Source organism: Camelina sativa, chromosome 16, assembly GCF_030686135.1.
Source record: "Camelina sativa cultivar CO46 ecotype springtype chromosome 16, ASM3068613v1".
Taxonomy (NCBI): domain Eukaryota; kingdom Viridiplantae; phylum Streptophyta; class Magnoliopsida; order Brassicales; family Brassicaceae; genus Camelina; species Camelina sativa.
Window position 1 is genome coordinate 25,225,959 of NC_141895.1, and position 131,762 is coordinate 25,357,720.

The 131,762-nt window shown below is 35.1% G+C and overlaps 19 protein-coding genes, 3 non-coding genes and 3 pseudogenes across 31 annotated transcripts in view; 14 read left to right on the plus strand and 11 right to left on the minus strand.

The window, feature by feature from the left end:
• Window positions 1-7,134: 7,134 nt before the first annotated feature.
• HB6 (homeobox protein 6) lies at window positions 7,135-8,907 on the minus strand. The gene is made up of 3 exons (XM_010473930.3): window positions 8,541-8,907; window positions 8,068-8,450; window positions 7,135-7,909 (listed from the first exon to the last, which is right to left on the minus strand). The coding sequence occupies exons 1-3, from the start codon at window positions 8,605-8,607 to the stop codon at window positions 7,424-7,426; spliced, it is 936 nt and encodes a 311-aa protein (XP_010472232.1). The 5' UTR covers window positions 8,608-8,907; the 3' UTR covers window positions 7,135-7,423.
• Window positions 8,908-15,450: 6,543 nt separating this feature from the next.
• On the plus strand, window positions 15,451-17,904 carry LOC104751883 (monofunctional riboflavin biosynthesis protein RIBA 2, chloroplastic). Its single transcript, XM_010473931.2, has 7 exons — window positions 15,451-15,662; window positions 15,833-16,148; window positions 16,231-16,452; window positions 16,547-16,869; window positions 16,972-17,101; window positions 17,186-17,458; window positions 17,546-17,904. Exons 1-7 carry the CDS (start codon window positions 15,460-15,462, stop codon window positions 17,666-17,668), a joined length of 1,590 nt encoding a protein of 529 aa, XP_010472233.2. The 5' UTR covers window positions 15,451-15,459; the 3' UTR covers window positions 17,669-17,904.
• Window positions 17,905-18,133: 229 nt separating this feature from the next.
• Window positions 18,134-19,172, minus strand: LOC104751884 (MIZU-KUSSEI-like protein (Protein of unknown function, DUF617)). The gene has a single exon (XM_010473932.2). The coding sequence runs from the start codon at window positions 19,103-19,105 to the stop codon at window positions 18,389-18,391; it is 717 nt and encodes a 238-aa protein (XP_010472234.1). The 5' UTR covers window positions 19,106-19,172; the 3' UTR covers window positions 18,134-18,388.
• Window positions 19,173-20,796: 1,624 nt separating this feature from the next.
• Window positions 20,797-21,486, plus strand: LOC147925942 (uncharacterized). The gene has a single exon (XM_087492813.1). The coding sequence runs from the start codon at window positions 20,797-20,799 to the stop codon at window positions 21,484-21,486; it is 690 nt and encodes a 229-aa protein (XP_087348939.1).
• A 7,040-nt stretch (window positions 21,487-28,526) lies between these two features.
• On the minus strand, window positions 28,527-29,351 carry AGP2 (arabinogalactan protein 2). The gene has a single exon (XM_010473933.3). It carries the CDS (start codon window positions 29,138-29,140, stop codon window positions 28,745-28,747), a length of 396 nt encoding a protein of 131 aa, XP_010472235.1. The 5' UTR covers window positions 29,141-29,351; the 3' UTR covers window positions 28,527-28,744.
• Window positions 29,352-31,130: 1,779 nt separating this feature from the next.
• On the plus strand, window positions 31,131-34,583 carry LOC104751887 (ATP-dependent 6-phosphofructokinase 5, chloroplastic). Its single transcript, XM_010473934.3, has 13 exons — window positions 31,131-31,872; window positions 31,963-32,050; window positions 32,141-32,214; window positions 32,298-32,409; window positions 32,500-32,595; window positions 32,676-32,777; window positions 32,859-32,933; window positions 33,085-33,225; window positions 33,329-33,445; window positions 33,537-33,641; window positions 33,723-33,803; window positions 33,948-34,076; window positions 34,226-34,583. Exons 1-13 carry the CDS (start codon window positions 31,553-31,555, stop codon window positions 34,391-34,393), a joined length of 1,608 nt encoding a protein of 535 aa, XP_010472236.2. The 5' UTR covers window positions 31,131-31,552; the 3' UTR covers window positions 34,394-34,583.
• Window positions 34,584-40,829: 6,246 nt separating this feature from the next.
• On the minus strand, window positions 40,830-43,487 carry LOC104751888 (cyclin-D2-1). 2 transcript variants are annotated; one of them, XM_010473936.3, is made up of 6 exons: window positions 42,668-43,487; window positions 42,317-42,403; window positions 42,120-42,218; window positions 41,841-42,036; window positions 41,590-41,717; window positions 40,830-41,444 (listed from the first exon to the last, which is right to left on the minus strand). In XM_010473936.3, the coding sequence occupies exons 1-6, from the start codon at window positions 42,974-42,976 to the stop codon at window positions 41,184-41,186; spliced, it is 1,080 nt and encodes a 359-aa protein (XP_010472238.2). In that variant the 5' UTR covers window positions 42,977-43,487; the 3' UTR covers window positions 40,830-41,183. The 2 variants fall into 2 exon arrangements, with proteins under 2 accessions (XP_010472238.2, XP_010472237.2); XM_010473935.3 differs by having other exon boundaries at window positions 40,830-41,447; window positions 42,668-43,306.
• A 2,266-nt stretch (window positions 43,488-45,753) lies between these two features.
• Window positions 45,754-45,845, plus strand: LOC147925943 (small nucleolar RNA snoR128). The gene has a single exon (XR_015585585.1). It is a non-coding gene; the product is annotated as a small nucleolar RNA snoR128 (small nucleolar RNA).
• A 65-nt stretch (window positions 45,846-45,910) lies between these two features.
• LOC147925944 (small nucleolar RNA snoR128) lies at window positions 45,911-45,998 on the plus strand. Its single transcript, XR_015585586.1, has one exon. It is a non-coding gene; the product is annotated as a small nucleolar RNA snoR128 (small nucleolar RNA).
• Window positions 45,999-51,049: 5,051 nt separating this feature from the next.
• LOC104751889 (mitochondrial uncoupling protein 5) lies at window positions 51,050-52,818 on the minus strand. The gene has a single exon (XM_010473938.3). The coding sequence runs from the start codon at window positions 52,198-52,200 to the stop codon at window positions 51,256-51,258; it is 945 nt and encodes a 314-aa protein (XP_010472240.1). The 5' UTR covers window positions 52,201-52,818; the 3' UTR covers window positions 51,050-51,255.
• A 3,709-nt stretch (window positions 52,819-56,527) lies between these two features.
• On the minus strand, window positions 56,528-57,176 carry LOC104751890 (uncharacterized). The gene has a single exon (XM_010473939.2). It carries the CDS (start codon window positions 57,099-57,101, stop codon window positions 56,751-56,753), a length of 351 nt encoding a protein of 116 aa, XP_010472241.1. The 5' UTR covers window positions 57,102-57,176; the 3' UTR covers window positions 56,528-56,750.
• Window positions 57,177-60,913: 3,737 nt separating this feature from the next.
• LOC109129546 (uncharacterized) lies at window positions 60,914-61,419 on the plus strand. The gene has a single exon (XM_019237829.2). The coding sequence runs from the start codon at window positions 61,012-61,014 to the stop codon at window positions 61,417-61,419; it is 408 nt and encodes a 135-aa protein (XP_019093374.2). The 5' UTR covers window positions 60,914-61,011.
• Window positions 61,420-61,620: 201 nt separating this feature from the next.
• Window positions 61,621-66,384, minus strand: LOC104751891 (GPI ethanolamine phosphate transferase 2). 2 transcript variants are annotated; one of them, XR_015585185.1, is made up of 17 exons: window positions 66,071-66,284; window positions 65,883-65,976; window positions 65,722-65,766; window positions 65,464-65,631; window positions 65,288-65,372; window positions 65,093-65,199; window positions 64,917-64,997; window positions 64,698-64,750; window positions 64,501-64,603; window positions 64,281-64,424; window positions 64,081-64,177; window positions 63,760-63,991; window positions 63,600-63,667; window positions 62,525-63,445; window positions 62,348-62,440; window positions 61,961-62,256; window positions 61,621-61,858 (listed from the first exon to the last, which is right to left on the minus strand). XR_015585185.1 is itself a non-coding variant. In XM_010473940.3 (17 exons), the coding sequence occupies exons 1-17, from the start codon at window positions 66,196-66,198 to the stop codon at window positions 61,726-61,728; spliced, it is 2,877 nt and encodes a 958-aa protein (XP_010472242.1). In that variant the 5' UTR covers window positions 66,199-66,384; the 3' UTR covers window positions 61,621-61,725. The 2 variants fall into 2 exon arrangements, 1 of the variants encoding a protein (XP_010472242.1); XM_010473940.3 differs by having other exon boundaries at window positions 63,571-63,667; window positions 66,071-66,384.
• Window positions 66,385-68,829: 2,445 nt separating this feature from the next.
• On the plus strand, window positions 68,830-72,920 carry LOC104751892 (MADS-box protein SVP). 2 transcript variants are annotated; one of them, XM_010473941.3, is made up of 9 exons: window positions 68,830-69,780; window positions 70,741-70,819; window positions 71,129-71,193; window positions 71,294-71,393; window positions 71,492-71,533; window positions 71,628-71,669; window positions 72,156-72,197; window positions 72,292-72,437; window positions 72,571-72,920. In XM_010473941.3, the coding sequence occupies exons 1-9, from the start codon at window positions 69,599-69,601 to the stop codon at window positions 72,587-72,589; spliced, it is 717 nt and encodes a 238-aa protein (XP_010472243.2). In that variant the 5' UTR covers window positions 68,830-69,598; the 3' UTR covers window positions 72,590-72,920. The 2 variants fall into 2 exon arrangements, with proteins under 2 accessions (XP_010472243.2, XP_087348175.1); XM_087492049.1 differs by lacking the exon at window positions 72,571-72,920 and having other exon boundaries at window positions 68,834-69,780; window positions 72,292-72,441.
• Window positions 72,921-74,240: 1,320 nt separating this feature from the next.
• Window positions 74,241-77,421, plus strand: LOC104751893 (protein NETWORKED 2D pseudogene; annotated as a pseudogene). Its single transcript, XR_015584828.1, has 2 exons — window positions 74,241-74,485; window positions 74,643-77,421. The product of XR_015584828.1 is annotated as a protein NETWORKED 2D pseudogene (transcript).
• A 235-nt stretch (window positions 77,422-77,656) lies between these two features.
• LOC104751894 (nicotinamidase 1) lies at window positions 77,657-79,266 on the minus strand. Its single transcript, XM_010473943.3, has 5 exons — window positions 78,863-79,266; window positions 78,544-78,727; window positions 78,311-78,444; window positions 78,023-78,208; window positions 77,657-77,911 (listed from the first exon to the last, which is right to left on the minus strand). The coding sequence occupies exons 1-5, from the start codon at window positions 79,010-79,012 to the stop codon at window positions 77,831-77,833; spliced, it is 735 nt and encodes a 244-aa protein (XP_010472245.1). The 5' UTR covers window positions 79,013-79,266; the 3' UTR covers window positions 77,657-77,830.
• On the plus strand, window positions 79,147-79,219 carry TRNAA-CGC (transfer RNA alanine (anticodon CGC)). The gene has a single exon. It is a non-coding gene; the product is annotated as a tRNA-Ala (tRNA).
• Window positions 79,267-79,816: 550 nt separating the features above from the next.
• On the plus strand, window positions 79,817-81,633 carry LOC104751895 (UDP-glycosyltransferase 91A1). The gene has a single exon (XM_010473944.3). It carries the CDS (start codon window positions 80,096-80,098, stop codon window positions 81,509-81,511), a length of 1,416 nt encoding a protein of 471 aa, XP_010472246.1. The 5' UTR covers window positions 79,817-80,095; the 3' UTR covers window positions 81,512-81,633.
• A 3,883-nt stretch (window positions 81,634-85,516) lies between these two features.
• On the minus strand, window positions 85,517-89,945 carry LOC147925945 (uncharacterized). The gene is made up of 5 exons (XM_087492814.1): window positions 88,569-89,945; window positions 88,436-88,473; window positions 86,539-88,333; window positions 85,909-86,355; window positions 85,517-85,768 (listed from the first exon to the last, which is right to left on the minus strand). The coding sequence occupies exons 1-5, from the start codon at window positions 89,943-89,945 to the stop codon at window positions 85,517-85,519; spliced, it is 3,909 nt and encodes a 1,302-aa protein (XP_087348940.1).
• Window positions 89,946-94,602: 4,657 nt separating this feature from the next.
• LOC104753938 (UDP-glycosyltransferase 91A1 pseudogene) lies at window positions 94,603-96,922 on the plus strand (annotated as a pseudogene).
• Window positions 96,923-99,457: 2,535 nt separating this feature from the next.
• On the plus strand, window positions 99,458-102,522 carry LOC104751897 (KH domain-containing protein HEN4). Its single transcript, XM_010473945.3, has 7 exons — window positions 99,458-100,394; window positions 100,558-101,001; window positions 101,088-101,354; window positions 101,458-101,625; window positions 101,697-101,893; window positions 101,984-102,092; window positions 102,176-102,522. Exons 1-7 carry the CDS (start codon window positions 99,825-99,827, stop codon window positions 102,299-102,301), a joined length of 1,881 nt encoding a protein of 626 aa, XP_010472247.1. The 5' UTR covers window positions 99,458-99,824; the 3' UTR covers window positions 102,302-102,522.
• Window positions 102,523-102,717: 195 nt separating this feature from the next.
• LOC104751898 (kinesin-like protein KIN-14R) lies at window positions 102,718-108,059 on the plus strand. 2 transcript variants are annotated; one of them, XM_010473947.3, is made up of 19 exons: window positions 102,718-103,182; window positions 103,297-103,601; window positions 103,702-103,873; window positions 103,983-104,053; window positions 104,152-104,335; window positions 104,475-104,584; window positions 104,688-104,787; window positions 104,868-104,954; window positions 105,040-105,216; window positions 105,300-105,573; window positions 105,675-105,836; window positions 105,933-106,148; window positions 106,236-106,273; window positions 106,362-106,525; window positions 106,608-106,850; window positions 106,932-106,997; window positions 107,083-107,208; window positions 107,291-107,356; window positions 107,450-108,059. In XM_010473947.3, the coding sequence occupies exons 1-19, from the start codon at window positions 103,002-103,004 to the stop codon at window positions 107,921-107,923; spliced, it is 3,216 nt and encodes a 1,071-aa protein (XP_010472249.1). In that variant the 5' UTR covers window positions 102,718-103,001; the 3' UTR covers window positions 107,924-108,059. The 2 variants fall into 2 exon arrangements, with proteins under 2 accessions (XP_010472249.1, XP_010472248.1); XM_010473946.3 differs by having other exon boundaries at window positions 102,757-103,182; window positions 103,294-103,601.
• On the minus strand, window positions 107,945-108,650 carry LOC104751899 (dirigent protein 4-like; annotated as a pseudogene). The gene has a single exon (XR_015584830.1). The product of XR_015584830.1 is annotated as a dirigent protein 4-like (transcript).
• A 1,394-nt stretch (window positions 108,651-110,044) lies between these two features.
• On the minus strand, window positions 110,045-116,092 carry LOC104751900 (uncharacterized). 3 transcript variants are annotated; one of them, XM_010473950.2, is made up of 16 exons: window positions 115,671-116,092; window positions 115,367-115,484; window positions 113,880-113,961; window positions 113,680-113,795; window positions 113,467-113,517; window positions 113,224-113,343; window positions 113,022-113,141; window positions 112,776-112,911; window positions 112,484-112,654; window positions 112,102-112,257; window positions 111,907-112,013; window positions 111,700-111,790; window positions 111,437-111,578; window positions 111,018-111,177; window positions 110,656-110,772; window positions 110,045-110,556 (listed from the first exon to the last, which is right to left on the minus strand). In XM_010473950.2, exons 2-16 carry the CDS (start codon window positions 115,465-115,467, stop codon window positions 110,193-110,195), a joined length of 2,034 nt encoding a protein of 677 aa, XP_010472252.2. In that variant the 5' UTR covers window positions 115,468-115,484; window positions 115,671-116,092; the 3' UTR covers window positions 110,045-110,192. The 3 variants fall into 3 exon arrangements, with proteins under 3 accessions (XP_010472252.2, XP_010472253.2, XP_087348176.1); XM_010473951.2 differs by having other exon boundaries at window positions 115,367-115,489; window positions 115,671-115,951; XM_087492050.1 differs by lacking the exon at window positions 110,045-110,556 and having other exon boundaries at window positions 110,652-110,772; window positions 115,671-115,896.
• Window positions 116,093-124,390: 8,298 nt separating this feature from the next.
• Window positions 124,391-131,762, plus strand: part of LOC104751901 (agamous-like MADS-box protein AGL17) — a 7,955-nt gene continuing 583 nt past the window's right edge. Inside the window, exons 1-6 of one of the 2 annotated variants that reach the window (XR_015584831.1) lie at window positions 124,391-124,756; window positions 125,819-125,897; window positions 126,029-126,090; window positions 131,129-131,228; window positions 131,318-131,359; window positions 131,620-131,703. Coding sequence is in view for 1 of the 2 variants with exons in the window: in XM_087492051.1 (XP_087348177.1) it covers window positions 124,575-124,756; window positions 125,819-125,897; window positions 126,029-126,090; window positions 131,129-131,228; window positions 131,318-131,359; window positions 131,620-131,703 (549 nt within the window). In the remaining variant the exon portion in view is untranslated. The remainder of the gene's footprint in view (window positions 124,757-125,818; window positions 125,898-126,028; window positions 126,091-131,128; window positions 131,229-131,317; window positions 131,360-131,619; window positions 131,704-131,762) is intronic. The other variant, XM_087492051.1, reaches the window with a different exon arrangement.

Consider the following 131,762-nt stretch of genomic DNA (forward strand, 5'->3'; position numbering starts at 1 on the left):
TAAAAGATTTCCCTAAATTAACCTCTTGTCCCGATGCCTTTCCGTAATTACCTATAATATCCATTACCACTTTACACTCAGACTCCTCTGCCTTACAAAAGAATAGACTATCATCAGCAAACAATAAATTCGAGATCGACGGACAATCTCGAGCAATCGATATTCCGGTAATTTTCTTTTCACGTTCAGCCTTTTTGATATTCGCTATTAGGACCTCTGTGCAGAGGATAAACAAATAGGGAGAAAGAGGATCACCCTGACGTAATCCCCTCTTCGGTAAAATGGATCCCCGAGGTTGACCATTTAAAAGTACTTGATAAGATACCGAAGAAACACACCACATAATCCAAGTAATCCACCGTCTATCAAATCCTAGTTTAATCATAACCGCTTCCAAAAAATCCCATTCAACACGGTCGTACGCTTTGCTCATATCCGTTTTGAATGCCAGAAAATCTGATTTACATCGTTGGTTAGTATTTAACCCATGGAACATTTCTTGGGCAACTAAGATATTATCTGTAATCAGTCGCCCTGCAACAAAGGCCGATTGCGTCTCTGAAACCAGTGACGGTAAAAACTGCTTAAGCCTAAAGCATAACACTTTTGAAATAATCTTATAACTCACATTACATAGACTAATCGGCTGAAATTCTGTCATACGTTGCGGCCTATCCACCTTAGGGATGAGACAAATATTAGTCTCATTAAGGCGAGGGTCAAAACCGCCCGTTCGGAAAAATTCTTTAACCAAAGTCACCAGATCCCCTTTAAAAGAAGACCAGAATCATTGGAAAAACAAGGCCGTCATACCGTCAGGACCTGGAGACTTCTCTGGGTGCATAGCAAATAATGCCTTCCGAACCTCCGACTCCGTAATATCCCTAGTTAAACTTTGGTTCATACTATCCGTAATGATAGGGGAAATCTCCTGAAGTATATCCGAAATACCACTTACATCTGATCTTTCAAAGAGCTCCTCAAAATATTTTGAGGCAATCCTCTCCATTCGCAAGGGCGTATCGTCCCATACATTGTTCAGACCAAATAGCCCAACAATCTTATTCCGTACCCGCCTCTGCTTAGTCGATGCATGAAAATATTTTGTATTTTTGTCACCCACACGTAGCCAAAATTTCCTACTCTTCTGTTGCCAATACATTTCCTCATCCCTATAAGCCTCTTTTAGTTTTTGCTCAATGTCCCTAATTTCTTCCTGAGAAAATGAGTCATCCATCTTAAGCTCGTATAACGCTATTTTAAGGGAAGAAATAAGAGAAGGACCAGACGTCACATTATTCTTCCGCCACCACGAAATCAATTTCGACAATTCCTGATCTTATGACGAAAGCCGGTATCCAAAAATTATTCGTGCGTGCCCACCCTGCCTCTACCGCTCCTAGTAAACCATCCTTCCCCAACCATCGTTTATCAAAACAAAACTGCCTATTCCGTCTTGTAACTGTTCTAAGACAAGTTGCCAAAATGGGACAATGGTCAGAACCAATCATCTCCAAATAGTCTACCTTGGAATTGGGAAAGAAATCATGTCAATCCTCATTCCCTAATGCGCGATCTAAACGACACCGAACCACCTGATTATTACAGCGATTTCCTCGCCATGACAATTGTTCCCCATAACACGGGAATTCCAGCATACCACAATGATTAATCATTGAATTAAAAGATACAAAAGAAGACACTAGGCGTATAACGCCACCCCGTTTCTCATGATTACCAATTAATTCATTAAAGTCACCAATCATAAACCAATGATCAATTCGAAAAGAACCAATATTCATTAACTTCTCCGACACCTTTACGCGATTTTGCGTGACAGGATCCCCATAGACAAAAGTCAAAAATACTAAATGTTGACCAAAATACGCTTGTGCATCAATTATACGGTCACTCTCATATAAAATAAATAATTTTATTTCATCCTTGAAAAATAAAGCTAGCCCACCCCTAGAACCAAGGGGGTCAACTAAATACAAGTTATTATAACCAAACTTTTTCTGATATTTTTGTAAATAAGAAAAACATTTTTTAGTTTCTGATAAAAATAAAATATTTGGCTTATGCTGTTTCCACAAATCTTCCAAATATCCTTCTGTCAGCCACCCCAACGCCCAGACAGAAGGACAAACGATACACTACACTACAACGTATCTAAAACATTTTAAAAAGATTGACAAACGATACACTACGGTCGGTAAGGTCCCTCACCTTATAAGAGGAAAAAATTTGTTAATATCGCCATTTATAAGATTTTGCCATTATATTGTAATTACTTTTTTTGTTGTTTAGAACTCGAATAAGTTTGGTTATGACACTGTCTGTGATAAACATTACAACAAAAACTATTATGATACAAATGCCAATCCTTGTAATTGCTCTTAAAAGTATGTACTAAAAAAAATATTGTAGAAGATAAGAGTGAAATAATAGTATAATATACTCGAGAGAATAGTGATAGAGAGATATATACTGTGTATTGTTAAGATCTGATTGCCTCAATTTCAGATGATGCTTGCTTATTCATGACATGAGTAAACTTCTGAAGGTGTCAGAAGGGTTTCATCATCTTTATTTCTGTAAAAAATGTTTCTTCGATAGATTCACTAAATAAAAATGATGCTTCATGCTTCCACTTCACGTACGCGCACAATCACGACTGACGACCTCTTTTTCGCCTCACATCCAAAATTCCATTTACTATATTTTATTCTTTGATTTTATCCATGGAAAAAAGTAATTTTTTTCAAAACAACAATCACTTTTCTTTTTTTCAATTTTTGGAGTTTTTTAATTATTATTTACTTTTACCAAAAATATTTTTATCAATACTTCTGAGTTTCTTACACATTTTGGGAGTTTCTTCTACCTAACGGTAATTATTTTTACTTCAGTTTACAAATTTTGATTTTTGTTTATATAAACTTTTGGACAGGTTTCTTTGATGTAGAGATTAATTTTCTCCAACATATCGTTTTTAATTGTTTTGCGAGCGGAAAAAGTGAAAAAAAATCATAGTTTCTGAATGATTAATTTTAATGATATTCATAACAATATAATATAGATATAACTTTAAGTTAAAAGTAAATTATTATTTTATTTTAATTTTGTTAGAAAAAGGTGAACTATATAAATTGTGCTTTTACCAACAAAAATAATATATATATATATCTATACATATTGTTTTTTCTTACTTGATTCGTTTTTTTAATCCTATATATATATATATATTATATATATAAATATAATAAAATCCTAAGATTTGATATTCAATAAAATCTTATGTTATGCAAAAACATGTGAAAATTACTATGGATTAACTATAGCTAGTAGCATATGTACGGGTAATTGGACTATGTCATTGCAATGGAATGAAAAAACTTCTTTGATTTGTGTTTGACATTAATAATAGTGAAATGACTGAACATATACATATTTCAATTTGGCAAAATTTGATATGAATGGTAAAGCCATATATCAAGTCATTATGGTTATTTGACCTTCCCGTCATAAATCATGGTTTCAGTTTATGTGATTCATATAAGGAATACATAGTTGTTGTCCTTCATTATTTATTTTATGACTTGGTTCATATTTGTCTAAAAATGGAAAAATTACTTTAGATGCTTTCTATAAACGAAGAGAAAAATAGAAGAGAGATGTCGTGGTCGTGGGATTAGGAAGGAAAAGATGTATTTGATGTCCAATCACGTGTTCCCTTTCTCTTATTCCTCCTTTTGTCCTATTACTTTACTTTTTTATCCTCCAATATTTTCTAAAACCCCTAAATTCAACCCCTACTTTAACAAATTTAACTTTTTGGCCGCAAAATATATAGGCTATATCATGATCTGTACCGTTGCATATATTCAGTCTATTCGGACCAGTGCTTGCCATAGACAATGTACATCACTTGTATTATGAAACATGCATATGAATATCGTTACAAGTTAGGATTAGGCACAAACACTTGATATACGTTCTATATGTGTTGTATCTTAATAATCCAAATCCTTGTAAAGTTTGGACCCATTATAGTAATCTTTATTTTCATCCCATGCTTAAATTACATTATATATATATATATATATATATCCTGTATTACGTATATAGATTCGACCTTGAATTACGTACATTTTCTTGGTTAAATTTTATGGAACGTGTAAAATATCCATATCACATGGTCTTTAAAATATGTTTAGTGAAATACCTAACTCAAAATATCATAATGCTGAATTATATTATAAAAATATCTAAGAAGTCAATTTAGAAATAGTTAGATACCTAAATATCTGATTCTGAATAAATATCTCAATCTACCTTAGATAAAAAAAGAAGAAGATTGGAATCAGAGAGCAAACTATTTTTTTGAATTACCTTAGGGGAGGTATTGGTTTAGGATTTAGAAAGAATTTTAATGACTTTATGTTCTTGCTGATTGTTAGAATCATAAAAAATTGAAAGTTAAAAATGAAGGATTCTAAGAGATTGTTTATGAAGTTTTTTAAAATCTTGATGATTTGTTTTTTCTAATCTTGTAAAATCTTTCTATTTGATGAAACAGTTTTCATGACTTTTGTTATGAAAGAAATGATATAAAATCCTAAACCAATAACATAAAATTTGAATTCATTAACAATCCAAGATTCTTTTATTTTACTTGAATAACATAAAACTTTTAATGACTTTATAAAACTCTTAATCCAATAACACTAGATTTATCAAGATTTTAGATAACTTTTTACAAATCCACAACCAATAACACCAAATTTTTAAAGAGTTTTTAAATTTTTTGATTGAATAACAACATATTTTACCTAATTTTTAAAGTCATTAAAATTCTTTCTAAATCCTAAATCAATACTTCCCCCTTACTCTTTCTTTTTTCAATCGAATATTAGTTAGTTAGTTTTCAGTGAAAACCATTTTAATAAACGAAATCAAAATTTCTATTTTAAAAAATTTAATCAGAATTTAGTGAGTTTATATTATTTTTTTTGGCTCAACTACAACTTGAGTTGGTGAATAAAAGTTATAGTCTACTGAGTTTATTATTAGATACTGTAAATGTGATGTAGTGTTGTGGCCGAATTTCAATAAATAGTTTCTCCATATATGGATTTTCTATAGATTTCATGCATAATGATTTATACTCAAAAAGATTGTATTCGTTTCTATGTACTTTATCCCCTACTCCTAGACTCTATTCCCTACCGTGGAGGCGTATAGGGATTGTATGCACTGAGCTAACGATATTCACAACATAAATTTTGTCTTTCACCCAACCACAACAAATTTTTGTCGTCCATGGTAATTGGTACTATGGTAACTTAGGGATACATTGTATTCTCTTATGACGAAGACGACAAACTAACAGAAGAAATACTAAGCCAACATTGAGTTACTTAAGTTTGAACTTATATTATTAAAATAAAAAGCTTTAACAAAAAGAGTAGAAAAATGTACCGGTTAGTAAAAAGTTAATATATAGACAACACCAAAAAAATTATACTGTGTATGAGTACTGTTAATTAAAATCTAACACACTGTAGTAAGATTTGATAATCGACATGTTTTAGTTAGTATAACAGTAAAAAGATATAAAGAATCAAAGATGTGTTTAGAATTCTAATTAATTAGAAGATTCTCGTATTATATTATAATGACCTTATTAGACGTGGTCCACAGCTTTGCCGGTTTACTTTTAAGTTTTTAACATATATTTATTTTTAACAAATACACCACTGTTGGTTACACAAACCGAGACAACTCGAATTCGAATCAAATCAAATCTGAACAGCATCCCTATAATGAATAATGATAGTGTTTAAATAAAACTCCATTGTCTAAAGTCTAAACTCGACACTAGATGGCCATGATAGCCCAGTAAGTTTACTAATAACGCTATTGTGTTGCTACATATGTATAATGAGTTTAAAATCTATATATGAATGTTTGTTAATAAAAAAAACTTAACATTATAAAATGTTAAGAAGTGTACCGCCAAATAAACTATTAATTGAGGTAAAAAAAAAAAACTATTAATTACTGCTACGATAAGTAACGGTGGTATCGAATTAGATAAGAAATGACTTTGATTGATGATGTAACCGCATAATTGTTTTGCATTATACTTCTTCCGTAGGTGTTTTGCATCACACTTAAGATCATAGAAATTAGTGACCGCACCAAATTTCTATTTTTATATATTTTATTAACTTTTTAGATTTGTTTTAATATATTTTGTTATCACCATCTCTTATCATCAAATTATTTTTTTAAATCACCATCTCTTATTCTATAATCATTTGATTTCATCATATTTTTACCATTTCTAATTATATCCTCATCTTTTATTACTATGATTACTGCTATGTTTTTTTGGACGTCTTGTATCCTAGATTACCAATTACAAATTGATGGGCAATAAACATTTTTTTTTCAATAAATGTGGAGAAGAGTAGAGATGAGTTTTCAAATTTTGTTTTTTAATTTAGTTTCTCGTAGTGCCAATATTTTAGCGGAAAAAAATAGCACGAAATTCCTGTATTCTACCCCATCTTATATTGTATGTAAATAATGTTTTCCAATTTAGTTAATGGAACTTTTTTATTGTATAAGTTGTTGACAGAAAAAGACGTTTTCTGCTAATAAATATTTTCAATTCGAATATAGTAAAAAACAATAAATAAAAATTAGTTTGAAACTAAATAAATTTTGCTGGTTTGAATTTTTTTTTGTTTTCCAGTAATCTGAAAAAGTCATAAATTGATTTATACTTTAGTTTTAGTTTGAATTGCAAAAATCAATCGCACTTAAAAGCATATTCAAGTCATATTTTTTTCTACTAAAATGTTCGGACCTTGACTTCATAGTTCATATTGTCCAAAGATCAGAACATGTTAATATAAGTCTCCCTTTCAACATCAAAATTCGAACCTGCCACTTTGAGGATCATTGTCATTGAAAAATCGTCCAATACACCAAAAGAACTACATAATACACATCTAATTTTTGAGTTTAAGATTTTATTTGAGGGTTAAAAATTGTATAATTTAAGACTTAAGAGGGTCGATTGTAAATCTAAAGATTCCATGCCGAGTTGAACTCTTCTCCTTTGAAACCCTTCTCAATTCTCATGATCTGATGATGATGATGATCCTTTAATTACAAGAAGTGCACGAAAAAGCACTAATTACAAATCCACCCTAAATATTTATTCCCGCCCAGGTTTAACCCTTCCTTAATTCGTTTTCCATTTCACCCTTCAATTTTAAAAACTATTCCCATTTTGCCCTCCTCTGTTTTTTTTTCCCAATCTTCTCCCTTGCTTCCACAGAGAGAGAAAAAAAGAGAGAGCCATCTGATCCAATCCAAAATCTCTTCCGGTGGTGTTCACACAGCTTCAATTCCAGTGATCAACGGTGGAGTACCAGTGTAGAGACGGCGGTTGTTCATCGGAGAAGAACTCGCAAGCTTCTTCACCACTCAGAAAGTCACCATGATCCTCTGTCTGCTCCATTTTCACAAACTGGAAGAAATTACCAGCGGGAGCCGTCACCGGCGCCGCCACCGTGACGTTAGAGCTGCTCTCCTCGTTCAGAAGAGCGCTTGAGTCGCTGCTGTCTGAAGATCCAGCTGCTGCGAACGAAGAAGCCGCCGCCTTTAGTGGAAGAAGGTCAAGTAGATCCGTGAAACTTCGGTAATTGAGACCATCGGAATGTTCTAGAAACTGCGGAGGAGACGACGGCGGTTCTGTGATCTTCTCCGGTAACGAAACTTCTTCCTCCTTGACGGAAATATCACTCTCTGTTGTCGCCGCCGCCGCGTTGTTCTCCTCTTCTTCTTCTTCTTCTTCTCCTCCGTTAAGCTTAGTTTTCAGTTTACTAATCTGCATAAAACAAAAACAAAAGTTTCAGTTTTTTTTCCTCTAAATCTCAAGATTTGCAAAAAAGTTTCAATTTCTTTAACTTTGGGATCAACAAAAGTGCCAATTATAACAAAAAGTTTCAATCTTTAACCAAAAAAAAAAGTTTGGATTTTTTATACCTCTTGGAGGAGTGATTCATTGTCACGGCGGAGAGAATCAAAGTTAAGGCGGAGAGAATCGTATTGGGATTTAAGAACACCGTAATCTTTCTCAAGCTGTTTTGTCTTCCAGCGAGCACGACGGTTCTGAAACCAAACAGCAACTTGACGAGGTTGAAGACCAAGTTCTTGAGCTAACTTAACTTTTCTCTCAGGCTCAAGCTTATTCTCCAACTCAAAATTCTTCTCCAAGGCTTTAACTTGGTTAATGCTTAACCTTCTCTTCTTCTCCGACATCCCCACGTGTCCTCTTTCCTCAACTATAGCTTCTTCTTCTTCCTCGTAACCTTCGAGAAGCATCGACTGAAACTCTCTCCCACCGTATCTTCTCGGACTCTGCTCATCTGCAGTTTTGATAAAAGAAAGTCATAATTAGTAAAATTTTTTAATGGAGAGATTTGTAATCAAAGATGGGAGTGGTAGAAATGAACAACCTGTGGAAGTGGTAGGACATAAAGAGATGAGACCACCCACTGAATCTGAGCTACTTAGTCTCTTCATCCTCAACTTTTTTTAAAAAAATTCTCAATTTTGAATGCCTCAAAATGTTTTAGTACTTGGTGATCTTAACCCTTTCTCATCAAACTCACAAGAAAAGAGAAAACTTTGAAATGCACAGAGATTATTTATTATTAAGACAATGGGGGGGGGGGGAGATTCTTCTATTTACAGAGGAGAGAGAGAGATTGGGGGTAGTGCGTTTTCCATATGAACAAAGCTTTGTTTCACACTTTCTCTCAGTTTAAATAAACTCAAAGCTTGGGTTAGAATGTAACCATGGTTAAGTAGATATTGTTGGGTGTTTTTTCTTTTGGTATATGAAAATATTATTTTGTTTATAAAAAAATAATATTGATGCAATTTGAGGGGGTCCACCGTCTATACCCAGTTACCTCCAGGTTTCTTCCGGTATCACTGGAACTCGTATGTGAGAAGTGAGATAAAAAAGATAGACAAGGCTCCGCGGCTTACTCTAATCAGCTCGGCTCAAGCTCTGCGTAGTAAGAGCTTCTCCATTGCTGAGTTACTCTCAATGTTTCTCTCTAAATTGGGCTCCAAATGTAAATAAATAATCCATATTTTGGTCTAACAGGCTGAGAATCGATTCTTGGGGAAGCACTTTAAGCAATTCATGAGAAACAATATGTGGCGTTTTGCGATTGGATGATAGATAAATATAAAAACAATTTTTTTCACCATTTTTTCCTTCTTTCTTCCTTTTTTTCCCCGAGATTCTCTCTCTCGACCTACACGGCGACTCGAGGGCGATGTAAATCCTAAACCGAAAAATCAGTGGATTCACCTTCAATCCTTTGATTTTTCCGGCTAAAAATGGTGGGTTTTTGGTTGATGAAGGCGACGGCCACTCCGATCGGCTTAACCCAGAAGATTTCGCTTCTCACGACACGACGACCTACCTCCTTCTGCGACAACGACGGCGGCGGTTTCCTCACGAGGTCCACTGGGAGACGAATCAGACAGAGAAGGTTTGTCGTCTCATCTCTTACTTATTGCATGTTGTTAACCTTTTAGTTTCGTTTAAATTCGATTTGTTTGTGTTAGGATTTGTCGTTTCAATTGGTTTTGAGATTTGTTCTGATGGCTGTAAAGTGAACCGTCTGTTTAGTAGTATAGGATGAACCGTCTGTTGTTCTATTAGATTACTTTTTAGATACTTAATAATTTACTTGGTTGTTTTTGTATTGCTTTGTTGTTTTGATGCAGATCGTCGTCACAGTCCAGTCACTGGAGTAGCTTCATTGCGGTGGTGTGTGACATTCTTCTACGGTATGATTTGTATAACTTGTTGTTGTAGATTCTATGATGATGGATGATGCTATGGTGTGTGACATTCTTCTACGGTATCGCTGACATTCTTTTCTAATGTCTACTAGGGTATTTGCTACTAATTGTGATGCACAAGGCTGGCCATGTAGTTTATTTCAGGTACTTCCTCCTCTTTCCCTTTTGTATATGTCTGCTATTTTAAGTTTTGGACTCTGCCACATCAGAGACTTTTCAAACATGATTTGGGAGTTTCAAAGTGAAAACACATTGATAAATTTAAATGTCAGTCTCTCTCTTTTATGCAGATCGTTGATATTTTCTCGTGTATCATCTGTTTAGAGGTAAGGTTACATCTTCTACATGTCAGTCTCTATATGTGATTTGTTCTCATCTATTGTAGGTGATTAATATTCACTCTTTTGTCATGGTTTGTGCGAGGTTTACATCAAGTGGACAATGGGTTTTAATGGTGAAGAGTGGTGTGCATCAACTTGACACAAGAAGAGGGATTCTCTTACTTGAAAAGGTATGCTCCTTTTATGTCACTGTTTTTTTGTTCTTAGGCTTGGATATGTGTGTTTGGTGAACCGTGTGTTGTTGTGTTTTTTTGAACAATTGTTTGTAAATTTTCATAACCCGTTTCTTGTCTTTTTTTTTTTTTTTTTTTTTCTGTTATTGTTTGCTTTTTTAAGTCGATTTTGTTTGTTTTTAATTAAAAGAAATTGATATTTGATTTGAATCTTACTAAAAATAAAAATAATTTATTGGTTTAATCCCAAAATGATTGAAATTGAAATTAGTATTGACTTTAAACACAACTTTTGGAAAACTTTTGAACCTAAAGATTTTCTGAAAAAGTGTTGCAGTGGTCTATTCAAAGAGATATACTGAAAAGTATATTTTCTTTGTACTAACCACTCATTAACTTTAAACAAACCTTCACCTCAATATAAACTCTCAATTTTTAACCCATTACCTAAACCATTAACCTTTTTTCTAAAACAAAATCAATGGATTCTACAAACCCTTTTGGTTTTCAAGCGCCTAATTCCATGGATCTTTTGAATTCTCAAAAAAACTCCAACGCTTCTGATAATTCCGCACAAACCTCTCAGTCTATTCAGTTCAACACCCCATTCTCATCTCAGCCTGTCCAATTTAGCTCTCCATTCTCTTCTCAGCCTATTCACATTAGCCCTGCTTTCTCATCTCAACCTGTTAATCTTAGAACCCAATCAGAAGACGATGACTGTTTTGAGGTTACGGTAGATGACAATGAAGAAGAGGGAGGTAGAGGAACTCGCAAGAGGTGGAGTGTACAAGAGGATACCAATCTCATAAGTGTCTGGTTAAACACAAGCAAAGATCCAGTTGTAAGTAACAAGCAGCGACTAAATAGTCGCAGCCTACTACAAAGCAAATGGTGGAGCATCCGACTCAAACGGTCGAGGGGCTAGTCAATGTAAGGCTAGGTGGAACAAGATAAACCATTAAGTAAACAAGTTTGTTGGATGTTACACACAAGCGAGTAGTAGAAGGAAGAGTGGAGAATCAGAAGACGATGTGATCAATGCGGCGCATGAGATTTACAAGAATGACATTAAGAAGCCATTTATTCTAGAGCATTGCTGGAGGGAACTGAAGCATGATCAGAAATGGATCACGAAGGAATGTACTTACAAGAGGACGAAGCTTGCTTCAGACGGAGCATACTCATCGACTTCGACCAATGATGGAGCTGAGGCGAGGCCTCCGGGAGTTAAGGCATCTAAGAAAAAAGGGAAGAAACCGACAGTGAGTGAAGTAGAGGATGGGTCTGCAAACAATTTAGATAGGATCATAGCAATGAAGGATCAAGAACAAGCGACTAAGGAGAGACACGCCAAAATGAGATTGCTAGACAGCCTGATTAACAAGGGTGAACAACTAACACCCGCTGAAGCTATACTTAGGGACAAACTCGTTGACCAAATGTTGACAAACATCTAGGTTTCATTTCTCTTCACTTGTTGTGTTTAAATCTTGTTGTGTTTTGTTTAATTTGTGTTCTCAATGTTCGAATAGTTTTGTGCTTAACTGTTGTAACCTTTTCCTTTCGTTTCAGGTTTCTGGAGAGGCATGAAGCTGTCTCGTTGTCACGTGAAGGGAAACAAGTAGCTAGTTATGGCTTCTAGTGTTCAACCCGTGAATGTTCTTTTGTTTTTAGTGTACGGCAGTATGGTGTTGTTGCTTGTTTATTGGTCTGTAGGGTTTGCTCTCACGGGTTTGGTATTGACTTTTTATGAGGATACTGACGGACTGTCCAACCCGTGAATGGGTTCTGCTTTGGTCGACTTCATGTATTTCAACCCGTGAATGGGTTTTGTTGTTTGTTTGTCCATGTGTCTTCTTTGTGTAATCTATATATTGAAGATTACTAGTACTTCATTTCTCTACTCATTCGACTCTTCTTCTTTCATTTATGTTCTCTTCATTGCTTCTTCTTTAATATTCAATTCGAAAAGAAAAAAAAAACCTATACAACCAAAACCAAAGTCTCCTAAACCTTTCAACCAAAACCAAAGTATCCTAAATCCTGTCAACCAAAACCAAAATTTCCTAAACCCTTACAACAAAAAAAAAATTACATACCCTTTCAACAAAAACCAATTCCATTACAAAATAAACCAAGCCACACAACAAACCCCAAAGTGTCAAAAAATGGATAGTTGGAGTTCTGATGAGGAAGTTGAGAAAATGGTAGAAGAGGAGGTTAATAATGTAGTGGAGGAGATTCAGTACCACTACACTCACCCGGAAGTACCACCAGCTCCAATAGTCCGAAGAGTGCACATTAATAGAAACCGCGAAGAAGGCCACATTCAGTTGTGGAATGATTATATTAGTGATAATCCGACGTACACTCATGCTATGTTCCGCCGTCGCTTTAGAATGAATAAACCATTGTTCATACGTATTGTAAATACTATTGAGAATGGAGTCCCATACTTCACACAAAAACGAGATGCTACAGGAAGACTCGGTCTTTCTGCACTTCAAAAATGTACGGCAGCTATCCGTATGATGGCAATCGGATGTTCGGCAGATGCGGTGGATGAATATTTACGACTGGCTGAAATAACCGCCCACAAATGCCTTGAAAAATTTGTAGACGGAGTTATAAATCTTTTTGGAGACGAGTATCTCAGAAGACCTACATCGGAAGACCTCCAACGATTACTGAATATTGGAGAACATCGCGGTTTCCCCGGAATGGTAGGGAGCATAGATTATATGCATTGGGAGTGGAAGAATTGTCCAACTGCATGGAAAGGACAATATTCACGTGGGTCTGGAAAACCGACAATCGTACTAGAACCTGTGGCATCTCAAGATTTATGGATTTGGCACGCATTTTTCGGACCACCAGGTACGTTAAATGATATCAATGTTTTGGACCGCTCACCGGTGTTTGATGATATCCTAGAGGTCCGAGCTCCGAGAGTTACATACATTGTCAATGGACGGCAATACAAAATGGCTTACTACCTCACTGACAGTATCTATCCCAAATGGGCAACTTTCATCCAATCCATTACACTTCCACGTGGCCGAAAAGCAAAACTTTTTGCTCATTATCAAGAAGCATGCCGGAAAGATGTAGAGCGTGCATTTGGAGTCTTGCAAGCTCGATTTGCAATCGTGAAGAATCCCGCACTTTTTTGGGATAAAAGAAAAATAGGAAAAATAATGAGAGCATGCATCATATTGCATAACATGATAGTCGAAGACGAACGACATGACTACAATTTCTACTATCCATCAGAGTTCTATCACGGGGAAGGAAGCGGAACTTCTCATGTCGATTTAGCGTATTCTACAGATATGGCAACAAATCTAAATAACATGATGGGCAATCGAAATGACGTTCAAGATACAAAAATGCATGATCGTTTGAAAAAAGACTTGATTGAGCATATCTGGCAAAAATTTGGTGCAATCCAACAATAAATCTTGTTCGGAATTTTGTAAAATATGTTTAATATTTTTAAATTTCTATCTTATGTTTAATATTCTGAATTTTGTAAAATATTTTTAATATTCCGAATTCTGTAAAATTTTATTGTTTTCTGTTTAATGTAATATAAATATTTTTTTATACATGATAGATTAGTAAAATTTTATAATTAATTAACAAAAATTTAAAAAATATATTATTTTAATAAAGAGTAACTTTTATATGATTACTTTAATGAAGGGATGATCTTGGTTAAGTTATATATTTTAATGATTTTGATTATTTTAATTATTTTAATATTAATTATATAATTAATTAATCCTTGAGTAACCCTCTCAAGTTGCTGGAGTAATGATGGTCTAAGGAATCTTATACGACGCCGTAGAAGTCTCGCTTCATGTTTTAAAAATCAGAATTCTTTTGTTAATTAACTGCTAAAACCAAGAATGATTTATGGGATAGAGAAGAGATATAGGACAAGAATTTACAAACTCTGTTTTTGTCATAGTATTAGCATGAAAAACTAATCAATACCCTTTTTCTTAAAAGCTGTGCCTGTGGTAATTGGATTATTATGCTTATTTTAATTTTCTCTTAAGCACTTTAAAAAATTATAATTAAGGTATGGGGTGATGACTTTCGTGGCAATGCAAAATGAGACAAAAAGAGCTGTTGGCCCTCGGTGACAGCAACAAGAGTGAGTTTTTTTATCTTTTTTATATATCCGGAAAGTTTTTGGGTTAAGTTTCTATATCCGTTATTACTTATTACTATAACTCATTGATGATATAATTAGTTTGGTTGATTGTCAAAAAAAAAAAAATTAGTTTGGTTTTCCTTATAAAATGTAAATTATATTCTTATAGGTTAACCATCGTCTTAATTACAAACGAGACAAATTCTTTTTAGACGATGCAACTAACATCATAAAAAAAAAAAAAAAAAAAAACATCCCTATTTCAAAGATGATGAAAATGCAACAAAATCTACAAGCATCATAATCGATTATAATTGATATTACAATATATAGAAACAGACTATGAAAATCTTCGTAACAGTTTACAATATAATGTGTTAGCAAATCTCACTTACTGTATACAACTATTTTACTAATATTTTATCAACATTATTAGTATGTTTAATCAAAAAGTTTACGACCTTTTTTCTTGTTCGTTTGTATAAATAAATTGAACAAATTAAACGCAAAAGATCATTCAGTTTTCTATTTTGATAAAAATGCTTCTTTATAGTACTATATAACTAGGTAGATAAATAAACAAAATTGAAAACAAAACAAATGACTTCAGTTTTCTATCTTATAAAAAACTCGAGAGTTGGAAAGTAGGATTTATAGATTTGGTGAAGAAATAAGAAAAATCATTATCCAATCAAAAAAATGTTTGTACAATAGAAACGTAAAAATAAACAACAAACGAGTCAAGAGGCAAACCTTATTATGTTTAGCCACCGACACATGATGATCTCAATGGGGATTTTATGTTTCCACCTAATACGACATCGTATTCAATTCCTAAAACGACGTCGTCTCCCCTCGTGCTTATCCACAAATGGAAAAAATATCTACACAGTGTTTCGCCACGTCATCAAAAATAAAAGATCAACGGCAACAGAATAAAAAAAAAACAGTGATTCTACTCTACGACTACGCCGGTGGTGGGTTCCGTTGGCTCTCTTCCGAAGCTCGTCGTCTCTCCATGAAAATGGCGTCGCTAACTCTCCGCTGCGACGCGACGCATCTCTTTCCTTTACGGTAATCAAATCAGAATCTGAAATTTAAGTTTAGCTATGGTTTCGAATTTTAGCGATAAGTTGAATCGTTCTTTCTTAGAGGTTTTGGATTTCAATTGGAACACTATCGAATTGGAATTAGGTTTAGGCATTGATGATTATGTTGTTCTCCATGATTTTTGTTTTTTTCAGTGATGTTGTTGTTAAGGGAACAAAACTATCTAGAACGAGCTGGGTGTGTTCTAGGGTTGTATCAAAGAGGTTCAATGTTAGAATGAGAGTGGTATCTGAGGAAGGAGATGCATTCTCTACCTCTAAGATTAATGGATCATCATCAATGGGGATTGAGTTGCAGCCGGATTTGGTTTCTTTTGGAACATTAGCTGCTGAAATGATTCCCACGACAATGGATTCTTCTGATGTTGATGATGAAGAGTTTGATCTTGATCGACCTACTGATGGATTTGCGTCTATTTCTCAAGCTATTGAGGATGTTCGACAGGGCAAGGTTTGTGATAGATATATAGTAGTCATAGTGTTGGCTTTTGAAGGAGAGGGATCTTATGTGAAAGCTTTGTTTGTTTTTGCAGATGGTAGTTGTTGTAGATGATGAGGATAGAGAAAACGAAGGAGATTTGATAATGGCGGCATCTTTGGTAACACCTGAAGCTATGGCTTTTGTGGTTAAGCATGGGACTGGAATCGTGTGTGTGAGCATGAAAGGCGAAGACTTGGAGAGGTTAGAGCTTCCTTTGATGGTGACGCGAAAGGATAACGAGGAAAAACTCCGCACGGCCTTCACGGTTTCAGTGGTGAGTTAACACTTTAGTATCTTTTAGTGTTGGAAAAAACTACAGGACTTCTTAGTGTTGGTATGAAAAATGAATGTTGGAAAATCTTTGTTAGGACGCCAAACAAGGAACATCCACTGGTGTCTCAGCTCGTGATAGGGCACAAACAATATTGGCCCTTGCATCAAAAGATTCAAAACCTCAAGATTTCAATCGTCCTGGTCATATCTTTCCATTGAGATACAGAGAAGGCGGTGTTCTCAAAAGAGCAGGGCATACAGAAGCCTCTGTTGACTTGACTGTGTTGGCCGGTTTAGAACCAGCATCTGTTTTATGTGAGATTGTAGATGATGATGGTTCAATGGCTAGATTACCAAGACTCCGCCGATTTGCTCAAGATAACAACTTGAAAATAATCTCAATCGCCGACTTAATCAGGTACTAACACTTTGGAAATAAGTCTCATCATCTAACTCAGCTCTCATTTACTGAAATATTCAGCTTTACACTTGATTTTCAATTGCAAACTTTATCTCGCAGATACCGAAGGAAAAGAGAGAGACTGGTAGAGTTTACTGCAGTTGCGCCTATACCGACAATGTGGGGACCCTTCAAAGCACATTGCTTCAAGTCATTGCTTGATGGAGTTGAGCACATTGCAATGGTCAAAGTAAAAAAATATAAACCGTATCTTAATTTCCTTGATCATTCTTTTCTTATATAAGGTATAACCCAAGTTTTGAGATGAAATCAGGGAGAAATAGGAGATGGGAAGGATATTCTCGTGAGAGTACATGCGGAGTGTATCACGGATGATATTTTCGGAAATAGCTCTGGTGGAAAACAGTTAGCTATTGCAATGAGACTGATTGAAGAAAATGGGAGAGGTGTTTTTGTCTACTTACGTGGTCCGGAAAGTAAAGGCATTGACCTAAGCCACAAGCCTCGTACGTACAACAACAATTCAGATCAAGCCGAGGGTGTTTCATTCCCCGTTGCTTCACGGGAATACGGCATTGGAGCACAAGTAACAACAAAGAACATTGAATCTTTTTGATATTTACTGTTTCTATTTTAAAATAAGCAAAAGATTGATCAAAGATTGGTGATGCAGATACTGAGGGATCTTGGAGTTAGAGAGATGAAGGTGATGACTAATAACCCAGCACATTACGTTGGTCTTAAAGGCTATGGTTTATCAATTTCTGGCAAGGTTCCACTCATTAGTCCGACCTAGTCCCTGAGTGTTTTTTTGAGTTGGTGAAAAATATGACCGTTGTTTGATCTCTCGTTAAGGTACGACTTGTGTTTGAATTTGTGAGTGACTTTAGTTTGTTGTTAGTTGTGTTTTTGGTGCCTAAACCATGTGCTTTTGTTTTCTTCACCTCCATAATTGTCATTAGAATAATTTTAAATGGTATTTTCTAATTGACTTGAGAATTATTTTTTAAGTAATCAAGTGATAAATTAACATATACTGTCACTTACATTTGGGTTTTATAATAAATATTATAGTCACGAAATAAATAATTGTTAGGGAATATTTATTTTGAAAGTCACACTTTTTGTTTTATCCTTTTTTTGTGTTCAACTGCACTTTTCATTCTATCCTAATATCCTATGAAGTACATTAAGAACATTTCCATATATCTATCTATCTTTGCGGAGTTATTTCTCATTTTTTTTGTATTTGGATAAGCAATTTTATAAAAAATACCATTATTTATGTAACACAGAAATTATGGTAACAAGATAAACAATTGAAAAACTCGAATCAGTGAACTGTCGAAATGGTATGTAAAGATTACATACAAAAGCCAGAGCTAAAGCCAAAAAAGCTTTGAGCACGACTCAAAAAACAAGTTCTTTACTCTCGAACAAAGGAAAAAAAAGAGGGGAAAGAAACTTAAAAAAAAAACAGAACTCTTATGTACGATCATCTTCACCGGTAATTGAATCAAACCGATGATGGGACGAAAAAGATACTGAGTTCTTGTCCGATATTCCCAGCTGGATCAATCAAATGGAAAGCTTCAGATTCTTTCGAACCACTAACTCGTCTAAAGCTAGCTCTTAAATACATCAACTCATCATCAAACCGACCAAGTTCTTTCCCAGTCACAACTCCGGCTCCAACCACCACCTTACTCAGAGCATCCAACGCCGCCAAGTCATCCTTCGACGGACAGCGTTTTCTTGCATACCCTACTCTTTTTCCGTTACAGTACATATTCCAAAATGGAGAGTCTTCTTCGTTGTTATGTTCTAACACTATACGCAACGCTCCTCCTCTCATTTCTCGAGCTAAAACCGTGGTTGGAACGGCTAGCTCGAGAAGAAGATCGAGGCTTGTCGATTTTCTTGGTGTTTGGATACAGAAGTTGATTTTTCCTTTACGGTATCCGAAGATTGTTCCTGTGACTGTGGAAGAAGACAGGGAAGAGGAGGAACGAAAAGAGGACGTGCGTGACTTGATGTCGTTGTAGAGTTTTTTGCCTCTCAAGCTAGGGTTGTCTTGTTCAAGTTCTTGGACTAAGGTGCAGTTGCAAGTTGGGATGAGAAGCTGAATGAATGAGCGGAGGAGACGCCATGACTGAACTTGTTTCTGGCAGTCTACGGTGGTAACCACCGTCGATTGGAACTCTAGTGGAGCTCTGACTTTGGCCGTTGACATTGTAAATGCTTTTGATGAAGCAAAAAAAAAAGAAGAACCAAGATGATGAAGAAGAAGAAGAAGAAGAAGCTTGAGGATTTGGTGTTGAAGTGTTAAAGGGTTTAAATAGGGAGACGGAGAAGGGGTTTACGTACGAGTACCTTTATTTAGTATATTACTTAAAAAAATCGATTTTGGTATTATGTTTGGGTAATGAGAGGCAATTTATGAGCTCTGATTTGTAAAGTATGATTCGTGTTGGGGTTTTGTCACTCACCCTAAAAGATTCTTTCGGAATAGGTGGAACTACTATTTAGTATTTTGTATTTTTATTATTGCAATAAAGCATATGAAACTTGTATGTTAAATAATTGGGGTTTCTCTGACCATGAATTGTTTGACATCTTTTTGCAGGATTTGTTTTCACTCGTAAAATAGAACAAGCATAAATGAACAGTTTGGAGTTGGAAATAGAGATTTTAGAGTTATAAAAAAAATGTAATAAATGTATTCATGGTACTGTTACTTGCCACCACCATAAATGGAAAAGAAAGGGTTTGGTTTGAACTTTGAAACGATTTAAACTGTTTTGAAACCATTGGAGTCAGATGAGTGGAAAACACCACAGTCTACATAGTGTTGAGATAGTGTTTCTGTGTTCACAGAATCACAGATGATTGCTCATTAATGGATTTAACAAGACAGTTCAATAGTATGTTTGTAGACTTAGTATAGAGACCGTTCAATAGTAACTTTATGATATAGTTAATTCAGACTTCAGAGTGAAATAATGGTAATTATCCGTAGAACTGTATACACACACGTACGACTACTAAACTATTATTATGATAATATGCATATTTCGACCACATGTATCGAACTACGGGTGACGTTGGATTATAATTTTATTATTAAAAATAGAAAAGAGAACAAATTGAGTAATCCAAAAAAATACAGATTGGATGAAATTATTCTCTAATAATAATACAACATTCCCGCTTTTTGCCTTTTTACCTGCTAAAAATCATTTAAAGAAAACAAACTTTGCATATAGAATAATGAAAAAAACACATAATATGTCGTATATTATATGATCCGTACGACAGAGAGTTGTATAATTGCATAAATGATTAGACCATTAGATCTCTACCACTTCCATTTAGACTCCAAACCTGAGTTTTAATTAAATCTTATTGTATATATTGGAAATATTAACATTGAGCACTTAACACTACACATACAATTTCTAAAAATAATCTTCATTCTCTCGATTACGAGATTCCTCGTTATACAGCTCGTGCATGTTATTTCACTATAATCTTTGTTCTCAACATATATAAATATTCCATTTTAACTAAAAAAAGAATATTTATAAATTATCAAACACCTCTTGGCTTTTCCAATTTCAATTACTCTAGTGTCATCAATTATGAAGTTTGTAATAGACAAGGGATTATGTAATATTTATTTTCCTTATATGTATAGATATTACTTGGGCATCATCCATATACGCTTGTATATATTGTGACTAATGTAATGAGAACAGATCAGGGGTTTACCAAATTACATGGTATCAGAGCCTACTCCTCTAACTTAAAAAAAAAAAAAAACCACACACACACCGCCATCCTCTCTTGTCTTTTTCTTCTGTTTTCTCTCTGTTTTATTTTTCTCTCTTACTCTCTTCTCTCCATCTCTCTGTTTTCGTCTCCATGGCTCACCAACCGCAACCTTATAATACTCATCACAAGGCTTTTGGCGTGACTCACATCAAATCCTACATTCCGCTCACCCTCGACATGACGAAGATAAACTACGATGCTTGGCGTGAACTTTTTGAAAAACACTGTTTCAGCTTTGGCGTGTCTGGCCATCTCGATGGAACCTCTCTTCCTGTGACTCCAGACGATATTGCTTGGAAAGAACGTGATGGTCTCGTCAAGATGTGGATCTATGGGATGATCTCTTCCTCTCTTCTCGACACGGTTCTGAAAACTCGTTGCACCGCTCGTGAACTATGGCTCATCATCGAAAATTTTTTCCGTGACAACAAAGAAGCACTTGCAATCCAACTCGACAATGATCTCCGCACCCTCACCATCAGAGATCTAACGGTTCACGACTATTGTCAAAAGCTCAAGACACTATCTAATCTGCTTGCCAATGTCGACTCTCCGGTCTCCGATAGGGTCGTCGTGACGTATGTGTTGAACGGTCTCTCCGCAAAATTTGACAACATAATCAACATCATCAAACATCGCCAACCATTCCCCACCTTTGTTGTTGCTCGATCCATGCTCGTGGAGGAGGAACAACACCTCAATCGCCAAGTCCAAACCCGTACCCCTTCCTCCCTTAACTCGTCCTCTCATAGCGTGTTATACACGTCTTCTAGCGGATAAAACAACGGCAATCGTGACAACAACTACAACAAGGGCAACTCCTATGGAGGCAGAGGTCGCGGTCGCGGACGAAGCAACAACAACAGAGGATGTGGCCGTCAACAATGGCAATGGGGTCCCAATTGGCGGATGCCTCCACCATGGTTCCAAACACCAACTTCTTTTCCGCACCAGCAACAACATTACTGGATGCAAAACCCGCACATGGCAAACCTCACTGTTACCCATCCAGCAAGCGGGATCCTCGGTCCATCTCCTACAACACCTCAACCTACGCAGCTTCCCGCAAGCCTAGCCGCAGCTTTTGGTACCACGACCATGCCAAATCCCAACGATGCAAGCTGGTACATGGACACGGCAGCAACATCTCATCTCACAGCCCAACCAGGTACTCTCCATTCCCTTTTTAATTCGAGTTCGTCCCCATTGGTAGTTGTCGGTGATGGATCCTCCATTCCCACTAAAGCAATTGGTTATTCTTCTTTCACTTCTCAAACGCGTCCTCTCCATCTAAATAATGTGCTTCTTTGTCCCTTTATTATCAAAAACCTCATCTCTGTTCGTCAATTTACTATCGATAATTCTGTTTCTGTTGAGTTTGATCCTTTTGGCTTTTGTGTTAAGGACCTTCATACTCGGAGCAAGCTCCTCCGATGTAACAGCCCCGGTCCTCTATACTCCATCACGTCACCACCATCAGTCACTCCATGTTCTCCACAAGCCATGTTGTCAACGGTTCCCGACTCTCTGTTGTGGCATCGTCGTCTGGGACACGCGGGAAACACAACTCTTCAATCTCTTATTTCTTCTGGTTCAATAAATTGCTCTAAAATTGACAACTCTCTTTGTCATGCTTGTCAATTGGGAAAACACATTAGATTACCTTTTGATTATATTATTTCTTCAGTTTCTGAACCCTTTGAAATTGTTCACTCTGATGTCTGGACCTCCCCGGTTCCCAGCATCACTGGTTTCAAATATTATGTTATTTATCTTGATCACTACACTCATTTTCTTTGGGTTTTTCCACTAAGACAAAAATCAGAAGTGTTTCAACTTTTTGAAATTCATGGCTTATGTTTCTAATCAATTTGGCTGCAGCATTAAAGCTTTACAATGTGACAATGGTGGTGAATATCAAAACAAAGCCTTCCTCGATCATCTCTCCTCCCATGGAATCCTCACCCGTTTCTCTTGCCCACACACTTCTCAACAAAATGGCAAAGCTGAACGCACTCTCTGCACCCTCAATAATAGCGTTCGATCAATGTTTCTCCAAGCTTCAATGCCGCCTTCCTATTGGGTTGAGGCTCTTATGATGGCAACCCACCTTTTTAACATTCTCCCATCTTCTTCCATAAACAATGCCATCCCATTCACAAAACTTTTTCAGAAACCGCCTCAATACACTCATCTTCGGGTCTTTGGTTGTCTTTGTTATCCAAATCTCCTTCCTACAACGTCTCAAAAACCTTCTCCACGCTCAACTGCATGTGTCTTCCTTGGCTATCCTATCAATCATAAAGGATATCACTGTCTTGACCTCATAACCCGCAAGGTAATCATCTCTCGTCACGTTATCTTTGACGAAGCTGTTTTTCCTTTTTCTTCCTCTCCTCAAGCTCCTCCCTCGTCCAACCCTGAAAATGATTTCCCATTGTCGGTTTCTCCCATTCTCCGACAATCAAATTCACCACAAATGGCTCCTGTCACACTCCCCCAGCCACCAACGCCTGCGGAATCAGCCCCACCGCCGGCTCCCCAAGTGGATGCTCCTCCACCTCAACCTGCAAATGGTCACTCAATGGTGACAAGAAGCAAACGAGGTATCACCAAACCTAAACAACCTCTCTCTCTTCATACTGAAATATTGTCTCCTCTTCCTACCTCTCACCTTAAAGCCTTGGAGGATCCAAACTTGAATCCTGCCATGAATGAGGAATATGCAGCTCAAATTAAAAAGGGAACATGGGATCTAGTACCACACCCTAAAGATACTAACATTGTGCGTTCCATGTGGCTCTTTAGGCACAAGTTTGGTGCAGATGAAAAGCTATCTCGGTACAAAGCCCGTTTGGTTGCTAATGGAAAATCTCAAGAGATCGACGTAGATTGCGACGAGACATTCAGTCCTGTCGTGAAACCCGCCACCATTCGCCTTGTCCTCGACATCCCTCTCTCACGCAACTGGCCAATACGTCAACTGGACGTCAAAAATGCATTCCTCCATGGCATGCTTGATGAAACCGTTTACATGCATCAACCACCCGGCTTCCACGACCCCGACAAACCTGATCATGTGTGCTTACTACGACGCTCCATCTACGGTCTCAAACAAGCTTCGCGTGCTTGGAACCAACGTTTTGCTCAATATGCTCGTCGCATCGGTTTTACTCAAAGCAAAGGTGACTCCTCTCTCTTCGTCTACCATCACGCTCGCGGCATAGCTTATCTTCTTCTTTACGTCGATGACATCGGTCTCACCGCCTCTTCACCATCTCTTCTCAATGACATCATTGCATCTCTAAGTAAGGAACTTGAAATGTCGGATCTTGGCAATCTCCATTACTTTCTCGGCGTTTCCATCAAGCGCAACTCATCCGACATGTTTCTTAATCAACGAAACTACGCTGCTGACATTTTGCATCGAGCCATTATGACAAACTGCAACCCTTGCACGACACCAGCAGATTCACGGGCCAAACTTGCAGCCGACGACGGCCCCGCTGTGGCCAATCCTACACTTTACTACAGCCTTGCCGGAGCGCTCCAATACTTAACCTTCACGCGACCCGACATTTCGTTCGCCGTCCAACAAATCTGTTTGTTCATGCACGACCCAAGGGAATCTCACTTCAAGGCTCTCAAACGCATCCTCTGTTACGTCAAAGGTACTCTTGACTACGGTCTGCAACTTTACCCCACAACCTCCTCCGGTTTAGTCGCCTACACCGATGCAGATTGGGCTGGCTGCCCCACCACAAGGCGATCCACCTCTGGCTATTGCATCTTTCATGGCGATAACTTAATCTCTTGGTCAGCAAAACGCCAACACACTGTCTCCCGATCAAGTGCTGAAGCAGAATATCGGGGCGTTGCCAACGTCGTCGCCGAAACTACATGGCTCCGTAACATCCTCTTGGAACTACACTGTCCACTTTCCACAGCTACACTGGTCTATTGTGACAATGTGAGTGCGGTTTACCTCTCAACGAATCTTGTTCAGCATCAACGTACGAAACACGTCGAGATTGATCTTCACTTTGTTCGGGAACGTATTGCACTTGGCACCGTACGCGTTCTTCATATCCCTTCTTCTCATCAGTATGCTGATATTTTCAGAAAGGGTCTCCCTACACCATTGTTTACTGAATTTCGAAACAGTCTAAGCATCGTTCCATACACTGCTACGACTGAGGGGGAGTGATAGACAAGGGATTATGTAATATTCCCTTTCCTTGTATGTATAGATATTATTTGGGCATCACCCATATATGTTTGTATATATTGTGAGTAATGTAATGAGAACAGATCAGGGGTTTACCAAATTACAGTTTGTTGATTCTAAAACAAAAAGAAGAGGGAAGAAACAAAAATAAGCATGAACTATGGCCCTCTTCGTTTCTCTTATAAAATCAGTAAGTTAACAAAAACTAAAGAAGAAAAGCAAGAAATGAGCTTTTATAAATCTTTTTCGAAATAAAAAGAAAAAGAGCTATGATTTATATATTAAAATTTACAACAACAACAACCCAAAAAGTGCATTTGGGTCCAAATCTAACGAAAGGGACAACTAGTTTATTATGGTGTCTAAGGCTAGCCTGGTTTCTCCACTCATGTCTTTTTGGCATTTTCCCTCCACTTTTGGAGCAATTATAATAAATATGTATGTGCTCCATGTTAGGCATATTCAAAACCCTTTTATTATAAATTAGATATGTCACCTTTTAGTTTCGTGTAATAATTATATTGATATAGCTAGCATTTTAGAAATATCTTAACAATTCACCAGAAGGGAAACTACGGTCTATAGTAGTAATACAAATCGAAGATTTTCTAATTAAGCACCAAATTCAACTCTACTTCATATATATATATATATAATTTCTACGATTTTTGACTGAAGCCCACACTAATTTCTATGGAAAAGTTGGATATTCTTGCCATTTAAAATATCTATAATGATCAACCACTATTGAAAATATCGTAATGTCATATTGTCATAACACTAAACCGCAAAAATACAAACTAATATTTCACATCATCATATTTCACATCAATCTATAGAAAACTCGAGATTATATAGATTGATGTGAAATTATAGAAAACTCGAGTTTGCATTTCCATAACAAACTCCTACTCTCTCAAAAGTTTAAAATTCGAGTACATTTTTGCTATGTTTGGCCAATCAAAGCCTACAACCAACTCGATCCCTTATTTTTTTTTATATATGCTTGATAATAGATCTATAACCCTACATTGACTCACGAATACATATGACTACTAGAATCTTATTCGTTTGAGAACTATACATTATATATATCGTCGTTCTTTAATTTTGGTTTCATGAGTTGTTTCTTTTCTTCTATGATTCCTAAGAAGGATAGAGAGAGGAAATATGGAAGTTTGACATCCCATTGTCTGAACTTTTGGTCGGTCATTCCATTGGCAAACTTAGCTGTTCTTGTTCCTTGCCTTTTTATTCATTCAATCATCAAGGCTTTTGTTTCAATTATATTCCCTTTTAGACTAATAATATACATCCCGAATATTCTACATGGTTCATATTTGAGGAAACTTCGGTCAAGGAGCTTATAATAAAACCTTCGTAACATCCTCATCACTTACAAAATCTATGCAACGTAAATAATTCATGGGCTAACAATCTTTTGTGGCGGCTGTATACTTATTTTCTCGTTTACCATGTCATATAAATCATTTAATTAAATAAAATGATATCAAACAAAAAAATCTCATAATAATATAATATGAATGAAAAAAGATTCTCACATGTAGCACAGTAGCAGTAAAATATAAAATATAACTAGATTTTACCCGTGATACACCACGGATCTATTATTTTGTTGATATGATATTGTAATAGTTTTGTGGTGCTTGAAGTTGATGGTGAATTGTATATATATATAGTTAACGGTTGTAGATAGATTTTGTATAAATTCTTGATTCGCAAGTTGAGAATATACATTTTATGATTTGGTTAGTTATGATTTAGGAATGAATGATATGACATATTCTTATTTTTTATTCTCAATTGATATTATTGGATTAAAGTGTACATTTAAAGCTAATAAGAACTCAGCAAATATGTAATCGTTTATTAAACACAAATTAGATATTTTCTAAGATGTATTCATCTTAAATTAGTTGTTATATTATAGGGATGTGATTACAGAATTTGTGTTATCAATTCTTTTTGTCAAACTCAGCACTAAAAATTCGGCATGTAAATTAGTTCTTTCCTAAGATACAATGAGCATTAATTGACATTAATTGGATGTAAATAAGTATGTTATTGATTAAAATCCGGCCCAAAATATTTGGTAATCTTAAGGAGGATCCGGATAATTGAATCGGTTATAATTTTAGTTAAAAATCTGACCCGAAGTTGACAAAAAACCAAAAAGTGATGGCACCCTATTGTACTTTATAAATGTATTTCGAGCTCTATATGTGGATAGTTGTTTGGTTATAAATATCCTAAGAAAAAAATTAAAATATATTTCCGTTTATAAAAATTTAAATCACATCATATGCTGAAAAAAAACTAAAATTTTATTAACTTTATGTATTAAATAGTAATTAAAATAATTAATATATAAGATTAAAAATAAGTGCAAGGAGAATTATATTTTAGTCTAACATATTGATTTAAATTAGGTAAATAGTTTTTAGGAAATTAATATTATCAAATATGGTAATAATTATGTTTGGATGTAAGAATTGTAGAAAATTTAGTTGAGAATTGTTTGGATACAAAAATAAGAGAGGATGACACAAAAATGTACTTCAAAAATGTTAAGATAGATTTTCATAAAAAAAAAAAAAAATCCTAAATATTTACGAAACTTTCCTAACTCAGTAAAATTTAGGGAACGTGACTAAAATAAGTTACACGGTGTGGACGTTGATATAGAGAGAGATAGAACTGTGATTGTGTGTCGCCTTTTCCTCATTGCGATTCAAATGTTTAATGAAAACCTTAAAATCCAAAAAGTGTGAGAGTTCTCTTTTTGAAGCCCACTAAGTGAATAATATATATATATATATATATATATATATATATATATGTTGGTTGAGGAATAGAAATCGAATCACAAAAATACCACAAATATGATAAAATTGCCATCCACTAGCTAGGCATGTCTTTGTCTAAAGCTTGAGTAAATGACACTAATTCTAAGAGGATGCATTGAGACAAATTGTGCATTTCCAAAGAAGGACGGCGGCCCTTGATTTCAGTTCTTTTTAAAAGAGTTTAACTAGAATATGCTAGTTGAATAGTTATGGGCCTTATGGCATGTAAATCGCAATACAAAGTCTTTGTTTGCCTATGTATTGAAGGAAAAATATCTTACTAGAATTCAGTAGAAGCCTAGCATCTAGAAGCCCAAGATTATGGTTGACATGGATCTTCAAAGAAAAACTAGCTCGGGAAGATATCATATACCAATAACTCTGAATTTCGTATTCGTATCGTAATGAGTGAAATGAATGAGTTTGATTTTTGTTTTTCTTTTACTTTTCACGTAAGGACATATAATTGCACCTCAAAATTAACCTTTCTTTTACGGCATATGTTTGGTAAACCTTGCACAAATATAAATATGTCAATATCGACCCGACCCAAAATCTGCAATTCTCGTGTCTTCCAACGAAGACCCAACTTGTCTAATTAGGATTACATGGAAGGGATCGATCGAATCTTGGACATGCTTTATATGGAAGGGCCGGCTTGCTTACAACGATCCATCTAAGACATGTTTTATGTTTTACATGATCAAAACATAAAACAAAGAACGTGAAGATAAAAGAATTATTTTAATTTATAATAATAGAATTACATCATATCGTCACTATGTTCATCTCAGCCCCCAACCAAATTATACACGTCAAAAGAATAACAATAGTAAAAAAAAAAAAAAAAAAGAACAAAAATATATGAACGAGAAGACGTGATTACAATAAAACAGTGATAGAAAGCAGAGGATCGAAATCCACCAAACTCATCAAAAGCTCTCTAAGCCAAAACGACAGCGTATACAGCTCCGGCAACAGCTGTTCCCACAAGGAAAGCTTTGTTAGCCCACGCGGCACTTGGCGCATCAGCGGCACCGTCTGGTCCTGGAGCTGGGGACGAACTCGGAGTTAATCCAGAGGGACCAGGAGCAGGGGCATCGGTCTGAGGGGGAGAAGCGACTGGAGATGTTGTTGGAGCGGTGGTTGGAGCTGGAGTTGGCTCGTTAACTGGAACCGGAGGTGAAGCAACTGGCGAAGGTGTTTCAGCAGTCACTGGAGGAAGAGCCGTGGGTGGAGGAGTAGTAACGGTGGTTGGTGCCGGAGCCGGAGCTTGAGCGAGACATGAAGTGGCCAAGAGACCAAGAAAGATCAAAGCTTGCATTGCCTTAGAATTCATCTTTAGATTCTTTGTTCTTTGTCTGAAACTTGAAACTCTCTGTTTGATGTTTAAACTCTTGTTCTTGTCTTTGTCTTTGTCTTTGTTGATGGTGTGGAACAATGAGAGGAAGAGACTTCTATATATACCCGATGGTTGGGTTAATTAATTATTGTAATTTGACACTAATCATGCGTACCACATTCGTAAATACAACATGGCTTAGCTTGACATTTGCGGTTTTTAAAAATAATTGCCGTCTCCTTTTTTTTTTTTTTTTATCTTGACGTGTTTGAGTTTTTGAAGTTTCCTTGAAGATTCATCTACGTTGAGGAACACCAAACAGATCCACAGAGCTCTGACACGTGTGTTTTCTTAGCGATGTTTTTCCCTAGATCCGTTTATAGTAACACGTGTCGTGTCGAGATAGGTTAGTAAGTATCATTTGATTATTAACCGCGTGACAATGCCAGCTTAATTATTAACACGATTTTGACTAAATATGGTTTCACTGACATGACGCGTTACTAGTAGATATTAAATCTATGTTATCCCAAAAAAAAAAATGTGTAATTGTTTTCGTACAAAAGATTTCAACTGTTAAAAGTGAGTATTATAATCGTTTCAGTTGAAAAAAACTTAATTTTAAATAATTCGTTATCATATGATGTCTAGACTGTATTCTGTATGTAATACAAGTGGATGCTGGCAAAAAGCTGTCAAATATTTTGGTAATTTAGTTAATAAATTATATAAAAAATACTGTATATTTTAGTTGCAATATATTATTAGTGACAGATTAACTTGGTTGTCTTTAACAAAAAGAAGAAAAAGCAAGAAAAAACTTAGCAATGAAACAGTCAAGCAACGCGCATTTGCATACATAACATTCTACAGCTATCTATTCATTATCACGGTGTGAATATATATCCTTGATTATCATTTTCAATAAGAGTCATACCTACCAATTATTTATATCATTTGTTAATAAAAAAATTGTTAGACTTTTGCTTTGAGCCTTTGACCTCTCTATATGCATTGTACATCTTCATCTATGTAAGATAATTATAATTTGGAACCATTCTTTTTCCTGCCAGCTTTTTTTTTTTTTTTTTTTCCTGCCAGCTTTAACCTATATAATATTTTTTTAATTGCCAAAAGGAAATTTTAAATAACTTGACTTGTAGAAGCAGTTTAGACGAGGCCTTGGTACTTTGGTAGGCCTCTCTTTGTAGCATTTCGTGGATGTGGTTTAAGTGTCTAACCTTAACTTTTAGTGTTATCTTTTTTAAAAGCCCAAAGTAGTTTTGTATTATATTCACTTGCATGCAAATTGTTCAAATAGTATGTACAAAATGAAATATTAAACACTTAAGGAGCAAGGGTGATAAGTTGATTTTTTTCACAACTCACGCTGATGCTAAATGCTTTAAGACCTGACTCAATGATCCTCATTGATCTTTGGTCTTACTGTGCATGTTATGGAATCAACCTTATCTCCCCATTGTCCAATAGTTATTATATAACTGCTTTGTAATCTTAAGTTGCTCTGTTTTTTCATATGTGTTGTAAAAACTGATGATAACTCTCCAACATGGTTCTCACCATTGCTGGGTGTTGCTGCTGTTTGATAAGTTATAAAACGTACTTTGGAAAAAGGAAAAAAAAAAAACACTTAGCAAAGTCGTAGATACTAAACATTATGGGGAAAATTTGTAAATACTGAAAGTTATGGGTTTAAATCATAAATACCAAACGTCAAGAGGAAAATTCATAAATATCAATTATGTGAAAATTCGTAAATACTAAAAGGTATGGGGCAGACTCGTAAATGCCAAACGTTTTTGGGAAATTTGTAAATACTGAGCTAAAAAGGGGTCACTTGGTCTAACCACAAAGTTGAGAAATCACAATTTGTGATGTTATTATAAAAGTCAAATATCCGACTCCTTTTTGACTTTCTTCAAACAATCAGAATCAAAATCAAAATCAAATTTTCATTTTTTTTCTTATCGTCGAATCAGATTCAAATTCAGTAACAAGGGCATCAGATTAGGGTTTATTCCCAACTAAAATTCGAAATATAGTTGCACATATATTCGGAAAAAAATAAATCATAAAAAGAAGTTATAATTAAAAGAAAAGAAAAAAATCAACAAATAAGATTCTGTTATTATTATATTTTTGATTTTAAGGGCATGAAAAAATTGCAGACAACATTTAGTTAAGATTTGTTTCGTACTTCTTCGTTAACTCAAAAAAGTACACTGTAAAGAGATCTAAACAACACTGCTCTGGTTGTTGTGTTGTGTTGTGTTGTGTTTATTTTTATTTTTTATAAAAATTGATGAAAACTCCCTCCAAAATAAAAAAGGAAGTTGACTGAGAAAACTAAGCAGAGAAACAAAAAGATCTGATCGGAATCTTCCTTCCATGGCCATGGAGGCTCTTTCTCACGCGATCACTCCCCCGGGGATCTCCGTTCCTTACAAGACCAGTTCTCCTTCTCATGGACTCACCTCTCTAATCCTCCGGCAAACTAGATCTCCGGCGAATCCCTCGCCTCGAATCTCTCATACTTCGTTGGTTCGAGCTTCGGCGGTTCAAAACACCAAAACCTCGATCGATCTCAGCGATCCGGACTGGAAATCAAAGTACGAGAGAGATTTCGAGCAACGATTCAGCATCCCTCACATCACTGATGTCTTGCCAGATGCTGAAGCTATTCGTTCCACGTTTTGTCTCAAGATGAGGTCAGATTAGTTAGAGATTCTTGGAAGGTTTTTGGAAAATCTCAAATTCGAAAGTTTTGATTTTTTTTTTTTTTTTTTTTTTATTGTTAGGTCTCCCACGGAAGATTTCGTAGGTGGTTACCCTTCTGATGAAGAGTGGCATGGATACATTAATAACAATGATAGAGTTCTTCTCAAGGTTCTCTTTTTTAGTTTCTTTTTTTCTTTGTTTTTGTTTAGTGAAATTAGAGTGAAGATTGAATTTTTTTTGTGATTTGGGAAATTATAGGTTATTAGTTACTCTTCACCTACTTCTGCTGGAGCAGAGTGTATTGATCCTGACTGTTCTTGGGTTGAGCAATGGTAAACAATTTTAGACTTTGGATTTGTGGTTCTTTTTCTTTTTTTCTCTCGTTGTGGTTGTAATTGTGTGATGGGATCATTAGGATTCACCGAGCTGGGCCGAGGGAGAAGATTTACTTTAAACCGGAAGAAGTGAAAGCTGCTATTATCACTTGTGGTGGGCTTTGTCCTGGTCTCAATGATGTCATTAGACATGTGAGTTTTTTGAGTCTTGAAACTTGGTATTATAGAGACAGTGTCTATGTGTGTGTGTGTGACGTCCCTACTAAAGCCTTTCCATTGCAGATTGTCATCACTCTTGAGATTTATGGTGTTAAGAACATTGTGGGGATTCCTTTTGGTTATCGAGGTTTCTCTGATAAAGATCTAACTGAAATGCCGGTATAGTTTTGATTTGTCTTCTTCAAACAATCAACACACTTCTTGTTTCTCTTTTTTTCTCATTTGCTCTTGATTTTTAGTTATCAAGGAAAGTGGTTCAGAATATTCATCTATCTGGAGGAAGCTTGCTTGGAGTTTCACGTGGAGGTCCGAGTGTTAGTGAAATTGTTGACAGCTTGGAGGTATTATTATTATTTGGTGGCTTTTCAATCCTTAGGGGATTTTTCTTAGTACAAAAGATTCTGAATTCTGACTTTACTTAGGAGAGAGGAATCAACATGCTTTTCGTGCTGGGTGGAAATGGAACCCATGCTGGCGCCAACGCTATACACAATGAGGTTTGTTACTTAACACTTGATGTTAATTAAGTGTTGTTCTTGTGAAGATAGTTTTGCTTTTTCTCCTCCTTAGTGAGTTAGAGTATAGTGTCTTCATACCAAAAAGTTTGTCCATTTTGATTAAACCATTCTCTCTTGCTTATAATTCTAGTGCCGCAAAAGAAAGATGAAGGTAGCTGTAGTTGGTGTGCCAAAAACCATTGACAATGATATTTTACATATGGATAAAACGTTTGGGTTTGATACTGCTGTTGAAGAAGCACAACGAGCAATAAACTCTGCCTACATTGAGGTAACACTTTCATGTACTCGTATTTAGGATATGCACCACTATCATGTCTCTTTGCTTTAAGTACTGCATTGATATTCATGGTTTTTTCCAATATGTTCTTTAGGCACATAGTGCTTATCATGGCATTGGAGTTGTAAAATTGATGGGTCGTAACAGTGGTTTCATTGCAATGCAAGCGTCTTTAGCAAGTGGACAAGTTGACATCTGTTTGATTCCTGAGGTACTTCTAAACTTTTGTTATTATTTTCAATTTTCAAAACATTATTGATGAGCTTGTTCTAAGAGATCCTATGCATTCTCCTTCATTAAAGGTTCCCTTCAATCTTCATGGGCCTAATGGTGTACTGAAGCATTTGAAGTACCTTATTGAAACAAAAGGCTCCGCTGTGATATGTGTAGCAGAAGGAGCTGGACAGGTAACTATGACCATACAATCGCAATGAAGGAAGGCTTTTTTTTTTTTTAATCTGTTTACGTTTCTTGGCATTTTGTTTCAGAATTTCCTTGAGAAAACTAATGCCAAAGATGCATCTGGAAACACAATACTCGGTGATTTCGGTGTGTACATTCAACAAGAGGTTAGATATAATCAAAGATTGGTTAATGTCTCATAAAGAGTTGATGTGTAGAGTAATTGTTAAATCTTACTCCCTTAGTAAATGTTCTTGCTTCATTATGGATTTACACTCTCTATCTTCTTCTTTTTTGTTTGTTAATAATAGACAAAGAAGTATTTCAAAGAATCAAGTATTCCAATAGATGTGAAGTACATTGATCCAACATACATGATTCGCGCTGTCCGTGCAAATGCCTCAGATGGTATCCTCTGCACCGTTCTTGGACAAAACGCTGTAAGTCAAACACACTCACACTCACACACACACACACACACTCTCTTCGCTTTTAATACGAGCTTCACTCTCTTTAGTATAGAAACTAAAAATGTTCCAATATGTTAAGTTCATTGAAGTTGTTAAGCTTATGGTTTTCATAAAAACAGGTTCATGGTGCATTTGCTGGATACAGTGGAATCACAGTAGGCATAATCAACACTCACTACGCTTATTTGCCAATCCCTGAGGTGATTGCATATCCAAAATCAGTCGATCCCAATAGTCGAATGTGGCATCGTTGCTTGACATCAACGGGTCAACCTGATTTCATCTAAAAGAATCGCATTCAATCACGAAACAAACTGATAAAAAAAAAAAAAGCCTCGAAATGTATATATACAGTATTCTTGGTCCCTTGTTATGATGTAACAAATCATATTATTTATTTACTTTTTTGGTAGCAAAAGATGTTGAAACAGTGAAGTTAGTTAAGAGCATTCGTTTAATAATAATTTAATTTTATCATTTACCAAACTTGTAGAGTTACTTTTTGGACCAGCTTTTGTTTACTTTTTTACTTGCGCCTTTGTCTCTTCCTTCAACTTTCTCTCCTGAAGCTCTCTGTTCACTTCAGATGAAAAATTGTACTATTGCATTGTGGTCCTTAACTTCTATAATCTTTAAATTTTAACCTGTTTTTAAGTAATTGGTCCATTTTGTTCTTTTGTTCTTCGTTTTTCCTTTTGTATTAGAATCTTCATTGATTGAGTTTGATTTGCCCCCCCCCCCCCTCCCACCCAAAAAAAAAGGATAGAGTTTGACTGTGAACCTCTAGCACTCATAGTGATGATTTTCTACATAATTTATGTAAGTCAAATTTTTTTAATATACTACTCAACATGTTGAGATCAATAGCGGACCAGGATGAATTTTAAACCAGATTAAGCACAAGTAAAAATTTGTTTGACGAGGATAAATGTGTTTTTTTCTCAATAACCATTAGGGAAATTTAAAAATTTTGCCCGGATCATGTGACCTGCTATGACCTGCCTTGTTTGTACATAGGTCCGCCACAAGTTGAGATTGTGTATATAAATTTTTAAAAGATTTAAATTTCATATAATTTTGTTCCCCAACCCCATAATATATAGAAATCACAATATCTTAATAGTATAATTTTACTCTTAGATATTTCATTTCACCTGATGCCCATAATTATTTTTATTGAGTACTAAATTAAAATTTGCTAACTTGGTAGTAAAGAGTAAAAAGAGAAGATGGAAATCTGTGAAGTAGCTGCACAAAAAAAAAAAAAATCTGTGAAGTTAGCAGTAACTTCGAACTTCGAAAGGTCCCCATACTTTTCACGTTTTAGATTTTGACTCTTGTTCTTTTGTTTTTACCATTTTCCCCTCATTCTAATTTCTCTTTTCTTGTTTGGCATAATTTAAAGTTTAAGCATAGTGTCAAAACATTAATACAGAGAATCTTAAATCCGCAAGTGTGGTTGATCAAAAGTTGATGAGATTAGATTACATTATTAGAATAATAATTATAATAATAGCTAATTACCGTTACCTGTGTAATTAATGTTTCGCGAGAACCAAAATCCTTCCTGGTAACATTAATTAGAGATCTAATGACTAATTTAGTACTACTACTAAACTAATGGTAAGTTCCTGTGTAATCATGACACTAAAATAAAAACCGTATGGCTTAGACGTGTAGTTTTATATCTTATTTTGTATTTTTTTAAATAAAGATCAAAGAATTATAAGTTATCATGGATTCCATTTCCATAATATAAGCTGACGAAAATTCACTATTAGATAATGATAAGACAAAGTACACACTACAGTACACAGTGTCTTATTTGTGTTTGAGAATATTAAACAAAATTTTCAAATCAGGAAATACTTAGTTAATTTTATAGTGAGAAAAGGAACAGGCATGCCGCATACAACAACATACACATACAGTCGAACTCATAATATTGGAATATAGTTTTTATAGATATTACCGAAATGTATAATTACTCCGAACACTAAAGTTAAAAGTAGTGTCTGAAAATCACGATGCAAACTAGATTCGATTCCGTTACTGGAATAAACCAAAAAAATCAATTATTGTGCTATAATGTGATTTAAAATTCTATGTTAAAATAATATCCATATATATTTGGTACTCATGAGCTCTTTATTTACTTTATATTATTAGTCATTGAAAAATTTTAGTACTAGTATTTTTTGAAATCTTATATCAGTATAGCGATGTTAATTTCGGCCACTGGTTAAATAAGTTTAGAATAATTATATATCATTATCCTGAATGTATAATAATTATTTCTATAATATAAGCTGACGAATCAAACTTAAACTTTAATAAAACTTGTTACTTGGATCAAACTTAAACTTTAATACAATATATAGTAAACCTTGTTACTTGGAGTAAACTTAAGCTTTAATACCATATAAATACGTTTTTATGTTCTTCTAACTCTAAAAATTGAATTGGTTTATATCTCTTATATATAAACCAATAAACATTATATATTGTTGTATTTTTAACTTCATAAGTGAGAAAATTGTTAAAAATTGAGACTTTTTTGTTGTTGGTTTAGTTTTTTTTGTTGTTGGTTTAGTCGAAAATGTTGTTTGCTAAAACTTATAAATATTTTTGTGGAGAAAATGGGTAGATGTATGTTATATCAATAGACTTTTTTTTTTGTCAAAAAATATTTATCAATAGACAAACCACTACGCAGTGGAAGAATTTGTATCATACAATTTATAACCAAAGTTAATGTAAAGATAATGTTCACATCCATAAATATTGAACCACGATATAAACATGCTGTCGCCAATTATAGCCTGGAGAACTCCTGTATTGGGAAGAGAATCTTATGCACTATTTTTGGCGGAAATTTAAATCAAACCAACTAGTTTGGTTGATCCAATTTGTTCGTCTTTATTTTTCATTTTTTATAATTAATACTATAAATTGTAACTTTCATTGATATTAGTAATTTACAAACCAACATAGTGATGAAAATTTTATCAAAAATAAATAAAAACCAATTCATGATTATGTTTTTTATGTCTCAACATGTAGACTGTTATATACGAAATGGCCACTATATCATTTTAGTATTGTTATTAATTAAATGTTGTTTGATGACACTTATTTTTCTAGTCAACTGTTGCAACATAAAAACTGACATACACTTAAGTTTTAGCTCAAATTTTATTTTCACTAGATTCCTGCATATGACGAGGGACAATTATAATCGAAACTAAACAAAATAATCACTACTTAATAGTTTATACTAACATAGTTTCCTTTTTCTTTAATCATGTTAACATGTTAGCCTTGTGGAAAACTATGTTAGTATTAACTATCATAGTTAAATTTAGCGAGTATTAACTGATATAATAAAAATCTAATTTAATTGATTATCCCCTATAGTTCTAAATTTATCTAATTTTGCACTATCCTTTCTCGGACGTGCTAACAACATGGTGAAACCCCTATAATTCGAACCCTAAGAAATATACTAGTACAAAAGATTTTGTTCCATATAACAGTTAGTAGTTCGAAACTGCTATTAATATAATTTATTTTAACATTAGTTTAAATTGATGTAAATTTTGTATCATTTTAATTTTTTTTTTTACTAAACATAACTAGATACACCAATTATCTAAATGATGTAAATGTATATTTTAAGTCAATTTAAAAGTGATACAATATAATAGAAACTGGATCAATTTTAATTAACTGATGTCAAATTAGATAATTATTATATCAGTTAAATTAATTGATGCTATTGTTAAGTCATATATATTTGCTTCACTTATCAAAAAGTAATTTAAAATTGGATTAACTAGTTTTGTGATACAATTTAAATGATATAAAACACTCTTTCTTTTAAGTATAAATATTACTAAATAAATTATGTCATAATAGAACTTAGTGAAGAGATTAAATTTTACACACAAACAGGCATATACAGATATGCTTTGAAATACCCAAGAAGATGCTCATCTTGTTTTACACCCATCTCGAATTCTCGATATAAGATTCTTTTTTTTTTTTTGTCAAACACTTGATTCAATCTCATAAAACCAAGTACAAGGAGAAAGATACAAGGATCCAAGTTCTAAAACAGAAGCAAAAGAAAGGCAATCCCCAATGCCATACAAAGAGTGATAGTAAACATCGACAAATGATCCAAAAGAGCTTTGAGGCACTAGCTAAAAAGCAAATGTCACATGAGAGGTAATGGTTTGTCGATAAATCTTCCACAGAAAGCACAGTGGTAGACGAAATGGTCTCTGTCAAACTATGACTAGGTGACGTTGATAAGGTTGTCATGGCTAAGCAAACTACCGGCGCAATAGATGCCTCTTGAGGTAATACAAGGGCCATAACATGGAGCTCCATGTGTTTGGGAGCAAAGAAACTCTCCAATGAAGCTATCAGACGGATGTGCCAAAGATATGTGTCAAACCGTAGCTGAACAGGTGGAGTCTCCCTTTCATAAGAGCCTTGTCTATGGAGGTTAAGGCTTTCACACAAAGCTTGCAGTCGACATGACACAGACAATGAATGGTTTAGTGTTCCCGGCAATTGGTGGGTGTTGGTTTTTAAAGGTGGCGGGATTGAACAACTTATAGAATTTTTGATCTTTAAGTGATGGTTGGGTTCCCTAGCTGGTATTGACACAGGGTGGTTGATGGCTAAGAGAATATCATAACCGCAATCAGGCTGTTGGCAATAAGAATTCAGGACTGAAACGCCAAGCGACTTTGGAACCATTGGAGCCAAAACGAATAACACATGAAGTGCATATACCAGGGGTCTAAAGGATTGGTTTAGCGAAACTAGCAGTCTAGTTGGTGTATATCCCAATAGGGTTCTGCTACCTAAGAGAATATATCCAAAGCTTAGACCTTGATACGAGCTAGTGTTTGCCAAACAAAGTGAATGAACCTGGATTTTTGTGATGTGGGCTTAAGGATAGAAACTGTTAATGGGCCTTCTTCGAAATTCAAGTCCACCAAGGAAAACCTAGGGTTTTCGTTTGGTGTCCCCAAGCTGATCGATTCGCGGCGGCTGGTCGGAGGAATTGACAAGATATGCAATGAGCTATACATCTCTGGAGGAAACAATTGTGCTCCAATCAAGTTTTGGCAAGGAAATGGGGTTGAAACGGAGATCCAAGGAGATGCGAAAGCCATGGTCCTGAAAAGAAACACGTCGTGCGCCGTCGACATCTTCCCCCGGCGAGGTGCAGCTGATGGTACAAGCACAGGCTCTCCCGCCATCAACGAAGCCGAGGTGAAGTTTTTAGGTGAAAACGGAATTTCGATTTGTGATTTGATTTATTCAGTGGATTTCAGATCCGTGGTTATGGAGACTGGGTACAGAAGAAAGATGGATGGGTTCGCCGGAAGCCAAATCCAATATTTGATTGATGAATTGCCCAGGTTTGGGGTTTCCAAGAGAGATTGAGAGAGGTACCAAAAGATTAGAAAAAAGGGGAAAAAGATAATAAAAGGAAATCTAGAAAAAGAGAAACTGAAGCAGAGGGAAACAGCTTTTATTGCCCTCCGACGCCGGAGAGTGAAAGTGAATGGGTTGTCTCGAAGTTCGTGTATGGAAGAGTTTATTTCACAAGAGAGGGTTATCTAAAAAACAAGTTTTAGATATAAGATTCAAGTTGTTAATACTACACTATCTAAGTAAATCTGATTCTTCTTATTTCCTTTCAAAAGACTTCAAACTCATTTTGTTAAAAGTTTTTTTGCTACACGCAAAATTTACAAAATCAAAACAAGGAAAACTCATCCGTTTAGAAATAAGCCAATCAGGCAATCACACTAATTAAATAAAAAAAATGTCGGTATGTTAGTTGCTTATGAAAAGTTATAAAACAATCTACTTGTACTTGTAACACATATATGTCCTTAGTACGTTGGACTGAACACATATATGTCCTTAGTACGTTGGACTGTGGTGCTGTGTATGTATGTAATGGGTAGTGATCACCAAACTCATTTAATTATTTTAAGACTAATACTTAAACTGCGAAAGAATATATCAAAAATATAAAATAATGATGTATATGTGAAAAAAAAAAAAAATAGTATAAAGTAATTGGAAGAGAAGGCAGTAGATTCCCAAGGTTTCTTATGCACAGAGATTTTATTATTATCTTTCTCAACACGAGGAGAGAGAGCAGCAGCAGCAGCAGAAGAGATGTTGACCGGTCGCATAGTCAAAACAAAATTTGGCGGGCCCAGTAAAACCTCTTTTCAGGGCCCATTATGGTTTTCTCTTCTCCAATCCCCAAAAACATGCAATTCTCTCTTTCAAAAACCAAAATTATGTCATTTTCTTGCTTTTAATTGGTAACATTAATCAATTTTCTTCAAACCCTGACATTTCAGTAATTTAAACTAAAACTCAAGATTTTTGAAAAATGTGGACTAAATTTTTTAATTAAAGTTTGTGTAAAATCCGTTTATTAATACGTCTAATAGGTAAAATATAACTTTAAATCATAATAAAAATATTTGAACCATAGCCTCCTAACCACAAGATAAATCTTTAACCACTAAAAATATCATGAGTTTGTTTAAGTTTATCACATATTTGCACCCCTTTTTTTGGTGCACCAACAAATTCGTGTATTGATATTTGTTTGTGAATGAAAATTAGAAGAAGGAAAAATATCCCTTTAGGGTCACCTTTGAATACACAACGATAAAACATAAAAATTTGATTCTCATTCTATTTCTTTTTTTTATGTATATTATTATCTCTTACATTATGTAGCAACAACAAAAAAAAGTCCCTTGGAGCAAGAACATGAACCTAGGGATGTCTCTCATTGAAAAGAGCTCTCTCTCTCTCTCTCTTTTCTTTTTTGTTTCTCTCTCACAAAAAAACTCTCATTTTCAATCCAATTTTTCCGACTGAAAATGAGAAATTATAGAGAATTTTTATGTAAAAACAAAAAAGAAGGAATAAACCAAAAATAAAAGGAACCTCAAATGTCATGACTCTTATGGATTGGAGTTGGAAAAAGCAATGTATATGATGACTCTTTTTTATTCTCTCTCATTGTTTTCTCCTCCTCTTGTTGTTGTTGTTGTTGCTATTATTATTGTTGTCTGGACTACTCTGTGAGGAATTTGTACATGACTCAACTGTTCTCTCTTCACTCTTATAGCTCAAACATGTTGCTTCCAACACTCCAATAGGACTATGCGGCACCACTCTTGCCTCTAATCGCGGCTGCTCCCCCTGCGATAAACTATTTCCCGACACATTCTCTCCTGTGAGACTTCTCATCAGATTCAAACATTTCTTCACTCTCTCCTGCTAACAAGGACAAATGATCCATTAGTCAAATTCTAATGAAATGTGCGTTCTTGCAACAATCAAGATTTTGGTTATGCGGGTATGTTAATATAGCTCAAGTCATTACAACCAAACGGAAGCTAAAGATATTTGATGAGTCTACCTGTTTAACGTATATGAGTTTAGACATTGCCTTTTCGTCATCAATGCATTCTGTTTCCCCTGAAATGGAAACAGACACTGCCGCTGCTGCTGCTATCTCAGAAGGCCTGAAGTCTAAGAATTCAATTTCTGCATTCAATTTTTACAAAACTTATTATTAAACCTTCCCCTTTAAAACAGAGCAATATAGTTGAAAAAAACAAGGAAAGAACATTATCTATAGCTTGCTTCCGGATTCAACAATTGACTCACCTTTGGTGGTGTTCAAGATGAATCGTGATGATCTATAGATCGAATTCTCTGACACGTGATTGCTGATCTTGTCGACGAAATAATCAATGAAAGAAAATGGAGTTATAGCTTGCAATCTCCAATTCAATGTGTTGAGTACCAAAAGCTCCATCCTTTTTATTGTTTTGGCCTCAAAAACAAACTTGGGATCTCCCACCTGCGCATATCAAGAACATGTCAAGATTTAGTTCCACTGCACCCGCGACTGAGCTATGAAAGGACTAAAAATGTGTGTTGCACCTGTAAATCAACAATTTGAGGCACATCAGTTTCTTCCATTTTGGCTGCTAATGATAAGCAAGAGACAGCTAGTAACTGAACAGCCCAAGCCTTGTCTTTCTACACAATCCAAACACACACACGATCAGCGGTTGTCTCGAAGGAAAATTATAAGAAAAAAAAAAACACACCAATCCGGAGAAATTGATTCAACTTACAGGCAATTCATAGGATGTTAAGAACCGATCCAAGTAGTTCATGGATAGACAAATGCACAGATGTCCAAAATGGTAATGAGCACAAGCCTGTTCCAGACAAGAACAATTGTCATTAAAGACACAACTCAGAAAAAAAACTCAATCTATTGAGAAGATCCGACTAATCTCACTAGTGAATTCTAATAAATACATCAGAAGCCTCTCTATTACCATTAAATATGTATGATCTATCTAAATGATCAAAGAAGACACTTTAAAAAATCAATCAAAAAAAAAAAAAAAAGAGACCAAACACAGGTTTGAGTGTTCTTTATAAAAAGAAAAACACAGATCAAAGCAAGAATCACAAACCTTTAAAATCCAATCCAAAGCTTGGTTTCTAAAAGACAAATCCAAATCCCCAGAACGCAATCTCTTAACATAATCAGCTCCAGCAGGGCAAAACTCAATCTCTTTCTCCAGCATCTCTCTGATTCTGTCTTGTCTCAACGAAGTCGAAGAGGAACCCGTCATCGGAATTGATCCGTTGCCGCCAAAGTTGTCGTCTTTACCGAAAAGTTGATGACTATTCATAAATCCGCCGCCATAGTTGGTTTCATCGTCGTCGTTGTCAATGATCCATGACTCGCTGGTCTCACCACAAGCGAGATTCTCGGCCATGGGGAGTTCGGTTTTTGGTTTTATGTTATTAAATAGTCTCTTTTAATTCGTTTGTTTTTGGTCTCAGAAAAGTTTTCAGAGCGTTCGGACAATAAAGTGAAAGGAAGCAAAAGTCATCAAAGATGTGAGATTATTTCTGAGGAGGAGGTTGTGTCTCTGAGGAACTGCGATTTTCATGGCAGGAGAGAGAGAGAGGGAGGAAGAAGAGAGGAGAGAGAGAGAGGTTTATACAGAGGAAGTGGGTGAGTGTGTTTTAGGGTAGAGAGGGGGAGAGAGACCACTCCCACAGAGTCGAAATTGGGATACACAGAATATACACTAAGAGAAAATATGTATACAACAAAATAATATTAAATTAAATTTATAATGTATTAATATCATGGGTCCAAAAGAAATAAAATTCTAATAAACAAAAAATGTAGCTAAAACTATGTTTTTGACAATATATATATATACTTGCTAATTACTAGTATATTTTACATGGATAATTTCACTTAAGCAAATCATGTTTGAGTTAGATAGACTAGTGTTATCATCTATTTATAATAGTTTTGTGATTGTCGCGTTGTTTTTATTTTGTAAATACGATAAAAATTTGTATATTAATGAAAAGATGCACGATTCAAGATTAAAAAAAAATATTATTTGATATGTAAGGAAATCTATTAATGATTAGAACTCTAACTTTAAAAAGAAGTTTAGTTACAAATTGATCATTAAATTTTAACAAGACGAAACTATTCGACTATTTCTTAATTTTATCATGAAGGTTAGGTCGTTTTCACGAAATTTGCTAATGGTCACACAATTTAACATAAAGATAATATGACACTAGGTTTTAATTAATACCACACAAATTATAGAAACCTTAACATTAATTTTATTTTTTATGATTTTTTAAACAAAATTTAATATGTATATGGGTGCAATCATTTAAAGGTCCAAACAACTCTAAAATAATTCTCAATATGTGTTAGTTACATGATAAAATTATTCAGTACATAAGATGTTTGTTATGAATGATATTAGTAGTCTTAGAAATTTTAGAAATGAAAACAATTAGAACATATGAAGATATAGCTAATGTGATGGATGTTATTAATCCTTTTAAGTGAAAGTATCACTCTTGAGGAAGAGAAAGATTAACTAAACAATTTCATTCAAGTTTTTTGAAAAACTTTTTAATTGTTGAAGAAAAACATGTTATCTTTTTCTAATAGTGATATACGTTATATATGAAAGTAAATCACGATGGTCATGTGACACAATAAGAAGAAAATAAGACGTTACTCTATATATATAATTTTTTATTACATTATAGACGTTTCAAAATATATTATATTCTTGGTCAACTATCTTTTTTTAGAACTTATAAGTTAACATGAAAATGTGTAAAAGTTTATTGATTAAAATATTTTTGAAATGTGAAAAAAATGAGATGTTATTTTTGAATAATATGCTAACAATTAGAGTTTATAGTCTACATGTCTTGTGTAAGACTACAATATCACAATTTTTTTATTTTTTTTCTTGAATCTCATAACTAGTTAAAGTTTTAGAGTGAAGAAGCTACTTTTTGTTTTTTTTTTTGTTTTTTTTTTGTCAAACAGAGTGAAGAAGCTACATGTGTCTGCTTTACAGGGATGCGCTTGACCACTAGATCAGGATGGATCTAACGATTATTAAACCATCCTTAATTGCTTTACCACTTGACTACAAAATTTGTGACTTTACTTTGGGTAAGAATCACGCTTATTCCACATAACCAGAAGTATTATTTATTTATTTATTTGTTTATTATGAGTTTGTATATAAAAGCACCAAAAGGTCCAAAAAAAAAAACTATTCTGGCACATCTTGGTAACTCTATGGTTTGATAGTTGTAAGCTATTCCACATTGGGCGTAAGCCTTTGGATTTTGTGATGCAAGCATATACGATTTTATTGAGCACTGATGGTTAAATGCCAATACTAATCTCTTAGCTGGCTATCATCTACACTACCCAAAAGCCTAATATACGTTTTCCCCTGTAGCATCGCAGCCACCGGTCAAAGACTTATCAACATAATTTTGATTAATTTTATGCAAAGGTTTGGAGCCTAACATATTCTTTTCAGTTAATGGTATTATTGTGTTATTGATAGCACATTGTAATATGTCAGATTTAGACTCGAGTGATGATAAAGTGATGGTAATAAGTAATAACACATAAGTCATGGTCGTTTATATGAATTGATATTTTCTTTATTATTACCTATGGATTAGCTGTAATTTAAAAAAAAAACAATACAATTAATTTCACATTATATAACAATGTTATTACAAACAGTTGGTCCGCAACAAATTATTTTTTAATTGAAATTTTTGTTTATGCCTACCAATCATATTCAAATCGATTAGAATTCAGTCCAATCAAAGCCCATAGCTAATATCTGACTAGCCATTAAAAAGCCCAATATGTAAGTAAGTAACTCAAAGGCCATTAGCTAAAAACCCTAAAAGTCTTCCACTATAAATAACTCATCTTGTAGAAAAACAGAGAAATCCTAATTCTCTCACTCGGCTTCTTGCTTTATAGCTTCACAGCCTTCACTCGTGTTTCTTCTATGGTGTGCGGTTTTTGAAACTCTAATCTCCTTCGGTAGTACATGTAAAGTGTATTAGGGTTCTGTCTCTCGATCTTATAGGGAATGTTAAGTTAGTCCTGCTTGGTGTTTTAATCTCGTGTTCTGTATTTCAAGGTTTGGAGCGATTATGTGAATTTTCTTATTTATGGTTGCAATGATGAGATCTTATAGTTTAATCGAAAGTGTTTACACTTAATGAACGGTCGACAAAAATGTCGAACCTGAGCGGTTAGCTGAGCAACCCTTTTATCAAAATTTGTAGACATTGCTGAGAATTTTTCTTGATATCTTTGTTCTGTTTTGTTGTTACTGTGATGAGCAAAAATATGATTTGAAAGCATTGTGCTTTATGAGTCAGCGACTATAATGTCGACCTGAGCGGTTAACTGAGCAACTACAAAACATCACTTAAATTCTTTCAAAATTTTCATTGTGTTTAGTTGATGAGTTATGTTGAGTTTGTTGTGATTGATTTCTAAGTTTTGTATTTGGTTTAGTTGTAATTTGAGTTTATCTACGTAGCTTTGATACGAACTTGCTTAATAGGATTCAACCATCAGATTGTATTTTTTTCTATCATTATGTGGCCTCTGAACTACAAGGATTGCAATACTAAGTCTTGGCTAAGAATGTATCTGAAAACTATAAGGTTTTTGAATCAATCTAATTGTTGAAGAAAGATATCCAAATTCTTTAATTGTAGTGTGGGGGGGGCAGAGCAACATCTGTCCCCTTGGAAGCATGTCTACATTTTGCTTGAGACAAGTACTCTCCTGTCTCCACATCAAATTTTATATTGACTTGTTGTTATGTTTGTTTGTGACAGATTCTGGTTTGTAACATTTGGTAGATCTCATAAAAATTGTTGCACACTTTATCTTGTTTACTCTTTCAAAGTTTAGCAAAATGATATATTTACTACCTTATATTATTTAATAAGTTGCTTCACCATATTTTGAAATCAACATGTAGACAACTCAAATAAAACTTGAACTAAAGTTAAACAAAATTATTATTTTACACAACACATTGAACAAATCAACATGTAGACAACTCAATAAAACTTGAACTGAAGTTAAAAATGCTAAACAAAATATCATTGGTAACATTTTTGAAAGTTAAATATGTGTTAGGTTCGTAACATGGTTAAGTTTCATAGTCCACACTTATCCCCTCAGTTATGCTTTACTAGGCAAAGGAATAGTTTGGTATGTGTTTGTGTAGCGGTTTCGTATCCTATTCAAAAAGTAGATTTTTTTCTTTTCCAATTTGTTGTTACCACAATTTTATTCTTGACAATGAAACATTACTCCATAGAAAGGAAAAAGTTACCGAAATGATCAGGTAACTCTAAAACCCACATTCACAGTTTTGAAAGTATCTCTCTTTTCCTTAAGAAGAGAACAATCCATATCAAAAAGCAACGAATGGTATGATCGAATTGGATTCTTCTGAGTTGTGATGACTCAAAAAGAGAATTAAGTTTACGAGTCGGTAAACGTGTGGAAAGTGCGTTCTCGTAGGCGCGTATTCCCTTCAAAGATTGATGATGTTGCTGTTGTTGAAGTGAGATTCCACATGGTAACGTATGTGTAAAACTAAAGCATCTCAAACCAAAAACACGTGGATGCTTGTTACTGATTCTCCGAGTTGTCTTTTTATGTATGAACTATTCGGGTTGACTTGATGTAATCTTAACGTTTTGCAATATTATTTCATTGTCATCAACTTGTTTAACCATTCAATTATTGATCTTATCATAGGAATGGTTCTTCACAAATAATTCTAAAAATTATTTGAATATGTCCAAAAGAATTAAAATAAATCGTTTGCTGTTGTTGTTTATGTATAACTAGATAAGGGCTCGCACGATGTGCGGGTTTAAAAATTATTAAAGAAAATAAATTTAAAACCTTTAACCATTTTTTGAAAATATATAAAGAAAATTTATTTCTTAAAGTAAATATATAAATAATTTAAGTTAGAAAATATTTGTATTTACCTTCGTACATTTATTTCTATTTTTATATTTTTAAAATATTATAACAATTATTACAATAATCTAAAACTAAATTATATCACACTAAAACTTTTGCCAAATACTCATTATTACAAATATTATTGTTATCAAATTTCAAAAACGTTTCACAACTTATTTACAAAATATTTTACATGCAACAAACTGATCAAAGCAATATTTAATAAGTAACCACATATGATTTACTCTATATTTTACCATTAAAAATATGCTCTTACACCCAAAATTATTTTATTGTTAAAGTATGCTCTTTATCATCACCTATAAAATGTCTTATAAACAAATTAAACAAATTTTATGTTTCTTACTTTCATTTTGGCATAATTATAGTTCTTATAATTACTAAAATTGTTGGTATAATTACAAATTGACATATAAGAACTATAATTATGCCAAAATGAAAGACCCACACAATAGATCGACAAAATTATATAGGAAAAAAAATCAAATACTAAAGCTTTTGATAGAAACATGTAATGTTATGTAGATATAATGTTATTTTCTTAATTAGCTGTCCTATTATGTTTCAAAAATAATAATTCTTTTGACATAATTTATGTTATTCTTTTTAAATTTGTTATTCACTATTTATTTATTAATAAGCTAATAATATACATGCTTAGTGAATTACTTTTTTGTTTCTACATGTCAAAATCTTATAACGTAAAATGGAAAATAGATTAGTTTTGTTAATTTTCATTTTTGATTTAGAATTTTATTTTAGATATAAACATGTAAATTTTATTTAGATTTGATGTTATTTTCTTAATTATCTATTTTAAAAATAATATTTTTTTGACATGTGTCAACATCCCATCAGTGATCTTGACACGTGTCATGATCATGTTAATGACTAATTTGAAAACCCTATTTTATATAGTAAGATTTTTAGTATAATAAAAAAATTAGTTCAAACTTCAATTCAAGTTTTTTTCCAAGACTGCCAATCGAGTTTTTTCATGATTTTCATTGTCTTCGTTTTCTTCGCATGTGCCTTCACAAATCTTGTTGCAGCACTCAGTGTCCGAAATTGACTAACCATAGAGACATAAAGTTTATTTATTTATTTTTTTGTGCAAACAATGACATAAAATTTAATGTGTTAGGTTATATAGTATAATTATACGAACAAATATGGATGATATATAGTATATTTGTTTTACCGTATAGTGGTTGAGAATCTTTTATAACAGTGAAACTTTGATATGGATGACACATAGTATATTTATCTTAGTTTTTTTTTAAATATAATAAGATTACAATTATCTTAAGCTTTTTTTTATCAAGCTTTAAAACTGTGATTTCTTATCGTTAAAATTGACATGTGTCACGATCCGATGAATTACTAACTTTGAAATTTAATCGTTAAAATTGACATGTGTCATGATATGTTGAGTTACTAACTTTGAGAACCAAGGTTTATATAATAAGATACTAGATTTTAACCCGCAGTACACCGCATGCATATAATTTTTATTATAATTTATATTTTATATTGTATCTATTTGTTAAATATTGGATTTTTTGTAAATAGAATAATAACTAAATTTTTCGATTGTTGTGCGGCTAAATATTTATATTGTTTTTAACCAGCAACACACTTCATGACCATTTGTTTGTTATATTTACTTTGTTTTGTTTAGTGTTTGATATTCTATTTTGATTTTTAATTATTATAACAAAAACTAAGGGATCTAAATATATAATCAGTAATTTATACGCTGTGATTAAGTCATATTTTTCCTAATGATTTAATTATTTTATTCAATATTAGTTAAATCAACTTGATTTTATTGTTAAATATTCTAATATTAGTCGTATTGATAAATAATTAAGTGAGGATTTAACCCGTGTTAACACAAATTTAATAATATTTTATGAATTCCAACATGTCCTCTTTATAACTCATCTACTATATAACCACATTATATAGTATTTTAGACTTTTTAATTTTACATATTCATAATAATTAAATTTTTTTAAAGTTTATCTATGTTAATTATGATATTTAAATAAATATCAATCGAAGTTTTTCTTACGTTAAGAATCAAAGCTCACAGATTTTAGAAAACAAAATGGAAATCAAATTGTTGTTTTCTTTGTTTGCGAATGATTCAGATATTTTCAAAACACAACAGAATGTGTGGTTAAATGTATGATAGTTTCCATTTCTATATTGATTAATGTTATTTTTTAGTTGGAATGGAAAATGTAAAATATTTAGGAAACAAAATCTGGAGTAATGTTAGTTATGGAAATTTTTTAGGGGTTAATGTTGTAAATAACTTTTTAAATAAACAAAACTTAAAGGGCATAACACAAAATGTATTTCAAAAATCTTAATATAGATAACATGCACCAGTAATATTTAAAAAGTGGGTTGTATTCAATCCTATATTATATACATGATTTGATCGGTTTTAATGAGTTTTTCTATGATTTTAATTTTTAGGTGAAAATTTTAGGGAAATTGATAGGATTTGTTATTAAATGCTTCTAAATTCTACTTAAAAAAAGCTATGAAATTTAGATATATGTATTTTTAAGCAAGAAAATCTTCTAAAATCTCTTAAAGTAATCAATAATCCCTAATGTTTGAAATGCTTTTGGATTTTAAAAGGATTTTAGAATTCTTTAAAAATTCTGAATAACATAAAATTTGTTATCTGAATGCATTTGTATGATTTTGATTTGAGACTTTAGTCAAGGAATGTTATTCAACTATGTATTTTAAATAATGATTCTAAAGCATACTTTGAAATCCTTATGAATATTACCACATTTTAATTTCTATTAATTGTGATTTACAAATATAAAACCTAATAACACAAAAATTAAAAATGAGTTTGATATATCCGGATTAAACCTCTATATTTATTGGACAAAAAGGTTTAAGTGGAAAAAAAAAACTTGCCTGTAAATAGTAAATACCATATGTATAATCAACATCTACACGACACATAAACTGTCTAAGCATTACTATTTGGAACTAATAAAACTTTTATAAAATTAGGTGGTTAGTCCTTTCTTGAACATTGATTACTTTGGATCTTTGTAAAGATTCATCTTTGAAATAATAAACAGCTTCCTTGAAAAAGTGAGAATGTTACATAGTTCAAAACTACCATAAATGGATCTCAAGAATTGATTTAAGTGAGAAACCTTGCCCTTTGAAAAGTTAGGTGATGCAGTGCTTTCATGAACATTGACTGGAACTACCGTAGATTTTCACAAGATTTTCAATCTTTTAACGAATCATCTTTTTGACTAATACTCCTAGAAAAGTTTCTAAAGAATATGTCATAGCTCTCTTTTTCGATGAATGAGAATATTACATAGTTCAAAAATTAACAAAAATGGATCTAATTATTCGATAGTGTAAATACCTCCCTTGAATAATAATGATATCAAATAAACTGTTTTTTTCTTCTATTGAGAACAAACTTCATACCATAGATCTATTCAAACAAATGGAGAACAAATAATACGTTTAATATAAAAACTACTAAAATTAATCAAAATAAATTAGAACCCCCCCCCCCCCCCCCCAAAAAAAAAAACTTATTGTCGCCACCATCATCATCATCATCATCAAATTTTCAACTTTTTTGAATCAAAAGTCAAAGTCTTTAAACAGCTTGCGAACTTGTTCAAGCGTAACAAACAGAACAACCGTGAACGGTGCTTGTCTCGAAACAGTCGGCACAAACCCTTTATATAAAGCCATAATCCCTTCAGCCTTCACCGTCTTCAACGCACAATCAACCGCTCCTTTATACGGCGGCGCCACTCCAGCTTCAACCTTCATATTCATCACTCTCGTCTTGATCACATCAACCGGGTTAGAAGCAACGCTCGCCACAAACCCCGCAGCGAAACTCGCCAACACATGAGTCCCTAACCCATCCTCCAACCACCGTTTCTCCAAAATCGTCTCTTTAACCGAATCATAAGAAGCCAACTGCGACGAAGTCACAAGCATTGCTCTGTTTATAGTCAAAGACGAACCTCTCCACAGCGACGTCACGCCTTCGCGGCGGATCATTTGCGTGATCGCGTCTAAAACGCTTTTGTAGTTTCTCCTCTGATCCAAAGGTAAACGACCGTCGGCTTGCATCCTCACCATAGCTACATCCGCCGGATTCCCTACCGCCGCTCCGATAGCTCCGGCGATGAATCCGGCGCCGAGTTTTTTCGATAAAGGCATCGTTTTTGTCTCCGGGTCAGTCCATTTCCCCTTGAGGATATCGTATAAACCCATACGAGTGGTTGAATACAGAGTCTGACGAAGAACTGTGGCGGAGACGCCGGAGAACAGAGCACGCATGCCTTCTTCCCGGATTAGACGAGATCCGACTCCGATCACACCGACGCGTAGAGGAGGCGCCGCGGTGACGGTGGTGGAGGTTTGAAAAGCGAGAGCTGGTCGGAGATTGGTTTGAACCGGACCTGATTCGCCTTGGAGTTGCATACGGACCTTGATTAGATCAAGTGGGTGAGTTGAACAACCAGCTACGATCGATGCGATTCCTCCTTCAGCGAAACCCTTTAGACCCATTTTGAATTTTTTTTCCTAGGAGAAATCGAAAAATCAAAACTTTTTCTTAAAAAAAAAAAAAACAGAGAGAGCGTTTTCCGGGAAAGTAGGCGAGAAAATTTGAAAAAAGGTTAGATTTTTTTTTTTTTTTCTAGAGAGACCAGTTAGAGTTAGAGCTGATCTCACTGGAGATTAGAAGATGAGAATGGAGACCAAAAGCTATAGATGAAGAATGAGGAATCAGAGGTCTTTGAGACATATGCTGTTCAAAACAGAGGTTTTTTTTTTTTAGGTTTGAGTATTAATGACTCTGTGTGAGAGATAGAGAGAGAGAGAGATATGTGTTTGAGAGGTTGAAGACGAAAGCGTTTAAATAAGGGAAGAGCGAGAGGAAACGCGGAGACTTGTTGCTAATATGCGCCTCCTAAGGAAAGAGAAAGTCATTTTCCTATAAAATTTGTGTTAGTATCCTTCGACTTTCCTTTTTTTTTGTTTTTCTAAATATTTACTTAAATCTTTTTTCTGGATCATATAATATATGTCTATTCAGCTTTACCCTAATTTTTTAGTCATGGAAATTTTTATTAATGAAAGAGTAAGAAAAAGAGGCAAGTTGAATATGTAAGAATAAAAAATTAACCGAAGTAGTCAAAGTTTATCGAATCAGTAAATTAGTAATTTTATTTTCACACAAACACAACTATATTTTCATATGAGATAAACAATCTTCTTGCTGTTAAAAATTAAAATAGAATTTAAAGTACACAATATAGCAATTTTACTAGTAAGCTGCAGTTCATATTATAATAATTTTAATAAAGAGTGTCATTCCAACAAATTTCACACAATAATTTTTATAAATAAATTTGTTATATACAGTATGTGCTTTTTTCTTTATGTAAGACAATAGACACAAAAATTATTAAAACTTGGACATTATTTGGGTCTACTCTTTCTCATGCAACATGCATGTAACAGAAATTTGTTTCTCTAACTATGTATGTAATTAGCATTTCTTAATGAGAAAACTTCACTTTCATCTCTACTGCATAATTTACATTGAGTTTGGCATCATTGTCACTTTTTGTTGTGTTCGCACCGGATTGACAGTGTTATTCATTGGTTATAGAGAAGATTTTAATGGGATACTTTCCCCCACTTGAATTATTTTGCACCCCACCACATGGGATGCTTTCTTTGTTCTTCCTTCCTTCCATGTTTGCTTATTCCTTGTAGAATAATAGTTTCCTTTCTCTCATCATTTCTTTAAAATCAATCTCATAAGATTGTGATCTTCTTTGTGTAATAATGGAATGCGATGATTTTTTTTTTTTTTCTATCCTGGTTGCACAAGAAGCATACTTTGTGGAGATCACCATTCACATAATACAAACGATTCACTGGTTAAATTTTTTTAAAAAAGTTACTAAAAATTGATTTGATAATTATGTTCCACTCAAATCGTAGTTGTTTTGCTTATTTGACTTTTATTTTGTTTATTTTTCACCATTTGTTCATTCGTTTTATCCATTATGTTGTAACTACATTTTATTCGGAGTGTGTGTGTGTGTGTTTTTATCTCCCATATGCATTTTAAAATATTGAGAAAATAATAAAAATTTACTAGATTTTATAACTTTTTATCGTCAATCATTTTCATAATGCGAATTTTAATTTGGATGCTGAACCAACAACAAAATCAATAACATAAATTAGTAGACTACAAATCTTAATCAAATTAATATTTTCTTTAAAACAACTTTTTCTATTAACAATACGTCACTATGAACTATATGGGTTGTTACTTATTTTTACTAATTTTTATTCCAATTGTTAAAATAAAATAAATTTCTGAAAAATATATTGCTTATTGCTTCTTCATGTTTGTCTAAATTATTTTTACCTAATTTTCTTTCATATACCAAATTAAATATTACTTTAAAATTAGTTTTTAAAAACTAAAAGTTTGGGGTTGGTTTTAGTATTTAGTTTTTAGGGTTTTGGTTTATTTTTTAGTTTTAAAAGTTTGAAGTTTAATTTTAGTTTTGGAAAAATTGTTTCTAATAGTTTTTTGAGAAAAATCTAGTAATAGACTAATAGCGTATTCAGAACAAGAACTAAAACAAATTTTAATGATATTTTGGAGAATTAATTACTCTTTGTAGTATAACAGTGCTATATATATATATGTAAGAACATTATTTAATGTGCAACAGGCATATTAACGAATTATTCTTGATTAACTCAATTATTCTTCATTTAAAAAAAAAGATATAAGAATATGGTATCAGAAACAGTACCGTAAAATTTGGGTGTCAGAGGTCTTAGAACCATCCAATGGTGACCATAAAGCTCTGCTTAAAATAAAAAATGTAAAGATTCTTCTTACAGCCTCAGATACTTACCTACCTACTCTTCGTTAGGCTAATATTGATGGCTCTGCGGCTCTTTGCATCTCATGAAAATATTATTCCACGTTTGTTTATTTTATTATTTTTGTACTCGTTTACAAAACTCATGCATGTTGTGGCAGAAAAAAATAGTAAAATACTAGATACATCATGCATGGAATCTTCAATTGCTAGCTGTTTATTCCAAAACAATTTTCTTTGTAACTGATTTAGGATTTTTCGTTCATCAAAACATATGCAATCGTGATCTGATCAATGAACAGATGAGTTTAGTTTCTTGCATCAATATAAATTTAGCACCAACGCATTTATTGTTATCTATATGCGGTGAAAGCACGAGGGAGTCAAGTCCTTGGTCTTACGTACTATCGTTTCTTTCCTTTTCTAGTGTGTTGTATACTTGTATTATACATCTAAACATCCATTTGATCAATATGTCATATGTGCCTAGCACGTCCCTGATTAAAGAAAACAAAAATCGACTTTTTCACATATATGAAAAATCGTTTTAATTATTAACTTTATTTCTGTCAAAAAAAAATCACTTAGTAGTTAGTAGTACACATTATTGACTTTTTTTTCCTTTTCTTTTCATATAACAAAGATTCAAAGTTCTCGTAAAGTCGTAACTGGGATGGTTGTGCAAGGTTGACGTGCGGAAGCCACGCGCAGGGTCTCAACTAGACAGTCCTACTAAAATTGATATAGAAGCTGATGACTTTTCCATTTACTGATTTACATATTTTTGATTTTCTCATAAGCAATTATACTATTTTGACGTCCTCTTGCAACCCATCGTCAACTAATTTAAAATAACTAACTTTTTCAATATATTAAAGAGATAAAGATTAAGAAAGAAATCCAGCTGTGTGTGTTATTATTTTGTTTTGTCTGGCTTTGTCGAATAATTAAATTACAATTGGGCATTATAAAAGACTAATATGATTATCACGGACACGGTGGTACTTTCGAACGTACTTTTAAGTCTTAACTTATTAAATACAAAATACTTTAGAATTTTTTATTTTCCAACTGTTGATAGATTGGTGCAAGATTATATACAACTATAAAATAAGGTTTTGAACTTGTTCTGTTTTTTTCGATCTATACCTTTCGGCCTATGGCACATGAATTCTTCTTATCTCCTTTTTTTTTTTTAAGTATATGAATATAGTTTCGTAACAAATGAGATCATTTCGTAATTTAAAAAAATTATTGAAGAAATATCTAAACTAATCGAATAATGAATACGATGTAAACACGCTTTCATTCCGGTCTTGTACCGGCACAAAATGAGTTATACCATCATTGACTTTTTATTTTATATGAAGAAAACAATTACGCAACAAAATTAAAATACTAGTATTAATTTTAATTAAGCAAATAAAGCACGATTTAATGAACTGTGTGTGGCCCGAAGAAGACATTTGGGGCAAAAAGAGTCTTAAAGAGTTGACTAATGACCTTTTTTGTGTACCCCTCCCGCCAAAGTAAAAGCCGTTTAAAAAAAAAAAATCTTCTTACCAAAACTCACACGTGTCACCTAGGATGTCGGAGTGGCCTAGAGTTGTTGACTGTTGACCTTTTAGATGGCTTTCCCTTCGACGATAAATTAAAAATCTCTACAGCACAATAATACTTGATACATCGATAAGCTCTCATGGGCCATATATTATTACATATATTGGGCTTAGTTATAGTGGGCTTCATGTCTATAATTTTATCATTCACGTTTCTTCTAAAATTGATGGTGGTGTCCATGAAATTGTTAAGGTACTAATTATTGGATTCTGGGATAGGAATGACACTCTCTCTCAAGTTGATTAATGGAGCTATTGATCGTTGATTAAGATTTTTTTTTGGGAATGTCTCATGGAATTTGAGTTACAACATTTTCAGGGAATGATAACTCTTCTAGTACTATTTAGTTGCGGAGATCAATCAAAGCAAGTAGTCATTACATAGAATAAGAATAAACTGTAAATATTACAAAAGAAACTAAATCTGGCAGAAACAGAAACAACAAGAAAACACAAGGACAACATCAAACAAACAACATGACGAATATTTTAGAAACATTACAAACACGTGCTAACAAAGTGTGTAAGATAGAAAGATGGTAATACTGTGATGTGTACTAAAGAGAGCACATATATCTTCTCATTTGGAAGGTGGTGGAGTGAAGAATGGGATGGTTGGAATGCTGGTGGGAAGATTGAATGGGAAGTTGTTTGGGACAGAAATCGGGAAGTTAGGGATATTTATTTGTGGGAAGTTTGGCATATTAATGGGTTGTGCCGGGTTAGTCAAAGGAGGTATCTGTGAGCTCGGTAGTGGTGGAAACGCCGTGGGCTGAGGAAGAGAAGAAGAAGGAGGAAATGGTGGGAACGTTGTTGTAGCCGGTGGCGGCATCGCTGGTGTTGATTGAAGAAGATGGCGACTAGCTGAGAGACCAGTGAAAAAGCTTGTGAATGTCAGTGCAATGACAAGGGATGATAGCCAGTGAGCCATTTTGAGGATTAGGCCGGGCTTTGAGCTGTCACTAGAGAGAGATTTTGAGTGTGGAATGAGTGATGATGGAGAGAATATGAAGGATTTCGTATGTATTTATAGAGGAACTAGGGTTTGAGGTTTGATGAGAAGTAGGTTTGAAGAGTGTTATTGTTGTTGCAACTTATTAAGAGTTACTTGTTCCACAACCACAAGTAAGATGCCTAGGTCACTTTTTAACTAGAAACAACCATGACACATGTTCACAAACTTCACTTTTAGGTACACCTCGTTTAATGTTTTTTGTATTATATTTTCGTTCAAATTAAATTTTTTATAAATTAAAATAAAACTTTACAAACGAAAGAATTACTAAATTTTTTAATAATCTCTTAAAGAAAATATAATATAGTTGATAATTATCAAAACCGATGTTTGTGCATGGTTTTTTTAACGATCGGTTTTGTTTTTGGTTTGATAATTATCTTCAGTTTGCTGCCAAGAAAAATATTTGTTCAACTTATATCGGAAGAGATTAGGTAAAAAGCAAAAGAAAAAAAAAGCAGTTTAATTGGATGGATGTTTAAAAAGCAGTTACTTTTTTACAACTAGGGTATTGTTTGGTCAACCAACAAATACGACATTCAATTAATTATGCTTTAATAGCTTTTATTTTTGGGACAGCCTATACATGAAAATTCACAACAAGAACACGTTCAGAATCATAAATTGATAAATAATTCTTTAACCCTCTCAATTATATATATTCTTACAATCACTCTAATTCACATCAAAGAGTCTACAATTAAATCTCTAATCAACAATCAAAAAAAGTTGAAGATGTTTATTATGTTAAGTGCTAACACATTGTTACGTTTAGGCTAACACATTGTTACGTTTAGGCTTGGGCATAAAATCTGAAACCGAAAATCCGAAACCAAAAATCCGAACCGTATCCGAACCGAAGTAACCGGATTAAAACCTAACTGATATTAAGGAAATAACCGATCAGTTCTTGACTTTAATTATTTTGGATATCAGATATTATCTGATCTAAACCGATATCCAATAGATATCCAAATATAACCGGACATATAAGAAATAGTATGATATTCCGATAAATATGCCTCATATCTTTTATGTATTTATATGGTTCTACGAGAACCTTTTCATTTACTTAATTTCTGTCTTTTTTTTTGTTTTAATACTCCATTAGTATGGTTATTTGGGTAAAATAAGATTAAAAAGTATTCGAATAAAACATTGTCCAATAACCCTCATATCCGAACCGATCTGAAATCCAAATAATCTGAACCAAAATCGAACCGAGTTTTCTAAATACCTGAATAGATGTTAGAGTCAATATCCAAAAAATCTGAAATCCGACAAATTCGAACCGAATCCGATCCGATATCCGAACGTCCAAGCCTAGTTACGTTTATCAAATTTTCTACAAAACGCGAACTGCATTCCATTATTTCTCTTCTAATCCCGTAGGTTCTACATGTTCATCTAAAGGTGATTTCTTTATTTTGGTTTCAAAATTTTTATTTTTTAGCTATCAGAATATTGAGATGGTCAAAATAATTATCCAAAAATATTAAAATTATGAAAGATTGAGGATGACATAGAAAAACATAATATTTACCAATATTCTAAATTTAAAATATTTACATTTATCTTTAAAATATTATTAATTTTAATTTTAATTTTAGAAAAAAACTTAGGTTAATTTAATCATATCTTTATATAAATGAATGTAAATTGTAACATTATTGTTATTTGAATCAACATACTTATTATATACTGTCGGGAAAAACGTTTTTTTTTTTTTTAACCCTCAAAACCACTTAAAACTGAAACCTGAAATCACAATCTAAATCAGAGTCAGTTAAAGAGATCTTTTTGGTGATTCCGCAACGGGTACTGCTGCTCCGTCATCAAGACACATGCCAATTCCCTATTTTTTTTTTCGTTTAAGGACAATCAAAAACATGGGAAAATAATGCAGTAAAACATTTCCTTAAGTCATAGAAACAAAAGAAAAAAGGAATGGTTGAAAAAGATGATAAACTTATATTTGGAATTACACACTATCAGGGGAATTTACGGTCAAATCTGGTTACTGGTTTTTAACTCCGCCCATTCCACCACATGGTTCCCTTGATTTAAAAAGACAAATATGAAAATTAAAAGTGATTCCAAAAATTAAACATTTTCTTTGGCGAGTGGTATCACATCTAGACTAATCTCACGAGGTATGAACATATTGATCCAATATGCCATCGGTGTAATCAAGAAGAAGAAACTATCCTACATGCTCTGTTTACATGTCCTTTCGCAAAGATGACTTGGCGTATGTCAGATGACTCATTATTCAACCATATCCAACCTGGTCAAGATGCAGAAGCTATTATTGCGACCATGATCCAATATTCTTTACAACAGGAGACTCACAATTTGATTTCTCTCCTACCTTTTTGGACCTTATGGAGGATTTAGAAACCAAGAAATAATCAAGTGTTTAATGGTTTGAGAGAGAGTGCCTCTTAAACATTATTGATGGCTAAAGCGGAAACAAACAGTTGGATTACTATTCTTATTAACTCAATCGGCTCAAAGAAAAACTTCATTCATTCTGATCGATCATCATGGAACCTTGTGAACCATCTTTTGTGAAATGTAATTTTAATGCAAGTTTCAAGAATTTAAATTTAACAGCAACAGGTGGATGGATCATTCGAAACTCTCAAAGTGTACCATTGGGATGGGGAGCAGCAACTTTAGATCAGGCGGCATCAGCTTTGGTTGCAGAAGCAAAAGCTCTCTTACCAGCAATCCAACAGACTTGGATGTTGGCATAAGCTTGAAGATAGCTTGAGGTGCAAGCTATACTAATCCTACCGAATTATGGAATTAGGATTAATTATATTTAGGAGTTATCTAAATATGTTAGTTTACCGGTTTAGAATAGGAAAGTTGTTAACTCTAGGGTTGAGCCATTGTTATAAATACCAAGAAAGCGTTCCATAAAGAAGTGCGCGTCTTAGGGTATTCTTGAGAGATGCACACAAGGTGTGTAGCGTTGCCCCATCAATAAAATATAAATCTTTTGATGGTATTGTTGAAGTTCTAATTCTAATTAATGGATTCTGGGCTTGGTCCCGGGGATGTAGGTTATCCGAACCCCGTTAACAAAGCTTGTGTCTTATTTACTATTATGCTCATACATACAAGCACATGAATCGTTCTCGTACTTTAAACATATAGATCTAGCCACATATATGTACTTTATTGGATAAGGGATTATACAGACTTGATGTTTGAAGGGGATTGCGAAGTTTTGATTAAGTCACTAACCGGACAGACTAAGTATGCAGCTATAACAAACATCCTGTTGGATATCCAATTCTGGGCAAGAAAGTTTAACTCTATCTCTTTTCTGTTTACCAAAAGATATCACAATAAATCTGCTCATTGTTTAGCCAAGAAAGGCTGTCTTGTAATGGATTATTATGCGAGTCTGTAACAATACCTCAATGGCTTCATGAAACTCTTTGTATTGAACAAGTTTAAGTAATATAAAGTTTCTTTTTGCGAAAAAAGAAGAAAAAGGAAACATTACCACCCAAAAACGTTCACAAACCAAATCCAAAACAAAGAAGGAAAATACGACATGTTTCCTTTTTTTGCTAAAAACCAAATCCAAGTAAGTTTTTTTTTTTGTTGCTAAAAACCAATTCCAAGTAAGTTAAAGAACTCAACGACGATTATAAATAACCCATTAACCCTCTCATTATTTCTCACAATCAATCGATTAAAGCTTTGTCTCGTTTTCAAAGTCTAAGACGAAGACGAAGAATCATCCATAAGAAGAAGAGTACTCTGCTGTTCTGTTCTTAAAATCAACCCTCAAAAATCTCTCTTGAAGATGTCGATCACGATAGTACACCGTTACCTCGTTCGTGAGTTTTTTGCTGTTCCGTTTCTTACGCCACACGGATTTGGTTACCGCCACTTCTGTCGTGACTCCGTTTTACATGTTCCTCAAAGACTTGTTCCTCTTTTGGGCTTGAAGAAGAAACGTTCACAAAGAGCTTACTTCAAACCTTCTAATACCAGAAAGCCGCAATCTTATAACCCTGATCCTGTTCAAGCACCGACTCAAGAAGTAGCGCAATCTTATAACCCTGATCCTGTTCAAGCACCGACTCAAGAAGGAGACCTTTTTGATGGTTCGGTCACGATGTGTGCTGCTCCTTCGCCAAGACACGTACCGATTCCGATATTTTGTGGTAGAGAGATGACGAAAGTGTCTTCAAAGCTAACCAAGACTTGAAGTTCATATGAGAGAATTCAAGAGACCAAGCTTTTTTTCTAGAGTTTTTTGTTAAGCAATTATTATCTTCTTCTTTTTTTTTGTGAATTTTGTTCAGTAATCAGTATTCACCAACGTTTACTGTACTTGAGTCACAAGTTGTAAAGGCAACATTCTTATTTACAAAAAAAAAAAAAAAAAAAAAAAACTAGCTTATCAGAATCATGTGAAACTAAAGTGGATTCAGAGTTTCTTTTACTTTCAAATCTCAGGAACACAGTATCTCTCTATTAGTTTCTCTGTCTCCCTACATAATAAAGACCATAACTATGAGTTGTCGTGTCTAGTAGTTCTATTACTTCTGCGGAAGGTAGTGACAAAGAAAGCGTAGGTTACAGTAACAGCTACGATACAAACTCCGATGTATGTGCACAGAGTGGTTGCACACACATATAGGTACCTGTTTACCATTGTTCACCAACACAATTAAACACCACTGAACCGGAATAAAAAAAAAAAAACAAACGCAGGATGATAATTTAAGACAGAAGCAAATACTTACTTGGGAGAGAAGACGCTCCACACAAAGAGGTGATTCCTCATGAGTAGCAAGACCACAGTGTATGCGGTCAAGAGCACTGAGTTGATGCAGAGCGGAACAAGACAAGGGAACCCGAGCTTTAGCTTCAAAATTTGTCCAAGACTTGTTTCCCGATGAGTTGATATTGTTGAATGTGATTGGTTTCTTAGTTTTGCACCAACGTACATGACAAGAGATAAAAGGAACAGCATGGGAGATGCATACGTGATCATGAACATCAAGATCCCAGACAGTATTGTAGAATGACTAGAGATTCCCTACGAAAAGGGGTTTGGTGAATGTGTCAGTGTTATGGTAAGTGTACATACGGAATGTGAATTAGAAAAAAAGAGGAAGCACAAGGCTTACGATAAAAGCAGCAGCAACATCAATGGTTGCTAAAGTATTGCTGTTTCCAAGAGCAAAATGACCTGCCATTCCCATGTAGTAGAGTGCACCAATCTACAAAGAGAACCCCCAAACCTTAAAGCTTGAGCTTTTTCTTGCGGTATAAATCGCAGAAAAGGAACAAAAAGAAAAACTAACCTCGACCCATTCATTCACTTGAACATCATTAGAAGAAAGACATGGAATTGCTAAAATCTGGATGAGAAGCAAAATTATGGGCCCCGAGTTGATCGGTTGTTGGAGAAGTAGATGTAGAAGACACCAGCATAGTATGTATGCAGAGCCAATCAAATATAAGCAATCACCTGCTTCAGCTAGAAAGGACTTGTCTTTGTTTAGCATAGACCATGGCAAAACTAAAGCAGCTCCAATCGCAGATATAAAAAGAAGGAAATAGATAACTTTTACTATGACAGTGGCTCCAAATTCAGTTGACACTTCAAACATTTCATCCTGATATCTCCCGGCATGCAGCAAGACTAGGAGCCCACAAGTTAGGAAACCCAAAGCTAGGACGCAGACACTTTTTTTCTTTGATCCTGTTCGAGAAAGAGTAAATAGTCCTAGACCAATAACAATGATGTTTGAGATTAACTGAATCCATTTTACATAACCACTGCCAACTTGCTCTAGCCACTTCGAAATATCAGGAAGGTAAGTCCAGTTCACGCCCCCTTGATGCCAACCTCTTAGTAGTCTACCAGATATAAGAAGCAAGAATATAGAAACAGCTTTATAGTCTCCAAGTATGTTCCTCCCCTTGGAAAAATCGAATAACTTTGCTGTCTTGAAGAGTATCAGAAGATGGAACGTCGATACCATGAAATGCCATATATAATGCTCTTCTTCCACCATTGAACTAGATCCCATGCTTATAACAAGGATCAAAAGAAGAGCAAAAATGAACACCTCTTCCAAATTTAACCGATAACTCAAACTGCAGACTCGATCCTTGGGCTCATGGTAAACCTCTTTGAATAAGGACAGAAAGAGAGTGGCACAGACGATGCATGAAAGAAGCATGGCACTCAACCCAAGACCAAGTAAGAAAACTGGTTTCTGCAAACATTGAAGAGTTTGTAATCAATACAATAGATTCTTACTAGATAAACTAGTGACGATTGACAATCGTCATTTTTAAAAAAATACGTTCATAGAACTCTAAGAAAAGATGTCAAACATACTTCAGTGGTTTTGCTTGCTAACCACTCACTTGCAGTTTTCAAGAAGGCGTTATATGCATCTAAAGCTCGGCTAAAATCTTCCACGGCACCAGAAGACCTATCAACATGAAAGCCATCCTCGGAATTAAATATATTAAGATTAAATTCAGGAGAATCACCGTATGTGGAAATCTCAAACAAATCACGCACTTTGTCAATTTCTTGGACTTCCAAATGTGATGGAGAAGTGCAGCGTTCCTAAACAGGCAAATAAGCTGTTTCTCTTTCTCCCCAGAGCACTCGCTAATATCCAAACCCTTACAAATTCCATCGACGAAGCAATTGCAGGAGAAACCTTCAAATAAGGAACTCGGTATCTGTGCTTGCATTAGTCTGAGTAACTGCCATGAATTCAGTTCTAGTGCCCGTAGTTGCTCATAATCTGAAATGAGAAGACACAGTAAAGAAAAAACAGTCAGATGCATCCCCACACGTTTGACTGAAAATTTCGAGAGGCCAATAGTGGTTAACCTCGTAAAGAACTGAGTGTTCCTGGGACAACCACTCCAACATTGTTCTTTGGGATAGGCACACCAAATAGAAGAGCTAAAGTTGGCGCCAAATCTACCTACATTACAAGGTTTCATATCATGTATAACTCATTATCATCAACAGTCTGTCCAGCAAAAGAGTGAAAAGATATCTCACGAAATTTGCAGTGACTGTTTTACCTGGAAAGCTACATTATTGATAGCTGCACCATAATCAGAAAAATTGCTACTCAAGCCAATGAAGAGCATTAAGGAGTCAGTTTCTTCATATGACGATCCTCCATGATTTCCATTATCAGTCATGCCATGATCACTGACTACTACCTGTATATGAAACCATATAAGATTAACTCTTGACATATGAAATTTAAATGGACCTTTAAACACGAAAAACACTCACCAAAAGAGTCTGTCCTTGATCATGAGTACGATCCATCACCGCTCTTAAATGCATTGTTCTAACTATGTCATCCATTTCTTTAAGTTTTCCAGCCATCAAAGGGCTGGAATAGAGAAAAAGAAAATAAAATGATTCAGCCATACAACTAGTAACCTTAACCTTTCTACTCAAAAATAGGCTAGGAAACTAGCAAAGACCTGTTACGGCCTCCAGTATGTCCAACATGATCCAATCCAAGGTAATGAAGGATCTGATAAGGGATAGATCTAGTAAGAATAAAGCAGAGAAAATCTCAAGTGTTATCCAAGAGTAATTAATTTTAGTCAATATATATTACTCAGAAGAAATTGTGATCAATTATTAAGGGGATAAACGCCAATGCTGAGGAATAAAAAAAAACAAAAGCAAAAACTAACCAAGAAATTCCAATCATCACTGTTTAGCTGATCCGGTAGGTGTCGAGAAACATTTCTGTCTACCTGTACTGTATCTTTGACCTGTTCAAAAAAACATTTTTTTGTTCCTATGAGTATATGACCACGATATAGATAAGAAAGCAATAAACAAAACCAAACATCACATTAAAACTCACAAAGAAACTGCTAACACCATCATGTCTCATAAATAGCCCTGGGAATAACTTGAGCCACGTCTCATCACCAAGCATCACCATTTTCCAACCAATCCTAAAAAATTGACCTGGTAAAAACGGAGCACTGTTACAATGGCTATTCTTTTAATGTTAGCACGCATGAAAACATTTCTCATTCACAAGACTAAAAGCTACCAAGAAGGTTGTCCTCTAAAAAGGCTTGTGTGTTAAAATTGAAAGCCACGTCCAAGAAACCACCAATTGCCCCAGAAACCATTGCCTGAAAACAATAAAATCAACAACTCAGCAAGCCAAAAAAAAAAGATCATCTTAAACTGTGATCATTTACTTAACAACTACAATAAACACACCTTCAACCTCGGCATTGTAACAGTTGGAGGAGCTGCTTTAGCATGGTAACCAATAGCATCTCCATTAGCCAACAGTGACTGAGTATAAGGCATAGACTCTTTCCATACATCCCTTGGAGGTTGACCATCTTTCCCAAGAACAAACTCCGCAGGAAGCCCATCAATAACCTAAAATTAACATCGTTTCAACACCCTTAGAACATGTCTCTCACCAAAAAAAAAAAAAGGAGCAAGTTTGAGTTTGAGTTATGTTCATACCATCAAAACCAGTCGATCATATTTCAAAGAGATGCCAGATAACTCCTACAACACACAATATGCCCACCACTCTCAAACTCAAAAGCAACCAAAACGAAGCTACTACACATATGTGTTTGGATTCACTCCAAACAAAAAAAAAAAATACACTAAAAATAAACCTGGTAATGCAATCTCAGTTTCTCAGAATGAAGCTCAGATTCGTTCGAGTTCGGAGAAGAATCACAGAAAGGATCACGATAGCTCTCTGAACCACTGAAATTTCAAAAGTAGAAATAAAGAAAAGAGTAAGCAAATCATTTAGAGCAGCTTGCTTTCAAAACGTGTGTTTATGTAGTAGTAGTAGTACCTGACGCCGGAGAGAGTCGGCTTGACGGGGAAGAAACCGAAAACAAAAATCGAGAGACCAATGATCTGAAGGAATATTCCGGCCACCGTAAAAATCGTCAGTCTCGTACAAGTCATCGCCGTCGCCATTTCAAGATCCGGCGAGAACTGAACCCAGAAAAAAAAAATCGTAAGAAAGGGAAAGGGGAAGCTTTAAGCCCAGTTAAAAGCCCATTAGAATTCAAAAACGCCCATTAGGATTTTTAAAAAGCCCATTATGTGTGTTTTTGAAAAGAAAAAAACAACTGTCAGTCAAAATCATCTTTATTTTGTGTCAGTGAGAGTGTTCTGTAATAGTAGGAAAGAGGCCTAAAAATGGCTAAAAGGTTAGGTGTAATGTTAACTTTAGAGGCTCGAAGCGAAGGGAAAGGTCATGAGAGACACGACTCCTCCTCTCATCTGACACTTTGACCCAAAGAAAGAAAGAAAGAAAGAAACACACAGTTGTGTCACGTGCGGCAAACCTTTTACTACACTACAATTCAATTTCTAATTACAGCGTAACAATGTCATTTCTTCAATCGTTTGAAACGAAATAAACGCTTCAGGAAGCGTTTCAGTTCTTTTTATTTATTTATTAAGATTGCATAGGATGAGAGATGTTGAACCAAATTTATTCTACTTTCTACCTTAACCAAAACAATATGAATGGATTAAACATAACTTTACAATTTTCTTCTACTTTTTGACTTTTTGTGTATGTTTACATTGATTGAATTAATTTGATCGAAAAACAAGTTTTAAAAAGGAATTATAAATTATCTCATATCTAAATTTGAAGAAAATATGACATTTGGTTTATAATTTTTTTATATAAATTTGTATCTGTGTTTTCTAATTTTATCCTAACATTTTCAGCCAAATATATAGTGGTATAAATAGTAATTTGAGCGTCATAATATTTTTGTTTCAACTACATAGATGTTCTATCCTTCCATGAACTTTAACCCCAAAAAAAAAATAACTAAAAAATTCATTGGGTCTCACACACATGCCCATTTTGGATTGTTTAATAAATTTTTAGTTTAAAAAGAAAGAAAAAAAAAACAATAGATGAAACATTTGCTTCCTAATAAGTAAACAAAATCAATAGATTCATCCACAAACGCAAACCAAATTACAAATATCGTTGTTGTTGTCATCCATATTTTTCAGTTTATAAAAACACTATTTTGATTGACTACCCGATTAGATAGAGACAGATGCGTTTACGTAGTAAACAAACGCAAACCATTGTTATAATACCCGTATTTAATTACATCAACCATACATACGGCTTTAACTGTTTGAACCTTGAACCATTCAAATATAATCGTCAGAGAATCGCAATGATTCAACACGATATTTTTGATTTTCGTGGAAGAGACAATAGGGAGCGAGCGAGGTATACGAATACGAGCCACATGGTATATAATACGAGCCAAGTATAGTCGTTATTTTAATTTGTTTAAAACGGTTCAATAAAAAATTAAAAACTAAAAAAATCTGTACGGACAGTGGATCGTGTCCCAATCAAATTCTTGTGGCTACTACGTTGGGGTCCCCTTTGTATAAATTTTGAGTGGTCGACACTGTTTTTTATTTTACTCTGCCTCGAGGGGTCCCCCTCCTCTCTTCTCTCTTCACTGTTTCTTCGCATCAAGGAATGCTAAAACATTATTTGTTTTGTTCAAAACCCTTTTTAATTAATATTTATTTGGTTTTTGCTTTATATTCTTTTCATTTCAAAATATAAAATAGCTAAAAACACGCGTAATAAGATATATATACTTTAAAAAAATTTAATCAATCATAAACCATACTGCATAAAATAAATAATAATAAAATATAAAAATAATTTAAAATTTGTCTAGAAAGTTAAAACATTTTCTATTTATAAAACAAAAAAAAACTTCTAAAACATCATCTATTATGAAACGGAGAGAATAGTACATTATCGAATGGTTGTGGCGGTTTAATTCAATGTTTGGTTTGGGTCGATGACGTTAGTGATGTTGATCCTCATGTAATACAATGTTAAATGATAAATAATCCATTTAGAATGTTAATCTCAGATTACTTTTATTTTGAGTTACATATTCAATTTGTTTTATAGACTTTTTTTTACTACATCTAAGTTGAATTTGGTAGATTGTATCATGGACTATATGATCAGCAGATTAGGATCGGAACAAAAGAACTGACCAAAAAAAATAAACTCACAAAACTCTGTTGTTTTTTTCTTTCTTTTTTTTCTTTCACAAAACTCTGTTGTTATACATCACTCACGAGTCACGACAAGTTAATTGTGCACATTATTGAGCGTTAGTAAATTTTTGAAAAATATTGCACTATCTGAAATTAACATCTTATTTTATTTTTATTTTTTTGTCATTTTTGAGTTGGAAAAACAGTGGCCGCAGACTAATTTATTTGGTTATATATTATTACTATATTACATATTGTCATTTTACCCGAATTAATAATGTTTCTATATAAACACCAAAAATAGTATATACATAGTTTATGGTATTTCTATTCTCATCATATATACATACTATTCTCATATTTTTCAAACTTCATATCTAAAAAAATATAGCCCTTGAAGAAGTCTTCAGGGTTTCTGGTTAGGTTTTTTACAGCAAATACGACCAATTTAGTTACGAGAGAGTGTGTAAGTGACAAAGTGAGACAACTCATTTTATGCTTCCCTATAAAAAGAAATTCCCCACTGACCCAAACATACACACTTCTCTTCTCTCTCTCATCTCGTTGGCGACTTATAAATTCTATTACCTCACCATATCCAATAACCACCACACAGCCACACACACACACACACACACAAACCCCAATATCCAAAAAAAAAAAAACAATATACTACCTCTTTCTTTCTAAAAATAATCATTTAAGAAACCCCATCATCTTAAACTATTATTACTATTATTTTAATAATAAACCTCTCCCTGAAAATATCTTATCCTTCACCAATCAAAAACCTTCTCATGTCTTCTTCTCTCCTCGACATTTGAGGTGGAAAATTAAAATATTTATATATTCCCCTGGCTTTTTTTTTTTGTTTTTTTCTCCCTTGGGAGTTTCTCTTCTTTCTGAGTTTTTTTTTATTTGATCCTCTCAATTTCTCTTGTTGGTTCATCAACAAACTAGATCTTAGTCCTCTCACAAAAGACTTGTTCCAAATCTTTCAAAAACTAGGGTTTTTACTGTCTTGAAATCATATTTATTCTTCTAATTTTAGCAAAAAGAACACGATTTACTTTCCATTTCAGTCGTCTTGTCACTCTCTCTCTCTTCTTTAAAGTCTCCCTTTTTAGCAAAAAAAAATCTCTCTCTCACAAATTTTTCCTCTGAGTTCTTCATCTCCTCCTCATCTCTTTCTTTGCTTTTATTTTTATCTTTCATAATCTCTCATTCTTGAATCTTGATCTACCAAGATCGATCCTGAGGTTATCTAAGCTATCTTGCTTTTTAGGGTTTCCTTGTTGCTGTGATGGCGAGAGAAAAGATTCAGATCAGGAAGATCGACAACGCCACGGCGAGACAAGTGACGTTCTCGAAACGAAGAAGAGGGCATTTCAAGAAAGCTGAAGAGCTCTCTGTTCTCTGCGACGCCGATGTTGCTCTCATCATCTTCTCTTCCACTGGAAAGCTCTTCGAGTTCTGTAACTCCAGGTCTTTCTTTCTCTCTCTAAAATCTCTCTCTCATTAGATTTCTCAAAACTCTTTTAAGGGATCTTGTCTAGATCCAAAGAAAAAAAAACTTACGAGTTTTTCAGATGTATATGTGATACATAGAAGTTTACTGTATCAAAACCTTGTTGGACCACTAACTATTTATATATATTGTTATATTAATGACCAAAATGATGTTGATAAAGTGTAAACTCTGTATTTAGGAAAAGATAAGGTATCTAATTAGGGTAATAGTTAAGAAAACGTAAATCTTGATAAATACGTTTTTATAAAGGCTCTATACTATACTTTTTTCCTTGTGCATATATAAATCTATGTATATAGATTTGTGGGATGATATGTGGAAGCCATCAGTGTCATATTTATTTAGAAATGTGGAGACCATATCATTAGGAATTTAGGAGGTATCTACATATGTGGATGTATAAAGGTTTCCCTTTGAAGAAGTAATCAATAAAAGCAATATATTTTATATTTATGTTGGAATCTAACTAGTGTTGGGAAAAGTCTTATAGAGGTTTTGGATGTGTTATTGATATTGGGAATCCAAATGACTTATCGTATTAGGAAGATACGAGTTTGGATTTTAGACCCACTTGTTATCATTTCAGTTCCTAACTTTTGGGACATACGTCGCACACACTCACAGACAAGTGTGAATATGTTGCTAAATATGATAAGTGTTCACTGTTTAACATGAAATAATGTATATGTTTGTGTTTTGTGGATTAGGTTTGTATCTTTTGCTTGTAGATTTTGGTTAATTGTCGATGTTTATATATATATATATATTGTCAATATCCATAAAAGGGTTATTTATAATATACCTGATAATAATATATATATATAAAATTCTTTCCAACCACAATTAATAGAAGATAATTAACAGGCCTACATAATAAGATATTGATTGGAATGTGTTTGCATTATATAATGAAGCATGAAGGAAGTATTAGAGAGGCATAACTTGCAGTCAAAGAACTTGGAGAAGCTTGATCAGCCATCTCTTGAGTTACAGGTTAGCTACATTCTCGAACCCACCATACATGTTCTTTCAAAGTAGAGTATTACTACGTTAGAGTACAAATATTTTTTTAGATAATTGTACTCATTTATTTATCTAGAATCTCTAAGACATTGTATTGATAATGACAAAGCATTCTGTTATTGCCTACGATTAATTAGACTACATTTTAACATAAGGAAGTACTCTATCCATGTAGAAGTGATGAATGGATGCGAGGTTTCTAAGGATAGACATGTAGAATAGTCCTGTGTAGATTATTATGGATTTGATCAAGAGCTTACGTCAACGTTTATCTATTAGCTGGTTGAGAACAGTGACCACGCCCGAATGAGTAAAGAAATTGCGGACAAGAGCCACCGACTAAGGTACATATATATATATATATATACATGTGTGTGTATTCTATAAACTTTTGAAGTAACTATCATTTTCTGACTATATCTGTTTATATGGTCATATAAATAGGCAAATGAGAGGAGAGGAACTTCAGGGGCTTAACATTGAAGAGCTGCAACAGCTAGAGAAAGCCCTTGAAGCTGGTTTGACCCGCGTGATTGAAACAAAGGTTGTTACGGAAATTATATGAGACCATATTTAAGATTTCTCTAAAGCTCACAACTATGTAACTAATTACTATTTCGAGTTGTTGTGTTTTCATTGCAGAGTGACAAGATTATGAATGAGATCAGCGAACTTCAAAGAAAGGTAACAATCAAAATAACGTGTAATCTTTACTTCTTGATTTCAAATAATTTTGGCAATTTTGGGAAGTAACGTTTTTTTTGTTTGGGGTGTTTAGGGAGTGCAATTGATGGATGAGAACAAGCGGTTGAGGCAGCAAGTAAATGTCTCTATAACACATCGTTTTTTTGTTTGTGTTCAATTTGCACATTCTCGAATTTTGAAGTCGGTTTATGAATTACTAAGCTAGGACCCCAATCGTCTATAACTCATATCTTTGATTATAATTTGAGAGAAGTGAATAAACCAGGTGATTAGCGCTGTTAAAAAGTCTCTAAATCTACTGGTAAACATGTAGCTTGGTAGTCCACTCGATCCCTAGGGTTCTAGAGGTTTTTTGAGTGTGCATGGTTTTGGTTCCTTTTGTTGTGTATTTCATATTGTTTTTTTTTGTTTGGGTTTATGAAATATGAAAACGAATCTAATTCTTGTGTTATTCTTTTTGATATGTTTTGGTTGAGACTTCATGTCAAGATTTTAGTGATTTAATTACTCAACACGCAATTAGTAGTTCTATAGGGAAAACACAAAATGCAAAAATTTGTTGATTTTTTTTTTCTCTGTTCTGGTTTTGTATTTTTTTCAGGGAACTCAACTAACGGAAGTGAACGAGCGACTTGGCATGCAAGTACGTACTTTGATACAGTTTTCGACTTTTGCAGTTATTGTTCTTTTCTTTGGTTTAGTGTTAAATTTGGAATATATGTTTGGTTACGGTGTAGATATATAATAACGTGCATGAATCCGGTGTTGATGAAGTGGAGAACGCCGCCGTGTATGAGGAAGGACACTCGTCAGAGTCTATTACGAACGCCGGGAACGGAGCTCCTGTTGACTCCGAGAGCTCCGATACTTCCCTTAGACTCGGGTAATTAATTTATTAATTACCTTTTTTCGTTTTCTCGTTTTATGATTTAACAATTTTTACATTATTTTCTGAAAAATAATCTATAAGGTAGAAAAGAGTATATGCACTGATTTAAATGTTTGGTGTGGTGCAGCTTAGCATATGGTGGTTAGAGATGGAAACAATACAAAGAAGTTGAATGGTGGAGGGAGGAGAGTGATGTAAATCTTTCAACTCGGTAACAACACAAGAGACAATATGTCTAAATAGTAATAATGCTCTTATGTTTGTTTGAAGGTTTTCGTCTGCGGAAAAGGTTTTCGTTTTTTTTTTTTTGTGGTTTTCACTATATATCATCATCTCTCTTCACTCTGCATTTTTGGTTTGTGACGTCGTTTGTCACAACCAAACTGTATCGACATGGTAAGTTAGAATATGAGATATTGTAGAACTTAAGATAATTGCTTTATCCTTTTCTCAGTGGAAACTGAGGAATTTTCAAAAGTAGCCTATGATCGTAAGAATGATTTTATCTATGAAACTGAACCAAAAAAAAAACAACAACGTTATAAAATAAAGAGCAGATTCACAATGTCGACATGCTAATGTCCTCATGAGTGGGATTCTGTGGTTCAAAACCGAGTTTCTTGTTGTTGGGCTAGAATGTTCACCGTCGAAGTCGCTAGCATCTGTGGTAGAGACAATATGGAAATGTTGTGTACTAGTGTATCTATTAGAATCATCAACGTTGTAGATATACTACACTTGTTTTGCTTTTTAAAGATAATTAGGAGGCATAGGTCGAGCCTCATATATTCGGGACATGTTTCAATAATTTGTTTATACCAACTCCCACACAATGTTGTGACAATTTTAAAAAACTTTAGGGTATTGTTCCAATCGAGTGGGTGACCTCTCTATTTTATTATGAGATTTAGTTTTGATGTTTAATTTTTTTTTGCAATTATGTTTATTAGTACCATAAGATTCCATAAGGAGTTAAGCTTTTGGTATTAGAAATAGGATCCTAATCGTCTTTTACCGTATGGTGGTTTTTGAATGAATAAAAGCTTGAGGAAGAAAACAAAAAAAGTGATGGAAACAATATTGGTGTCATAAATAAGATTAAAACTTAACTCCAAGTTTTATGTGAGGTTTAAACTTTAGACTTTAGAGATCCTTCGGACTAGAGAAAGAAGGTAACTCGTCGGATCGTGACGCACCGACCGACCACCTTTGACTGGTTCATCAAAAACGTGTCCGGTTTTATGGTTAAGCCGTCAAGATTCAATGATTTTTTAAGGCTTTAACAACTTTTTAGAAAAAACGGACCAAGACGACATTTTCACATTCCTCTTTTTTTCTCCATTATTTAAATATGTTAATTCTCACTAAGATACTTTATCAGATTAATTAAATTAAAAGAAAATTTTATATTTCTGACATGTTCTTCTGTGTAACGTATGGATACAGAAGAAGAATAATCGGAGACAATGCTTCCGTCTTCGTCCGACCACGACGCTGGCACTATAACATTGGTAACACAACACACAAATGACATTTGTAATGAAACTTTATTACCCAAAAAAAATGTAAAAAAAATAAACAAAATTCAAAAGAAAAATTAAAATCTTCTTTACCAAAATAAGACCGAGGTTTGCTCCCACCCATGATCTCTCCAAAAGCAGATTCATTTGTAGCACGTTCTTTCCTCAATTTCTGAATTTTTGATTTACAACCAAATTAGACCTTTAAAGTTTTCTTTTGTGGGTCTATCTAAATTTTTTCTCTTTCTTTCTCGGGAAATTTTCCTTTTTTCACATATTAAGATCTAGAGAGAGAGAGAGAGAGGGAGAGAGATAAAAAAGGGTTCACACACACACACACAAAAAAAAGTTACAAGCTTTTCTGGGAATTTGAATGAATAGGATCAGAAGAAGAAAAGAGTTGAAAAAAGATTAAAACTTTTGCGACGATGCTGCAGAGAGCTGCGAGTAATGCGTATTCATGGTGGTGGGCGAGTCATATCCGTACCAAACAATCTAAATGGCTCGAACAAAACCTTCAAGGTCTCTCCTTTTTTTCTCCCATCCATCTCTTAACATATATATGTATATATATCTGTGTTTGATCGTCTGGTTTTATAATAAAGTTGAGATCTTTCTGATCTTTGATCTAAAAAGGATCTTTTGTACAATTTTGAAAATATGATGAAAATTTTAACAGATATTGAGGAGAAGGTGCAATACGTGTTGAAGCTATTACAAGAAGATGGCGATTCGTTTGCGAAGCGTGCGGAGATGTATTACAAGAAGAGATGTTAAGGATTTGAAGACCGCTGTTAAAGTGGCTACCAAGAAGCTTCAGCCTAGGAAGTCTATGAAGTATACTGGTGGTTCTACCAATGTGGTTGTTAAGAGCTCGGGTTTGAGCAAGCCTGAGGCTATGGGGGAGATTGATAAGTTGCAGAAAGAGATTTTGTCCTTGCAGACGGAGAAGGAGTTTGTCAAGAGCTCTTACGAGATTGGTTTGTCTAAGTATTGGGAGTTTGAAAAAGGTATTAAGGAGAAGCAAGAGAGGATCTGTGGTTTGCAGGATGAGTTTGGTGAGAGTGTTGCTATTGAAGACGATGAAGCTCGGAAACTGATGACCGAGACTGCGATTAAGTCATGTCAGGAGAAGCTAGTGGAGTTGCAGGTGAAGCAAGAGAGGTCTTATGAAGAAGCTAGAGAGGAGCATGTCAAGATTAAGGAGTCTAAAGAGAAGCTAAGATCTATGGCAAGCCAGTTTCTAGGTGACGAGAGTGCCTTCGCGAAAGACGACGGTGATGAGGTTAGAAGAACAGAAGAGTTGGAGCATGAGATCAAAGAGATGTCTAGGAAGAAGAAAGAGTTGGAATCTGTAAAAGAGAAGATTAGAGAACATTTCGAGTCTGGTGTGAATTCCTCGGACAACGCGACAGAGATGGCTGAGAAAGTCGATGAGCTCGTGAACAAAGTGATTACCTTGGAGAGTGCGGTTTCCTCGCAAACTGCTTTGATACAGAGATTAAGAAACGAGACCAACGGTCTCCAGACGCAAATCAGTACTCTTGAAACCGACAAAGCGTTGTTAGCAGACGACAAGAGTGATCTGAGGAACAAGCTCAAGGAAATGGAGGAGAAACTCAAGGCATTGCAGGATTTGGACAGAAACGTTTTGGACAAGAGTAGCAATCTGCAGACATCTTTTGATGAAGCTTGTCATAATCTCGATAACCTCTCTGGTGGGAAGCTGCACGATGTGAAGCCAGAGAGCGAGTCTGATAACCTGACCATGAATATAGAACAGGATAAAGACTTGGAAGCTGAGGAGAGGAAATGTGATGTTAGTGAAGAGAGAGAAGAGAAGAAAGGAACATCCGAGAAGAGTGTAAAATTTGAACAGACCCGCGATGCGACAATAGAAGCAGAAGATGCAATCATTGCAGAAGCTGTTTTGGAATCTACTGAAAAAGTAGATTCCGATTTTGAGAAGCAAGCTGCATCTGACAAGACAGATTCTGTTGTTGATAATGTTTTGGAGAAACAAGATGCATCTGATAAGACAGAGTCTGTTCCGGATAATGTTCTCGAGAAGCAGACATCTTCTAAAGAAGAGGATCAAAAGGAGCAAGATGAACCAGATTGGAAAGAGATGTTCATGAAGGGAATGGAAAATAGGGAAAAGCATTTGCTGACAGAGTACACAACTATTCTCAGGAACTACAAGGACATGAAGAAAACTTTGGATGACACGAAAACAAAGATGAAGACAGAGAACGCAACAAAAGATGATGAGATCAAGCTACTACGAGAGAAAATGAGCCTCCTGCAGAAGGGTCTTGGAGACAGTAACGACTTGTTGGAAAACCAGATGTCAAACGACGACTATTCCATAGGGTTCATGGCTACAGAAAACGAGAACATGTCTCTGGTTGAGGAACAGTTCAGGTTGAATATTGATGAGCTTCTTGAAGAGAATTTGGATTTCTGGTTACGGTTCAGCACAGCATTTGGACAGATACAAAGCTACGACACTTCAATCGAAGATCTACAAGCCGAGATATCAAAGCTGGAGCAAAGAAAAAAGCAAGATGGAAGCAGCACAGCGAAATATGCACTGAGATCAGATGTTCGACCACTTTATGTACACTTGAGGGAAATAAACACAGACCTGGGACTCTGGCTGGAGAAAGGTGCATCCTTGAAAGAGGAACTGAAATCTAGATTCGAGTCCTTGTGCAATATACAGGATGAGATAACAAAAGCCTTGAAATCAAGTGCTGAAGACGATGATTTCAGATTCACGAGCTATCAAGCTGCTAAGTTTCAAGGTGAGGTGTTGAACATGAAGCAGGAAAACAACAAAGTGGCAGACGAGTTACAGGCCGGGTTAGATCACATCACCATGCTTCAATTCGAGGTTGACAAGACTCTAGGAAAGCTGAGCGAGGAGTTTGCTCTAACAGGTTCAAAGAAATCTGATCTTGATCTCCAGCATTCGGATAGTCGCTCAAGAGTGCCCTTAAGGTCATTCATCTTTGGCTCCAAACAGAAGAGAGCAAAGCCATCCATATTCTCCTGCATGCATCCCTCACTATATAGAAAGATGAAGACTTCTACATAGGTAACATCTACATACTACATGCCATCCAGAGATTTTAATTGATTCATATACTGTAATTTATCAGATTCATGGAGGATTTGATTCATTTTGTGTCCTTTTTTACCTGTTCTTCCCTGGGAATACCATTCCCTCTTCTTTTTGGTTTGCGAGATTGAAACAATAGTTTTGTGTGTTGGTTTTTTTTATAATCCTTTTTGAGTATTGTAGATTGATTGTTCACAGTTTGTAACTGGTGAAGCAAGAGGAATGGCTTCAGGCTTTTTACATTTACTTTTTCTTCATCAAAATTTGTATGTTCAGAACCATTACAAGAAAACAGAGTTTGTAAGTTTATGTATTTTTTCATTACGGCACAAAATTAGTTAATAGTTTTCCAACAATCGTACGAGAAATGCTAGGACTGTAAGAGCCATTATCTCTCAATAAACCCAAGAGTATACTCAGACTGAACTTTTCATTCTGAAACAGTAACACAATAGATGATTTTCAGAAAAGACAACAGTTCTGCAACAATCCAATGAGACTATACTAAGATCTAAGAGCCCTTAGTTCTCAAAAACTCTGTGTGAAACTAAAATCAGACAGACATTTCATTTAGACAGATGAGAAATCATATTATTTGCATTCTGAAACAGTCACACGAGTTGATTTCATCAGAAATCAAGCTTCATAACCAATTTTACAAGAAAAAAAAGAGGCATACTCAACAAATTACTGAAATATTGGAGAGTAAGAAAAGTTATGTTTTATATACGAGATAGTGTGTTTTAAGTCTCAAATGAAATTTCAGAGACTACCTTAGCCCCTCTTCCTTTAGCCATGTATAGACCTACATGGTGCATCAAATCCTGACACAAATAAAAAGAAACACAACAGAAGAATAAGAAGATGAACCGAAGTGTCAAGTCACTAGAAACAACTGCTGATTATAGAAGCATCAAACTCTTTTCTAATAATACCTGAGGATGAGCCTGAGCGCCTTTGATGTCTTTTGCAACATGAAGAGGAAGGTCAAAAGTAGCACAGCCACGCGAATACACTACCACATCTTCTAGAGGAGGAAGAACACCATGGTTTCGAGCAGAGAGCGCAGCAGCCACAAAATCAAACACACATATGTCTGTACAGATACCTACAACCAGAATCTTTAGATCCCCAAACAGAGTAGAGTTCAAGTAAGTTGAAGATATGCCTAAAAAACTTGTTCAACACAACTAAACAGATCATCAAGAAAAAAACAAACTTACAACTTTGATCTGTGTTTCCTTAACCCAATCCACAAAAACATTAGAACAATCTTTCTCCATCGAACCCACAAACCCATTAACACAATCCTTCCTCCTAAGAGTGACACAATCCTCACTTTCAAGCCACTGCAGAGCTGATTCATTAGCCAGAAGAAGAAGAAATCAAGGCACAGTCTTAAACTAGTTAATAGAATCCTAACAACAAAAAAGACATTGAAAGAGCTAAAGGGTACCAGGAACAAGTTTAGATTCTTCAGTTCCTATAATACAATGAGGAGGATACGGGACCTCAGGTATATCAGGATGATGAGAGTCAATAAACGCAAAAACCGGCCATTTCCGATTACAGAATTCTCTAGCAAGCTTTGCACTTTCCTCTACCATCTTCGATATCTGTTCATTAGGCTCTGTTGGAGCCTGCAAAAAAGTCAAACAACTTGACTGAGGGGAAGCAATATCACAAACAGTTGGGAAGACATTAAGAAACAACTAAAGTTAGAAACTTTAGATCAAATTGAAGAAAGATCAAAAGATTTTATTAATAAACCAAACCATATTGCCTGAGCCAACTGTGCAAAAGCCATTAACAACGTCAACGATGACGAGACCAACGCTCGAGTCTCGATTCAAAACTAGAGATTCTTCTTCGTCCACTGGAATCTCCTTCTTCAGATGATCGAGTATCGTTTCGTGATTCGCCATATCGATACGGGTCTACGTCTAGAAGAGGCGATTGAGAAAACTGAGATATCAAAATCTTCTAAAGTAGACGACGAGACATGTTTTGTCTTTAAGAATAATAAGTAAATATTACTCGTAATGTTGATATTTCAATTGGGGGTGTAGCTCATATGGTAGAGCGCTCGCTTCGCATGCGAGAGGCACGGGGTTCGATTCCCCGCACCTCCAATTCTTCCTTGTTCTTTCTTGTTCTTTCTTGTTTTGGCTTGTTCTTTGTAAATCAGATTATGGACCTAAACCGAAGTAGCTGGCCCATTATTGTAATTCAAATGACTTTCCGAATTACACGAAAGCCCTTCATAAATACACAGTTTTATCATACCAACCTAACTTAATCTCAGCCGTTCATCTTACCTACAACATCTGTTTTCTTTCACAATCAAATAAACTATATAACTGTACTTATTACAAATATCCAAAAAAGATGACAAATATCTTTCGCCTTCCTATAAAGGTAAGGTGGAACTATGTGATTAATCCCTTAAACGATTATCCTAGATAGTCAATGGGTCCTTACTGCCAGAGTGACTATGACAAACTTTTAAAGCCAAAGATGTAGATGAAACCAAAGTATCTCCACATACCACATCGCAATCAATGCTAGCTTCATGCATGGTTAGCTTTGCGAACGGAGGGAGTAAAACATTAAGGGAAACAACAATATGTTTGGTTTGAAGTACGGTACCCCAATGGCAAATATCATCTTAATGAAAGAAAAAAAAATAAAAAATAAAAAAGAGTAAGATGTGGGCAATATTGTTTACCGTAGATAGTCGCGTCGATACTACCTGAGTGACTTTGACAAACTTGTAAAGACAAAGATACATATGGGTTAGCTTTTCGCCACATATACTGTTCCATATATGAAACCTCTAGTTTTAGTATACACCACACATCGTATCATCCCAGCTGTTTATCTTACCTACAACGGGAGATATTTTCACTATCAAATATAATAAACTTATTCTGTGAAAAAAAAAAGTATCCTTCTGCTTGTCTATAAAACAAGACTTAGTTCTGTAGTCAGATTATAACAAAGTAACAATGACAAACTTGAAAGACAACGATGGAGATGGAACAAAGCTCCACGTGGCCATGTTGCCATGGCTGGCCTTTGGTCACATGGTTCCATATTTTGAGCTCTCTAAGCTCATCGCTCAAAAGGGTCACACCGTCTCTTTCATCTCCACTCCACGTAACATCGACCGCCTCCTCCCACGGTTGCCGAAGAATCTCTCCTCCGCCATTAACTTCGTCAGGCTCCCGCTTCCCGTCGTTGGCGACAACAAACTCCCAGAGGACGGCGAAGCCACCACCGACGTCCCTTTTGAACTCATTTCTTACTTGAAGATCGCTTTCGACGGGTTGAAATCTCCGGTGACGGAGTTTCTTGAATCTTCCAAACCAGACTGGGTTCTTCAAGATTTCGCGGCGTACTGGCTTCCTCCGATCTCTCGCCGCCTTGGAATCAAGACCGGTTTCTTAAGCGCTTTTAACGGCGCCACTCTCGGGATTCTGAAACCACCGGGGTTCGAAGAGTACCGTACCTGTCCGGCGGGTTTCATGAAGCCGCCTAAGTGGGTTCCGTTCGAAACTCCGGTGGCTTTCAAGTTATTCGAGTGCCGGTACATTTTTCATGGATTCATGGCGGAGACCACCGAAGGAAATGTCCCCGACATCCACCGTGTCGGCGGCGTGATCGACGGCTGTGACGCCATCTTCGTACGGAGCTGTTACGAGTACGAAGCTGAGTGGCTAGGAATGATACAAGATCTTCACCGGAAACCGGTTATCCCGGTGGGAGTCTTACCACCTAAACCGGAAGAAAAGTTCGAAGACACCGACACGTGGCTGACTGTTAAAAAGTGGTTGGACTCGCGGAAAACTAAATCTGTTGTTTATGTAGCTTTCGGTTCTGAAGCTAAACCGAGTCAAACGGAGCTGAATGCGATCGCTCTCGGTTTAGAGCTTTCCGGTTTACCTTTCTTCTGGGTGTTGAAGACTCGTCGTGGTCCTTGGGATACCGAACCGGTCGAGCTTCCAGAAGGATTCGAAGAGCGCACGGCGGATAGAGGAATGGTGTGGAGAGGTTGGGTTGAGCAGTTGAGAACATTGAGCCATGCGTCGATCGGTTTGGTTCTGACTCACCCCGGTTGGGGAACCGTAATCGAAGCTATCCGGTTTGCTAAACCGATGGCAATGCTGGTCTTTGTGTACGACCAAGGATTGAATGCAAGAGTCATTGAGCAGAAGAAAATTGGGTATATGATCCCTCGGGATGAGACAGAAGGTTTCTTTACCAAAGAAAGTGTTGCCAAGTCACTAAAATTGGTCATGGAGGAAGAAGAGGGTAAGGTTTATAGAGAGAACGTGAAGGAGATGAAGGGAGTGTTTGGAGACATGGATAGACAAGATCGTTATGTGGATTCATTCTTGGATTATCTTGTTGCTCATCGTTAAATTTGAGCATGCATGGAGTCTTTGATCCAAATGGCAGGGTCCGTTGAATGACTATTGATAACGATTTGTTCTAGTGTTGTTAAGATGATCAATGAATATTATTATATTATCATGTTTTTAAATGGTCCAAGTTTTATTAATGCTTAATGTTACGAAAGGTACTATATAGACTGTCAAGTATATTGAAATCAGATCAGTGGTAAAAGAACTTTCCAATTTGATTTTGATATGGACCACGATTCGTGACATATCAAAACCGCACTAGTTTATCTTCCATTTCGTTTTCATCAAGACCAACGTAACTTGTCATATCAAAGAGCACCTAATAATTCATTCGAATCACCAATTGTGGTATCAAAGACGATACAAGAGGCGTTTTTTTACCAATTCTTTTTTCTTTTTTTCCGTCTGAATGATTCATTGATAAACTTCAAGGTAAAATACAAATGCAGGCAAGGAAATCAATTCTTCCTGAGACTTAAGCCGGCGAATACAAAAACACTCCCGGAGAATAAAACCAAAAGAGATAAACTAAGGGGAAAAAACCCAGACTGAGAAAATACACAACAACCAAACGATTACTTCCCAGAACATATTCCAGATATCCAAAAAAAGAAAATTAAACCCTAAATCTTTGAAAATTAAAACAAATTGAATCACCAATGTAACCTATCTTCCAATTGAATCACCAATAGGTCTTGAATGGGGACGATACAAAAGGCGTTTTTTTAGGTTTATGAGAAAAAAACAGACCATGTCACCAATCACACCAAAAACTAAAAATTTGCTTTATTATAAGAAAACAATAAAAGTACTGTTTGTTATTTTCTAAACACAACATTACTCTATGGTCCGCAGTTGTTTGTTAAATAACCAATTATCCAGTGTTTTTTTGCCAATAAGGCCTTGAATAAAGCAAACTTTTTATTTATTTAATTTGTTATTAATAAAAAATAATAATCAACATAAATTTTAACAAATGACTGTATGGTGAAAAGAGTTTTTAAGTTAAATTGTTAAAGATTTTCATAAATAATTTGTTTCTTATATGTGTTTTTTTTGAAAAAAAAAATAACTTACCTCTTTATTTTATGTACAAATTGTACAATAATCATTTTTAATACAAAATAACAGATTTGTAAAAACAAAAATCTATAATGACTTTATGATGAAAAATATCATCAAACTTTAGTATATATATTAATATATTAATAGTTTTAATTATAATTTCCATAAAAAGAATTTATTTTTAAAATATGTATTTCTTCACTATTTTATTGAACAAAATTCACTTACTTACTTCAAAAGAAATTTTGATTTTAAAAGTTTTAAATAATATAATTATACTAATTATTAATAAAAGAATATGAAATCTGCACCGCAAATAGATTTTTACCAATCAAACATTATTTTGTACTGCTTATTTTACATTAACCGTACTTGTCCCGCAAATATATTTGTCCCGTACGTACCATACTTCAACCATACTATATTATTAAATTGTTTATCCTCCACAACCAGATCCTTTGTTACCATTCCGATCTTGTATATATAAAAAGAATATTATTCTTCAAAAAATGTTTTATTTGGTGTGTCTCTTTTTAAAATATCTTTTTCAATTACCTCATTTCAAAAATATTCTTTATTATTAAATCTGAAGATTTATGAAGTTTTTAAAGATTTATAGGATACTTCCGGATATCATTGGGAAACTCAATCCAAGTATTGTAAGGTTTTATAAAATGTTAAAAAGTATTTATAATATATCTGTAAGATATGGGGATGTGGCTACGTGTAAGTAGTAGGCTAATTTGGGGATGGTTGTTCCTTTTGTTTTTGTTTGAGAGTTAACACCAGGGCTTTGTCAGTGTAAGCAATGGGTATCCTTTGATCAAATCTATTAATATAAATCAGTTGACCAAAAAAAGAAGATATATGTTAGATATTTATTTCGTTCAACTAAGTGCTAGCCGCTTATCAAATGGTTGGGATGGGTCTAGTGCAAAAATTGAAGATTAAGCGGGATTACGTCTTTGACAAAGATGATAAGAGTATTGTCCAAAATATATTTCAGTTCCTCTCCTCTGCTAATGGTTCGACGTCTCTCGAACTTACTATCTACAATTTTTCAAGGTTTTTTCTGATAATTGTGAAGAACGAGGGTTCGACTCACCAAGCTCACATTTTTTAACAAGGGAGTATTTGTAATATTTTATATACATATGAAAGTAATTTGGGTATGTTTTAATAAGGTTATACACATATATTACATAAAATATATGATTAATAAAAAAAAATAAAAAATTTACATATGTTGTAATTTGAATTTTGAAAACAGACTTATATTACTCAATTAATTCTTTTTTTAAAGTGTATGTATAACGTTGGACATCAACTTCGGAATATAGTTAACATTGTTTTTTCAGTGAGATTGTTTTGTTTTTTCAACAATGTTGTTGTTTTTTAATATAAAACAATTTTGGTTTACATTGTTTATTCAGCATCAATAACGGAGTATAGTAAACGACGTTTTAGAGTTTATATATATTGGTTTACACAGAATCTATATTTTCAGATGTAAAAAAAGAAAAAATTATGTAATTATTGGTAGTGTTGTAGACTTGTAGTAGGTATGATAAAACGATTAAATTTGTAAAGTAATTAGCCGTTTTCCGCCCGAGCAACTATGACAGAAATAGGAACAAAGCTCCACGTTTAGATAATGAATGTTTCATGCATGGTTAGCATTTGGCCACATGGTTCCATATGTGAAACTCTAGATAGTTTTAGTAGTATACACCACACATCTTACCTACCACGAGAGGTACTATTTTCACAATCAAATATACAAATAAACTTATTTCTGCTTCATCTTTCCATATGTGAAACTCTAGATAGTTTTAGTAGTATACACCACACATCTTACCTACCACGAGAGGTACTATTTTCACAATCAAATATACAAATAAACTTATTTCTGCTTCCTCTAAACGAAGATCTAGTTCTGTAGTCGATCGATTATAACAAAGTAACAATGCCAAACTTAGATGACAACAATGGAGATGGAGCAAAGTTCCACGTGGCCATGTTTCCATTATTAGCCTTTGGTCACATGGTTCCATACTTGGAGCTCTCTAAGCTCATCGCTCAAAAGGGTCTATAGAAAATATGCAGGTTGGAGGTTGTGTAAAGAACAAAAAAATCAAATAAGAATAACTCTCTTATTATTAGCTCTAGAAAAATCTTTCAAAAACTAAAACTCTCTCACAATTGTCCTCTCTCAAACTCTTAATCTCTCTATATTAATGTCATAGCTCGACATATATATATATAACAAAATCAATCCTAGTCCTACTAGGAAAACACCAAATAGAGTTTGATCCTTATCCATTCACTAATAATAACTTGATTCGGAATGCTCTGCCTTTTTCGTCTTTAAGTTCTTCTCAAGCTTAAACCAACATTCTCCCCTTTAAGCTTGACTTCACTCTTCACAACACTAACTCCAATAAGATCTCTCATTTCTTTGAACTTAATTCTTCCAAGCGCTTTAGTCAATATGTCAGCTTTCTCCTCGCTTCCTGGAACATGTTCTACCTCGATCAATTCACTCTCGACACACTCTCTTATAAAATGGAACCGCCTATGTATGTGTTTACTGCGGCCATGAAACACAGGATTCTTTGTTAATGCAATTGCAGACTGATTGTCGAGACGTATTGTAACCTTCTCACATGGAGCTCCGGTAACTTCACTAAGCAGTTCTTGTAACCAAATGACCTGTTTTGCCGCCTCTGTTCCAGCCATAAATTCAGCCTCACAAGAAGAAAAGGCTATGACTTCTTGCTTCTGTGAACACCAAGTTATCGGACTTTTTTTTTTTGAATAAAATGATAAATTATATTCAAAGAAAAAATAACGTTTTACATCAGCTTGGTTTGAAAGAATAAAACTTAGACTGTTTTAACAAAATCCCTAAGTTATTAAAGCCAAGAAACTATCTCCTCAAAACCGGGTAGCTAGCCAAGCCTGGAGACCCATAGCATAGCGTCGATCACCCTGCCTTTCAATGGCCAAAAGTTGGGCTCTTATTTGCTTGTCAAGCCAGCTAATAAGACTTGTCGCAGATGTAGGAGTCTCTCCATGGCGCCTTGCGTTACGCTCCCGCCAGACAGAGTACACCGTGAGTTGAAAGGTATATCTAGTTAAGAACCCGGACACCCGATCAGCTTGCGTTCCAGAAATAATGTCGAGTAGCTGTGACCAAGAGGTAGTAAAACGAGTCATATAAAAATTTTGTGCTATACCAGACCAAACTGCACCGGTATAAGGACAAGAAAAGAACAAATGGTCTCTTGTCTCCACCGGAACAGAGCAGAACACACAGCTTACATCACCTCCATTTCTCCAAGTGACCATTCGATCCCCCGTCGACAACCGATTATGAACTGCAAGCCATGCGCAAAAAGAATATTTCGGAGTGCATGAGCAAACCAAACACCCTTATGCCAAGCAACTTGATTTGAAGCTGTGCGTATATGGTTCCAGGTATCCTTTGTAGAAAATGTGTCCTTATAAACATCACCTTTACCGCACCATAGTACACGATCTGCCTGAGAAGGAGTTCTAGACTGATACGCTTGATGCAAAACTTCTTCAATGTCATTCAACACGGGATTACGGTGAGTCCTTCGCCGTCTCTCGTACCATGCGTCATGGAGGGTCATATGTTCTCGGATACCCAAATCAATCATACCCCATGGACCCACTTTATCCAACAATCGCCCGTGCACCGACCAGTTATCATACCAGAAAGACGTAAGAGCTCCACTCTGCACTTCCACCTTAACAAAAGTTTTTGCCAAATCTCTGTATTTCAACAATTTTCACCACATTCAGGAGCCAGATAGTGATGCAGGCGGTATCGACCAAAAGCAGCCCTCTTTAAATAAATTAAGTTTTGACCATTGAACCCATAATGATACTCCCCCAGAGACCAAACGCCATATCAGCTTTAAACAACTTACATCATTTGTCTGTTTCAAAGATCTCAGTCCTAATCCACCTTCACACTTCGGTTGACACACCACAGCCCAGGGTAACTTTGCCTTATTAGTATTCAGAGTTGGACCAGACCATAAAAACGCAGAACATAAACTGTCCAGCTCGGTAATGGCTTCCCGTGGGAGTCGAAAAGCACTCATCCAAAAACTAACTATGTTCCAACGGACCGAACGGATGAGGTCAAGGCGCCCTGCAAAAGAGAGGTGACGTGCAGTCCACGTTTTTACTCTGCTGCGGATTTGGTCAAGTAAAGGGGTAAAAGTTCCGGTACCAAGTCGTCGAGAAGTTAAAGGGAGACCAAGATATCTAACTGGGAGTTGTCCCAGACCAAAACCGTACCGTGCGCCCATTAACTCGTTAGTGTCCGGTGAGACTCCACCAAGATACAAAGTCGTTTTTTCCATACTAATTCTTAAGCCTGATCGCTTAGCAAAGAGATTCAATACTTGGACTATACCATCAACAGATCTAATTTTCCCATCAGACAATATCATGAGGTCGTCTGCAAAACAAAGGTGAGTTAACCGCATATTCTTACAACGTGGGTGGTATCCAAACTCCTGTAACCCAGCTGCCTTGTCCAACATTTTGGAGAGCATATCCATACAGATGACAAAAAGGTAAGGTGAGAGCGAGCAGCCCTGACGCAATCCTCTAGCACTGCGGAAATAACCTGCTAGCTCTCCGTTGACCTGAACCGAGAAAGAAGCCGTGGTAACACATAGCGAGATCCAATGGATGAAAACAGGAGGAAGTTGCAAAGCGCGTAAGACATTAAACAAGAAAGACCACTGAACGGAGTCAAAAGCTTTCGAAATATCCACCTTCATCGCACACCTCGTGGAGACAGTATTCTTATGATAGTCCTTGACAAGCTCTGTCGCTAAGAGAACATTTTCAATGAGTAATCTATCTGCCACAAACGCTGATTGGTTTCCGGCAATGAACTGAGGCAGTATACGTTTGAGTCGGTTAGCAACAACCTTCGAGATGACTTTGTACAACACATTACAACAGGAGATGGGTCTATAGTCTCGCATCACCCTAGCCTCTTTTTTCTTCGGTATGAGGGCCAATATTGTCGAGTTGAGTCCCTTTGGGAGAAAATCTTTAGCAAAAAACGATTGGACCGCTACAACAAACTCTCCACCAATAGTATCCCAAGCTGCCTTATAGAATTCAGCAGTGTAGCCATCCGGCCCCGGCGACTTGTCACTTGGCATGGCAAACAAAACCTTTTTTATCTCCTCCCCCGTTACCGCCCTTGTGAGCCAGCGGCTATCCTCCTCTGAACAGCGGAAAGATAGCAACTCTGTGAGACAGTCCACTGACATTCCCTCATAATCCGCTGGTATAGTCTGCAGAAAATCTTGACAGAAAGTCTCAGCCTCCACGTTAATATCCTCTGTAGTTGTTAGTAAACGCCCATCCCATGCTTCTATCTCTCGCATCGTATTTATAGCCTCCCGAGTGGCCGCTGCACGATGGAAAGCCTTATTATTCCGATCCCCCACTTGGAGCCAGTGGAGCTTGGATCCCTGCTTTAAAAACTTCTCTTCCAGTGCAGAGAGGCGATCCCATCGTTCATAAGCTTCTTTCTCCCGTTCCATAGCAACCACGGATGGGGAAGCCAGATTTGCCGCCTGCCTTTTACACAACTCCTCAAGGGCTTCCTTGGTTTTCTTAGATAAGTGACTCAACTTCTGCTTGGCTAAACACCTGATATGCGGCTTTAAAAGCTTTAATTTCTTGGAGAATCTGTATAGAGATGACGTAGATAAATAGATATCCTCTGTGTTATTCTAGTAGTCATGAACAAGCGGTTTAAATTCCTCCATCTCTGCTATGGCGTTAACAAACTTAAATGGTCGACGAGAAGGAGGTGTGCCTGCAGCTCTCTGCACATGAACACGACAGCGAAGGTGATCCGAGATCCCCCTGCTTCGAATACACTATAGGATTGCATAAATGAAGCGGACCATTTGTCATTTACCAGAACTCTATCCAGCTTCTTCGATATTAAGTTACCATCCCGCTTATTACTCCACGTAAATAACGGACCATGGTAAGCCAAATCCTTCAAACGACAATCATTTACCACGGAACGAAACTCTTGCATCCCGGGAGAGAGAACAGGTCTATTATCCACCCCCGAATGCTCATCTAGTTCTAACGTAACGTTAAAGTCTCCCATAACCAGCCAAGGTCTATTGCAAATGATTGGAGATGCACGATGTGCTCTCAAATCTGTCCACAACTCCCTTCTACCTTCAACACTATTTGCCGCGTAAACAAACGTACAGAAAAACTCATCTGCCTGCTCATTGAGCTTGACCGAACACGTTATGAGCTGGCTACTTTTATAAAACGGTGTGAGGCGTACCTCATTCCTCCAGACCACCCAAATACGACCCAAATTATGATGCTCATAATTAGTCAATAAGGACCAATCCTGAAACATCTTATTCCCAATTCTCGACACTGATTGCACTAGAGGCTTCACATATTCACCTAGTCGAAGAGTATCCTCCACCCCTGTCTCTTTGGGATCCTCTGTTTTCTTTGTTTCCTCTGTTGCCTCAGTTTCCTCGGTTTCTCCATTTTCCTCCACTTCATCCTTTCCCTCCATATCCTCAGTTTCTTCCAACACCGCAAAGGTATTTGAGGAGGTCTTGACAGGAGCTTTCGGCAGACCTACCATTTTTTTCCCCGGGCTTAGACTTGTGCGAGGTGTTATCCAACCTTCCTTGTCCATAACTGCAGTGTTCTTAGTGAGGTCTCCCTCGGATACTATGACTGTTTCCACGACAGAGCTATCTACTTGAGTAACTGGATCAGCAACCTTCACTGTCGGGGCAGCCTGCACAGAGCTATCAATTGGAGCAACGACAGAGTTATCCACTAGATCAACGACTACCAGTGCAACCTGCGCAGAGCTCTGTTGACTCACATCACCACCCAACGTTGAGGTTGTAGGAGCAGTGACCTTCTCATAAGCAAGACAGGCCGAGCTCAAATGGCCCCATTTCCTACACCCTGTACAGCGTGGAGGTAACCAAGGGTAGGAAAACTTAATCGTTGATGCTAGCTCACCATCCTCCTCCCCTAGGAAATCATACTCAGTTGGTAATTCTTTAGTTAAGTCTGCTTGAACCAACATTCGCGCCTCATCAAACTTAGTACAAGCTTCAGTCGTAGGATGCAGACGTATTGGTTTGCCCACCGCACTAAAGAGAAACTCCAAACCCTTCTCCGTGAACATAGTTGGCGGGACATTCTTTAGCGTAACCCATAGTTGGATAGAACGCATCGCAGGTTGTGCATCCTCTGCAAAAGGTGTCCATTTCGATACTATCATGGGAATGTCCATGATATTCCACATCCCTCTGTTAAGGATTCAAGGCCGCATTGCCTCATTACGTATGCGAAACTTAACTGTGGTGTCGTTAACTTCATATACATCGATTAAAGACGACGTGTCACTTAATCTCCAAATTTTGTTAACAATCATGTGTATTTTCCCAACGTGTGGTGCTTTCGTACTTAGAAAATTGCCAATCAGAAAATCTTCCCAGAGAGGCTTCGCATCCACAAAAACCTCCTTCGGAACCACAACCCTCGTTTTTCCATTCACCTCTAAAAATTCCAGTTTCTGCTGAATATAACCACGTTTCTGTGAACCCTGAGCAATACTAGCGTAAGATTTCTTTTTTTGTCTCCAGAGCAACCAGAGAGGAGACCTCATGAGTAGGCAAGTCCGAATCTACCTTTTCCCCATCCAAACGATTACTGTCCCCCTCCGTACCAGAACCCCTTATCAGTGACAACCCTACATCTTGCGTAGCTACTATCCCCTCCCCTACCGGCGGAGCAATCACCGGCCGGCTTGGAGAAGCCGCCGTCATCGGCAAAACGTGGTGAGAAAGTTAAGAAAAAACCCTAGCAGTAAATCGCCTTTGGAGTCGCCACGCCACGTCAGCAAAGAAGATTAAAAAATAATTCAAGTTCAAGTTATCGGACTTTCTCCTAAGTAAAATATATGTCCAGAAGTGCTCTTGCCATCATCTGGATCGACATTGTGACTACTGTCACTATATCCTATCAGCTTCGGTATCTTCGTTCTCCCAAATGTTAAACCGAGTTCTGTAGTTCCCTTTTAAGTACCTCAAACATTGTTTCATAGCTGCTCCATGAGATTCTCTAGGACTCTGCATATATCTACTTAGAACTCCAACACAAAAAACCAAATCAGGTCGTGTATGGAGCAAGTAGCGAAGACATCCCATGTTTTTCCTGTATATTGTTGCATCAATATCTTTCTCATTCTCAGCTTTAGACAACTTTAGACCAACCTCCATCGGTGTATGTACCAGATTGCAGTCTCGCATCCCTGCTTCTTCAAGAATCTTTTGAGCATAACGAGTTTGATTCAAGGTTATTCCTCCTTGATGTTGTAGCACCTTGATTCCCAAGTAATATGTTAGCATGCCTAAATCACTCATTTCAAACTTTGATGACATCCCTCTCTTGAATTCGTTAATAATCTTCAAATTTGTGCCTGTCACAAATAAATCATCAACATACACACCAATGACTAGCTAGTGCTCACCAACTTCTTTGCGATATACAAATGGTTCCTTCGAGCACTTTACAAATCTCAAGCCCAATAAAATTGTGTTCAACTTGTTGTTCCATGCTCTAGGTGCTTGACGCAAACCATAAAGCGCTTTGTTTAACTTGTATACCTTCTCTTCACTTCCAGCCTTTAGAAAACCTTCTGTCTGTGAAACAGAAACTGTTTCTTTGAGCTCACCATGCAAAAAGGCTGTTTTAACATCAAGATGATGTATCTCCCATCCATATGCTGCTGCAAGATCAATAAGCAAACTAATTGTTTCAATTCTTGCCACTGGAGCAAAAACCTCCTCAAAGTCAACTCCATATTGTTGCACATATCCCTTTGCAACAAGTCTAGCTTTGTGCTTGTTGATACTTCCATCTGAGTTTTTCTTGAGTTTAAACACCCATTTAAGCCCGATTGGTTTTGCTCCTATAGGCAAATCAACAAGATCCCATGTTTTCAATCTCTCAATCGAACCAACTTCTTCTTTGCAAGCGTGTATCCATTCTTTTGAGTCCTTTGCTTCTTGAAAGTTTCTTGGTTCATTGTTCAATACTAAAAGTAGCATCTCTCCTTCTTCTTCAGCTAGCAGAACGTAATCCTCAAGATATTTCGGAACATGTCTTTCTCTCTGGGATCTTCTTAACATAACGGGAGATAATCTTTCAGGTATCTAATTATTCTCGTTTTGTTCGTCCATCTCTTCACTGTCAACTCTGACTTCACTAATCTCTGATACTCCTCTATTTTCACCAACTTGTTCTATCTCTGATTCCTGAACATCCTCTTGAAGTCCGTTATTTCCAAACCCATCAATCATAATTTTAAAGCTTTCATTATTATTTCTTTTAGTATCGACACCATTCCAGTCCCATCCTTTTGTTTCATCAAAAATAACATCCCTACTAACACTGATCTTCTTTGTGAGAGGGTTAAACAATCGATAGGCCTTCGATCCAGGTTCTGTTCCTAGGTGAACAAGGATGCGACTTCTGTCATCAAGCTTCCTAAGATGTGGTGAATCAACCTTTGCATAACCGATGCATCTGAAGACACGAATGTGATCAACATTTGGCTTCTTACCTCTAAACAGTTCATACGGTGTTTGATCCTTAAAAAGACCGTGTTGCTACTCTGTTTAAGACATAGGTTGAATGTCTTACAGCTTCTCCCCACATGTAGTTAGGCATGTACATGTGTTTCAAAATACTTCTTGTCATCTCCATTAGTGTTCTGTTTCTCCTTTCCACTACACCGTTTTGCTGTGGTGTATAAGGTGCTGTGAGATGTCTTTGAATGCCATTCTCCTCACAAAAACTTCTAAACTCATTTGATAAAAATTCTCCCCCTCTATCTGTTCTCAAAGTTTGTATTTTGCTCTCTGTCTCCTTTTCTATCATTGCTTTGAAGCTTTTAAATTTCCCAAAAGCTTCTCCTTTCTCGTGTAACAGGATCGTCCACATGTATCGGGAGAATTCATCTATAAGGACAAAAACATATCATTTTCCAGCACTCGTACTTGGTGTAATAGGACCACAGAGGTCACCGTGTATAAGCTCAAGCTTCTTTGTTGCCCGATATGATGTTGCCTGTGGAAAAACTTGTCGCGTTTGTTTACCAAGCAAACACGAACTACAGAGTTCCTTTTCAAGTGTAAACCTTGGGGCTCCATGAACAATCTTCTTCTCAATCATAGTATTCAATGTTTCAAAGTTCACATGACCCATCCGTGCATGCCACTTTCCTGCATCACTTATTTCTGTTAAGTAGAGGCATGTATTATCTTTCAATCCCATTCGAACCTTGTAGAGTCTGTTTGGTGATCTCTCTGCTTTCACAAGAAGTTTTCCTTCACGATCTCTCATAGTTAAGTATCCGTTCCTTAATCGAATGTCACATCCAGCTTCTGTTGCCTGACCAAGACTGACTATATTACTTTTCAATCCCGAAATATAGTAGACATCAATCATCTTTCTTGGCTTTCCATTCAGATCAACAAAGGCTATCGTGCCTTTTCCTTTAATATCAATACGAGAGTCATCTCCAAATCTAACTTTTCCTGTGACTGTCAGATCGAGTGTGTCAAAGTATCTTCTATCTCCAGTCATGTGGTTGCTAGCCCCATTGTCAAGATACCAAACATTGTCTCATCCTGTGTTTGTTTCGAATTTGCTAGGTACACATCGCTTTTCATTTAGAAATACAACCTCATGTAGCATAAGTTCATCTGTAGTTTCCGTATCCTTCTCCACTTCTTGAGTTTCCTGCAATTTCAACAAACGATCTGGACAACTGCTTGCATAATGCCCCATCTTGTCACATCTGAAACATGTAACCTGCGAGGGATCTCTTCCTCCATTACGTCCATGTCCTCTTCCTCGATAGGAGAACCTTCCTCCTCTGCCTCTTCCTCTGTAGCTTCCGTTGTACTCATGTTGATGTTGATTAGAATAGTTTGCTTGCGTATCAACGTTAGAGACAGTATTAGAATACATTAACTTGTTCTGTTCTTCTTGTGGTTCTTCATCTTCGAATATTCTTTCTTCGTAGGCTTTAAGTCGTCCCACAATTTCTACAAAGCTTGTTGTGTTCAAGTCAAGTACTTGCTCCAAAGATGCGACAATATGAATGTATTTTTTCCGAGGAAGAGTTTTAAGAAACTTCTTGACTAGCTTGGATTCTTCGATTATTGTCCCTAGTGCATCTGATTTTGAGGAGAGTTCGGATATTCTCCCAGAAAACTCATCAATACTCTCTGTATCTTTCATCTTCAGTCGATCAAAATCAGTCATCAACGTTTGTAGTCTAGCCTCACGAACTCTCTCTGCTCCTACATGTCTGTTTTTGATTGCTAACCATATCTTCTTAGCTGTATCGAGCTCTCCTACCTGCAAGATGAGTGCCTCTGGGATAGATTGAAACAATAATGCAATAGCCATGTCATTCTTTTCTTCATCTATAGTTTCTGCATCAATTGTCTCCCAAACTTTGCTGACCCTGAGCACAAATTTCATCTTCATTGCCCAAACTGTGTAGTTTGTGGTAGTTAGCATCGGACATGTGATGGAGGAAGATCCTCCTCCCTCTGTTGGTTTTGCGATCACAATAGCACTTTCTCCTTCGGTCATTGTTTTTGCTCTGATACCAAATATAGAAAATATGCAGGTTGCAGGTTGTGTAAAGAACAAAAAAATCAAATAAGAATAACTCTCTTATTATTAGCTCTAGAAAAATCTCTCAAAAACTAAAGCTCTCTCACAATTGTCCTCTCTCAAACTCTTAATCTCTATATATTAATGTCATAGCTCGATATAGATATATATAACAAAATCAATCCTAGTCCCACTAGGAAAACACCAAATAGAGTTTGATCCTTATCCATTTACTAATCATAACTTGATTAGGAATGCTCTGCCTTTTTCTTTTTAAGTTCTTCTCAAGCTTAAACCAACAGGCTCACACCGTCTCTTTCATCTCCACTCCATGTAATATCGATCGCCTACTCCCATGGTTGCCGGAGAATCTCTCCTCCGCCATTAACTTCGTCAAGCTTCCACTTCCCGTCGTCGGCGACAACAAACTCCCGGAGGACGGCGAAGCCACCACCGACTTGCCTGTTGAACTTATCTCTTACTTAAAAATCGCTTACGACGGGTTGAAGTCTCCGGTGACGGAGTTTCTTGAATCTTCCAAACCAGACTGGGTTCTTCAAGATTTCGCGGCGTATTGGCTTCCTCCGATCTCTCGCCGCCTTGGAATCAAGACCGGTTTCTTACGCGCTTTCAACGGCGCGACGCTCGGGATTCTGAAACCATCGGGGTTCGAAGAGTACTGTACTTGTCCGGCGGATTTCATGAAGCCGCCTAAGTGGGTTCTGTTCGAAACTCCGGTGGCTTTCAAGTTATTCGAATGCCGGTACATTTTTCATGGATTCATGGCGGAGACCACCGAAGGAAATGTCCCCGACATCCACCGTGTCGGCAGGGTGATCGACGGCTGTGACGCCATCTTCGTACGGTGCTGTTACGAGTACGAAGCTGAGTGGTTAGGAATGATACAAGATCTTCACCGGAAACCGGTTATCCCGGTGGGAGTCTTACCACCTAAACTGGAAGAAAAGTTTGAAGACACCGACACGTGGCTGACTGTTAAGAAGTGGTTGGACTCCCGGAAAACTAAGGTGGTGACTGGTTCTCCCACTACCTCCCGCAAACGCTGCGTTGCGGGTGGTAGCGGTTGCTAGCGATTGGAACCAATCACACAAATCGCTCCCAGTCGCTCCAAATCGCTTCCAATCGCTTCAAACCACTGAATTTCAAAAGCTGTCTCCCGCAAGCGTTTGCGGTTGCGGGCGATTGCGATTGAATTTTTTTTTTTTTTGTAAAAAAACTTAAAAGAAATCAATGATAATGAATTTTTTTTTGTTATATCTTCAATCTATCCATTTTACTCATTAAGGATTGGAAAAAATAAAATACGAATATGATTGCAGAGATTATAAAATAAACAATTAGAATTAAATAATATTCCAATTAACAATAACCCAAAAAACTTGATGTAAATTTAATGGCACATCGTACATAAGTTCAAAAAAATCTAAATAAATATAATATTTTATCAGAAATTTAAGAAAATAAGATTATTTGTAAAAAATATTAAAACAAATCACCAGTGACTCATCTCAACTCTCACATGACTATTCCTACCGATGAAACTACTGAGCCAAGATCTAAGAGAAAAGAGAAAAGATCTACGATCTAAAGCATATGTTTTGTCATTTATCAAATTATTTGATTAAATTTTTAGTAAAAAGCCAAATGCATAAAGGAATAAGTATTTCAATATGAAATTTATTTGTTTTTTGAATAATTATTTTAGTATCTTTTTAATAAATTTTAATTATAAATCAAGTTTAATAAAAAAAATGGGTGTTTTTAAAATTTATATATTATATATCACATGTATTATGTTTCAACCGCTATTGCACCCGCTGATCAACCAGTCGTAAACCTCCCGCAAATGCACCAATTTTAAACCGCTAAACCAGTCGTTCAAAACGCTTAATAACGCTTGAAACCGCAATCGCCCGCTTCCGCAATCTCCTGCAACCGCAACCGCAGCGTTTGAACCAGTCAGGCCCTAAATCTGTTGTTTATGTAGCTTTCGGTTCAGAAGCTAAATCGAGTCAAACGGAGCTGAATGAGATCGCTCTCGGTTTAGAGCTTTCCGGTTTACCTTTCTTTTGGGTGTTAAGGACTCGTCGTGGTTCGGGGGATACGAACCGGTCGAGCTTCCGGAAGGGTTCGAAGAGCGTACGGCGGGTAGAGGAATGGTGTGGAGAGGTTGGGTTGAGCAATTAAGAACACTGAGCCATGATTCCATCGGTTTGGCCCTGACTCATCCCGGTTGGGGAACGATAATCGAAGCTATCCGGTTTTCTAAACCGATGGCAGTACTGGTTTTTCTGAACGACCAAGGATTGAATGCTAGTCATCGAGCAGAAGAAAATTGGGTATATGATCCCTCGGGATGAGACAGAAGGTTTCTTTACTAAAGAAAGTGTTGCCAAGTCACTAAAATTGGTCATGGAGGAAGAAGAAGGTAAGGTCTATAGAGAGAATGTGAAGGAGATGAAAGGAGTGTTTGGAGACATGGATAGACAAGATCGTTATGTGGACTCATTCTTGGATTATCTTGTTGCTCATCGTTAAATATTGTTATCATGTTTTAAAATGGTCAAGTTTTGTTAATTGTTGTATCAAGCATCTATCCAAATTTGGTGGATCACGAATTGTGGTATTGGATTTTGTTTGCCCTTTAAGACGAATTTCTCAATATAAAACATTTTAATTTTTTTTTTCAAAAATACCATAAAAAGTTTTATTTTCAAAAAATACCATGAACATAAAATTTGACTTATAAGAGTATAAATTCTTTCTTTTTAGTTTTTTTGACAATTTTAAATTTGGGATATAGTTTTTAGAGGATATGATTTAATGTTTAGGATTCATGGATTAGTTTTAAATATTGAAATTTTAGTTCAATTTTGTGATATTTTTGGAAAAAATCATTTTATGTTATATTTTTGGAAAAAAACGAAAAATAGTATTTTTGGAAAAACCCTCATTTTAATTGTATTTATAAAAAAAATCCTTTTAAATCCAATATTTCACATAGATATTGAATTAGAAAAATAAAAATAAAGAAAGAAAGAAATTAGAAAATTGTTGATGGAAAAATAAAATAAAAGACAAATAATACGAAATTAACTATATTTTTTTTTATACAACACAAATCTTATTTACAAAATACTCTACAATCAGAAACTTAAAACAACTATAGCCAACATTACATAAGAAAATCTTACCGCTACAACAAAAAATTTGCAGCCACAGCTCAATCAAATCATCTTATAGTTTTGAAAAGAATAGAACATATCCATAAGAATATACCCTTAAAAGGAAAAAAAAAAAAAAACATATCCACCACAAGGATGTCCAAAACTTTGCTTTAGTTAGAAAGAAAAGTCACTTGGACGGAACATGTTCCAGCTGTGTTGTCGGAAAGTGTTTAAGATTTTCAGCAAACCTTGAATACAGGACCAACCGAACAAACCTAAACAAAATGTCCGACCGAACTGTAACTCGAAACAATAATATACTAGACTACTAGTCCATCAAGAGTCTTTGACTTTTATTTTATACAGTATACTTTTAGTTAATCATTGATTGTAGTATTAAACAGTGATCTTCTTTATGATTAAGAGCACAATCTCCGATTTCCTATTTTCTCTTGTTTGTAGAAATCCATTATTCCAAACTTTATGTACCATTTTCCTATTTAAGAAAATAATTTTAAAAGAATAAGTACATATTTACTTATGAAAACATTTGCGATTTTTGTATAAATTGTTAACATTGTGATTGGAACCGCATCAATTAAATACGAACCATATGTAAATTTGTTAAGATTGTGATTGGAACCGCATCAATTTGCGATATATGTTACTAGAAACTACAGATATCAAAATAAAGTTTTTTAAAATATACTATATATAAGCATTAATGTATACAGGGATCAAAATCTACCGATAGCATAATTATGTTATGATGTTCTACAGTGTTCTAAACTTTTTATATAAACAAAATACTAAATTAGAAATATTATATCTAGAAACTTCTAGGCTTTTGTTCTAGTGTTGGTTATATTTTTCCAAATAGACTAATTGCAATAAAAAGGTGTAGCGGTAGGGCCTGACTGGCTCAAACGCTGCGGTTGCGGTTGCGGTTGCGGAAGATTGCGGAAGCGGGTGATTGCGGTTTCAAGCGTTATTAAGCGTTTTAAATGACTGGTTTAGCGGTTTAAAATTGGTGCGTTTGCGGGAGGTTTACGACTGGTTGATCAGCGGGTGCAATAGCGGTTGAAACATAATACATATTATATATAATATATAAATTTTAAAAACACCCATTTTTTTATTAAACTTGATTAATAATTAAAATTTATTAAAAAAGTACTAAAATAATTATTCAAAAAACAAATAAATTTCATATTGAAATACTTATTCCTTTATGCATTTGGCTTTTCACTAAAAATTTAATCAAATAATTTGATAAATGACAAAACATATGCTTTAGATCGTAGATCTTTTCTCTTTTCTCTTAGATCTTGGCTCAGTAGTTTCATCGGTATGAATAGTCATGTGAGAGTTGAGATGAGTCACTGGTGATTTGTTTTAATATTTTTTACAAATAATCTTATTTTCTTAAATTTCTGATAAAATATTATATTTATTTAGATTTTTTTGAACTTATGTACGATGTGCCATTAAATTTACATCAAGTTTTTTGGGTTATTGTTAATTAAAATATTATTTAATTCTAATTGTTTATTTTATAATCTCTGTAATCATATTCGTATTTCATTTTTTCCCATCCTTAATGAGTAAAATGGATAGATTGAAGATATAACAAAAAAATTCATTATCATTGATTTCTTTTAAGTTTTTTTACAAAAACAAAAAAAAAAAAAAAAAAAAAATTCAATCGCAATCGCCCGCAACCGCAAACGCTTGCGGGAGACAGCTTTTGAAATTCAGTGGTTTGAAGCGATTAGAAGCGATTTGGAGCGACTGGGAGCGATTTGTGTGATTGATTCCAATCGCTAGCAACCGCTACCACCCGCAAACGCAGCGTTTGCGGGAGGTAACGAGAGAACCAGTCACCACCTTACTCTTACTAGTTCTCCTCGCAATCACCTGCAAACGGCTACGGCATCTGACAAAACGTTTGCGTTTGCGTTTAAAATACTAAACTCGCAATCGCCCAAGTGAACGTTTTACCATAAAAATCACAAATTTACGATTTGTCAAAATCTCTTTTGTTCCATTATTAGCCATTTCCTTTTCTAAAGAAAGAGACTTGAGATAAATCTCTGCAAGAATAGTGGGAGAGATTCACGCCTTCTCTGCAAAACAAAAAAAAATCAAATTTTTTACTAACTAAAGAAATAAAAATCTGATCTTTTTTTTTTTTGTTTGTTTTGAAGTGTTTTCTCGTTCCCGCTTACTCCACCACCGTGAGACTTTGAGAGAGGCGTTTTTTTTTCTCACTTAAATCACTTCCCGTAATGAACAAACGCCGTGGAGTAACAACCGCCGTGGCGAAACGCCGTCCGGTGATACACGTGTTACCAGATGAGACGGCGATACGAGTTGTCTGCCATGCGTCAGTAATCGGCGGCATAATCGGTCCGAACGGCTCCGTCGTATCGAAACTCCGTCGTGAAACCGGTACTAAAATCCACTGCGAGTCTCCGGTTAACGGCTCCGACCACTGGGTTGTCTTCATCGTTGGTTCGACCGCCGTTAATAAAAGCGTTCTCTTGACTGACAGAGTCGGAGATTTCTCAGGCGGGGAACACGAAGATTGGGTGACTTGTGAGGTCTCCGCTGCTCAGTCGGCGTTGATTAGGGTTTTGGAGAGATCTTGGGTTGTTTTAGCGGCTAAAGATAGTGGCGGAGTTGTTGATGGTGAGGATGAAGAAGCTTGTTGTGGGATTTTGGCTGATCGGAATCAGATTGGTGCTGTTTTGGGTTTGGGTGGGAAGAATGTTGAGTGGATACGGAGACAGTCTGGTGCCATGATTAGGGTTTTGCCTCCTCCCATTTGTGGTACTAACACTGATGAACTCATTCAGGTATGTAAGTTTAGGTCTATCAACATAAAGTTAAAGTCTTTAGCTTTTTGAAATACTTGTATTGGTCTTTGATTTATGATAATGGAAGTGGCATTGGTAGATTAAGTTTAAGTAGAAAAAACCAAAAAGTTGATAAATTTGTCACTTTTTTTTTGTGTATTAGATAACTGGAGATGTCTTGGCTGTGAAGAAGGCATTAGTTATGGTATCGACTTGTATTCAAAATTGTCCACCTCTCAACGGGTATCCACCGCCGCTTTGCAGCAAAGCTTATGAGTCGTCGTCTACTGATGTAAACTCTGATGATCCACATTCTGAGTTTTTCCCAAATCTGCATTCTTCGTTGCCTAATGTTTCAGAGACCGCTGAAGGAGACAGACATTTGCCTTCACTATATGAAGAAGAAGGAGACAGGTTTCAAGATTCGGAAAATACAGAACGAAAAGTTGTGTTCAAGATGATCTACACAAGTGTTGTAGTTGGAGGCATTATTGGGAAACAAGGAAGTATTGTCAGAGCTCTGCAGAATCAGTCAGGTGCTTCTATTTTGGTTGGAGCTCCTTTAAAAGTATCCGGTGAACGAGTTGTTACCATTTCCGCACGTGAGGTATAGGTTCTTCTACCTTCATGCCTAGCTGCTACGTTATTATCTGAATTTCTTTGTTGATTGAGTCACGTTTTTGTTTGTTTTAGAACCTTGAGTCACGGTACTCTCATGCACAAAATGCTCTGGCTCTTGTCTTTGCAAGATCTGTTGAGATTGATGTTGAGAAAGGTCGGCGTCCTGGATTGCACAATGGTCCTTTGGTGAAAGCTAAGTTGTTGGTACCATCACAGTTTGCTAATAGCTTAATCGAAAATAGAAACAGAGAAGCAATCGTAGCAACTGGTGCTCATGTGCACATTCCAGTAGGCGACCAGATTTCAGAGGGGATCTCAGAAATTGAAGTGGTGATTGAGGTAAGTGTGTGTTTTCTTGTAATCAGCGTAAGCTTGTTTTGCCCTTAGAGATTGCGCAATTAACCAGGATTTGCTCCTTTCTTCATTCTCTGACTGTTTTTAGATTTGCGGAGAGTATAGTCATGTACAGAAGACCTTGACTCAAGTTTCTTCTAAATTACGGGAAAATCTATTGCCAAAGAAGGTCCACGGAGAAATGAGAGCTAGAGTTAGTAAATCATATGAAAGTGCAGGAACAAACCATATACATAATCTGCAACCATCACAACAAGTAAGTGTGTTTCTTACTTCCAAGCTAGACTAAGTGTTTAATTGCTTCCACCTAATTCAACAAAAACGCAGATCGCAAGCAGAGGTGATTCTCTCTCGGTATCAGATGGTGAACAAGACCTGAAGATGGTCAGAAGCAGTGCAGGAGTAATGAAACCAGTGGATTCTTTAAAGCACACCAAGGTCCTTAAAGTTGTGGATGACTTGACACAGGGAATGAAACAGCTTCAAGTTTCTAGCAATGGAGATGTCTATGATTCACAACCACGGTCTGTTTTTATTCCCAAGAACAATGGATCCATTTTGTTAACAATATTCCCAGTCACTAAAACAAAGAGTTGGTTTTCGTTTTGAAGCAGAAGTAAAGGTGTATCTTTGAGAAAACTTACCTTGGAGTTGTTAGTCGAGAAAGATGCTCTTGGTTCACTCTATGGCAGAGATGGCACCGGTCTGGATAATCTCTCACAGGTACATAAATCAGACCTTCTTTTAATATATACCCCATTAGATGCTAAGACTATGAAGTTTGATGGGTTCTTGCAAACCAATAGATTTCAGGAGCCAAAGTAGATGTGAAGGATCCTAAAGGAGTTGAAGCGACAGTCTTAATCAGTGGGAATCCTGAGCAAACCCGCACAGCGATGTCTTTGATCGATTCAATCCTTGCTGATCAATGAGATTGCCTTTAGAGGCTACTTTTGGGGTGTTTCGTTTTTGTCTTAGTTAACCACTATATATGGTAAAACTCCACCCTTTTGTGACTCGTTTTCAAAACTAGCAGTTGTCAGAAGTTTAGAGTTACATAACCTTGGAATTTTTTTTGTCTTCGGTGATGAAAAAGTTTTAAAGGTAAATGTAACTCTCAAATCAGATATAAAAAATAGTATCGTTCTCCTAATTCAAATCGTAATTACGAAAGTTCATTTCAAAGACAACCCCAACAGCTAAAAACAATACTCTTCCTCTGAATTAAAGAATCCAGTCCGCTTCATTTACCAATACCGGTTTACGTTATCATTTTACCGGTCTGATTTTGTTTGGTTTGGGTCTGTGGCCCATATATAATATAAGTAAAGGCCCATTTGAATTTAATGAGGTTCATCTTTTTTAAAACAGTAACACGAATAATCTTAAACGGTCGTCTTCATAAGATTTTCAAATTTTAAAAAAAGAAACGCAGGAAAGGAAAAAAAAATCAAATATTCCTCAAGTCACGCCTTTCTCTTATCCCCCTCTCTCTCTCTCTCTCTCTTTTTATCATTTTCAAGTTCTTCATCTTAGAGACACAAATTTGATTTTTGAATTTTATTTTCTGGGATTACTACAATAGAAGATATTCAGATCGACGCTACAACAGCTCCGGCTGATCTAATACTCATGTCGCTTTGTTCACCGGAGATTCCCTATTTCCAATTCGTTAGTGATGCAACTGTGAAACTAGAGATCGGAGATACTTCCTTCGTAGATGCCTGTGAAGAAGATTCTCTGGGCGATTCAATGTTGTGCGATCCTAATTCAAGACTCGTCCCTACTGGTTTCACAAAACCTAATCGCACAGGTTCGACTCCTCTCACTCTCGATTTCAAATTGAAATATCCTAATTTCCCCAATTACTTGTCAAAACCCTAGGGTTTTTAATTGATTTTGTTCAATTTGGCTTTTGATTTAGCAGATGAGACTATAATGTTCATAAATGCTGGAGGAGATGATGATTCAAAGGTATTGTTAGATTCGGAATTGAAAATACTCAGAGACACTTATTTCGAAGGAGGTGATGTGCTGAGAACTGAGGAGTCTATACTTGAAGCCGGAGACTTTCCGTTCGTTTATCAGTCAGCGCGTGTGGGCAACTTTAGCTACCGGTTAAACAATCTTGTTCCTGGAGAATACTTGATCGATCTCCACTTCGCTGAGATTATTAATACTAATGGACCTAAAGGGATAAGGGTGTTCAATGTCTATGTTCAAGATGAGAAGGCAAGTATACCTTACTGGATGATGATGATGATGGTGTTTATATGTCAAGTATGAATTGAGAATTTTGTGTGATGCTGAGATTAGTGTTTTTTGTTTGCAGGTGTTAACTGAATTCGATATCTTCTCGGTTGTTGGGGCAAACAGGCCACTCCTGTTGGTTGACTTAAGGGTCATGGTGATGGATGACGGATTGATCAGGGTGAGGTTTGAAGGAATCAATGGAAGTCCAGTGGTTTGTGGGATTTGTGTGAGGAAAGCGCCACAGGTTTCAGGTATTGGCTCTATTCTTGTGTTTGCTTTTTATAATGATCTTTGACTTGTTAAGGGAGTATCTCAAAGTTTTCTAGTTACCATCTCATTCGCTGCATTGTTACTTTACAGTTCCAAGGACATCACAAGACTATATTAAGTGTGAGAATTGTGCTACAGAAATAGAGATTTCTCCTAGACGGGTACTGTTTAACTAGCTTGCTGGCTCTTATTTCCTAGTATCATTATTGGTGTTATGGATTACCTAAGCTTCTGCTTCTTTATGTTGATATTTGAGCAGAAGAGGCTTATGCGAGCCAAAGCTCATGATAAGTATGAGAAGAAGATAGCAGAGCTTTCTGAACGATATGAACATAAGACAAATGAGTGTCACGAAGCATGGATGTCACTGACCTCTGCTAATGAGCAACTAGAGAAAGTGAGTATGGAACTTGATATAAAGATGTACGAGGCACGCTCTCTAGGTAATGCAGAACTTGGCCTATCTGAGATTTGGTTGAAAGTGGGAAAATTCCCATCAATGTCAATCCAAATTTGCTACTGTTATATCTTTTTTTCTGACGGAGGTTTTCTTGCTTTTGATTTGGTGCTTACTTGAAACAGACCAAACTGTGGTAACACAAGCTGATTGTTTGAAGAGTATCACTAGCAAGTATGAGAATGACAAGAGACATTGGGCCACTGCACTAGATTCTCTACAGGAGAAAATAGAGGTAGCCGTGTATTTCGATATATACTCTGTTGTATCAGAGTCTCTCTGTAACATACATTTTTTAAAATGATTCTTTTGTGCTTTATGAAACTGTTGCTATGCAGATAATGAAAAGGGAACAATCTCAGCTATCACAGGAAGCACACGAATGCGTGGAAGGGATCCCTGAATTGTATAAAATGGTTGATGGAGTTCAAGCACTCGGTGAGTTCTACTAATTTGGTTCTGAAGATAGGGTTTATAAAGGCACTTTAATGAACTAATATATCAACTTGTAAAAACAGTTTCACAGTGTGAGGATCTTAAGCATAAGTACAGCGAGGAACAAGCAAAGAGAAAGGAGCTGTACAACCATATACAAGAGACTAAAGGTATTGATTCTTAACTTTTTATATTGGTTTGCTTAAGCATCTTTACATCGTACATACTACATTACTGATAACATCTTTACCTCAGGCAATATTAGGGTATTTTGTCGCTGCCGCCCTTTGAACAAGGAGGAGACATCAACCAAATCTGCAACAATCGTTGACTTTGATGGAACAAAAGATGGAGAGCTTGGTGTTATTACAGGAAACAATTCCAAGAAAAGTTTCAAATTTGATAGAGTGTATTCACCGAAAGATGGTCAAGGTAGTGTATATTTCATGTTTAAGTTAGATAATTATGTATAACTAACACTAATTATTAACCAAGTTTCCATCCTGATCTTGTAGTTGATGTCTTTGCCGATGCTTCTCCTATGGTTGTCTCAGTGCTAGACGGCTACAATGTTTGTATTTTTGCATACGGGCAAACAGGAACAGGAAAGACGTTTACAATGGAAGGTACTCCACAGAACAGGGGTGTCAACTATAGAACCGTTGAGCAATTATTTGAAGTTGCTAGAGAAAGGAAAGAGACAATTTCATATTGCATATCAGTTAGCGTTCTGGAGGTATACAATGAACATATAAGAGATCTGTTGGCAACATCTCCACTGTCAAAGAAGTAAGACTTCTTTCTTTACATAATTAAGTCCAAACAACAGGGATTGAACTCTCTATAGGCTTGATCTTAATCTTTTTTTTTTTTATGTACTTTACTACAAGGTTGGAGATAAAACAGTCCTCTGACGGATCCCATCATGTTCCTGGATTAGTAGAAGCAAATGTGGAAAACATAAATGAAGTATGGAATGTTCTTCAGGCTGGGAGCAATGCAAGAGCTGTTGGATCCAATAATGTGAATGAGCATAGCAGCCGCTCCCACTGGTATATGCTTCTCTCGCACTTGTTTGAATGTTTCTCTTTCCAACATTTTATTTCACATTATGACGGTTGTTTAATACAGTAATTTCATCTTTGCAGCATGCTCTCTATAATGGTAAAAGCAAAGAACCTGATGAACGGTGATTGCACAAAAAGCAAGCTTTGGCTTGTAGATTTAGCCGGAAGTGAGAGGTTGGCAAAGACTGAAGTGCAAGGTGAGCGTCTGAAGGAAGCACAGAACATCAATAGATCGCTTTCAGCTCTCGGGGATGTGATTTATGCATTGGCAACAAAGAGTAGTCACATTCCATACAGGTTAGTCTTAGTCTGCATTATTATGCATAATTATCTCTCTTTATATACCCTTCAATGCTTTAACACTTTCCAATTATAAATTTTCAGGAACTCAAAACTAACTCATTTGCTTCAAGACTCACTGGGTAAGAATATTCTTGACCTTCTCTTAGGTACCAATCTGTAATTACACTGTGCATTTGGTAAAGTGGTGTGTATGTGAAAATGGTGCAGGAGGTGACTCAAAGACGCTCATGTTTGTGCAAATCAGCCCCTCTGAGCATGATGTGAGTGAGACTTTAAGTTCACTCAATTTTGCTACTCGTGTAAGAGGGGTTGAGTTGGGTCCTGCAAGGAAGCAAGTTGACACCGGTGAGATTCAGAAGATGAAAGCGATGGTATGGCGTCTGCAAATTTCTTTCTTTTCCTGGATTGTGTCACAGCTTTTCCTTATTGCTTCTTCATATATCACTTCTAAAGGTGGAGAAAGCAAGGCAAGAAAGCCGAGCTAAAGATGAATCCATAAAGAAATTGGAAGAGAACATACAGAACCTAGAATGTAAGCACAAAGGAAGAGACCACTCATACAGAAGTCTCCAGGAAAAGAACAAAGAACTTGAAAGCCAGGTTGATTTGCTGAATAACCAATCAGAAAGACAAAGCGCACAGCTCCAAGAAAGACTAAAGAGCAGAGATGAAATTTGCAGCAATCTCCAGCAAAAGGTTCGTTCTCATGTTCAATTCTGCTCAACATTTCCTCTGTTATCATTTTATGGCTAACAGGTATAATTTTTCCCACTAAAGGTCAAGGAGCTAGAATGTAAGCTCCGGGAGAGACACCAATCAGACTCTGCAGCTTACCACCACAAGGTTTCCTGAGCTCTATATTGAATGTTACATAAATTTCATTCTGTTTTGCTGAGAGTTACCAAACTTCTTAAAACGATGCCTGCAGGTTAAAGATCTTGAGAATAAATTGAAAGATTCTGAAGGCAATTCCCTTGTGTGGCAACAGAAGGCCAAGGATTATGAGAATAAGTTGAAAGAGTCTGAAGGCAACTCGTTTGTGTGGCAACAGAAGGTTAGGGAAGAATCTGATTCAGTCTCAAACTTATTGTCTTTTTTATTTGTAAATTCTCACCATCTCTCTCTACTTTTCCCAGATCAAAGAGTTGGAGACAAAACACAAAGCCGAGCAAAGCCAAGAAGCAGTGTTACTACGACAGAAGGTTTTTTTCGTGGGTTGTCTCAGGATTTTGTAGCTTCTGGATCCCCATATCACCAGAGTGTTGAATCAATTGGTTTTGTGTTTTGTTTTGCAGATTAAAGAACTTGAAATGAGGCTAAAGGAGCAAGATCAGTATATACAACAAATGGCAACAACTAGAGAATTCCCTGATCATGCGAATGCTACTCCTAATGAAGTGAGAACCTGCTTCAAAGACAACTTTGGCAATGAGAATCTGGAATCCAACAACAACATCCTGGGGACATCAAACCGTTTCAAGAATAAAAGACATGATTCATTAAATCTCAATGAGATGACTAGAAAGAAGAGGGCCTCGAGAAGCGGCGAAACAGAGAACAACGCTGATGATCCTCATCATATGAAGGAGAAACGGATCAGGAAATCAGACCCACCCAAGGTTCTCTCCAGAGTAGTCAGACCTACAAGACCAGCCTCTGGTTCATCAAACCCAGTCCCTGTGGCTCATAAGAGAGTTATTAAAAGAGAACAACAAGAAGCTCCGGTCGGGAAAGAGAGAGACCCCAAGAAGAAGGTCTGGTCGAGATAAATAATATATAACAAAAGAGCATAGAGAAATTCTTAATCTCTTGTGATTCTCTATATGATTCTCTCTCTGTATGAACTACAATACTGATTTCTTTTCTTAAATTTTTCAAAGGTATCGAAAGCAACATAGTTATCCGTAGTATTAGATCTAAACAGGTGTTGTTAATAATGATAGAGAGTGACATGGTACTCAACGATAGCATCGCCATTGGTCAAGTTAACTGAGTATGTATTGAGTAGAGCCACTCCTCTAGCCATCCTAAACCTTCCTCGGCCTCCCACAACGGCGACCTCCCTCTCCTTCTCCATTATGGTGTTCCTTGAGAACACGGCGAAAGAACTGCCGTTAAACTTGCCGGAGGTGAATCCGAAGTCGACGTACATGGTTAACGTGGGAACATCTTTTCCAGAGGAAACGTACATCCCTCTAGCGTTCCCTATCTTCTTAGATTTCGGGTCCGGTCCTACGGTAAGAGGGTCATCAACTGCGAAAAGGGAACCGAAGGGTGACGGAGAAGAGCTGTTGTCTCGACCGGTGAGAGTGGCTTTGGCAATGAGGACAGCTGATGGGTTTGGAGCTGTGAGAGTGTCGTGAAAGAAGAAATGGAGATTGGTGACAACTTCTTGTTTTGGTGTGAATGGACGAGTTTTTGAGTAGTATTCACCGAGTGCGAAGGTGATGCATAGATATAAAGACTAAACCCAACAATTCCTGTTCTCTTACCCATTCTCTCTTGTCTATAGATCCTTTTTTGTTTTACATGTAAAAATGTAACATATATATAAGAACAAACAAAGATTGCAGTTGCGCTTTTGAATATATTACTCAATAGGGGCAGACTTTGGAATGATTTGGAATCAAATCATTTATTGATTTGTTTCCCCCTCGGTCTATGATTTACATTAGATGGTTCTGTGATCCCAGACCTTAATTAAGATTGCTAACTTCATTTAAAAAACAACATGTGTAATTGTGTGTATATATATATATATATATATATATATATATATATATATTTCTTTTTCAGATTATCACAGCACTGTAAAAAAAAAAGATATTTTTTGGTTTTTATTTTTGTTGACTATTACTTTAGGGCATTTTTTAAGTAGTTATTTTAGTTGAAAAACTTTATAATTAATTTTATTTCATACTAAAAGATTCTTTTATTAATAATTTTAGTTGAGGCTATGAATGTTTGCTAGTTTTAAAGTGGTTTTGGGCTTACGGATTTGGTTTGTAATTTTTAGTTTTTGTGTTAAAAATTGAAAAATTATTGAAACATAGATTATAGTTTTTGTTTCAAAATTGATAAAAAGTTTAAAACCATCAAAATCTAGATATTCCCTATTTCTTTTAAAGAAAATCATTTTTTTCTCATAGTCTTTATTGGCTATAAAGTAGATTTTTTGGAAAATCTAAATCTAAGAACAACTTCAAAATCTACAACCATTCAAGGTCTAGAAAATCTACAACTTCAAAGTCTTTAAAATAAACTGACCAATACTTATAGAAATATTTCGCTAAAATCCTAAGTTATATACAGAAGTCAAAACTGAAACCAAACGTAATAAATTGATTCGATATCACTCATATATCTATTTGTTAAAAAGAAAGCGTATTTTAAAGAACTGTAAAATCAAACATGATTCTCTAGCTATGATCAAAATGAATAATGATACGTGATATGTGTGTATGCGTGATGGTAACGTTTTGCCTGCCCTCAGGCCCCTCACATTCTCTATTATGAATCTCCCTTTTTTGTCAGCTTTCGTCCAAAATCGATACCCCCTTTTGTCACAAAAATGAAATAAATTTACTATAGACTGTAACGGAGTTTCCTAGCGAAGAGCATGGGCCATATATAGAGTATATATCCTGATAGAGTCAGTAGAGAGTAGATTAGTAGGTGAAGGAAAGAGACATGTGACCGGGTAAATAATTACAGGCGCTAATGTTCAAATTCAATATTTGATATATTTTGATATATTATTATGTATAATATACTAGTTTCTTGCGCGGGTCATGTGAAAAATCACTCCTTACACATGCATATAAGTATATAACTATCGATTTCATGTTCCATATATACACAAGCATACTAAACTAAATGTACAAATCATATAACGGTAAATAATTTTGGTCTTATTGTATTCATCTTCATATTACATTCAAATAAATAAAATAAAACTAACTCTATTTAAAAAGAACAAATTTAAACCTCCCTCTCTACACGACATTACTATTATTTTCTATCGATCCATTTATTTTCTCAAGTTCTAAAAGGACTTTCAAGACGAATATAATCATACATAATACCATCAAATAGTCCTAAACTTCTCGATTGTGTTAAATATATCGTATTATCACCAACATTTAGTAAACTTCCGGCGACGTCTATACTATACAATCTATATAAACCATGAATTCCATGTCTCGCGATTGCATTGTCTTTTCCGATATAACCCGTCGTGAAAATATGATCGGATTTGGGATCGTTGATCCGGATTTGTAGTTCGGAATTTGCGGCTGAGGCTAGAGCTATTCTGAGCGTGTAGAGTCCGACTCGGTTCACGTTTCTAAGGTTAAATATGATTTGCCATGTCGTTGGTTGGTATGTCTTGTTTCCAACGTTTCTATATATATAGTTAAATGAAAAGATGATTAGAAATATAACTTTTAGTATAAGCATTGATATAGAAAAATATATAGAGAGAGTTATGTTATGTATTTACCTGGTAACATGTGCAAAGAACCAATCTCTTCTATAATCACTCACACCCACTGTGTACACAAGATCGTTTTGAGGGTATAAATCTGCGTAACGATCCCATAATCCATATTGCCTAAATCTGCAGAAGTTAAAAAAAACCACTACTGAATTAATGCGTGTGCTAATTATAGATAGGATTGTCAAAATGGGTTAAATAAGTAAAAAAGAGTAACAGAACAAAACTAGCATGGAGTCAGCCAAGAATTAATACGTACAGGAACAAAAAAAAAGAATTGAATATATGTAAACCTATTTATTCTCCCAAAAAAAAATATATGTAAACCTATAAAAAATAGTTGAACAAGAGAAGATGAAAGTACTAACCTGTCTTGGAGTGGGTTGACATAAAGCTTATTCATCAGTGTAGGGTATGGATCCGGTATATAGAATTCTCTGGCGGTTCGGTCAGGTACACCGATTTCCCACAACGTCGGACCGTTTCTTGGCGGTTCATACACTATAGGACCTACATTCATCTCGCTACCTATACACCTCAAAATAAATATAAACGTAAGCACAAACAAACGGTCAGCATTATTAGAACTACATAGAATGATTCTCTAATCATGGTCAATGTGGGTCTAAACAAAACGTTTTTGTTTATATACATAATAAGTCAAATCATTTAATAAATTGATTGAATATATCTCTCTGTTCAAAACAAATCGCAAGATTTAAGTGAACTGTGAGATCAAGCATGCTTCTCTAGCTGTGATCAAAATGAATAAAGATATGTAGTATACCTGCCGTAATGGTAATGTTTTGCTCAAATTTATAGTCTCCAATAAAACCAAAACCCCATGCGTAGAGACTATAATTGCCTGCCCTCACATTCTCTATTATAAATCTCCCTTTTCTGTCAGCTTTCGTCCAAAATTGATACCCCTTTTTGTCAAAAAAAAATAAAATAAATTATTATAGATTATAACAATTAACATAAAAGAGGTGTCATAGCACATAAACTTTTGTATAAAGTACATATGAGTATATTTGTATTATGTTATACCTTGGATTCGGTTTGCCATGAACCGGCTTCACCAATTGGTGCCAGACCAACAAAAGCAAATCTCCCATATATCCTTAATCTTGACACGTAACTACAACATTATGTAATCCAAAGCAAAATAAGATTAAAACAATGGTCAAAGTAAATATGAGAAAAACAAAATAATGTTTTTTATCAAAGAGGGAAAATATAAACGTATTTATTTACCTATCTTTGATAAGAAATTGTCCTTCGATAGTACCTCTTTGATGACGCAGAGGATAATCTACTGAAGTAACAAAATCATAAGGCCAGCTTTTGACCTCTGCAGCCATCTGCGATTATGTAAATATAAGTTTCCGATAAGAAAAATTCGTATGTTTTACCCAATACAAATAGAGTGACACGACCAAAAAAAAGAACCTGTCGTTTAGCATCTCTCCATAGACGAAGAGTGGAATCTTTGGGAGAAACAGAGTTGAGATAAGCGAAGACAGGACCAAACACTTTCTTCCATGGCTCTCCATTTCTATAATCCATTCTCATCTCTTTCCCCGCGTAATGGGTGCTTGTAAACATCTACAAAAACATTATTTTTTAAGAAAAACTATTATTAACATTTCAAAACAAAATAAAAAATAAATCGTAACTACATCAAACAAATAATTTAATTATGCTATAAAATCTGATGATTAACCCTTAACGAAAGTTTTGAACATTAATTGAGAATTAGCGATCAACACATAATTATTTATCATGATTTGGAATTTAAGTATTTATAAAAATGTATGATAAATGGACTCACGGAGAGGGTGATGGGTCCGACATGAGAGGTGAGGTCTTGCTTCATGGGACCACCAAGACGGAACTCATCGCTCGGAGTTATCATCCAAAACCCAACCGGTGGTTCCGATGAGATCCAACCATTCACATTGTTGTCTTTGTCTTCCATTGAGTACATATACTTATCATCTACCTGCGTCACACCATATACATCACTCATCCCTCATGTTCTACAAATATTGTTTCAGAAGTTACAATCTAATGCAACATATTATAAAATGTCTAGATGTAGTAGTATATTTATATATATATACCTCTCCTTTGAACATAGGGTTCCTTGGATTTGTAAAAAGAACAGCTTCTTTGTTAGCTAATTGCTTAGCATTGTCTCGATCCGCCATTGATGGCATGCTTCTTTGTCGATCATCTGATATCGCCATGAAATCAAATCTGAAATTTGCATCCCAAAAGTCATCAGAAACTTCACTAATAAATGAACTAGCTGAAATTAATTGGCATTTTAACTATAGATATAAATTAGTGAATATAAGGATGGCTACTTTTTTGAGTTGAGCTTGAAGACGATCCTGATTTGGTCCATGTCCACGTCGGGCCAACCTTCTAACCTCTCCAAGATACCGTACATGTATATTCCGGAGACACCACTTCGAATGATATATCTTTAAAAAAAAAAAAAGATTCGATTACTTTGGAGGTTATATACAGAAATATCTCTCTATTAATTAACGATGATCTACGTACCTTTTATCTACGTTTAGGGGAACCAAGGAGCCACGTTTGGAGATAGTCCACGTTCTTGTAAATGATATTTCCACTTGTTCTTCATTCTGAGTTATGATTTCAAATTTAGTTCCTTCTAATCTACGAAACACACATACAAAAGTATAACTACTGATTAGTCGAATTATTATGTTAACAAAACTATCATCTATTGTCTAAGAATTTTACACTCAAGAAATATCATTAGAGTCTGAAAAAACTCACTTGTCAATTTCCAATTTCTTTCTCGGTTCATACCAGGTAACGTCCCAATACCTATTTCCGTAACAAAATATCCACACACACAAAAAAAATACAATTGGACATTATGAAAATGTAAAATTCATTCGTATGTAATTTTTTTTTTCTCAAAGTAACATGTTCCAAACGGATTGTGTTACAAACTCTCCTATGTTAACGAATAAAAAAAAATCTTACCCCCGATCCTCAATCTCGTCGTCCAGCACATTATCGATACCATGGTATTTTATCCCAGTTATTAAGCCTTGTGGGCTCGAGAAAGTAACTTGAATAATACCATTATCAATTACCACCTTAAAACCAACAAAAAAAAATCTTATTATATCGTAAAAATATATGTATATATATACAGATAAGAGGAATTGAATAATTCTTACCTTGTCATGGCTAACTCTTCTTAGCTGAACTGTTAAGGCTGCAGGTATGTTTTGTCCAGGCTTTGTGATGTTAAGTTTGTTTCTGTTATAAAAAAATATTGTAGCAAATACAGAAATCGTTGAGTCCAAATCCTAGAGATAGTAAGCATTTTTGGATTAGAAATTCATAATATTCATTATTTTATTGATCAAGATAAATTACCTTACTGAATAGCAAAAATAAAGAGTTTAAAACATAATTGTTAGAAATTTATCGGTCCAATAGTTCTATGGTAGCTAACTAATTAGGGTAGATGATATGAAAACAATTAAATTTATGGTACGAACTCCACTTGAATATGAATGGTCAAATTAGTTGAGGAGTGTTGAAGACGAAAAGAATAATTCCAATAGAGGGAACACAAATATCCATCATGGTATGAAAAGGCATAAAGAACATAAAAGTACTACACAGGATGTATTAAAAACAATAAGTACCATAAATATTGGTATAAAGGATATAATAATTTGTTTAACAAAATACACATACCAAAAATTAACATTGGTATTATGTGTGAGAACTGAGAAGAAGACAAGTAGTTAAAAAAAAAAAAGACATGTAGGTGTTCTAAGCCGAAAGGTAAAAGCAATCCAATATTGTTTTTTATTTTCTAAGGTTTTGTAATTAAAAAACAAAAAAAGAGACGAAGGTTAAAGATTATTAAGACCAATTTCCTTTTAAACAAATATTCCTTGTTTCTTTTCCTTGTCGTTTAACGTTAGTAACTTTTTGACACACGTCTCGTGACCATCTCGGTTTCGAGATTCTCCTTTGATTTTTCACGTTATAAAAATTTGAATGTGATGTTTTTATGGAAGTATATGGTTTTTTTTTCTGGCAATTTCTATATAATTATGTGTGTGTTGTTTACAAACTCAAATTAAAGAAAGTAGTCAAGGGTTGTCATTCCAAAAAAACTTCAATTATGTTTTGGTAAAGCATTTGTTATATATAGACTAATATAGTCAAGGAAACCAAAACGAAAGAAATTTAGAGAATAAATATATATGATTACCTTATAAAGCTAATATGTTCTTTGTTCAAAAATAAAATAAAATAAATAAAGCTAATATGGAAATGAAATCAAGGAAAGTTTATTAAGTACTGGCCAAAATTTACGCTAAACATTTTTTTGTTTTTGGGCAACGCTAAACATTTATTTCACATATTTAAGTCTTAAGGCTTCCAATTTTATAATTCATGAACCTTAAAAAAAAAAAAAACCAGTAGACAGGTGAATGAATACAAAATAGTACACCAGATTATGATGAATAAAGTTAAGAACCTCTCTCTCTGCTTGTTCCTTTCAGTAAGTTTGACATGTGAACTTGTGAATTTAAAGCTTCTGAACTCAATGTTTTGCATAAAAAAAACAAAACAAAGGTAAAAAAAAGAAAAAAACCCGACCCAACACAAAACAGAGATGGGTTAAAGAGAGAATACATACCGTGAGTTCTGAGAATGAACACTTTGAAGAAGAACAACAACAAGAAGAAGAACTTGGACAATGATCCGACCCGGCTTATTCGCCGGAGCTCCGACCTTCATCTCCGCCACACAATTCACTAAACTTCCGCCATAGAAACCAACCGTTAATGCATGGATTTATACGTATACAAAACACACAAATACGTGTTTGTGTACATATATATATATATATAGACAAGTATTAAGAAAACCTTATTTAAGGTTTAACTAAAAATGGGTTAAAAAAATTAACAAAGAACAATGAAAAGTAAGTTTAAGTGTACCTTTAAGATTTTCTTGTGCGTTTGGGTTTCTTGGGAAGATAAAATTTTTGAGGAATGCAGAAGAAGAAAGAAAAGCTTTTCTTTACCTATGAAGAATGTAATGTCTCTCTCTCTCTTCTCTCTAAAAATCACTAATTATTCTTTTTTTTTAGTTCTCACAATAATCATAGGATTAGAATCTTAACAAGCTTTATATATCCGTAGAAATGTACATGTGTGTATGTACATGTATATGGAAATGTGTGCGCGTACGTAATTGATCTACACCATCTTAATGTTGCAGGTGTGACTTTTTTGTTGCCTAACCTTTTCATCTTTTTTTTTCTTTCTGAAAAAATAAAGATTAAAAATTGATATTAGTATTAAAAAAAAAAGAGGAATATCATATGGAGTAGTATTGTTATTACTCCATTATGTACGCTAACTAATACATTCATCACATAAATAATACTACTAATAAGAATTGTGTAGATGAGAAATCGTGACAGTACAGAACTTTTGTCCATCCTAAAGAACATTTACCATTTTTTTTTTTTTATACATTTCATATCGAAATTTGTCAAATTTAACCTTACCTCATTGTCCCCATGCGCAAAAAGTTTCTGCATAATAAGTTGTCGTTTAATGATGGTTATGAAACTTGTTGAACCTCTGCCTATAGTTTTTTGTCAAGTTTCACATAAATGTTTTGGGATTTCATTTACTCACAATTACTTTAACGTCTAAAATTTTTTTTTTTAAAACGGTTTGTAATATGGAAAACTTTATGAACTTGAAAGTTGAAATATATTTTACCCCCAAAAACTGAAAATTAGTTTATTTACATATATTACTATAAGGCTGCCAAAATATAAGCTGTTTTTATTGACATCTAATGCAACAAATATCCAAGAAATTGCTGCCAAAAACTATGTCAAAAATATATGTTTTGTTATTTTTTCTTCAAACAATCAGAAATATATGTTTTCTTCTATAAGAAAATTCGTCAATCTGTCATATCAAACAAATTCGTCAATCGGTCAGAGTACGGTCAACTTTCCGTATCTTAGGCGAAATACCAAATTTTGGAAAATTATAAATCAAAAATAATAATTACTGAATTAATGGGTACATAGAATTTCTCTGACGACGACTTTTAGAGGGACTCATCAATATTACCATTGTTAAAATATTCAAGTCAGTTTAACCAAAATGACGACTTATGTGCTGAAAACAGTAACACCCATTAAAAAAAACAAAGGGTCAAAACTCAACAAATATTCATATAATATACTGCTACTGTATAAAGAAAGAATAATCTCGAGTCGTTTATTGCCGAACTTGTCGGAAAATGGAACGTAATATATTTGTTCTTTCTTCTACTTCTTTAATAATTTCAGTTAATATTTATACTTATTTTTAAATACATTTGGTATTCTACCTTTTAAATTATACCTATTAAAAAAATTATTTACAAATTAACCTTTAAAAATTGCACAAAAAATAAATACGTAAAATCGATTTTATCTTCAACCTAACAAACAAATATAAATACATTAAATCGAATATATCTTATTTGAAAAGTTAATATTGCACACAACCTTAATAAGAAAACTAATCAAAAAAGTAAAAATTACTTAGATTGCTCTCGAAGCTACAAGAAGATTTCACTACAAGATTTTAAATTATTCTCCACGCTAAAAAAATCACTGGAAATTTTTCTTTTATTAACTTTACATCGACACTCTCTCCTAATTATATAAAGTTATTTAGTTGATGAATAACATCCATTTAATCACCAACAGCGACATTGATGCCGACTGATCTTTCCTCTGTTTAGTGAAATAGGTGACGACTGACGAGGAGATTGAATCTTGTGTACGAAGAGGAATCATTGGTCTCATGGGTTTGGTGTCACAAGTTTTTCATGAAGCTGGAGGATATGTACTATGTAGGGTATGCTCAATTCTATGTCCTCTTCACTTTAGTTTCTTGCTCTTCACTGCTTTAGTAATTACATAGTTGTGTAATTTGCTTCCATTTCGCTTTGCTTTTATGGATTAGGATCTTACCAAGGATTCTTATGGAATGTGATTTTATGTATTTTTAAGTTTTTATTTCTTTTTTTCTTTTCATTATTATTTTGAGTAATATGGTCTTTGTTTTTGATTAATCCCAAGAGTATGTATATAAGGTAAAGAATTATTCGCATATCCGGATAATCATTTTTACCAAAATTCATAAGATTACTAGCTCAAGCATGGCAGATTAAATTTGCAGTAAAAATTTTAAAACAAACGCACTAAAGTCGGATGGATTTACACCTTTCTCTAGGTAATGGAACCAACTGCACCACTTATCATCATCACCACCCTGTTTTTTATAGCTTTAGAGCGATAAGTAATTATTATCTTAGTATTCATATGGTATCATAAATAGTTAAACTGTTTTTTTTAGTCAGAAATTGTAGTTTTTTTAACAAATCTATAGATTAGTAGGAGTACAAGAAGTTTATTTATAACAAGGTTGACAAATATATTATATATTATTTTTATAGAATGGGTTAGTTCGTACGTCATCAAGTTGGCCAAACAAAATAGAAGATGATGACATAATACCGAAATAACGGTCTTAATTTGACCCCCCACATTAAGACTATCTCCCTAGTCCCTACCCCAAAAGTTTGTCAAGAATTAATATATTTTTCAAAGCATAGATTATAAGATATATACCGAAATCGCATAATTTGTTAAGATAGGAAAAATGTAATATGGTAAATTAGGTGATAATGAGATGATCTAACGCTACTACTTTTGAATTACTTTTCCATAACTTTAAGTGATTAAGAGAGATTAGACGTGAGTTCAAAAGTTGAATGTTTCAAAGTTTTTTTAATTACGAATAACTTTTCTTACGCAAATACTATTGTCGATTCTGTAAGATACTTCTACACACGGATCCAGATATTATATCTCGAACCATTTGGGAAAAAGTACTTATATAATCGATTAAAGACATCGTCCACCATTGATGATGGCGCATCAAGCCGACCCACTATATAGACACAACTACACAACATAATTTTTTTTAAAAATGTGACAAATAAAGAAACATTTATACTTTACATGGCTGTAAACATTCATAGACTATTAGTATACATTACACACGATCATATATACTTTTAAAATGAAGATAAACATAAAAAAAAAAAAAAAAAAGAAGAAGAAGAGATGAATACATAATGGGGTATTATCATAATAATGACGGCGAAAATGGGTTACAGCTCTCTCGGTGGTTTCGGTTGTGCAAGACAAAAAAAACTTCAAAGTAGGTTAGTTAGAATGGTGGAGAGTCTATTTAATTTTCCATTTTCCTCTTTTGAAAAAGAACAAATTCACATTTATTTCTCTAATTTCACAAAGTCAAATATGGTTGAGTTCTTCTTCTTCCCCGTAGGCCGTAAGTTTATCTTTTCAACGCATCGTAGGGTTAAAGTTGTTGAAACGCATATGTTTAGCTATGGACGTGTATTATATGTAGTATTTTTTTTCATTCATTCTGATTAGTTATATTAATATTAACATAGAGTTGGTTTGATATTGTTGAACTAAGATTTTGATATTCGTGGCTCTTTGAACGATTGAATATTTCTGAGTAAAACCTATTTAGGTTATGAATGGTTTATTAGTTTTTAGATGGTTTTTGGTTTTTAGATTTTAGATTTTGGATTTTGGTTTCTGATTTTTTTTTGTTTTTAGATTTTTCTATTCATTTTAAAATTAATAAATAAAAACTATAAAAGTCAAAAATAAAACATATTCACGTTGAAAGATTTTTTTTTCCACAAAAACCATAATTTTATGGTTTTTAGTTTCTCTTTGAATTTGCAAGAAACCACTCAAAAACTAGTTTCTCTAAATTTAATTAAAGGAATCTATTTTTTTTAAATCTTGAATGGTTAAAAAATAGATTTTCAAAGAATCAAAATCCAAAAACCCAATATAATTATGAGTGTTTGCATTATAGATAGTAAAAACTATACGAAAAATATAATAGCATGTGTAACATAAAACACATTTGATGTTCTTTATATCCATGTGATGTTAATAATACTACTTATGCAATCTAGCTGAGCATCTATTTTACTACATAAACTTCTATTTTCGGCCATATAAGCTAACAATATATCTCATAAAGCTCCAAATTATCAATTTAAATGTATCAATTAACATGTTATTAATTATTATTGTATACCTCTACAAATATTCCAATATATATAATTAATCTGTAATAGTGCAGTCAAGAAAATCACACTATGCATATACCAAATTGTCATTTACTAAGAAAAAGAATATGAGTATTTTCAATATAATAAGGCTGTAATAATCGGAGTGAATTGCAAAACTAGCACAATATAGATTCAAGTCAAGAAAGTTGTACAGAGAGGGGAAATAACTAAATTGTTGAAAGCTTTAGAAAAGTTGGAAAAAACCATATGGTTTGAGGTATTTATTTAATGTAATTTCAATTATGGTTAATTACTTATTAATTATAGATGTTTTATGGGGTTCGAATTCGATGTGAAATTTTCGGATTATAAAAAAAGAAGAGCAAAAAAAATCAAACGGATAGCAAATTAATTATAACTTCCTTTACTTTTTGTGTGATGAAAAAGGCCTTTGAATCTTATGTTTCTATATATTTCTCTTTGTTCGGTATATATTTTGGTATCCACTAAACAATTGAATTCATTCGTTGTGAAAAAGTTGTTGTTGTTAAGCGTCAGGCGCGGTTTGGCCACTGAGAAGCAAATCTAAATTAGCCTCATTTGATACTCTTACGTTAAAGAGTGTTATTTCTTGAGATAGTTACATTTGTCAGGATAGTCGGTATGAACAAAAGAGATATATCTATACGCTTCAGGGCTATTGTACGTTAATTCAGTATACTAGATTACACTATATTATTTGGGATGTCTCTTTTCATTTTAAATGATCACTAGAAAAATCTGACAAAAAGATAGTTTTGAGATAATAAGTGAGCATGATCACAATTCACAACTATGTCAACTAATAAGACTTCTTTTCTTTTCTTTGTGAGTGCAAACAATAAGACTTAATCATGTTTCTGGTGAACAAACGTATAATTTATATCTTTTCGTCTTAGTTGACCCTATCATCTATTTTATTAATTTCCCCTAAACCAAATTCTATAATTATTTTGCTACTTTTATGTTTTGAGTTTTCTATTTGCTTGCGACTAACTCCGGTGAAAGATAGAAAAGTAGATTGTGCTTCTAGAAAGTTAATTAACGATTTATAATTACAAAAGTGGAAGAGAAAAGTGACAAAGATTAGTCACGTGGATATGACCATTATTGATGAATGATAAATCACAAGAGTTGCTTATATATGTCCCTTTGGCCCTTTACCAAAATGTTTTTGTCTACGTTTGTAGATTCTCCACATACATGATAACATGTGGTATCTTGTTTCTGCCATATTCTCTCTTTCTTTTTTCTTTTTTTTGAAAAAAATCTGTTAGGTTAGCTAATAATCAGACTACTATCAGAGCACCGATTTTAAAAGAGAGCAACTTATTCGAAACTTTAATGGAGTCTGTATGATTGTCTTCAGGCTATCCAACCAATTTGAAGAGGTCAAAGTGATGTTCACACTTTCGTCTTCGAATTATGATCTTAAGTTGTATCTTTTTCTTTTTTTTTTTTTTTTTTTTTATCTCTAGATGGTTCTAATCATTTGTAGATTTTAGACGTTGTACAATGATGTTTGATATTGAGCAAAAATAAAAACACACAGAGTGGTTCCGCAACAAAACAAAAGTAATTATTTACATATCAAAGCAATATGCCCATTCACAACAGTATATTTTTATATTGGGCCATTAGCCCGGCCGTGAGTCCAATAAGAGTGTCGCAATTTTTAATTAGGGTCCAATGTACAAATAAACTGCGTATCAACTGGTCTTTTTTTTTTCTTTTCTTTTTTCTTTTTCTTTTTGTCACAAGACATGTTCACTATCTATAGTTGTAACTTGTAATAATATATTTACAGTATAAAAGTATACAACTATACAAGACACATCTCTAATGTTTTATCTAATACCAAAGATAATTAATGATTTGAGTGTGCCAAGAAAAAAAAAACTAAACATGTATATATACGTAAAATTAACGAGCACAACAAAAACAATATAGCCAATGTTGGAGTAATTCGAGATCAGATCAAAATGGATAATATATAGAGAAGACGAATATCCAGATCATAATTGGTGTGAATAAGTGCGGATTACATTAGAAAATGTTTCGTACAAATAACTTTATTGGTTAGCGCAACTATATTTTCATATACTCCTAAAAAGAGTTAATCTGTAATTTTATACTCCTTCCGTTTCAAAATATAGGATGTTTTAACTAAAGCACGCAAATTAAAAAGTCTTTACTTTTATCAAGTTCAACCAATCAGAAACAATACTGCATAATATAAAATACTAAACTAATCTAAAAATTGTATGAAACTTGAAAACATCATATATTATGAAACAAAAAACTTCTCTAAAACATCTTATATTTTGAAACGGAGGGAGTAATTTTACAAACATAGCATTAACATTATCGACTGTTACTGAATACATTAACTCATGGCCAACAACCTTGGAACATATAGTACAAGTACAACCAGTGTTCAAGTTCCAACGACTCAAATTTCAAGCTTTAATTGAGTAATTTAGTAACACCTCAGAAAATAAAAGTAACTTCAATTTTGATGGATTTTAAAAGCATCAAATTATGGAATAAATGAGTGCTCTTTAGTCTTTATTTTATGTAAGTTCACGTGAAAGAGTACTAATCAAACGATTATATACAGGTGATGTACAGATTACTGCTAGCTGTAATAATGATTAATGACCAAAATCTTTCTTTAGAAGCACAAAATGGTACACTGACGGCTGATGGTTGACATGTGGCAGGTAGATTTTGTTTCCTTTTAGTTTCATTTTAAGGATTAAAACATAAATCAAGACGAAAAGAAAACACACTCTTATTTGTGTGTTGGAGACTCGAGATCTGATTGGTCGAAAACAAACCCATGTGGTCACCATATACATTGTCATATTGGGTCTCAGTCCTAAACTAAACTCTTAATAAGCTTTAGCAGTAGTAAATCTAGTGATACTAACTTTACACTAAGGAAAAAAGCTGAAGAGAAATTTACTTAAACACTGGTTTCACAAAATTTAAGCATAGATTAATAGTAGTAGTAATTTAATATCTACAAGTGCTAGATTTTCGCATGTATGATAATCATATTTCTAAAAACTATGATGGAGACTTCAGAACTTAACTATTATAAATTCATATAAAGATGAATCATACTATTGTTTCATAGGTTATATGTGTACGACTAATCATATTGGAAAATACATGTTTAATATATATTCATATATACATATACATATACATATATATATATATATATATATAGTTTAGACATTAGAGATTGAATTCTATACTATTCGAAAGCTCAAAAACATAGTACTAACTAGCTAACAAAATTATATAAATAGATATGATTTGAAAAAACTTGATACTACAATTAGATTTTCTTTAATCTAATATAATATCCTACTAGCTCAATCCGACTTTTATTTTTGGATTATAAAACTTTTTGCATTTTTGGTCCAAAAGCTCGTCCCACTGAATCAAAGCAAGTTAGTTTAGTGTATCCTCTCTTCAACATCGAAAACTCGAGATCTTGATGCGTATTTCTTTTGGAAAGTATATGAAAGACGAAACATAGTATTTGTAATAAAGAAATGGATCAGGTTTACGAAATCTATATATGCTGAAGACGAGGAGCGTGCGAAAGCATCTCCTAATTAGCAATTCTCAGGAGCTGTTTCTACTACTCTCACGTGTACGTCTGTCACACATTTATATATTTAATTCCACCATATAATACATCTTTACTTATATAAATTGGTATATATACTAGTCTATATATATAACAGTTGTTGATATTCGTTGGTCATTAAACAAAACTTTAACAGGAAATATAATCCCAATTATTAGTTTGGTTTACTTGGACTAGATCATGAATTCATGGGAACCAATATTTGATATGTTTTAAATTACAATATTGTAAACGGTAAGTTAAAGAACCAAGTTATAATTACTGAGGAGATTCTGTCTCATGAAACTAATTACGTTTTTCTATATGTACAATAACTTTCCCTATTTGGAAACTTGCCATAGCTAGGTACTATGTTGATGGGATATGTCTGCAAACAATAGTTTTCTTTAAGTCTAAATCATTTTTTTTTTTTGTAATATCTTATACAAATAGGTTTTTTATTTATTGAAAATGTACTTTAAAAGTAATAATATAGATGTCAAATAAAGTTTTGACAAAAATAAAAAAGATATCAAATTAGGTTTTCGTTTCATTTTTTTTAATTTTTCTGGTTTATCAATATATGTACTAATTAAACAAATATATTTTATTCTATGCAATATACTAAGCAAATATATATTATATAGAAGCTATGTAATTTAATTTGATTAACCTGTAAGTACTCTAGCTATAATAGGGCATTCTTCTATCTAGCTCATGTGTTCTATGAAAAATATGTAATACATTATCTTTAGGTTATAAATTGGCACATTACTAAATAGCCCTTCAAGAAGTTGTATCAACCAATACGAAGGACTCAAACAGATAATCCTTTGTTTCTTTCTCGAATAGATTGTTGACTCATACTTCTATTTTCTGTTTCTTCTCTCTCTCTTTTTCCTGGTTCGTTCTTCTCATCTTCCTTTGTTCTAGCAAAGATCTAGAAAAAAAAAACCCTAGAACAGGGAAGCTAACCTAGATCAAGAGGAAGATCAGAACAAAGTTAAAATTGATGGGAAGAGGGAAGATTGTGATCCAGAAGATTGATGATTCGACCAGTAGGCAAGTCACTTTCTCCAAAAGAAGAAAGGGTCTCATCAAGAAAGCTAAAGAACTTGCTATTCTCTGTGATGCCGAGGTCGGTCTCATCATTTTCTCCAATACCGACAAGCTCTATGACTTTGCCAGCTCCAGGTTTCTATCTTCCCCATTCAATATATCCCTAGATCTCACATCTACGTACCTGTAGATACACATGTATATATGTATTTGTATATCTATTACTACATGGAAGTATATATAAGCACTTACTTATATATAATCTAATGTATTGTTTTCTTTAAAGGGTTGGATTAATTCAATAATTTGTGTTAAGTTGTTTGATTTTCTCATTTTTAGTATACATGTTTGTTCATCTAGTGTCAGATATAATGTTCTATTTTTTAGTATATATAAGGGTGATTTATGTATAGCTCACGAATCTTAATCTTTTCAAAGGAAACTTAGTTTGAACGGAGGATGACAAATCAAACAAATAGTAATTAAAGACGGTGACTAGTTTTAAAGATGAAGAAACTAATTTGAAGTAGGCTCATTGCTTATTTTGTGTGTGTGGACATGTGTATCATTGGTTGTATATTGTGTATCTGGACTTACGGTGTATCTTTGCCAAATTTAGAAACATATGAGACATAGAGGTGATATTTAGTAATAAAAGCTCAAACAAGTACAACGTCGGAAAACTAAAAGAGTAATAAAAAGGAGTGTACTAATCACCAAATTCACATTTAGAGATGATATGTAAAATGATGAACTTTTATATATATGAATCTCAGTATTTTGTGTATATATATCGTACTATGCTAGAACGACCAGGTGACTCAGTATATATGGCCATATATGACTGTATCATTTTATTTGTCACATAATTTTTGAAGATCCATAATTTTAATTTGGTATATATGAAACTTAAACCATGCACGGTGAATACCATATATGAATGATATGTGTGTCTGACTTATATCGTTTTATTTCTAATTATGTGCTAACAATCTTAAACCTTTTGACAAATTTTTAAAGATTGTAAAAGTCTATCCAAGGAAGTACGGATTTTAATTTGTTTATTATTTCACTAGAAATGGATATAGAAATACGTATTTCTATATCCAACGTTATACTGTTTTGCTCCATAAATATAAATACTACTCCATGAAACTATTTGAGTTTAAAAAAAACTTGTAATTAATGAACGTACAGTGTGAAATCTACTATTGAACGCTTCAATAAGACCAAGATGGAGCAGCAACAACTAGTGAACCCTGCATCAGAAGTTAAGGTACGTATAACAGAATCTCACCACACATAATTAGAGGAAAATACAATTATACTAGTTAAGATCTTAATCATATTTGTATTATTCCACTTGAGTTTGAGAGTTGATGATTTAGATTGTGGTGCGTATTGTAGTTTTGGCAAAGAGAGGCTGAAACTTTGAGGAAAGAACTGCACTCATTGCAAGAAAATCATCGGTACGTACTATAGAGTAGAGATATATATTAAGGGTAATGTTGTAATTAATGATGGATAACAACCCTATTACTCATCACTATATATATTGTAACACACATGTATAATACAAGCTTTCCTTACATGGTATCAGAGCAAGTAAAATCCTAGACCTAAATTTTTTTTTTCCGCCGCTTCTCTACTTTCTTTTCATCTCTTGTTTCTTCGATCTCTCGCTTACCATGGCTGCTTCTCCATCTGATGTCATCAATCCTGCTTCTGCGTCCCAGCTTCATAACATCAATATGTCCAATGTCACCAAGCTCACCGCTTCCAATTTCCTGATGTGGAACCGTCAAGTTTGTGTCTTGCTTGCAAGTTACAGTCTTGCCGGGTATCTTGATGGCACCACGGTTGCACCAGAAGCGACTGTGCTCCAAGGTGAAGCTTCTATTCCTAATCCAGAGTATAATATTTGGGAACGGTAAAATCAACTCATTGTTGCTAGCCTTATCGGTGCGATCTCGATTGAGATCCAACCCATGCTCTCCAAGGCTTCCACATCGGCCGAGATATGGAGTCTTCTTTCCTCTACGTATGCTAAACCGACGTGGGGACACATCAAACAGCTTCGAGAACAGATCAAGCAATGGCGGAAGGGTTCTCGTACTGTTGATGAATACGTTCAAGGTTTGGTTGTTCGTTTCAATCAACTTGCTATGCTTGGTAAGCCATATGAACATGAAGAACATATCGAGTATCTGTTAGGTGGGCTTCCTGAGGATTATAAGCCTCTTGTTGAACAGATCGAGGGTCATGAAACGCCTCCCTCCATGCCTGCTATTCATGAAAAACTCATTAATTATGAGTAAAAGCTTCTTACACAAGGTTCTGCGTCCTCCGTTGTTCCGGTCACGGCCAATGCTGCTTTTTACAAGCCCTCCAACAACAACAACAACAATAACTCCTCCCGTCAACATCGGCCTCCGTCCCGTGGTTCACACCACCAAAACTCCCGTGGCTCCCATGGCAAAGGTTACCAAGGTCGTTGTCAATTATGTGGTGTCTTTGGTCATAGTGCGCGGAGGTGTTCTCAGCTCCCCTCCGGTGGTTCTTATCAACCCTCTGGTGGAAACTATCAGCCTTCCGGCGGACCCTCCACACCGAGGCAACCTCGTGCCAACATGGCTATTGTGCCTCCTTATAATCCGGAGAATTGGATCATGGATTCGGGTGCCACACATCACTTAACATCTGATCTTGCCAACTTGTCTCTTCATCAACCGTATACTGGTGGTGAGGAGGTGCAAATTGCGGATGGTTCTGGCCTCAAAATCACACATACCGGTTCTACCTCCCTTCCTACTTCATCTCGCTCTCTTGATCTCAAAGATATTTTATATGTTCCGGATGTTCGAATGAACTTGATATCAGTTTTTCGATTATGCAACACTAATCAAGTTTCAGTTCATTTCTATCCGGCACTATATCAGGTGAGGGATCTGAGCACAAGGGTCAAGTTACTCCAAGGCAGAACTAGAAACGAATTATATGAGTGGCCGATGGCTGGTGGTTACATTATGGCGTTCTCGGTCTCACCATCTCCACCAACGGACTTAAGTTCATGGCATTTACGACTTGGGCATCCCTCTCTTTCAGTTTTAAAAACCATTGTTTCTCAATTTTCTTTACCATTTTCTTCTTCTCCACAAAAACATTTGTCTTGCTCAGATTGCTTCATCAATAAGAATCATAAACTCCCATTTTTTACAAACACGATTACTTCTTCTAAACCTCTTGAATACATCTATACATATGTCTGGTCTTCTCCAATCACTTCCTCTGAAAATTTCAAATATTATCTGATTTTTATTGATCATTTCACAAGATATACATGGCTCTATCCACTTAAATTTAAATCCCAAGTCAAAGATGTTTTTGTTGCCTTTAAGTCTTTGGTGGAGAATCGGTTTCAGGCTAAGATCACCACTCTATTTTCTGATAATTGAGGAGAGTTTATTGCTCTTAGGCCGTTCTTGGTATCACAGGGCATCACTCATCTAACTTCACCGCCTCATACGCCTGAGCATAACGGTGTGACCGAACGGAAACATCGGCATGTGGTTGAAACGGGACTTGCCCTCCTTGGTCATGCGTCTATCCCTCAGTCCTACTGGCCGTATGCCTTCGCCACTGCCGTTTACTTGATCAATCAAATGCCCACTGATGTTCTACATGGCGATACACCGTACCAACGACTATTCAATACCACACTGAATTATCTTAAGCTTCGTGTGTTTGGGTGTGTATGTTATCCATGGCTTCGTCCTTACCGGCGTCACAAGCTCGAGCCACAGTCCACGCCTTGTGTGTTCCTTGGGTACTCTCTCACGCAAAGTGCCTACTTGTGTCTTGATGTCGCAAATACACGGTTATACACCTCTCGCCATGTACAGTTTGTTGAAACAATTTTCCCGTTTGCTCAACAAACTGCTATGGCTCCGCCATCAGTGCCTCCTGGTCAATCCTCCTCCACATATTCTAGTTCGATTCCGTTTTGTCCATCCCAGATGGTCACAACGACACCGACTCCAGTTTACTCGCCTTTGTGCTCCGCTCTCCCCAAGACGTCTCCCTCACCGTCTCCGTCACCGCAACAACTGTCTCCTTTGCCGTCGATAGCTCACCGGTCTTCGTCTGACACTGCCGTGTCGTCTTTCTCTCCGTCCCCAGATCGGTCTCATGAGTTGCGAACAAAACAGGCACAAGATCGCCCATCTTCTGCTACTCTCCCAAGCCCACAGATCACAAGCCCGATACCTGATAGCACAAGCCCAGGTCCAAGTTCAGTATCCTCGTCCACCTCCTCCTCGAGTCCGTCACCTTTGCCTTCTCCGATTGTAAATCCTCCACAACAGAACAACCATCCTATGCAAACTCGATCGAAAAATCATATCACCAAACCGAACACCAAATTCAGTCTTACCGTCTCTACACTTCCAGTTATTCCAACGTCGGTTGCCGAGGCTTTGAAGGATCCATGGTGGCGCAATGCAATGGTGGAGGAGATCAATGCTCAAATTCGTGAATATTCTTGGGACTTGGAGCCTCCAAACCTGCACAACATGTCATTCCATGTAAGTGGATTTTAACTATCAAGTATAAACCCGATGGATCGACTGATAGGTACAAAGCACGACTTGTGGCTAGCGGTTTTCGGAAAGAGTATGGTCTTGACTACTCGGAGACCTTTAGTCCTGTTATTAAAACTACAACCATTCGTATTGTGCTTGAAACGGCGGTGAAACGAAATTGGGCTATACATCAAGTAGATATCAACAATGCTTTTCTTCAAGGAACTCTAGAGGATGGGGTTTATGTTTCTTAGTCGCCTGGTTTTGTTGATCGGGATCGTCCACATCATGTGTGTAAGCTGCAGAAAGCATTGTACGGTTTAAAACAGGCCCCAAGGGCGTGGTATCAGGAATTAAGACGGTTTCTTGTTAACTCCGGTTTCAAGACGTCTCTGGCTGACAACTCTTTATTCATATGCAAACATGGTCTATGTGTTAGTGTATGTAAATGATATAATAATTGCAGGCCCAAGCTCTTTGGTTCATCAGTTTCATATGTTGTTGGCTCAACGTTTTTCCCTAAAGGATCTTGGCCCTTTGAGTTACTTCTTGGGTATTGAGGCCACAAGGACATCCAAGAGTCTTCACTTAATGCAACGGAAGTACATCACTGATCTTCTTGCTAAAACCAACATGCTTGCGTCCAAGCCTGTTCCTACGCCAATGTCTACTTCGACGAAGCTCACTGTCTTCTCCGGTACACCACTCGCGGATGTCACAAAGTATAGGATGGTTGTTGGGAGTTTATAGTATTTGGCTTTTACGCGTCCTGACATAGCATTTCCGGTAAATCGTCTCTCTCAGTTTATGTATAAACCGACTAATGAACATTGGCAGGCTGCAAAGAGGGTCCTACGGTATCTCGCAGGGACGCGCACACTTGGTATTTTTCTGCGCAATGATGCCCCACTGACAGTTCATGCATTCTCAGATGCAGATTGGGGCAGGGATAAAACGAATTATGTGTCCACATATGCGTACATTGTGTATTCTGGGGGAAGTCCGGTTTCGTGGTCTTCAAAGAAACAGAGGAGCATATCACGATCATCGACTAAGGCGGAGTATCTTGCTGTTGCGAATACGGCTTCTGAACTACGGTGGATATGCTCTCTTTTTATCAGAAATGGGAATCACACTACCTACTGCTCCGGTCATTTATTGTGATAATATGGGAGCTACATATCTCTGTGCAAACCCAATTTTCCATTCGAAGAAGAAGCATGTGGCTCTAGGTTATCATTTTGTCCGTGAGCACATTCAGTCTGGCACATTGCGAGTTGCTCACATCTCGGATGATGATCAACTCGCGGACTCTCTTACTAAACCATTACCTCCTGTTCGGTTTCTCGACCTAAATCACAAAATTGGAGTCAAAAGTCTTCCTCCATCTTGAGAGGGTGTATAGAAGAGAGATATATATTAAGGGGTAATGTTATAATTAGTGATTGATAAAAACCCTATTACTCATTACTATATATATTGTAACACACATGTATAATACAAGTTTTCCATACACGTACTTTGCTTATACAATTGTGAGTAATCATGAGTTTTAAAATCGAAACTAATAGGTAATGAGTGAATTAACTTTAGCTTATGTACTAGTGTAGTCGTGTTGATATGTTCTCACTTGGTGCCTAACTAAAACTTGCTCTCTTTATTTTAATTTGCTAAAAATTGGTGCATTTAAAATGTCTTCGGTTACATATACATATATTTTTAACAAAATGGATCTTATGTCTCTAATAAGTTCCTTTTAAAAAGATGCATACATATAATGTACATATCGTCATGTTTATGTTGAAAACTCGGTGGAGCATGCTTTCTTTGTCGGGTTGGTTTATTTTTGGAATTAGTCGGGCAGGTTAAACCAGTTATGGTCACGCCATGTATATATTATCTGCAATGATCTTTTGTAATAAAACAGGCAACTAACCGGAGAGCAACTAAATGGTTTGGGCGTTAAGGAATTGCACAATCTAGAGAGCCAACTTGAAATGAGTTTACGTGGAATTCGTATGAAAAAGGTAAATATTAATCTATATGTATGAGTCCTCTAGCTCGTTCGTGTTGGAACAATGAAATTCAAACTAATCAATCTTTTCGAACCTCGCAGGAACTAATTTTGACCAACGAAATCAAAGAACTAACTAGAAAGGTAACGTTATACGTACCGGCCAGTTAAGATGAGGAATAATCAAACCCCTAATTATTACGTTTTCTATTTATAAAGTCTTAATTTGCAAATGTGATAAAATGCAAACAGTAACTCTTCTAAGAAAACTATTTTCAGTGAGAGAAAAGATACTAACGATGTTGTGTTGAACTTTGACAGTACACAAACAATTGTTTACCCGTAAGTCGTAACACATAATCGATGTTATATCATTTATATAACTGCTTTTTAATATTTTGCAGAGGAATCTTGTTCATCATGAAAACCTCGAATTGTCGAGAAAAGTACAAAGGATTCATCAGGAAAACGTCGAACTATACAAGAAGGTAAAATGGAAACAATAAAATTCATTACTTCAAGTTGCATCTTATAAATCCTTGAGATC

Bases quoted from the DNA above. Each gene is read 5' to 3' on its own strand.
- LOC104751891 (XM_010473940.3), bottom strand. From the start codon at position 66,198: ATGGCGACGGCGATGACTTGTACGAGACTGACGATTTTTACGGTGGCC. The intron at 64,604-64,697 runs GTCTTTGCTAGT...TCTCTATTCCAG, and splicing joins CATACTGGAGGCCGTAACAG to CCCTTTGATGGCTGGAAAAC. The intron at 63,992-64,080 runs GTTAACCACTAT...TTCTCATTTCAG, and splicing joins AACACTCAGTTCTTTACGAG to ATTATGAGCAACTACGGGCA.
- LOC104751888 (XM_010473935.3), bottom strand. From the start codon at position 42,976: ATGGCCGAGAATCTCGCTTGTGGTGAGACCAGCGAGTCATGGATCATT. The intron at 42,219-42,316 runs GTAAGTTGAATC...TGGATTGTGTAG, and splicing joins TAACATCCTATGAATTGCCT to AAAGACAAGGCTTGGGCTGT. The intron at 41,448-41,589 runs GTAGACTCATCA...TGTCCTTGTTAG, and splicing joins AACTCATATACGTTAAACAG to CAGGAGAGAGTGAAGAAATG.
- LOC104751883 (XM_010473931.2), top strand. From the start codon at position 15,460: ATGGAAAAAATATCTACACAGTGTTTCGCCACGTCATCAAAAATAAAA. The intron at 16,453-16,546 runs GTGAGTTAACAC...AATCTTTGTTAG, and splicing joins CGGCCTTCACGGTTTCAGTG to GACGCCAAACAAGGAACATC. The intron at 17,459-17,545 runs GTAACAACAAAG...TTGGTGATGCAG, and splicing joins AATACGGCATTGGAGCACAA to ATACTGAGGGATCTTGGAGT.
- LOC109129546 (XM_019237829.2), top strand. From the start codon at position 61,012: ATGTCGATCACGATAGTACACCGTTACCTCGTTCGTGAGTTTTTTGCT.
- LOC104751892 (XM_010473941.3), top strand. From the start codon at position 69,599: ATGGCGAGAGAAAAGATTCAGATCAGGAAGATCGACAACGCCACGGCG. The intron at 71,394-71,491 runs GTTGTTACGGAA...TTTTCATTGCAG, and splicing joins CCCGCGTGATTGAAACAAAG to AGTGACAAGATTATGAATGA. The intron at 71,670-72,155 runs GTAAATGTCTCT...TATTTTTTTCAG, and splicing joins ACAAGCGGTTGAGGCAGCAA to GGAACTCAACTAACGGAAGT.
- LOC104751887 (XM_010473934.3), top strand. From the start codon at position 31,553: ATGGCCATGGAGGCTCTTTCTCACGCGATCACTCCCCCGGGGATCTCC. The intron at 32,410-32,499 runs GTGAGTTTTTTG...TTTCCATTGCAG, and splicing joins TCAATGATGTCATTAGACAT to ATTGTCATCACTCTTGAGAT. The intron at 32,596-32,675 runs GTATAGTTTTGA...CTTGATTTTTAG, and splicing joins AAGATCTAACTGAAATGCCG to TTATCAAGGAAAGTGGTTCA.
- LOC104751895 (XM_010473944.3), top strand. From the start codon at position 80,096: ATGACAAACTTGAAAGACAACGATGGAGATGGAACAAAGCTCCACGTG.
- LOC104751894 (XM_010473943.3), bottom strand. From the start codon at position 79,012: ATGGCGAATCACGAAACGATACTCGATCATCTGAAGAAGGAGATTCCA. The intron at 78,209-78,310 runs GTAAGTTTGTTT...GGGGATCTAAAG, and splicing joins AGGAAACACAGATCAAAGTT to ATTCTGGTTGTAGGTATCTG. The intron at 77,912-78,022 runs GTATTATTAGAA...TATTTGTGTCAG, and splicing joins GCGCTCAGGCTCATCCTCAG to GATTTGATGCACCATGTAGG.
- HB6 (XM_010473930.3), bottom strand. From the start codon at position 8,607: ATGAAGAGACTAAGTAGCTCAGATTCAGTGGGTGGTCTCATCTCTTTA. The intron at 8,451-8,540 runs GTTGTTCATTTC...TCAAAACTGCAG, and splicing joins ATGTCCTACCACTTCCACAG to ATGAGCAGAGTCCGAGAAGA. The intron at 7,910-8,067 runs GTATAAAAAATC...TGTTTTATGCAG, and splicing joins ATGAATCACTCCTCCAAGAG to ATTAGTAAACTGAAAACTAA.
- LOC104751898 (XM_010473946.3), top strand. From the start codon at position 103,002: ATGTCGCTTTGTTCACCGGAGATTCCCTATTTCCAATTCGTTAGTGAT. The intron at 103,183-103,293 runs GTTCGACTCCTC...CTTTTGATTTAG, and splicing joins CACAAAACCTAATCGCACAG to CAGATGAGACTATAATGTTC. The intron at 105,217-105,299 runs GTAGTGTATATT...CTGATCTTGTAG, and splicing joins TTCACCGAAAGATGGTCAAG to TTGATGTCTTTGCCGATGCT.
- LOC104751900 (XM_010473950.2), bottom strand. From the start codon at position 115,467: ATGAAGGTCGGAGCTCCGGCGAATAAGCCGGGTCGGATCATTGTCCAA. The intron at 112,912-113,021 runs GTAGCCATCCTT...TGCAAATTTCAG, and splicing joins TTCAAGCTCAACTCAAAAAA to ATTTGATTTCATGGCGATAT. The intron at 112,258-112,483 runs GTGAGTCCATTT...ATGTTTTTGTAG, and splicing joins TCGGACCCATCACCCTCTCC to ATGTTTACAAGCACCCATTA.
- LOC147925942 (XM_087492813.1), top strand. From the start codon at position 20,797: ATGGCTCACCAACCGCAACCTTATAATACTCATCACAAGGCTTTTGGC.
- LOC147925945 (XM_087492814.1), bottom strand. From the start codon at position 89,945: ATGGACATTCCCATGATAGTATCGAAATGGACACCTTTTGCAGAGGAT. The intron at 88,334-88,435 runs GTTTGTTAACGC...ATCTCTATACAG, and splicing joins CCTTCTCGTCGACCATTTAA to ATTCTCCAAGAAATTAAAGC. The intron at 86,356-86,538 runs GTAAGTTGTTTA...ACTTTTGTTAAG, and splicing joins CTTTGAAACAGACAAATGAT to GTGGAAGTGCAGAGTGGAGC.
- AGP2 (XM_010473933.3), bottom strand. From the start codon at position 29,140: ATGAATTCTAAGGCAATGCAAGCTTTGATCTTTCTTGGTCTCTTGGCC.
- LOC104751889 (XM_010473938.3), bottom strand. From the start codon at position 52,200: ATGGGTCTAAAGGGTTTCGCTGAAGGAGGAATCGCATCGATCGTAGCT.
- LOC104751890 (XM_010473939.2), bottom strand. From the start codon at position 57,101: ATGGCTCACTGGCTATCATCCCTTGTCATTGCACTGACATTCACAAGC.
- LOC104751897 (XM_010473945.3), top strand. From the start codon at position 99,825: ATGAACAAACGCCGTGGAGTAACAACCGCCGTGGCGAAACGCCGTCCG. The intron at 101,626-101,696 runs GTAAGTGTGTTT...ACAAAAACGCAG, and splicing joins ATCTGCAACCATCACAACAA to ATCGCAAGCAGAGGTGATTC. The intron at 102,093-102,175 runs GTACATAAATCA...GCAAACCAATAG, and splicing joins GTCTGGATAATCTCTCACAG to ATTTCAGGAGCCAAAGTAGA.
- LOC104751884 (XM_010473932.2), bottom strand. From the start codon at position 19,105: ATGTCAACGGCCAAAGTCAGAGCTCCACTAGAGTTCCAATCGACGGTG.